This window comes from Triturus cristatus, chromosome 2_2 (genome assembly GCF_964204655.1).
Source record: "Triturus cristatus chromosome 2_2, aTriCri1.1, whole genome shotgun sequence".
Lineage (NCBI taxonomy): Eukaryota > Metazoa > Chordata > Amphibia > Caudata > Salamandridae > Triturus > Triturus cristatus.
In genome coordinates, this window is record NC_140582.1 from 297887699 (window position 1) to 298031877 (window position 144179).

A 144179-nucleotide genomic window follows, 5' to 3' on the forward strand; every position below is an offset into this window, starting at 1 on the left:
CCCTTATTAGGAGGCCATGGGGCTCCGATACACGAAGTTCCATTGCGGGAGTAGAGAGCATGAATGGAAGCACCAAAACTTTCCAGGGGCTCAAGCAGAGCTTAATTTGCATTTATTTCAAAGCGCTACCATTTGGATTGTTGTTATGGACTGCGATTCCCAGAAATCACGCAGAGTCCCATACAGGGCAGCCAATTGGGGCATGCGATGTCAAATAAAGGGAAGGGCATTCCACCAAAGCCCTTTCCGCCCGTAAAACAATCCGAGGAAGAGACTGCTCGAAACGCGTCAGGGATGCGGACGCATGTTGTTAATTTTCCTGGCAAGTGTGGCTGCTTGGTTTGAATAAAGCTTTGGGGAAAAGCTTCTCTCTACTCGAGAGCGACTCTTATTTTGGACAACCCCATGTGATTTCATGTTTAGCAGCTGTCCTGCCGCAGGGTCTGCACCACCCCTAATTAGGAGGCCATGGGGCTCCGATACACGGAGTTCCATTGCGGGAGTAGAGAGCATGAATGGAAGCACCAAAACTTTCCACGGGCTCAAGCAGAGCTTAATTTGTATTTATTTCAAAGCGCTATCATTTGGATTGTTATTATGGACTGCAATTCCCAGAAATCACGAAGAGTCCCATACTGGGCAGCCAATTGGGGCATGCGATGTCAAATAAAGGGAAGGGCATTCCACCAACGCGCTTTCTGCCCGTAAAACCCTCCGAGGAAGAGACTGCTCGAAACGCGTCAGGGATGCGGACGCATGCTGTTAATTTTCCTGGCAAGTTTGGCTGCTTGGTTTGAATAAAGCTTTGGGGAAAAGCTTCTCTCTACTCGAGTGCGACTCTTATTTTGGACAACCCCATGTGATTTGATGTTTAGCGGCTGTCCTGCCGCAGGGTCTGCACCACCCCTAATTAGGAGGCCATGGGGCTCCGATATACGGAGTTCCATTACGGGAGTAGAGAGCATGAATGGAAACACAAAAACTTTCCAGGGGCTCAAGCAGAGCTTAATTTGCATTTATTTCAAAGCGCTACAATTTGGATTGTTGTTATGGACTGCGATTCCCAGAAATCATGCAGAGTCCCATACAGGGCAGCCAATTGGGGCATGCGATGTCAAATAAAGGGAAGGGCATTCCACCAACGCGCTTTCTGCCCGTAAAACCCTCCGAGGAAGAGACTGCTCGAAACGCGTCAGGGATGCGGACGCATGCTGTTAATTTTCCTGGCAAGTTTGGCTGCTTGGTTTGAATAAAGCTTTGGGGAAAAGCTTCTCTCTACTCGAGTGCAACTCTTATTTTGGACAACCCCATGTGATTTGATGTTTAGCGGCTGTCCTGCCGCAGGGTCTGCACAAAACCTAATTAGGAGGCCATGGGGCTCCGATACACGGAGTTCCATTGCGGGAGAAGAGAGCATGAATGGAAGCACCAAAACTTTCCAGGGGCTCAAGCAGAGCTTAATTTGCATTTATTTCAAAACGCTACCATTTGGATTGTTATTATGGACTGCAATTCCCAGAAATCACGCAGAGTCCCATACAGGGCAGCCAATTTGGGCATGCGATTTCAAATAAAGGGAAGGGCATTCCACCAATGCGCTTTCCGCCCATAAAACCCTCTGAAGAAGAGACTGCTCAAAATGCGTCAGGGATGCGGATGCATGCTGTTATTTTTCCTGGCAAGTGTGGCTGCTTGGTTTGAATAAAGCTTTGGGGAAAAGCTTCTCTCTACTCGAGTGCGACTCTTATTTTGGACAACCCCATGTGATTTCATGTTTAGCGGCTGTCCTGCCGCAGGGTCTGCACCACCCCTAATTAGGAGGCCATGGGGCTCCGATATACGGAGTTCCATTACGGGAGTAGAGAGCATGAATGGAAGCACAAAAACTTTCCAGGGGCTCAAGCAGAGCTTAATTTGCATTTATTTCAAAGAGCTACCATTTGGATTGTTGTTATGGACTGCAATTCCCAGAAATCATGCAGAGTCCCATACAGGGCAGCCAATTGGGGCATGCGATGTCCAATAAAGGGAAGGGCATTCCACCAACGCGCTTTCCGCCCGTAAAACCCTCCGAGGAAGAGACTGCTCGAAACGCGTCAGGGATGCGGACGCATGTTGTTAATTTTCCTGGCAAGTGTGGCTGCTTGGTTTGAATAAAGCTTTGGGGAAAAGCTTCTCTCTACTCGAGTGTGACTCTTATTTTGGACAACCCCATGTGATTTCATGTTTAGCGGCTGTCCTGCCGCAGGGTCTGCACCACCCCTAATTAGGAGGCCATGGGGCTCCGATACATGGAGTTCCATTGCGGGAGTAGAGAGCATGAATGGAAGCACCAAAACTTTCCACGGGCTCAAGCAGAGCTTAATTTGCATTTATTTCGAAGCGCTACCATTTGGATTGTTATTATGGACTGCAATTCCCAGAAATCACGCAGAGTCCCATACTGGGCAGCCAATTGGGGCATGCGATGTCAAATAAAGGGAAGGGCATTCCACCAACGCGCTTTCCGCCCGTAAAACCCTCCGAGGAAGAGACTGCTCGAAACGCGTCATGGATATGGACGCATACTGTTAATTTTCCTGGCAAGTGTGCCTGCTTGGTTTGAATAAAGCTTTGGGGAAAAGCTTCTCTCTACTCGAGTGCGACTCTTATTTTGGACAACCCCATGTAATTTGATGTTTAGCGTCTGTCCTGCCGCAGGGTCTGCACCACCCCTTATTAGGAGGCCATGGGGCTCCGATACACGAAGTTCCATTGCGGGAGTAGAGAGCATGAATGGAAGCATCAAAACTTTCCACGGGTTCAAGCAGAGCTTAATTTGCATTTATTTCAAAGCGCTACCATTTGGATTGTTATTATGGACTGCAATTCCCAGAAATCACGGAGAGTCCCATATAGGGCAGCCAATTGGGGCATGCAATGTCAAATAAAGGGAAGGGCATTCCACCAAAGCCCTTTCTGCCCGTAAAACAATCCGAGGAAGAGACTGCTCGAAACGCGTCAGGGATGTGGACGCATGCTGTTAATTTTCCTGGCAAGTTTGGCTGCTTGGTTTGAATAAAGCATTGGGGAAAAGCTTCTCTCTACTCGAGTGTGACTCTTATTTTGGACAACCCCATGTGATTTGATGTTTAGCGGCTGTCCTGCCGCAGGGTCTGCACCACCCCTAATTAGGAGTCCATGGGGCTCTGATATACGGAGTTCCATTACGGGAGTAGAGAGCATGAATGGAAGCACAAAAACTTTCCAGGGGCTCAAGCGGAGCTTAATTTGCATTTATTTCATAGCGCTACAATTTGGATTGTTGTTATGGACTGCGATTCCCAGAAATCATGCAGAGTCCCATACAGGGCAGCCAATTGGGGCATGCGATGTCAAATAAAGGGAAGGGCATTCCACCAACGCGTTTTCCGCCCGTAAAACCCTCCGAGGAAGAGACTGCTCGAAACGCGTCAGGGATGCGGACGCATGTTGTTAATTTTCCTGGCAAGTGTGGCTGCTTGGTTTGAATAACGCTTTGGGGAAAAGCTTCTCTCTACTCGAGTGCGACTCTTATTTTGGACAACCCCATGTGATTTCATGTTTAGCGGCTGTCCTGCCGCAGGGTCTGCACCACCCCTAATTAGGAGGCCATGGGGCTCCGATACATGGAGTTCCATTGCGGGAGTAGAGAGCATGAATGGAAGCACCAAAACTTTCCACGGGCTCAAGCAGAGCTTAATTTGCATTTATTTCAAAGCGCTACCATTTGGATTGTTATTATGGACTGCAATTCCCAGAAATCACGGAGAGTCCCATATAGGGCAGCCAATTGGGACATGCAATGTCAAATAAAGGGAAGGGCATTCCACCAAAGCCCTTTCTGCCCGTAAAACAATCCGAGGAAGAGACTGCTCGAAACGCGTCAGGGATGTGGACGCATGCTGCTAATTTTCCTGGCAAGTTTGGCTGCTTGGTTTGAATAAAGCAGTGGGGAAAAGCTTCTCTCTACTCGAGTGCGACTCTTATTTTGGACAACCCCATGTGATTTGATGTTTAGCGGCTGTCCTGCCGCAGGGTCTGCACCACCCCTAATTAGGAGTCCATGGGGCTCTGATATACGGAGTTCCATTACGGGAGTAGAGAGCATGAATGGAAGCACAAAAACTTTCCAGGGGCTCAAGCGGAGCTTAATTTGCATTTATTTCAAAGCGCTACAATTTGGATTGTTGTTATGGACTGCGATTCCCAGAAATCATGCAGAGTCCCATACAGGGCAGCCAATTGGGGCATGCGATGTCAAATAAAGGGAAGGGCATTCCACCAACGCGCTTTCCGCCCATAAAACCCTCTGAGGAAGAGACTGCTTGAAACGCGTCAGGGATATGGATGCATGCTGTTAATTTTCCTGGCAAGTGTGGCTGCTTGGTTTGAATAAAGCTTTGGGGAAAAGCTTCTCTCTACTCGAGTGCAACTCTTATTTTGGACAACCCCATGTGATTTGATGTTTAGCGGCTGTCCTGCCGCAGGGTCTGCACAACCCCTAATTAGGAGGCCATGGGGCTCCGATACACGGAGTTACATTGCGGGAGTAGAGTGCATGAATGGAAGCACCAAAACTTTCCAGGGGCTCAAGCAGAGCTTAATTTGCATTTATTTCAAGGCGCTACCATTTGGATTGTTATTATGGACTGCAATTCCCAGAAATCACGCAGAGTCCCATACAGGGCAGCCAATTTGGGCATGCGATGTCCAATAAAGGGAAGGGCATTCCACCAACGCGCTTTCCGCCCGTAAAACCCTCCGAGGAAGAGACTGCTCGAAACGCGTCAGGGATGCGGACGCATGTTGTTAATTTTCCTGGCAAGTGTGGCTGCTTGGTTTGAATAAAGCTTTGGGGAAAAGTTTCTCTCTACTCGAGTGTGACTCTTATTTTGGACAACCCCATGTGATTTCATGTTTAGCGGCTGTCCTGCCGCAGGGTGTGCACCACCCCTAATTAGGAGGCCATGGGGCTCCGATACACGGAGTTCCATTGCGGGTGTAGAGAGCATGAATGGAAGCACCAAAACTTTCCACGGGCTCAAGCAGAGCTTAATTTGCATTTATTTCAAAGCGCTACCATTTGGATTGTTATTATGGACTGCAATTCCCAGAAATCACGCAGAGTCCCATACTAGGCAGCCAATTGGGGCATGCGATGTCAAATAAAGGGAAGGGCATTCCACCAACGCGCTTTCCGCCCGTAAAATCCTCCGAGGAAGAGACTGCTCGAAACGCGTCATGGATATGGACGCATGCTGTTAATTTTCCTGGCAAGTGTGCCTGCTTGGTTTGAATAAAGCTTTGGGGAAAAGCTTCTCTCTACTCGAGTGCGACTCTTATTTTGGACAACCCCATGTGATTTGATGTTTAGCGGCTGTCCTGCCGCAGGGTCTGCACCACCCCTTATTAGGAGGCCATGGGGCTCCGATACACGAAGTTCCATTGCGGGAGTAGAGAGCATGAATGGAAGCACCAAAACTTTCCAGGGGCTCAAGCAGAGCTTAATTTGCATTTATTTCAAAGCGCTACCATTTGGATTGTTGTTATGGACTGCGATTCCCAGAAATCACGCAGAGTCCCATACAGGGCAGCCAATTGGGGCATGCGATGTCAAATAAAGGGAAGGGCATTCCACCAAAGCCCTTTCCGCCCGTAAAACAATCCGAGGAAGAGACTGCTCGAAACGCGTCAGGGATGCGGACGCATGTTGTTAATTTTCCTGGCAAGTGTGGCTGCTTGGTTTGAATAAAGCTTTGGGGAAAAGCTTCTCTCTACTCGAGAGCGACTCTTATTTTGGACAACCCCATGTGATTTCATGTTTAGCAGCTGTCCTGCCGCAGGGTCTGCACCACCCCTAATTAGGAGGCCATGGGGCTCCGATACACGGAGTTCCATTGCGGGAGTAGAGAGCATGAATGGAAGCACCAAAACTTTCCACGGGCTCAAGCAGAGCTTAATTTGTATTTATTTCAAAGCGCTATCATTTGGATTGTTATTATGGACTGCAATTCCCAGAAATCACGAAGAGTCCCATACTGGGCAGCCAATTGGGGCATGCGATGTCAAATAAAGGGAAGGGCATTCCACCAACGCGCTTTCTGCCCGTAAAACCCTCCGAGGAAGAGACTGCTCGAAACGCGTCAGGGATGCGGACGCATGCTGTTAATTTTCCTGGCAAGTTTGGCTGCTTGGTTTGAATAAAGCTTTGGGGAAAAGCTTCTCTCTACTCGAGTGCGACTCTTATTTTGGACAACCCCATGTGATTTGATGTTTAGCGGCTGTCCTGCCGCAGGGTCTGCACCACCCCTAATTAGGAGGCCATGGGGCTCCGATATACGGAGTTCCATTACGGGAGTAGAGAGCATGAATGGAAACACAAAAACTTTCCAGGGGCTCAAGCAGAGCTTAATTTGCATTTATTTCAAAGCGCTACAATTTGGATTGTTGTTATGGACTGCGATTCCCAGAAATCATGCAGAGTCCCATACAGGGCAGCCAATTGGGGCATGCGATGTCAAATAAAGGGAAGGGCATTCCACCAACGCGCTTTCTGCCCGTAAAACCCTCCGAGGAAGAGACTGCTCGAAACGCGTCATGGATATGGACGCATGCTGTTAATTTTCCTGGCAAGTGTGGCTGCTTGGTTTGAATAAAGCTTTGGGGAAAAGCTTCTCTCTACTCGAGTGCGACTCTTATTTTGGACAACCCCATGTGATTTGATGTTTAGCTACTGTCCTGCCGCAGGGTCTGCACCACCCCTTATTAGGAGGCCATGGGGCTCCGATACACGAAGTTCCATTGCGGGAGTAGAGAGCATGAATGGAAGCACCAAAACTTTCCACGGGCTCAAGCAGAGCTTAATTTACATTTATTTCAAAGCGCTACCATTTGGATTGTTATTATGGACTGCAATTCCCAGAAATCACGCAGAGTCCCATACTGGGCAGCCAATTGGGGCATGCGATGTCAAATAAAGGGAAGGGCATTCCACCAACGCGCTTTCCGCCCGTAAAACCCTCCGAGGAAGAGACTGCTCGAAACGCGTCATGGATATGGACGCATGCTGTTAATTTTCCTGGCAAGTGTGCCTGCTTGGTTTGAATAAAGCTTTGGGGAAAAGCTTCTCTCTACTCGAGTGCGACTCTTATTTTGGACAACCCCATGTGATTTGATGTTTAGTGGCTGTCCTGCCGCAGGGTCTGCACCACCCCTTATTAGGAGGCCATGGGGCTCCGATACACGAAGTTCCATTGCGGGAGTAGAGAGCATGAATGGAAGCACCAAAACTTTCCAGGGGCTCAAGCAGAGCTTAATTTGCATTTATTTCAAAGCGCTACCATTTGGATTGTTGTTATGGACTGCGATTCCCAGAAATCACGCAGAGTCCCATACAGGGCAGCCAATTGGGGCATGCGATGTCAAATAAAGGGAAGGGCATTCCACCAAAGCCCTTTCCGCCCGTAAAACAATCCGAGGAAGAGACTGCTCGAAACGCGTCAGGGATGCGGACGCATGTTGTTAATTTTCCTGGCAAGTGTGGCTGCTTGGTTTGAATAAAGCTCTGGGGAAAAGCTTCTCTCTACTCGAGAGCGACTCTTATTTTGGACAACCCCATGTGATTTCATGTTTAGCAGCTGTCCTGCCGCAGGGTCTGCACCACCCCTAATTAGGAGGCCATGGGGCTCCGATACACGGAGTTCCATTGCGGGAGTAGAGAGCATGAATGGAAGAACCAAAACTTTCCACGGGCTCAAGCAGAGCTTAATTTGTATTTATTTCAAAGCGCTATCATTTGGATTGTTATTATGGACTGCAATTCCCAGAAATCACGAAGAGTCCCATACTGGGCAGCCAATTGGGGCATGCGATGTCAAATAAAGGGAAGGGCATTCCACCAACGCGCTTTCTGCCCGTAAAACCCTCCGAGGAAGAGACTGCTCGAAACGCGTCAGGGATGCGGACGCATGCTGTTAATTTTCCTGGCAAGTTTGGCTGCTTGGTTTGAATAAAGCTTTGGGGAAAAGCTTCTCTCTACTCGAGTGCGACTCTTATTTTGGACAACCCCATGTGATTTGATGTTTAGCGGCTGTCCTGCCGCAGGGTCTGCACCACCCCTAATTAGGAGGCCATGGGGCTCCGATATACGGAGTTCCATTACGGGAGTAGAGAGCATGAATGGAAACACAAAAACTTTCCAGGGGCTCAAGCAGAGCTTAATTTGCATTTATTTCAAAGCGCTACAATTTGGATTGTTGTTATGGACTGCGATTCCCAGAAATCATGCAGAGTCCCATACAGGGCAGCCAATTGGGGCATGCGATGTCAAATAAAGGGAAGGGCATTCCACCAACGCGCTTTCTGCCCGTAAAACCCTCCGAGGAAGAGACTGCTCGAAACGCGTCAGGGATGCGGACGCATGCTGTTAATTTTCCTGGCAAGTTTGGCTGCTTGGTTTGAATAAAGCTTTGGGGAAAAGCTTCTCTCTACTCGAGTGCGACTCTTATTTTGGACAACCCCATGTGATTTTATGTTTAGCGGCTGTCCTGCCGCAGGGTCTGCACCACCCCTTATTAGGAGGCCATGGGGCTCCGATACACGAAGTTCCATTGCGGGAGTAGAGGGCATGAATGGAAGCACCAAAACTTTCCACGGGCTCAAGCAGAGCTTAATTTACATTTATTTCAAAGTGCTACGATTTGGATTGTTATTATGGACTGCAATTCCCAGAACTCATGCAGAGTCCCATACAGGGCAGCCAATTGGGGCATGCAATGTCAAATAAAGGGAAGGGCATTCCACCAACACGCTTTCCGCCCGTAAAACCCTCTGAAGAAGAGACTGCTTGGAACGCGTCAGGGATATGGACGCATGCTGTTAATTTTCCTGGCAAGTGTGCCTGCTTGGTTTGAATAAAGCTTTGGGGAAAAGCTTCTCTCTACTCGAGTGCAACTCTTATTTTGGACAACCCCATGTGATTTGATGTTTAGCGGCTGTCCTGCCGCAGGGTCTGCACAAAACCTAATTAGGAGGCCATGGGGCTCCGATACACGGAGTTCCATTGCGGGAGAAGAGAGCATGAATGGAAGCACCAAAACTTTCCAGGGGCTCAAGCAGAGCTTAATTTGCATTTATTTCAAAACGCTACCATTTGGATTGTTATTATGGACTGCAATTCCCAGAAATCACGCAGAGTCCCATACAGGGCAGCCAATTTGGGCATGCGATTTCAAATAAAGGGAAGGGCATTCCACCAATGCGCTTTCCGCCCATAAAACCCTCTGAAGAAGAGACTGCTCAAAATGCGTCAGGGATGCGGATGCATGCTGTTATTTTTCCTGGCAAGTGTGGCTGCTTGGTTTGAATAAAGCTTTGGGGAAAAGCTTCTCTCTACTCGAGTGTGACTCTTATTTTGGACAACCCCATGTGATTTCATGTTTAGCGGCTGTCCTGCCGCAGGGTCTGCACCACCCCTAATTAGGAGGCCATGGGGCTCCGATACATGGAGTTCCATTGCGGGAGTAGAGAGCATGAATGGAAGCACCAAAACTTTCCACGGGCTCAAGCAGAGCTTAATTTGCATTTATTTCAAAGCGCTACCATTTGGATTGTTATTATGGACTGCAATTCCCAGAAATCACGGAGAGTCCCATACAGGGCAGCCAATTTGGGCATGCGATTTCAAATAAAGGGAAGGGCATTCCACCAATGCGCTTTCCGCCCATAAAACCCTCTGAAGAAGAGACTGCTCAAAATGCGTCAGGGATGCGGATGCATGCTGTTATTTTTCCTGGCAAGTGTGGCTGCTTGGTTTGAATAAAGCTTTGGGGAAAAGCTTCTCTCTACTCGAGTGTGACTCTTATTTTGGACAACCCCATGTGATTTCATGTTTAGCGGCTGTCCTGCCGCAGGGTCTGCACCACCCCTAATTAGGAGGCCATGGGGCTCCGATACATGGAGTTCCATTGCGGGAGTAGAGAGCATGAATGGAAGCACCAAAACTTTCCACGGGCTCAAGCAGAGCTTAATTTGCATTTATTTCGAAGCGCTACCATTTGGATTGTTATTATGGACTGCAATTCCCAGAAATCACGCAGAGTCCCATACTGGGCAGCCAATTGGGGCATGCGATGTCAAATAAAGGGAAGGGCATTCCACCAACGCGCTTTCCGCCCGTAAAACCCTCCGAGGAAGAGACTGCTCGAAACGCGTCATGGATATGGACGCATACTGTTAATTTTCCTGGCAAGTGTGCCTGCTTGGTTTGAATAAAGCTTTGGGGAAAAGCTTCTCTCTACTCGAGTGCGACTCTTATTTTGGACAACCCCATGTAATTTGATGTTTAGCGTCTGTCCTGCCGCAGGGTCTGCACCACCCCTTATTAGGAGGCCATGGGGCTCCGATACACAAAGTTCCATTGCGGGAGTAGAGAGCATGAATGGAAGCATCAAAACTTTCCACGGGTTCAAGCAGAGCTTAATTTGCATTTATTTCAAAGCGCTACCATTTGGATTGTTATTATGGACTGCAATTCCCAGAAATCACGGAGAGTCCCATATAGGGCAGCCAATTGGGGCATGCAATGTCAAATAAAGGGAAGGGCATTCCACCAAAGCCCTTTCTGCCCGTAAAACAATCCGAGGAAGAGACTGCTCGAAACGCGTCAGGGATGTGGACGCATGCTGTTAATTTTCCTGGCAAGTTTGGCTGCTTGGTTTGAATAAAGCATTGGGGAAAAGCTTCTCTCTACTCGAGTGTGACTCTTATTTTGGACAACCCCATGTGATTTGATGTTTAGCGGCTGTCCTGCCGCAGGGTCTGCACCACCCCTAATTAGGAGTCCATGGGGCTCTGATATACGGAGTTCCATTACGGGAGTGGAGAGCATGAATGGAAGCACAAAAACTTTCCAGGGGCTCAAGCGGAGCTTAATTTGCATTTATTTCAAAGCGCTACAATTTGGATTGTTGTTATGGACTGCGATTCCCAGAAATCATGCAGAGTCCCATACAGGGCAGCCAATTGGGGCATGCGATGTCAAATAAAGGGAAGGGCATTCCACCAACGCGTTTTCCGCCCGTAAAACCCTCCGAGGAAGAGACTGCTCGAAACGCGTCAGGGATGCGGACGCATGTTGTTAATTTTCCTGGCAAGTGTGGCTGCTTGGTTTGAATAACGCTTTGGGGAAAAGCTTCTCTCTACTCGAGTGCGACTCTTATTTTGGACAACCCCATGTGATTTCATGTTTAGCGGCTGTCCTGCCGCAGGGTCTGCACCACCCCTAATTAGGAGGCCATGGGGCTCCGATACATGGAGTTCCATTGCGGGAGTAGAGAGCATGAATGGAAGCACCAAAACTTTCCACGGGCTCAAGCAGAGCTTAATTTGCATTTATTTCAAAGCGCTACCATTTGGATTGTTATTATGGACTGCAATTCCCAGAAATCACGGAGAGTCCCATATAGGGCAGCCAATTGGGACATGCAATGTCAAATAAAGGGAAGGGCATTCCACCAAAGCCCTTTCTGCCCGTAAAACAATCCGAGGAAGAGACTGCTCGAAACGCGTCAGGGATGTGGACGCATGCTGCTAATTTTCCTGGCAAGTTTGGCTGCTTGGTTTGAATAAAGCAGTGGGGAAAAGCTTCTCTCTACTCGAGTGCGACTCTTATTTTGGACAACCCCATGTGATTTGATGTTTAGCGGCTGTCCTGCCGCAGGGTCTGCACCACCCCTAATTAGGAGTCCATGGGGCTCTGATATACGGAGTTCCATTACTGGAGTAGAGAGCATGAATGGAAGCACAAAAACTTTCCAGGGGCTCAAGCGGAGCTTAATTTGCATTTATTTCAAAGCGCTACAATTTGGATTGTTGTTATGGACTGCGATTCCCAGAAATCATGCAGAGTCCCATACAGGGCAGCCAATTGGGGCATGCGATGTCAAATAAAGGGAAGGGCATTCCACCAACGCGCTTTCCGCCCATAAAACCCTCTGAGGAAGAGACTGCTTGAAACGCGTCAGGGATATGGACGCATGCTGTTAATTTTCCTGGCAAGTGTGGCTGCTTGGTTTGAATAAAGCTTTGGGGAAAAGCTTCTCTCTACTCGAGTGCAACTCTTATTTTGGACAACCCCATGTGATTTGATGTTTAGCGGCTGTCCTGCCGCAGGGTCTGCACAACCCCTAATTAGGAGGCCATGGGGCTCCGATACACGGAGTTACATTGCGGGAGTAGAGAGCATGAATGGAAGCACCAAAACTTTCCAGGGGCTCAAGCAGAGCTTAATTTGCATTTATTTCAAGGCGCTACCATTTGGATTGTTATTATGGACTGCAATTCCCAGAAATCACGCAGAGTCCCATACAGGGCAGCCAATTTGGGCATGCGATGTCCAATAAAGGGAAGGGCATTCCACCAACGCGCTTTCCGCCCGTAAAACCCTCCGAGGAAGAGACTGCTCGAAACGCGTCAGGGATGCGGACGCATGTTGTTAATTTTCCTGGCAAGTGTGGCTGCTTGGTTTGAATAAAGCTTTGGGGAAAAGCTTCTCTCTACTCGAGTGTGACTCTTATTTTGGACAACCCCATGTGATTTCATGTTTAGCGGCTGTCCTGCCGCAGGGTCTGCACCACCCCTAATTAGGAGGCTATGGGGCTCCGATACATGGAGTTCCATTGCGGGAGTAGAGAGCATGAATGGAAGCACCAAAACTTTCCACGGGCTCAAGCAGAGCTTAATTTGCATTTATTTCAAAGCGCTACCATTTGGATTGTTATTATGGACTGCAATTCCCAGAAATCACGCAGAGTCCCATACTGGGCAGCCAATTGGAGCATGCGATGTCAAATAAAGGGAAGGGCATTCCACCAACGCGCTTTCCGCCCGTAAAACCCTCCGAGGAAGAGCCTGCTCGAAACGCGTCATGGATATGGACGCATGCTGTGAATTTTCCTGGCAAGTGTGCCTGCTTGGTTTGAATAAAGCTTTGGGGAAAAGCTTCTCTCTACTCGAGTGCGACTCTTATTTTGGACAACCCCATGTGATTTGATGTTTAGCGTCTGTCCTGCCGCAGGGTGTGCACCACCCCTAATTAGGAGGCCATGGGGCTCCGATACACGGAGTTCCATTGCGGGAGTAGAGAGCATGAATGGAAGCACCAAAACTTTCCACGGGCTCAAGCGGAGCTTAATTTGCATTTATTTCAAAGCGCTACAATTTGTATTGTTGTTATGGACTGCGATTCCCAGAAATCATGCAGAGTCCCATACAGGGCAGCCAATTGGGGCATGCGATGTCAAATAAAGGGAAGGGCATTCCACCGACGCGTTTTCCGCCCGTAAAACCCTCCGAGGAAGAGACTGCTCGAAACGCGTCAGGGATGCGGACGCATGTTGTTAATTTTCCTGGCAAGTGTGGCTGCTTGGTTTGAATAAAGCTTTGGGGAAAAGCTTCTCTCTACTCGAGTGTGACTCTTATTTTGGATAACCCCATGTGATTTCATGTTTAGCGGCTGTCCTGCCGCAGGGTCTGCACCACCCCTAATTAGGAGGCCATGGGGCTCCGATACACGGAGTTCCATTACGGGAGTAGAGAGCATGAATGGAAGCACAAAAACTTTCCAGGGGCTCAAGCGGAGCTTAATTTGCATTTATTTCAAAGCGCTACAATTTGTATTGTTGTTATGGACTGCGATTCCCAGAAATCATGCAGAGTCCCATACAGGGCAGCCAATTGGGGCATGCAATGTCAAATAAAGGGAAGGGCATTCCACCGACGCGTTTTCCGCCCGTAAAACCCTCCGAGGAAGAGACTGCTCGAAACGCGTCAGGGATGCGGACGCATGTTGTTAATTTTCCTGGCAAGTGTGGCTGCTTGGTTTGAATAAAGCTTTGGGGAAAAGTTTCTCTCTACTCGAGTGTGACTCTTATTTTGGACAACCCCATGTGATTTCATGTTTAGCGGCTGTCCTGCCGCAGGGTGTGCACCACCCCTAATTAGGAGGCCATGGGGCTCAGATACACGGAGTTCCATTGCGGGTGTAGAGAGCATGAATGGAAGCACCAAAACTTTCCACGGGCTCAAGCAGAGCTTAATTTGCATTTATTTCAAAGCGCTACCATTTGGATTGTTATTATGGACTGCAATTCCCAGAAATCACGCAGAGTCCCATACTAGGCAGCCAATTGGGGCATGCGATGTCAAATAAAGGGAAGGGCATTCCACCAACGCGCTTTCCGCCCGTAAAATCCTCCGAGGAAGAGACTGCTCGAAACGCGTCATGGATATGGACGCATGCTGTTAATTTTCCTGGCAAGTGTGCCTGCTTGGTTTGAATAAAGCTTTGCGGAAAAGCTTCTCTCTACTCGAGTGCGACTCTTATTTTGGACAACCCCATGTGATTTGATGTTTAGCGGCTGTCCTGCCGCAGGGTCTGCACCACCCCTTATTAGGAGGCCATGGGGCTCCGATACACGAAGTTCCGTTGCGGGAGTAGAGAGCATGAATGGAAGCACCAAAACTTTCCAGGGGCTCAAGCAGAGCTTAATTTGCATTTATTTCAAAACGCTACCATTTGGATTGTTATTATGGACTGCAATTCCCAGAAATCACGCAGAGTCCCATACAGGGCAGCCAATTGGGGCATGCGATGTCAAATAAAGGAACGGGTATTCCACCAACGTGCTTTCCGCCCGTAAAACCCTCCGAGGAAGAGACTGCTCGAAACTCGTCAGGGATGCGAACGCATGCTGTTAATTTTCCTGGCAAGTGTGGCTGCTTGGTTTGAATAAAGCTTTGGGGAAAAGCTTCTCTCTACTCGAGTGCGACTCTTATTTTGGATAACCCCATGTGATTTGATGTTTAGCGAATGTCCTGCCGCAGGGTCTGCACCACCCCTTATTAGGCGGCCATGGGGCTCCGATACACGAAGTTCCATTGCGGGAGTAGAGAGCATGAATGGAAGCACCATAACTTTCCACGGGCTCAAGCAGAGCTTAATTTACATTTATTTCAAAGCGCTACAATTTGGATTGTTATTATGGACTGCAGTTCCCAGAAATCACGGAGAGTCCCATACTGGGCAGCCAATTGGGGCATGCGATGTCAAATAAAGGGAAGGGCATTCCACCAACGCGCTTTCCGCCCGTAAAACCCTCCGAGGAAGAGACTGCTCGAAACGCGTCATGGATATGGACGCATGCTGTTAATTTTCCTGGCAAGTGTGCCTGCTTGGTTTGAATAAAGCTTTGGGGAAAAGCTTCTCTCTACTCGAGTGCGACTCTTATTTTGGACAACCCCATGTGATTTGATGTTTAGTGGCTGTCCTGCCGCAGGGTCTGCACCACCCCTTATTAGGAGGCCATGGGGCTCCGATACACGAATTTCCATTGCGGGAGTAGAGAGCATGAATGGAAGCACCAAAACTTTCCAGGGGCTCAAGCAGAGCTTAATTTGCATTTATTTCAAAGCGCTACCATTTGGATTGTTGGTATGGACTGCGATTCCCAGAAATCACGCAGAGTCCCATACAGGGCAGCCAATTGGGGCATGCGATGTCAAATAAAGGGAAGGGCATTCCACCAAAGCCCTTTCCGCCCGTAAAACAATCTGAGGAAGAGACTGCTCGAAACGCGTCAGGGATGCGGACGCATGTTGTTAATTTTCCTGGCAAGTGTGGCTGCTTGGTTTGAATAAAGCTTTGGGGAAAAGCTTCTCTCTACTCGAGAGCGACTCTTATTTTGGACAACCCCATGTGATTTCATGTTTAGCAGCTGTCCTGCCGCAGGGTCTGCACCACCCCTAATTAGGAGGCCATGGGGCTCCGATACACGGAGTTCCATTGCGGGAGTAGAGAGCATGAATGGAAGCACCAAAACTTTCCACGGGCTCAAGCAGAGCTTAATTTGTATTTATTTCAAAGCGCTATCATTTGGATTGTTATTATGGACTGCAATTCCCAGAAATCACGAAGAGTCCCATACTGGGCAGCCAATTGGGGCATGCGATGTCAAATAAAGGGAAGGGCATTCCACCAACGCGCTTTCTGCCCGTAAAACCCTCCGAGGAAGAGACTGCTCGAAACGCGTCAGGGATGCCGACGCATGCTGTTAATTTTCCTGGCAAGTTTGGCTGCTTGGTTTGAATAAAGCTTTGGGGAAAAGCTTCTCTCTACTCGAGTGCGACTCTTATTTTGGACAACCCCATGTGATTTGATGTTTAGCGGCTGTCCTGCCGCAGGGTGTGCACCACCCCTAATTAGGAGGCCATGGGGCTCCGATATACGGAGTTCCATTACGGGAGTAGAGAGCATGAATGGAAGCACAAAAACTTTCCAGGGGCTCAAGCAGAGCTTAATTTGCATTTATTTCAAAGCGCTACCATTTGGATTGTTGTTATGGACTGCGATTCCCAGAAATCACGCAGAGTCCCATACTGGGCAGCCAATTGGGGCATGTGATGTCAAATAAAGGGAAGGGCATTCCACCAACGCGCTTTCCGCCCGTAAAACCCTCCGAGAAAGAGACTGCTCGAAACACGTCAGGGATGCGGACGCATGCTGTTAATTTTCCTGGCAAGTGTGGCTGCTTGGTTTGAATAAAGCTTTGGGGAAAAGCTTCTCTCTACTCGAGTGCGACTCCTATTTTGGACAACCCCATGTGATTTGATGTTTAGCGGCTGTCCTGCCGCAGGGTCTGCACCACCCCTTATTAGGAGGCCATGGGGCTCCTATACACGAAGTTCCATTGCGGGAGTAGAGGGCATGAATGGAAGCACCAAAACTTTCCACGGGCTCAAGCAGAGCTTAATTTACATTTATTTCAAAGTGCTACGATTTGGATTGTTATTATGGACTGCAATTCCCAGAACTCATGCAGAGTCCCATACAGGGCAGCCAATTGGGGCATGCGATGTCAAATAAAGGGAAGGGCATTCCACCAACACGCTTTCCGCCCGTAAAACCCTCTGAGGAAGAGACTGCTTGGAACGCTTCAGGGATATGGACGCATGCTGTTAATTTTCCTGGCAAGTGTGCCTGCTTGGTTTGAATAAAGCTTTGGGGAAAAGCTTCTCTCTACTCGAGTGCAACTCTTATTTTGGACAACCCCATGTGATTTGATGTTTAGCGGCTGTCCTGCCGCAGGATCTGCACAAAACCAAATTAGGAGGCCATGGGGCTACGATACACGGAGTTCCATTGCGGGAGAAGAGAGCATTAATGGAAGCACCAAAACTTTCCAGGGGCTCAAGCAGAGCTTAATTTGCATTTATTTCAAAACACTACCATTTGGATTGTTATTATGGACTGCAATTCCCAGAAATCACGCAGTGTCCCATACTGGGCAGCCAATTGGGGCATGCGATGTCAAATAAAGGGAAGGGCATTCCACCAACGCGCTTTCCGCCCATAAAACCCTCTGAGGAAGAGACTGCTTGAAACGCGTCAGAGATATGGACGCATGCTGTTAATTTTCCTGGCAAGTGTGGCTGCTTGGTTTGAATAAAGCTTTGGGGAAAAGCTTCTCTCTACTCGAGTGCAACTCTTATTTTGGACAACCCCATGTGATTTGATGTTTAGCGGCTGTCCTGCCGCAGGGTCTGCACAACCCCTAATTAGGAGGCCATGGGGCTCCGATACACGGAGTTACATTGCGGGAGTAGAGAGCATGAATGGAAGCACCAAAACTTTCCAGGGGCTCAAGCAGAGCTTAATTTGCATTTATTTCAAGGCGCTACCATTTGGATTGTTATTATGGACTGCAATTCCCAGAAATCACGCAGAGTCCCATACTGGGCAGCCAATTGGGGCATGCGATGTCAAATAAAGGGAAGGGCATTCCACCAACGCGCTTTCCGCCCGTAAAACCCTCCGAGGAAGAGACTGCTCGAAACGCGTCATGGATATGGACGCATGCTGTTAATTTTCCTGGCAAGTGTGCCTGCTTGGTTTGAATAAAGCTTTGGGGAAAAGCTTCTCTCTACTCGAGTGCGACTCTTATTTTGGACAACCCCATGTGATTTGATGTTTAGTGGCTGTCCTGCCGCAGGGTCTGCACCACCCCTTATTAGGATGCCATGGGGCTCCGATACACAAAGTTCCATTGCGGGAGTAGAGAGCATGAATGGAAGCACCAAAACTTTCCAGGGGCTCAAGCAGAGCTTAATTTGCATTTATTTCAAAGCGCTACCATTTGGATTGTTGGTATGGACTGCGATTCCCAGAAATCACGAAGAGTCCCATACTGGGCAGCCAATTGGGGCATGCGATGTCAAATAAAGGGAAGGGCATTCCACCAACGCGCTTTCTGCCCGTAAAACCCTCCGAGGAAGAGACTGCTCGAAACGCGTCAGGGATGCGGACGCATGCTGTTAATTTTCTTGGCAAGTTTGGCTGCTTGGTTTGAATAAAGCTTTGGGGAAAAGCTTCTCTCTACTCGAGTGCGACTCTTATTTTGGACAACCCCATGTGATTTGATGTTTAGCGGCTGTCCTGCCGCAGGGTGTGCACCACCCCTAACTAGGAGGCCATGGGGCTCCGATATACGGAGTTCCATTACGGGAGTAGAGAGCATAAATGGAAGCACAAAAACTTTCCAGCGGCTCAAGCAGAGCTTAATTTGCATTTATTTCAAGGCGCTACTATTTGGATTGTTATTATGGACTGCAATTCCCAGAAATCACGCAGAGTCCCATACAGGGCAGCCAATTTGGGCATGCGATTTCAAATAAAGGGAAGGGCATTCCACCAATGCGCTTTCCGCCCATAAAACCCTCTGAAGAAGAGACTGCTCAAAATGCGTCAGGGATGCGGATGCATGCTGTTATTTTTCCTGGCAAGTGTGGCTGCTTGGTTTGAATAAAGCTTTGGGGAAAAGCTTCTCTCTACTCGAGTGCGACTCTTATTTTGGACAACCCCATGTGATTTCATGTTTAGCGGCTGTCCTGCCGCAGGGTCTGCACCACCCCTAATTAGGAGGCCATGGGGCTCCGATATACGGAGTTCCATTACGGGAGTAGAGAGCATGAATGGAAGCACCAAATCTTTCCAGGGGCTCAAGCAGAGCTTAATTTGCATTTATTTCAAAGAGCTACCATTTGGATTGTTGTTATGGACTGCAATTCCCAGAAATCATGCAGAGTCCCATACAGGGCAGCTAATTGGGGCATGCGATGTCCAATAAAGGGAAGGGCATTCCACCAACGCGCTTTCCGCCCGTAAAACCCTCCGAGGAAGAGACTGCTCGAAACGCGTCATGGATATGGACGCATGCTGTTAATTTTCCTGGCAAGTGTGCCTGCTTGGTTTGAATAAAGCTTTGGGGAAAAGCTTCTCTCTACTCGAGTGCGACTCTTATTTTGGACAACCCCATGTGATTTGATGTTTAGCGACTGTCCTGCCGCAGGGTCTGCACCACCCCTTATTAGGAGGCCATGGGGCTCCGATGCACGAAGTTCCATTGCGGGAGTAGAGAGCATGAATGGAAGCACCAAAACTTTCCACGGGCTCAAGCAGAGCTTAATTTACATTTATTTCAAAGCGCTACCATTTGGATTGTTATTATGGACTGCAATTCCCAGAAATCACGCAGAGTCCCATACTGGGCAGCCAATTGGGGCATGCGATGTCAAATAAAGGGAAGGGCATTCCACCAACGCGCTTTCCGCCCGTAAAACCCTCCGAGGAAGAGACTGCTCGAAACGCGTCATGGATATGGACGCATGCTGTTAATTTTCCTGGCAAGTGTGCCTGCTTGGTTTGAATAAAGCTTTGGGGAAAAGCTTCTCTCTACTCGAGTGCGACTCTTATTTTGGACAACCCCATGTGATTTGATGTTTAGTGGCTGTCCTGCCGCAGGGTCTGCACCACCCCTTATTAGGAGGCCATGGGGCTCCGATGCACGAAGTTCCATTGCGGGAGTAGAGAGCATGAATGGAAGCACCAAAACTTTCCACGGGCTCAAGCAGAGCTTAATTTACATTTATTTCAAAGCGCTACCATTTGGATTGTTATTATGGACTGCAATTCCCAGAAATCACGCAGAGTCCCATACTGGGCAGCCAATTGGGGCATGCGATGTCAAATAAAGGGAAGGGCATTCCACCAACGCGCTTTCCGCCCGTAAAACCCTCCGAGGAAGAGACTGCTCGAAACGCGTCATGGATATGGACGCATGCTGTTAATTTTCCTGGCAAGTGTGCCTGCTTGGTTTGAATAAAGCTTTGGGGAAAAGCTTCTCTCTACTCGAGTGCGACTCTTATTTTGGACAACCCCATGTGATTTGATGTTTAGCGAATGTCCTGCCGCAGGGTCTGCACCACCCCTTATTAGGAGGCCATGGGGCTCCGATACACGAAGTTCCATTGCGGGAGTAGAGAGCATGAATGGAAGCACCATAACTTTCCACGGGCTCAAGCAGAGCTTAATTTACATTTATTTCAAAGCGCTACAATTTGGATTGGTATTATGGACTGCAGTTCCCAGAAATCACGCAGAGTCCCATACTGGGCAGCCAATTGGGGCATGCAATGTCAAATAAAGGGAAGGGCATTCCACCAACGCGCTTTTCGCCCGTAAAACCCTCCGAGGAAGAGACTGCTCGAAACGCGTCATGGATATGGACGCATGCTGTTAATTTTCCTGGCAAGTGTGCCTGCTTGGTTTGAATAAAGCTTTGGGGAAAAGCTTCTCTCTACTCGAGTGCGACTCTTATTTTGGACAACCCCATGTGATTTGATGTTTAGCGACTGTCCTGCCGCAGGGTCTGCACCACCCCTTATTAGGAGGCCATGGGGCTCCGATACACGAAGTTCCAGTGCGGGAGTAGAGAGCATGAATGGAAGCACCAAAACTTTCCACGGGCTCAAGCAGAGCTTAATTTACATTTATTTCAAAGCGCTACCATTTGGATTGTTATTATGGACTGCAATTCCCAGAAATCACGCAGAGTCCCATACTGGGCAGCCAATTGGGGCATGCGATGTCAAATAAAGGGAAGGGCATTCCACCAACGCGCTTTCCGCCCGTAAAACCCTCCGAGGAAGAAACTGCTCGAAACGCGTCATGGATATGGACGCATGCTGTTAATTTTCCTGGCAAGTGTGCCTGCTTGGTTTGAATAAAGCTTTGGGGAAAAGCTTCTCTCTACTCGAGTGCGACTCTTATTTTGGACAACCCCATGTGATTTGATGTTTAGTGGCTGTCCTGCCGCAGGGTCTGCACCACCCCTTATTAGGAGGCCATGGGGCTCCGATACACGAATTTCCATTGCGGGAGTAGAGAGCATGAATGGAAGCACCAAAACTTTCCAGGGGCTCAAGCAGAGCTTAATTTGCATTTATTTCAAAGCGCTACCATTTGGATTGTTGGTATGGACTGCGATTCCCAGAAATCACGCAGAGTCCCATACAGGGCAGCCAATTGGGGCATGCGATGTCAAATAAAGGGAAGGACATTCCACCAAAGCCCTTTCCGCCCGTAAAACAATCTGAGGAAGAGACTGCTCGAAACGCGTCAGGGATGCGGACGCATGTTGTTAATTTTCCTGGCAAGTGTGGCTGCTTGGTTTGAATAAAGCTTTGGGGAAAAGCTTCTCTCTACTCGAGAGCGACTCTTATTTTGGACAACCCCATGTGATTTCATGTTTAGCAGCTGTCCTGCCGCAGGGTCTGCACCACCCCTAATTAGGAGGCCATGGGGCTCCGATACACGGAGTTCCATTGCGGGAGTAGAGAGCATGAATGGAAGCACCAAAACTTTCCACGGGCTCAAGCAGAGCTTAATTTGTATTTATTTCAAAGCGCTATCATTTGGATTGTTATTATGGACTGCAATTCCCAGAAATCACGAAGAGTCCCATACTGGGCAGCCAATTGGGGCATGCGATGTCAAATAAAGGGAAGGGCATTCCACCAACGCGCTTTCTGCCCGTAAAACCCTCCAAGGAAGAGACTGCTCGAAACGCGTCAGGGATGCCGACGCATGCTGTTAATTTTCCTGGCAAGTTTGGCTGCTTGGTTTGAATAAAGCTTTGGGGAAAAGCTTCTCTCTACTCGAGTGCGACTCTTATTTTGGACAACCCCATGTGATTTGATGTTTAGCGGCTGTCCTGCCGCAGGGTGTGCACCACCCCTAATTAGGAGGCCATGGGGCTCCGATATACGGAGTTCCATTACGGGAGTAGAGAGCATGAATGGAAGCACAAAAACTTTCCAGGGGCTCAAGCAGAGCTTAATTTGCATTTATTTCAAAGCGCTACCATTTGGATTGTTGTTATGGACTGCGATTCCCAGAAATCACGCAGAGTCCCATACTGGGCAGCCAATTGGGGCATGTGATGTCAAATAAAGGGAAGGGCATTCCACCAACGCGCTTTCCGCCCGTAAAACCCTCCGAGAAAGAGACTGCTCGAAACACGTCAGGGATGCGGACGCATGCTGTTAATTTTCCTGGCAAGTGTGGCTGCTTGGTTTGAATAAAGCTTTGGGGAAAAGCTTCTCTCTACTCGAGTGCGACTCCTATTTTGGACAACCCCATGTGATTTGATGTTTAGCGGCTGTCCTGCCGCAGGGTCTGCACCACCCCTTATTAGGAGGCCATGGGGCTCCGATACACGAAGTTCCATTGCGGGAGTAGAGGGCATGAATGGAAGCACCAAAACTTTCCACGGGCTCAAGCAGAGCTTAATTTACATTTATTTCAAAGTGCTACGATTTGGATTGTTATTATGGACTGCAATTCCCAGAACTCATGCAGAGTCCCATACAGGGCAGCCAATTGGGGCATGCGATGTCAAATAAAGGGAAGGGCATTCCACCAACACGCTTTCCGCCCGTAAAACCCTCTGAGGAAGAGACTGCTTGGAACGCGTCAGGGATATGGACGCATGCTGTTAATTTTCCTGGCAAGTGTGCCTGCTTGGTTTGAATAAAGCTTTGGGGAAAAGCTTCTCTCTACTCGAGTGCAACTCTTATTTTGGACAACCCCATGTGATTTGATGTTTAGCGGCTGTCCTGCCGCAGGATCTGCACAAAACCAAATTAGGAGGCCATGGGGCTACGATACACGGAGTTCCATTGCGGGAGAAGAGAGCATGAATGGAAGCACCAAAACTTTCCAGGGGCTCAAGCAGAGCTTAATTTGCATTTATTTCAAAACGCTACCATTTGGATTGTTATTATGGACTGCAATTCCCAGAAATCACGCAGAGTCCCATACTGGGCAGCCAATTGGGGCATGCGATGTCAAATAAAGGGAAGGGCATTCCACCAACGCGCTTTCCGCCCGTAAAACCCTCCGAGGAAGAGACTGCTCGAAACGCGTCATGGATATGGACGCATGCTGTTAATTTTCCTGGCAAGTGTGCCTGCTTGGTTTGAATAAAGCTTTGGGGAAAAGCTTCTCTCTACTCGAGTGCGACTCTTATTTTGGACAACCCCATGTGATTTGATGTTTAGTGGCTGTCCTGCCGCAGGGTCTGCACCACCCCTTATTAGGAGGCCATGGGGCTCCGATACACGAAGTTCCATTGCGGGAGTAGAGAGCATGAATGGAAGCACCAAAACTTTCCAGGGGCTCAAGCAGAGCTTAATTTGCATTTATTTCAAAGCGCTACCATTTGGATTGTTGTTATGGACTGCAATTCCCAGAAATCACGAAGAGTCCCATACTGGGCAGCCAATTGGGGCATGCGATGTCAAATAAAGGGAAGGGCATTCCACCAACGCGCTTTCTGCCCGTAAAACCCTCCAAGGAAGAGACTGCTCGAAACGCGTCAGGGATGCCGACGCATGCTGTTAATTTTCCTGGCAAGTTTGGCTGCTTGGTTTGAATAAAGCTTTGGGGAAAAGCTTCTCTCTACTCGAGTGCGACTCTTATTTTGGACAACCCCATGTGATTTGATGTTTAGCGAATGTCCTGCCGCAGGGTCTGCACCACCCCTTATTAGGAGGCCATGGGGCTCCGATACACGAAGTTCCATTGCGGGAGTAGAGAGCATGAATGGAAGCACCATAACTTTCCACGGGCTCAAGCAGAGCTTAATTTACATTTATTTCAAAGCGCTACAATTTGGATTGGTATTATGGACTGCAGTTCCCAGAAATCACGCAGAGTCCCATACTGGGCAGCCAATTGGGGCATGCGATGTCAAATAAAGGGAAGGGCATTCCACCAACGCGCTTTTCGCCCGTAAAACCCTCCGAGGAAGAGACTGCTCGAAACGCGTCATGGATATGGACGCATGCTGTTAATTTTCCTGGCAAGTGTGCCTGCTTGGTTTGAATAAAGCTTTGGGGAAAAGCTTCTCTCTACTCGAGTGCGACTCTTATTTTGGACAACCCCATGTGATTTGATGTTTAGCGACTGTCCTGCCGCAGGGTCTGCACCACCCCTTATTAGGAGGCCATGGGGCTCCGATACACGAAGTTCCAGTGCGGGAGTAGAGAGCATGAATGGAAGCACCAAAACTTTCCACGGGCTCAAGCAGAGCTTAATTTACATTTATTTCAAAGCGCTACCATTTGGATTGCTATTATGGACTGCAATTCCCAGAAATCACGCAGAGTCCCATACTGGGCAGCCAATTGGGGCATGCGATGTCAAATAAAGGGAAGGGCATTCCACCAACGCGCTTTCCGCCCGTAAAACCCTCCGAGGAAGAAACTGCTCGAAACGCGTCATGGATATGGACGCATGCTGTTAATTTTCCTGGCAAGTGTGCCTGCTTGGTTTGAATAAAGCTTTGGGGAAAAGCTTCTCTCTACTCGAGTGCGACTCTTATTTTGGACAACCCCATGTGATTTGATGTTTAGTGGCTGTCCTGCCGCAGGGTCTGCACCACCCCTTATTAGGAGGCCATGGGGCTCCGATACACGAATTTCCATTGCGGGAGTAGAGAGCATGAATGGAAGCACCAAAACTTTCCAGGGGCTCAAGCAGAGCTTAATTTGCATTTATTTCAAAGCGCTACCATTTGGATTGTTGGTATGGACTGCGATTCCCAGAAATCACGCAGAGTCCCATACAGGGCAGCCAATTGGGGCATGCGATGTCAAATAAAGGGAAGGACATTCCACCAAAGCCCTTTCCGCCCGTAAAACAATCTGAGGAAGAGACTGCTCGAAACGCGTCAGGGATGCGGACGCATGTTGTTAATTTTCCTGGCAAGTGTGGCTGCTTGGTTTGAATAAAGCTTTGGGGAAAAGCTTCTCTCTACTCGAGAGCGACTCTTATTTTGGACAACCCCATGTGATTTCATGTTTAGCAGCTGTCCTGCCGCAGGGTCTGCACCACCCCTAATTAGGAGGCCATGGGGCTCCGATACACGGAGTTCCATTGCGGGAGTAGAGAGCATGAATGGAAGCACCAAAACTTTCCACGGGCTCAAGCAGAGCTTAATTTGTATTTATTTCAAAGCGCTATCATTTGGATTGTTATTATGGACTGCAATTCCCAGAAATCACGAAGAGTCCCATACTGGGCAGCCAATTGGGGCATGCGATGTCAAATAAAGGGAAGGGCATTCCACCAACGCGCTTTCTGCCCGTAAAACCCTCCAAGGAAGAGACTGCTCGAAACGCGTCAGGGATGCCGACGCATGCTGTTAATTTTCCTGGCAAGTTTGGCTGCTTGGTTTGAATAAAGCTTTGGGGAAAAGCTTCTCTCTACTCGAGTGCGACTCTTATTTTGGACAACCCCATGTGATTTGATGTTTAGCGGCTGTCCTGCCGCAGGGTGTGCACCACCCCTAATTAGGAGGCCATGGGGCTCCGATATACGGAGTTCCATTACGGGAGTAGAGAGCATGAATGGAAGCACAAAAACTTTCCAGGGGCTCAAGCAGAGCTTAATTTGCATTTATTTCAAAGCGCTACCATTTGGATTGTTGTTATGGACTGCGATTCCCAGAAATCACGCAGAGTCCCATACTGGGCAGCCAATTGGGGCATGTGATGTCAAATAAAGGGAAGGGCATTCCACCAACGCGCTTTCCGCCCGTAAAACCCTCCGAGAAAGAGACTGCTCGAAACACGTCAGGGATGCGGACGCATGCTGTTAATTTTCCTGGCAAGTGTGGCTGCTTGGTTTGAATAAAGCTTTGGGGAAAAGCTTCTCTCTACTCGAGTGCGACTCCTATTTTGGACAACCCCATGTGATTTGATGTTTAGCGGCTGTCCTGCCGCAGGGTCTGCACCACCCCTTATTAGGAGGCCATGGGGCTCCGATACACGAAGTTCCATTGCGGGAGTAGAGGGCATGAATGGAAGCACCAAAACTTTCCACGGGCTCAAGCAGAGCTTAATTTACATTTATTTCAAAGTGCTACGATTTGGATTGTTATTATGGACTGCAATTCCCAGAACTCATGCAGAGTCCCATACAGGGCAGCCAATTGGGGCATGCGATGTCAAATAAAGGGAAGGGCATTCCACCAACACGCTTTCCGCCCGTAAAACCCTCTGAGGAAGAGACTGCTTGGAACGCGTCAGGGATATGGACGCATGCTGTTAATTTTCCTGGCAAGTGTGCCTGCTTGGTTTGAATAAAGCTTTGGGGAAAAGCTTCTCTCTACTCGAGTGCAACTCTTATTTTGGACAACCCCATGTGATTTGATGTTTAGCGGCTGTCCTGCCGCAGGATCTGCACAAAACCAAATTAGGAGGCCATGGGGCTACGATACACGGAGTTCCATTGCGGGAGAAGAGAGCATGAATGGAAGCACCAAAACTTTCCAGGGGCTCAAGCAGAGCTTAATTTGCATTTATTTCAAAACGCTACCATTTGGATTGTTATTATGGACTGCAATTCCCAGAAATCACGCAGAGTCCCATACTGGGCAGCCAATTGGGGCATGCGATGTCAAATAAAGGGAAGGGCATTCCACCAACGCGCTTTCCGCCCGTAAAACCCTCCGAGGAAGAGACTGCTCGAAACGCGTCATGGATATGGACGCATGCTGTTAATTTTCCTGGCAAGTGTGCCTGCTTGGTTTGAATAAAGCTTTGGGGAAAAGCTTCTCTCTACTCGAGTGCGACTCTTATTTTGGACAACCCCATGTGATTTGATGTTTAGTGGCTGTCCTGCCGCAGGGTCTGCACCACCCCTTATTAGGAGGCCATGGGGCTCCGATACACGAAGTTCCATTGCGGGAGTAGAGAGCATGAATGGAAGCACCAAAACTTTCCAGGGGCTCAAGCAGAGCTTAATTTGCATTTATTTCAAAGCGCTACCATTTGGATTGTTGGTATGGACTGCGATTCCCAGAAATCACGCAGAGTCCCATACAGGGCAGCCAATTGGGGCATGCGATGTCAAAGAAAGGGAAGGGCATTCCACCAAAGCCCTTTCCGCCCGTAAAACAATCCGAGGAAGAGACTGCTCGAAACGCGTCAGGGATGCGGACGCATGTTGTTAATTTTCCTGGCAAGTGTGCCTGCTTGGTTTGAATAAAGCTTTGGGGAAAAGCTTCTCTCTACTCGACAGCGACTCTTATTTGGACAACCCCATGTGATTTCATATTTAGCAGCTGTCCTGCCGCAGGGTCTGCACCACCCCTAATTAGGAGGCCATGGGGCTCCGATACACGGAGTTCCATTGCGGGAGTAGAGAGCATGAATGGAAGCACCAAAACTTTCCACGGGCTCGAGCAGAGCTTAATTTGTATTTATTTCAAAGCGCTATCATTTGGATTGTTATTATGGACTGCAATTCCCAGAAATCACGAAGAGTCCCATACTGGGCAGCCAATTGGGGCATGCGATGTCAAATAAAGGGAAGGGCATTCCACCAACGCGCTTTCTGCCCGTAAAACCCTCCGAGGAAGAGACTGCTCGAAACGCGTCAGGGATGCGGACGCATGCTGTTAATTTTCTTGGCAAGTTTGGCTGCTTGGTTTGAATAATGCTTTGGGGAAAAGCTTCTCTCTACTCGAGTGCGACTCTTATTTTGGACAACCCCATGTGATTTGATGTTTAGCGGCTGTCCTGCCGCAGGGTGTGCACCACCCCTAACTAGGAGGCCATGGGGCTCCGATATACGGAGTTCCATTACGGGAGTAGAGAGCATAAATGGAAGCACAAAAACTTTCCAGCGGCTCAAGCAGAGCTTAATTTGCATTTATTTCAAGGCGCTACCATTTGGATTGTTATTATGGACTGCAATTCCCAGAAATCACGCAGAGTCCCATACAGGGCAGCCAATTTGGGCATGCGATTTCAAATAAAGGGAAGGGAATTCCACCAATGCGCTTTCCGCCCATAAAACCCTCTGAAGAAGAGACTGCTCAAAATGCGTCAGGGATGCGGATGCATGCTGTTATTTTTCCTGGCAAGTGTGGCTGCTTGGTTTGAATAAAGCTTTGGGGAAAAGCTTCTCTCTACTCGAGTGCGACTCTTATTTTGGACAACCCCATGTGATTTCATGTTTAGCGGCTGTCCTGCCGCAGGGTCTGCACCACCCCTAATTAGGAGGCCATGGGGCTCCGATATATGGAGTTCAATTACGGGAGTAGAGAGCATGAATGGAAGCACCAAATCTTTCCAGGGGCTCAAGCAGAGCTTAATTTGCATTTATTTCAAAGAGCTACCATTTGGATTGTTGTTATGGACTGCAATTCCCAGAAATCATGCAGAGTCCCATACAGGGCAGCTAATTGGGGCATGCGATGTCCAATAAAGGGAAGGGCATTCCACCAACGCGCTTTCCGCCCGTAAAACCCTCCGAGGAAGAGACTGCTCGAAACGCGTCAGGGATGCGGACGCATGTTGTTAATTTTCCTGGCAAGTGTGGCTGCTTGGTTTGAATAAAGCTTTGGGGAAAAGCTTCTCTCTACTCGAGTGTGACTCTTATTTTGGACAACCCCATGTGATTTCATGTTTAGCGGCTGTCCTGCCGCAGGGTCTTCACCACCCCTAATTAGGAGGCCATGGGGCTCCGATACATGGAGTTCCATTGCGGGAGTAGAGAGCATGAATGGAAGCACCAAAACTTTCCACGGGCTCAAGCAGAGCTTAATTTGCATTTATTTAAAAGCGCTACCATTTGGATTGTTATTATGGACTGCAATTCCCAGAAATCACGCAGAGTCCCATACTGGGCAGCCAATTGGGGCATGCGATGTCAAATAAAGGGAAGGGCATTCCACCAACACGCTTTCCGCCCGTAAAACCCTCCGAGGAAGAGACTGCTCAAAACGTGTCATGGATATGGACGCATGCTGTTAATTTTCCTGGCAAGTGTGCCTGCTTGGTTTGAATAAAGCTTTGGGGAAAAGCTTCTCTCTACTCGAGTGCGACTCTTATTTTGGACAACCCCATGTGATTTGATGTTTAGCGTCTGTCCTGCCGCAGGGTCTGCACCACCCCTTATTAGGAGGCCATGGGGCTCCGATACACGAAGTTCCATTGCGGGAGTAGAGAGCATGAATGGAAGCATCAAAACTTTCCACAGGCTCAAGCAGAGCTTAATTTGCATTTATTTCAAAGCGCTACCATTTGGATTGTTATTATGGACTGCAATTCCCAGAAATCACGGAGAGTCCCATATAGGGCAGCCAATTGGGGCATGCAATGTCAAATAAAGGGAAGGGCATTCCACCAAAGCCCTTTCTGCCCGTAAAACAATCCGAGGAAGAGACTGCTCGAAACGCGTCAGGGATGTGGACGCATGCTGTTAATTTTCCTGGCAAGTTTGGCTGCTTGGTTTGAATAAAGCATTGGGGAAAAGCTTCTCTCTACTCGAGTGCGACTCTTATTTTGGACAACCCCATGTGATTTGATGTTTAGCGGCTGTCCTGCCGCAGGGTCTGCACCACCCCTAATTAGGAGTCCATGGGGCTCTGATATACGGAGTTCCATTACGGGAGTAGAGAGCATGAATGGAAGCACAAAAACTTTCCAGGGGCTCAAGCGGAGCTTAATTTGCATTTATTTCAAAGCGCTACAATTTGGATTGTTGTTATGGACTGCGATTCCCAGAAATCATGCAGAGTCCCATACAGGGCAGCCAATTGGGGCATGCGATGTCAAATAAAGGGAAGGGCATTCCACCAACGCGTTTTCCGCCCGTAAAACCCTCCGAGGAAGAGACTGCTCGAAACGCGTCAGGGATGCGGACGCATGTTGTTAATTTTCCTGGCAAGTGTGGCTGCTTGGTTTGAATAAAGCTTTGGGGAAAAGCTTCTCTCTACTCGAGTGCTACTCTTATTTTGGACAACCCCATGTGATTTCATGTTTAGCGGCTGTCCTGCCGCAGGGTCTGCACCACCCCTAATTAGGAGGCCATGGGGCTCCGATACACGGAGTTCCATTGCGGGAGTAGAGAGCATAAATGGAAGCACCAAAACTTTCCACGGGCTCAAGCAGAGCTTAATTTGCATTTATTTCAAAGCGCTACCATTTGGATTGTTATTATGGACTGCAATTCCCAGAAATCACGCAGAGTCCCATACTGGGCAGCCAATTGGGGCATGCGATGTCAAATAAAGGGAAGGGCATTCCACCAACGCGCTTTCCGCCCGTAAAACCCTCCGAGGAAGAGACTGCTCGAAACGTGTCATGGATATGGACGCTTGCTGTTAATTTTCCTGGCAAGTGTGCCTGCTTGGTTTGAATAAAGCTTTGGGGAAAAGCTTCTCTCTACTCGAGTGCGACTCTTATTTTGGACAACCCCATGTGATTTGATGTTTAGCGGCTGTCCTGCCGCAGGGTCTGCACCACCCCTTATTAGGAGGCCATGGGGCTCCGATACACGAAGTTCCATTGCGGGAGTAGAGAGCATGAATGGAAGCACCAAAACTTTCCAGGGGCTCAAGCAGAGCTTAATTTGCATTTATTTCAAAATGCTACCATTTGGATTGTTATTATGGACTGCAATTCCCAGAAATCACGCAGAGTCCCATACTGGGCAGCCAATTGGGGCATGCGATGTCAAATAAAGGGAAGGGCATTCCACCAACGTGCTTTCCGCCCGTAAAACCCTCTGAGGAAGATACTGCTCGAAACGCGTCATGGATATGGACGCATGCTGTTAATTTTCCTGGCAAGTGTGCCTGCTTGGTTTGAATAAAGCTTTTGGGAAAAGCTTCTCTCTACTCGAGTGCGACTCTTATTTTGGACAACCCCATGTGACTTAATGTTTAGCGGCTGTCCTGCCGCAGGGTCTGCACCACCCCTTATTAGGAGGCCATGAGGCTCCGATACACGGAGTTCCATTGCGGGAGTAGAGAGCATGAATGGAAGCACCAAAACTTTCCACAGGCTCAAGCAGAGCTTAATTTGTATTTATTTCAAAGCGCTACCATTTGGATTGTTATTATGGACTGCAATTCCCAGAAATCACGAAGAGTCCCATACTGGGCAGCCAATTGGGGCATGCGATGTCAAATAAAGGGAAGGGCATTCCACCAACGCGCTTTCTACCCGTAAAACCGTCCGAGGAAGAGACTGCTCGAAACGCGTCATGGATACGGACGCATGCTGTTAATTTTCCTGACAAGTGTGCCTGCTTGGTTTGAATAAAGCTTTGGGGAAAAGCTTCTCTCTACTCGAGTGCGACTCTTATTTTGGACAACCCCATGTGATTTGATGTTTAGCGACTCTCCTGCCGCAGGGTCTGCACCACCCCTTATTAGGAGGCCATGGGGCTCCGATACACGAAGTTCCATTGCGGGAGTAGAGAGCCTGAATGGAAGCACCAAAACTTTCCACGGGCTCAAGCAGAGCTTAATTTGCATTTATTTCAAAGCGCTACCATTTGGCTTGTTATTATGGACTGCAATTCCCAGAAATCACGCAGAGTCCCATACTGGGCAGCCAATTGGGGCATGTGATGTCAAATAAAGGGAAGGGCATTCCACCAACGCGCTTTCCGCCCGTAAAACCCTCCGAGAAAGAGACTGCTCGAAACACGTCAGGGATGCGGACGCATGCTGTTAATTTTCCTGGCAAGTGTGGCTGCTTGGTTTGAATAAAGCTTTGGGGAAAAGCTTCTCTCTACTCGAGTGCGACTCTTATTTTGGACAACCCCATGTGATTTGATGTTTAGCGGCTATCCTGCCGCAGGGTCTGCACCACCCCTTATTAGGAGGCCATGGGGCTCCGATACACGAAGTTCCATTGCGGGAGTAGAGAGCATGAATGGAAGCACCAAAACTTTCCACGGGCTCAAGCAGAGCTTAATTTACATTTATTTCAAAGTGCTACGATTTGGATTGTTTTTTTTTTTTTTTTTTGTTTTTAAAAGTTTTTATTGAACAATAATTCGATTACAAGCACGGGCCTACAACCACCAGGGCCGGCCGCTAAGTACAGAATGAAATATACATTTATCAAAGCTGCAGTCGGTTCCCGGGGGTCGGCCCCGTAGTGAGTCCGGATAGTTCTAGAGGCACAGGAGACTTAGATCAAACAAACACAGAAAACTAAAAGAAAAACAAAAGGCGAGGCATAAAGACAAACGGCGCAGGTCAGGCTTCCTCCGGGGAACTCCATGTCAGACCATTAAGCAGCACACGAAAGGAAGGAGTACCGGGAGGCTGGGGACGGGGGGGGGGGGGGCCAAGGGAACTGAACGTCCATATGTAGTCATTCAAAAAGGTGCCCGGAACCGTCAAGGGTCAGGGGGACATGGCGATATCGGTGTCCACCAGGGGGGGCGTACAGATACCCCCGCGATAAGCATTCCATTGCCCCCAGATTCTGCCCCATGCCCCCGGCTTACCACGGGCAACATACACAGTCTTCTCCCTGAACATACACCAGTCCATATTCTCCTTCCATACTGACACGGTGGGCGGCCGCTGGGCACCCCAAAGCTGCGCTATATCTCTCTTGGCAATCATGTTCCCCAGGGCCGCCCACCGAGTCTGAGCCGCGCTATAATCATTGGGCTCCCACACATTCAGGACACAGCGACGCACCTCCGGCAGCAGCACAACCCCAGTGACCTGTCCCATAACCGTATGTACCCGGCGCCAGTAGTCCGCCACCTCGCGGCACTCCCACAGGATATGGAGAAAGGTGGCACTGAGCCCACAACCCCGCTTACAGAGCCCATCGTCGGAATATCCCATCGAGACCAAGCGAGGACCCGTCACATACACCCGGTGAAGAATCTTAAGCTGTACCAACCGGAGACGGGCTGGAATGGCGACCTCTTTGGGGGACGACAGTGCAGACTGCCAGTCCTCGTCGTCCAATTCCACCCCATCCCCCGTCCAAGCCTCCTGAAGGCGCACCAAGAGGTCAGCCCGATGATTAATCAGTTTCTTATAAATTAAAGAAATAGTGCTGTCCGGGACATGTCCGTCAAGTATGCGGTCCTCGAGGGGCGAGGAAACCGGGATCGTGGTCCCCTCTCCAAAGACCGAGAGCAGGGCGTGTCGAACCTGGGCATAGCGGAAGAACTCCCTGTCCGTAAGCTCATATTCGGCCTGAAGAGCCGCGAAAGTCTTAACCGCGCCCTTATGCCACAGGTCTCCCACTTTGCTGATACCAATCGTGTCCCACTGGTCAAACCCCTTCGTAGTCCAGAGGCTCCCCAGGCGATCGGAGGCAAACAAAGGAGTAGCACATGTCAGTCGCTCACCCCAGCCCGTGGCCGCAGTGGCGGCCCTCCAGGTCCGCACAGCGATCTTAGTAGGACCCGTAAGGGTCCGGCCAGCTGAGCGGGAGTACAGCGCCCTGTTATAGTCCCTGCCGGGAAGCAGGAACTTGTCCATCTCATACGCCGGGTTCAGGCCAGGCGCATACGTGGCATGGTTGATGGCCGAAAGCTGCGCGGCCCAATAATACCTGCGAATGTCGGGAAGCGCGATGCCCCCGTCATACCAGGGGAGAGTAAGCTTAGCAAGAGCAATACGCGCCCGCCCGTCCCACACCAGTCTCCTCTGCAGGCTCTCTACCTCCCGAAAGTAGGCCACTGGGATGACGTCGAAGGAATTCTGGAGTGCATAGAGGAACCTGGGAAGGGACATCATTTTGAACAGCGCGGCCCGACCCAGCGGGGACAGGGGCAGCCTGCACCACCGGGCCGTATCCTCTCGCAATCGCCGAAGCGGACGCAGGAGATTCAGCTCATAGCGAGCCACCGGGTCCAGCGAAACGTATATCCCCAGGTACTTAAAGCCGCTCAGTGATACCTGGATCGGAAGCCGAGGCGGTAGGAGTGGAGGACCACCGGAGATCGGATAGACGCAGGATTTAGACCAGTTGATCGTGAGACCCGAATTACTCCCAAAGGAAGTCAGAACGTCAAAGAGGACGTTGAGCGACTGCCGCGGTGAGGTGAGATATAGGAGAATATCGTCCGCATACAGCGAAACCCGATCTTCAAAGCCCGGGGCCCACCGGATCCCTCGAAGCGAGGGCTCCCAGCGGAGCCAAGCCGCGAGTGGCTCCAGGGCGAGAGCGAAGAGCAAAGGGGACAACGGGCATCCCTGCCTCGTGCCCCTGCCGAGGGCAAAGGGCCGAGAGACCCGCCCGTTCACCACCACCTGAGCCATGGGTCCCGTGTACAGAAGCTTCACCCAGCCAATAAAACCTTCCCCAAAGCCAAATTTAGCCAAGACAGCCCAGAGGAATGGCCACTCGATGGTGTCAAAAGCCATCGTGGCATCCAAAGAAACCAGCACGGCCGGTTCAGAGAGGAGCTCCGCCCTGGCAAGGGCGCCATGAAGACGCCGCAAGTTAAGAGCGGTGTTACGATGCGGGATGAATCCGCATTGGTCCGGATGAATCAGATCGCACACGACGCTCAACAGACGATTGGCAAGGACTTTCGCCAGGATCTTAGGCTCCGCATTTAGCAGTGAAATAGGCCGGTAAGAAGTACAGCGATCTCGCGGCTTGTCCTCCTTGGGGATAACGACTATCGTGGCCAAACGCTGATCGACCGGGAGGGAACCCGCCGCCAGAGACTCACGGAACATGCGACTGAGGAAGGGCGCAAGCTTGTCAGGGCGCAATTTATATAGCTCAATGGGCAGACCGTTGGGACCCATAGCCTTGCCCGAGCGAAGGGAGCGGATCGCGGTCGCTATTTCATCCACCGACAAGGGGGCGTCCAGCCGCTCACGGTCCTCAACGGACAGGCAGGGCAAGGCGATATCCCTCAGTAGAAGGCGAGAGTCGTCCTCATCCCTGTCAGTCACTGGGGAGTACACAGCCCGGAGGTGGTCGGCAAAACATTCCACAATCTCGTCAGGCTCCGTCACACACACACCATCCGCAGCACGCAACTCCGGGACCACACGATTCACTCTCTCCTTCCTGTCCAGCCACGCGATCAACTTTCCCGCCTTGTCCCCGGCATCGTACAGTCGACCCTGCTGCTCCCTATACATAGTTTTGGCCGCGTCAGTGACCAGGGACCTATATTCAAACTGTTTCAGGCTGAGGGCATGGAGCCCGTCCGGAGTAACATTCGCCTCCAAGGCCGACTCCAGCCCCAAGATGTCAGTCTCCAGCCTCACCACTGCCTCACTCTTGACCCTCTTAGCCACCACTATCTGGGAAAGGGCGTGTCCGCGGATCACGGTTTTAAAGGCTTCCCACAGGGACATTGCAGAAGACACCGACCCCTCGTTATCCAGGAAGTATTGGTCCATAGCCTTAACCAGGCTGTCACGAGTCGTAGGGTCTCGCAGGTACCATGGGTTAATGGGAGCGATCCGCCCTGCAGACCGCGGCCCGGTGTCAAAAACAAGCCACAGCGGAGAATGGTCGGAGATACCCCGCGCCAGGTGCCTGACCTCTCGAATCCGACCAGTCTGCGCCGCGGGCATAAGGAAGTAGTCTAACCTAGAGAGACTCCCATGCGCCCCCGAGTGAAAGGTGAATTGACATTGGGTCGGATGCATTAATCTCCAACTATCCACCAGGCCGAAGGTCTCCAGCATCCCACCCAGCCATGCCTGGGCAGCGGGGAGGGTCCTTGGTGGGTGACGATCCAGTTCACCCGAAACCACAGAATTAAAGTCCCCGCCCATGAGCAGGAGGCTGTCCGGAAGGTCAAGCAGCATTCGACCCAAGTCAGTGAAGGTGGAGTTCTGGAGGCCCGGGGGGACGTAAACTGAAACCAGGGCAAGGGGCTGCCCCTCCCACCTCCCAATCAAACACACATAGCGCCCTCTGTCATCCGAGACTATCTTAGTGATCTCCACCGGAAGTGAGGTTCGCAGCAGAATGCCCACCCCCCTGGAACCAGTTGTGAAACCAGAATGGGCCACGAGGCGGTATCCCCCCCTGTTCATTGCATGACAAACATTGCCAACCAGATGCGTCTCCTGGAGAAACACCACATCAGGAGTCAAACGACGCAAATATTGCAGTACTACACCCCGCTTGATACGGTCCCCCAACCCATTGACGTTCCATGACATAAGCCTCAACCCGTCCCCCCCCATCCCCCCCAATAGATCAAGGGTCCCCCCGCCTGCAGCACAGTTCCCAAATGTGGACAAAAATCAGTACCTCGCCCTGTAAACAAAAAAAAAACACACAGCAAAACAAACCCTCCTCCCCCCCAACCCCACCCCAGGACCAACTCCCCCCACCCTGCACCCCTGCGGGCCAAAAACCCCCCCCAACTTGCAGTGTGCCTGTCGCCCCACTAACCCCATTCTACGAAAAGAACCCAGAGGAGGTAAGGGACCCGTCCCCGCCCGCCCCCCTCACTGGTCCTGGTAAAACACAATATGCAAATGAAATAAGACCCGACTGTACAGTGCAAAAAGGCAAAATCAAGGACCAAAAGTCATTCTAAAGGGGACCCATCACCTGCGGTGCCCGCAGAGGGTCCGGGACGGCCACCTCCGTCCGGCAGAGAGTCCAGCCAGTCACTTGCAGCCACAGGAGAGTCAAAAAAGGCTGTCCGATCCCCATGTTCCACTCGGAGTTTTGCAGGGTAGAGCATCGAATACTTTAGGCCCAGCTCACGGAGACGACGCTTCACCCCTTGGAATCCCATCCGTTGTTTCTGGACCAGTTGCGTGAAGTCCGGGTAAAAATTGATGGTCGAGTTCTCATGACGAACCGGGCCGTGGGTCCGTGAGGCCTGCAGAATAGCGTCGCGGTCCCTGTAATAGAACAGTTTGGCCACGATAGGCCTCGGGGGGGCCCCCGGCCGTGGCCGACCGCCCGGAACTCGATGGGCCCGCTCCACGGCAAAGAACTTACTTAGGCCAGCCGAGGACAACTGTTTCAGGATAAGTTCCTCGACCACGAGGTCAACCGGGCGGCCGTCAGAGGACTCCGGTACACCTATGACGCGGATGTTGTTGCGTCGGGCCCGTCCCTCGAAGTCCTCAAGCCGCCGGGCCATATGGTCGTTAACCACCCTGATGTCTCCAAGCGCGGCCCGCAGATCCGACACATCCGCACCGAGGGTGGAGGTCCGTGCGTCGAGAGCCTGGACCTTCTCGTTAGTTTTGGAGAGGTCGGCCCGGATCAGGGTGACATCGATCGCGACAGTGTCAATCTTACGGGCCAGGGCCTCATATTGCGTCGCGATGGTTTCCCTGATGCCATCAATGGCGCCCATAATGTCCTGCAAGGATAGTTCCGTAGTGGCGGTCGCGCCTCCTTCCGCAGTATCCGAGGGGAGGCCAGCAGCGCCAGAGGGCCCCCTGCCCTGGGTGTAGCGGTCCATGTTATTGCTCTGGACTGCCCCCCCGCGGAGGGAAGCCTTGGTCTTGCGGCCCTCGGGACCCCCTTTGCCCCCCATGTGAACACGGTCACCCGAGGGGACCTCCAATCAAGAGGTGTAAGGCACCAGCAAGAAGACCACAAAATGTCGGTATAGGGGGTCCGAGGCGATAGGCGCTCTAGTGGCAGATGAAAGAAAACCTCATGCAGAGGCCCAGGAAGCACCTCTCCACCCCGAGCGCACCTCCCTGCCGGTCTCCTGAAGTGCAAAACCGAAACCGAAAGTGGTGGATCGGCAGCTGGCACCGCGCTGAAGCCGCTGTTGTTCAATTGCAGCCCGGTCCCTCGGGTCACCTTCACCCCGGTCACCTCCGTCGGGTGGGTCCCAAAAGTTCCGACGACGACAACTCAGGATTCCCAGGTCCGATTTGAGTTTTGAAAAGAGATATACGCTCAGCTGGTCTTTATCTCCCAGATTCCATAAGCCACGTCAGGATATTCTCAGGATAAATTCCGAGGAGCAGAGAGGGTCCGGGGAGCCCTGTGCTCACGCGACCATCTTGGATGCGCGCTAGGCTCCTCCTCCACGATTTGGATTGTTATTATGGACTGCAATTCCCAGAAATCATGCAGAGTCCCATACAGGGCAGCCAATTGGGGCATGCGATGTCAAATAAAGGGAAGGGCATTCCACCAACGCGCTTTCCGCCCGTAAAACCCTCTGAGGAAGAGACTGCTTGAAACGCATCAGGGATATGGACGCATGCTGTTAATTTTCCTGGCAAGTGTGCCTGCTTGGTTTGAATAAAGCTTTGGGGAAAAGCTTCTCTCTACTCGAGTGCAACTCTTATTTTGGACAACCCCATGTGATTTGATGTTTAGCGGCTGTCCTGCCGCAGGGTCTGCACAAAACCTAATTAGGAGGCCATGGGGCTCCGATACACGGAGTTCCATTGCGGGAGACGAGAGCATGAATGGAAGCACCAAATCTTTCCAGGGGCTCAAGCAGAGCTTAATTTACATTTATTTCAAAGCGCTACCATTTGGATTGTTATTATGGACTGCAATTCCCAGAAATCACGCAGAGTCCCATACTGGGCAGCCAATTGGGGCATGCGATGTCAAATAAAGGGAAGGGCATTCCACCAACGCGCTTTCCGCCCGTAAAACCCTCCGAGGAAGAGACTGCTCGAAACGCGTCATGGATATGGACGCATGCTGTTAATTTTCCTGGCAAGTGTGCCTGCTTGGTTTGAATAAAGCTTTGGGGAAAAGCTTCTCTCTACTCGAGTGCGATTCTTATTTTGGACAACCCCATGTGATTTGATGTTTAGTGGCTGTCCTGCCGCAGGGTCTGCACCACCCCTTATTAGGAGGCCATGGGGCTCCGATACACGAAGTTCCATTGCGGGAGTAGAGAGCATGAATGGAAGCACCAAAACTTTCCAGGGGCTCAAGCAGAGCTTAATTTGCATTTATTTCAAAGCGCTACCATTTGGATTGTTGGTATGGACTGCGATTCCCAGAAATCACGCAGAGTCCCATACAGGGCAGCCAATTGGGGCATGCGATGTCAAATAAAGGGAAGGGCATTCCACCAAAGCCCTTTCCGCCCGTAAAACAATCTGAGGAAGAGACTGCTCGAAACGCGTCAGGGATGCGGACGCATGTTGTTAATTTTCCTGGTAAGTGTGGCTGCTTGGTTTGAATAAAGCTTTGGGGAAAAGCTTCTCTCTACTCGAGAGCGACTCTTATTTTGGACAACCCCATGTGATTTCATGTTTAGCAGCTGTCCTGCCGCAGGGTCTGCACCACCCCTAATTAGGAGGCCATGGGGCTCCGATACACGGAGTTCCATTGCGGGAGTAGAGAGCATGAATGGAAGCACCAAAACTTTCCACGGGCTCAAGCAGAGCTTAATTTGTATTTATTTCAAAGCGCTATCATTTGGATTGTTATTATGGACTGCAATTCCCAGAAATCACGAAGAGTCCCATACTGGGCAGCCAATTGGGGCATGCGATGTCAAATAAAGGGAAGGGCATTCCACCAACGCGCTTTCTTCCCGTAAAACCCTCCGAGGAAGAGACTGCTCGAAACGCGTCAGGGATGCCGACGCATGCTGTTAATTTTCCTGGCAAGTTTGGCTGCTTGGTTTGAATAAAGCTTTGGGGAAAAGCTTCTCTCTACTCGAGTGCGACTCTTATTTTGGACAACCCCATGTGATTTGATGTTTAGCGGCTGTCCTGCCGCAGGGTGTGCACCACCCCTAATTAGGAGGCCATGGGGCTCCGATACACGGAGTTCCATTGCGGGAGTAGAGAGCATGAATGGAAGCACCAAAACTTTCCACGGGCTCAAGCGGAGCTTAATTTGCATTTATTTCAAAGCGCTACAATTTGTATTGTTGTTATGGACTGCGATTCCCAGAAATCATGCAGAGTCCCATACAGGGCAGCCAATTGGGGCATGCGATGTCAAATAAAGGGAAGGGCATTCCACCGACGCGTTTTCCGCCCGTAAAACCCTCCGAGGAAGAGACTGCTCGAAACGCGTCAGGGATGCGGACGCATGTTGTTGATTTTCCTGGCAAGTGTGGCTGCTTGGTTTGAATAAAGCTTTGGGGAAAAGCTTCTCTCTACTCGAGTGTGACTCTTATTTTGGACAACCCCATGTGATTTCATGTTTAGCGGCTGTCCTGCCGCAGGGTCTGCACCACCCCTAATTAGGAGGCCATGGGGCTCCGATACACGGAGTTCCATTACGGGAGTAGAGAGCATGAATGGAAGCACAAAAACTTTCCAGGGGCTCAAGCGGAGCTTAATTTGCATTTATTTCAAAGCGCTACAATTTGTATTGTTGTTATGGACTGCGATTCCCAGAAATCATGCAGAGTCCCATACAGGGCAGCCAATTGGGGCATGCAATGTCAAATAAAGGGAAGGGCATTCCACTGACGCGTTTTCCGCCCGTAAAACCCTCCGAGGAAGAGACTGCTCGAAACGCGTCAGGGATGCGGACGCATGTTGTTAATTTTCCTGGCAAGTGTGGCTGCTTGGTTTGAATAAAGCTTTGGGGAAAAGCTTCTCTCTACTCGAGTGTGACTCTTATTTTGGACAACCCCATGTGATTTCATGTTTAGCGGCTGTCCTGCCGCAGGGTCTGCACCACCCCTAATTAGGAGGCCATGGGGCTCCGATACACGGAGTTCCATTGCGGGAGTAGAGAGCATGAATGGAAGCACCAAAACTTTCCACGGGCTCAAGCAGAGCTTAATTTGCATTTATTTCAAAGCGCTACCATTTGGATTGTTATTATGGACTGCAATTCCCAGAAATCACGCAGAGTCCCATACTGGGCAGTCAATTGGGGCATGCGATGTCAAATAAAGGGAAGGGCATTCCACCAACGCGCTTTCCGCCCGTAAAACCCTCCGAGGAAGAGACTGCTCGAAACGCGTCATGGATATGGACGCATGCTGTTAATTTTCCTGGCAAGTGTGCCTGCTTGGTTTGAATAAAGCTTTGGGGAAAAGCTTCTCTCTACTCGAGTGCGTCTCTTATTTTGGACAACCCCATGTGATTTGATGTTTAGCGGCTGTCCTGCCGCAGGGTCTGCACCACCCCTTATTAGGAGGCCATGGGGCTCCGATACACGAAGTTCCATTGCGGGAGTAGAGAGCATGAATGGAAGCACCAAAACTTTCCACGGGCTCAAGCAGAGCTTAATTTGCATTTATTTCAAAGCGCTACCATTTGGCTTGTTATTATGGACTGCAATTCCCAGAAATCACGCAGAGTCCCATACTGGGCAGCCAATTGGGGCATGTGATGTCAAATAAAGGGAAGGGCATTCCACCAACGCGCTTTCCGCCCGTAAAACCCTCCGAGAAAGAGACTGCTCGAAACACGTCAGGGATGCGGACGCATGCTGTTAATTTTCCTGGCAAGTGTGGCTGCTTGGTTTGAATAAAGCTTTGGGGAAAAGCTTCTCTCTACTCGAGTGCGACTCTTATTTTGGACAACCCCATGTGATTTGATGTTTAGCGGCTATCCTGCCGCAGGGTCTGCACCACCCCTTATTAGGAGGCCATGGGGCTCCGATACACGAAGTTCCATTGCGGGAGTAGAGAGCATGAATGGAAGCACCAAAACTTTCCACGGGCTCAAGCAGAGCTTAATTTACATTTATTTCAAAGTGCTACGATTTGGATTGTTATTATGGACTGCAATTCCCAGAAATCATGCAGAGTCCCATACAGGGCAGCCAATTGGGGCATGCGATGTCAAATAAAGGGAAGGGCATTCCACCAACGCGCTTTCCGCCCGTAAAACCCTCTGAGGAAGAGACTGCTTGAAACGCATCAGGGATATGGACGCATGCTGTTAATTTTCCTGGCAAGTGTGCCTGCTTGGTTTGAATAAAGCTTTGGGGAAAAGCTTCTCTCTACTCGAGTGCAACTCTTATTTTGGACAACCCCATGTGATTTGATGTTTAGCGGCTGTCCTGCCGCAGGGTCTGCACAAAACCTAATTAGGAGGCCATGGGGCTCCGATACACGGAGTTCCATTGCGGGAGACGAGAGCATGAATGGAAGCACCAAATCTTTCCAGGGGCTCAAGCAGAGCTTAATTTACATTTATTTCAAAGCGCTACCATTTGGATTGTTATTATGGACTGCAATTCCCAGAAATCACGCAGAGTCCCATACTGGGCAGCCAATTGGGGCATGCGATGTCAAATAAAGGGAAGGGCATTCCACCAACGCGCTTTCCGCCCGTAAAACCCTCCGAGGAAGAGACTGCTCGAAACGCGTCATGGATATGGACGCATGCTGTTAATTTTCCTGGCAAGTGTGCCTGCTTGGTTTGAATAAAGCTTTGGGGAAAAGCTTCTCTCTACTCGAGTGCGACTCTTATTTTGGACAACCCCATGTGATTTGATGTTTAGTGGCTGTCCTGCCGCAGGGTCTGCACCACCCCTTATTAGGAGGCCATGGGGCTCCGATACACGAAGTTCCATTGCGGGAGTAGAGAGCATGAATGGAAGCACCAAAACTTTCCAGGGGCTCAAGCAGAGCTTAATTTGCATTTATTTCAAAGCGCTACCATTTGGATTGTTGGTATGGACTGCGATTCCCAGAAATCACGCAGAGTCCCATACAGGGCAGCCAATTGGGGCATGCGATGTCAAATAAAGGGAAGGGCATTCCACCAAAGCCCTTTCCGCCCGTAAAACAATCTGAGGAAGAGACTGCTCGAAACGCGTCAGGGATGCGGACGCATGTTGTTAATTTTCCTGGCAAGTGTGGCTGCTTGGTTTGAATAAAGCTTTGGGGAAAAGCTTCTCTCTACTCGAGAGCGACTCTTATTTTGGACAACCCCATGTGATTTCATGTTTAGCAGCTGTCCTGCCGCAGGGTCTGCACCACCCCTAATTAGGAGGCCATGGGGCTCCGATAAACGGAGTTCCATTGCGGGAGTAGAGAGCATGAATGGAAGCACCAAAACTTTCCACGGGCTCAAGCAGAGCTTAATTTGTATTTATTTCAAAGCGCTATCATTTGGATTGTTATTATGGACTGCAATTCCCAGAAATCACGAAGAGTCCCATACTGGGCAGCCAATTGGGGCATGCGATGTCAAATAAAGGGAAGGGCATTCCACCAACGCGCTTTCTTCCCGTAAAACCCTCCGAGGAAGAGACTGCTCGAAACGCGTCAGGGATGCCGACGCATGCTGTTAATTTTCCTGGCAAGTTTGGCTGCTTGGTTTGAATAAAGCTTTGGGGAAAAGCTTCTCTCTACTCGAGTGCGACTCTTATTTTGGACAACCCCATGTGATTTGATGTTTAGCGGCTGTCCTGCCGCAGGGTGTGCACCACCCCTAATTAGGAGGCCATGGGGCTCCGATACACGGAGTTCCATTGCGGGAGTAGAGAGCATGAATGGAAGCACCAAAACTTTCCACGGGCTCAAGCGGTGCTTAATTTGCCTTTATTTCAAAGCGCTACAATTTGTATTGTTGTTATGGACTGCGATTCCCAGAAATCATGCAGAGTCCCATACAGGGCAGCCAATTGGGGCATGCGATGTCAAATAAAGGGAAGGGCATTCCACCGACGCGTTTTCCGCCCGTAAAACCCTCCGAGGAAGAGACTGCTCGAAACGCGTCAGGGATGCGGACGCATGTTGTTGATTTTCCTGGCAAGTGTGGCTGCTTGGTTTGAATAAAGCTTTGGGGAAAAGCTTCTCTCTACTCGAGTGTGACTCTTATTTTGGACAACCCCATGTGATTTCATGTTTAGCGGCTGTCCTGCCGCAGGGTCTGCACCACCCCTAATTAGGAGGCCATGGGGCTCCGATACACGGAGTTCCATTAGGGGAGTAGAGAGCATGAATGGAAGCACAAAAACTTTCCAGGGGCTCAAGCGGAGCTTAATTTGCATTTATTTCAAAGCGCTACAATTTGTATTGTTGTTATGGACTGCGATTCCCAGAAATCATGCAGAGTCCCATACAGGGCAGCCAATTGGGGCATGCAATGTCAAATAAAGGGAAGGGCATTCCACTGACGCGTTTTCCGCCCGTAAAACCCTCCGAGGAAGAGACTGCTCGAAACGCGTCAGGGATGCGGACGCATGTTGTTAATTTTCCTGGCAAGTGTGGCTGCTTGGTTTGAATAAAGCTTTGGGGAAAAGCTTCTCTCTACTCGAGTGTGACTCTTATTTTGGACAACCCCATGTGATTTCATGTTTAGCGGCTGTCCTGCCGCAGGGTCTGCACCACCCCTAATTAGGAGGCCATGGGGCTCCGATACACGGAGTTCCATTGCGGGAGTAGAGAGCATGAATGGAAGCACCAAAACTTTCCACGGGCTCAAGCAGAGCTTAATTTGCATTTATTTCAAAGCGCTACCATTTGGATTGTTATTATGGACTGCAATTCCCAGAAATCACGCAGAGTCCCATACTGGGCAGCCAATTGGGGCATGCGATGTCAAATAAAGGGAAGGGCATTCCACCAACGCGCTTTCCGCCCGTAAAACCCTCCGAGGAAGAGACTGCTCGAAACGCGTCATGGATATGGACGCATGCTGTTAATTTTCCTGGCAAGTGTGCCTGCTTGGTTTGAATAAAGCTTTGGGGAAAAGCTTCTCTCTACTCGAGTGCGTCTCTTATTTTGGACAACCCCATGTGATTTGATGTTTAGCGGCTGTCCTGCCGCAGGGTCTGCACCACCCCTTATTAGGAGGCCATGGGGCTCCGATACACGAAGTTCCATTGCGGGAGTAGAGAGCATGAATGGAAGCACCAAAACTTTCCAGGGGCTTAAGCAGAGCTTAATTTGCATTTATTTCAAAACGCTACCATTTGGATTGTTATTATGGACTGCAATTCCCAGAAATCACGCAGAGTCCCATACAGGGCAGCCAATTGGGGCATGCGATGTCAAATAAAGGAAAGGGTATTGCACCAACGTGCTTTCCGCCCGTAAAACCCTCCGAGGAAGAGACTGCTCGAAACTCGTCAGGGATGCGAACGCATGCTGTTAATTTTCCTGGCAAGTGTGGCTGCTTGGTTTGAATAAAGCTTTGGGGAAAAGCTTCTCTCTACTCGAGTGCGACTCTTATTTTGGACAACCCCATGTGATTTGATGTTTAGCGAATGTCCTGCCGCAGGGTCTGCACCACCCCTTATTAGGAGGCCATGGGGCTCCGATACACGAAGTTCCATTGCGGGAGTAGTGAGCATGAATGGAAGCACCATAACTTTCCACGGGCTCAAGCAGAGCTTAATTTACATTTATTTCAAAGCGCTACAATTTGGATTGTTATTATGGACTGCAGTTCCCAGAAATCACGCAGAGTCCCATACTGGGCAGCCAATTGGGGCATGCGATGTCAAATAAAGGGAAGGGCATTCCACCAACGCGCTTTTCGCCCGTAAAACCCTCCGAGGAAGAGACTGCTCGAAACGCGTCATGGATATGGACGCATGCTGTTAATTTTCCTGGCAAGTGTGCCTGCTTGGTTTGAATAAAGCTTTGGGGAAAAGCTTCTCTCTACTCGAGTGCGACTCTTATTTTGGACAACCCCATGTGATTTGATGTTTAGCGACTGTCCTGCCGCAGGGTCTGCACCACCCCTTATTAGGAGGCCATGGGGCTCCGATACACGAAGTTCCATTGCGGGAGTAGAGAGCATGAATGGAAGCACCAAAACTTTCCACGGGCTCAAGCAGAGCTTAATTTACATTTATTTCAAAGCGCTACCATTTGGATTGTTATTATGGACTGCAATTCCCAGAAATCACGCAGAGTCCCATACTGGGCAGCCAATTGGGGCATGCGATGTCAAATAAAGGGAAGGGCATTCCACCAACGCGCTTTCCGCCCGTAAAACCCTCCGAGGAAGAGACTGCTCGAAACGCGTCATGGATATGGACGCATGCTGTTAATTTTCCTGGCAAGTGTGCCTGCTTGGTTTGAATAAAGCTTTGGGGAAAAGCTTCTCTCTACTCGAGTGCGACTCTTATTTTGGACAACCCCATGTGATTTGATGTTTAGTGGCTGTCCTGCCGCAGGGTCTGCACCACCCCTTATTAGGAGGCCATGGGGCTCCGATACACGAATTTCCATTGCGGGAGTAGAGAGCATGAATGGAAGCACCAAAACTTTCCAGGGGCTCAAGCAGAGCTTAATTTGCATTTATTTCAAAGCGCTACCATTTGGATTGTTGGTATGGACTGCGATTCCCAGAAATCACGCAGAGTCCCATACAGGGCAGCCAATTGGGGCATGCGATGTCAAATAAAGGGAAGGGCATTCCACCAAAGCCCTTTCCGCCCGTAAAACAATCTGAGGAAGAGACTGCTCGAAACGCGTCTGGGATGCGGACGCATGTTGTTAATTTTCCTGGCAAGTGTGGCTGCTTGGTTTTGATAAAGCTTTGGGGAAAAGCTTCTCTCTACTCGAGAGCGACTCTTATTTTGGACAACCCCATGTGATTTCATGTTTAGCAGCTGTCCTGCCGCAGGGTCTGCACCACCCCTAATTAGGAGGCCATGGGGCTCCGATACACGGAGTTCCATTGCGGGAGTAGAGAGCATGAATGGAAGCACCAAAACTTTCCACGGGCTCAAGCAGAGCTTAATTTGTATTTATTTCAAAGCGCTATCATTTGGATTGTTATTATGGACTGCAATTCCCAGAAATCACGAAGAGTCCCATACTGGGCAGCCAATTGGGACATGCGATGTCAAATAAAGGGAAGGGCATTCCACCAACGCGCTTTCTGCCCGTAAAACCCTCCGAGGAAGAGACTGCTCGAAACGCGTCAGGGATTCCGACGCATGCTGTTAATTTTCCTGGCAAGTTTGGCTGCTTGGTTTGAATAAAGCTTTGGGGAAAAGCTTCTCTCTACTCGAGTGCGACTCTTATTTTGGACAACCCCATGTGATTTGATGTTTAGCGGCTGTCCTGCCGCAGGGTGTGCACCACCCCTAATTAGGAGGCCATGGGGCTCCGATATACGGAGTTCCATTACGGGAGTAGAGAGCATGAATGGAAGCACAAAAACTTTCCAGGGGCTCAAGCAGAGCTTAATTTGCATTTATTTCAAAGCGCTACCATTTGGATTGTTGTTATGGACTGCGATTCCCAGAAATCACGCAGAGTCCCATACTGGGCAGCCAATTGGGGCATGTGATGTCAAATAAAGGGAAGGGCATTCCACCAACGCGCTTTCCGCCCGTAAAACCCTCCGAGAAAGAGACTGCTCGAAACACGTCAGGGATGCGGACGCATGCTGTTAATTTTCCTGGCAAGTGTGGCTGCTTGGTTTGAATAAAGCTTTGGGGAAAAGCTTCTCTCTACTCGAGTGCGACTCCTATTTTGGACAACCCCATGTGATTTGATGTTTAGCGGCTGTCCTGCCGCAGGGTCTGCACCACCCCTTATTAGGAGGCCATGGGGCTCCGATACACGAAGTTCCATTGCGGGAATAGAGGGCATGAATGGAAGCACCAAAACTTTCCACGGGCTCAAGCAGAGCTTAATTTACATTTATTTCAAAGTGCTACGATTTGGATTGTTATTATGGACTGCAATTCCCAGAACTCATGCAGAGTCCCATACAGGGCAGCCAATTGGGGCATGCGATGTCAAATAAAGGGAAGGGCATTCCACCAACACGCTTTCCGCCCGTAAAACCCTCTGAGGAAGAGACTGCTTGGAACGCGTCAGGGATATGGACGCATGCTGTTAATTTTCCTGGCAAGTGTGCCTGCTTGGTTTGAATAAAGCTTTGGGGAAAAGCTTCTCTCTACTCGAGTGCAACTCTTATTTTGGACAACCCCATGTGATTTGATGTTTAGCGGCTGTCCTGCCGCAGGATCTGCACAAAACCAAATTAGGAGGCCATGGGGCTACGATACACGGAGTTCCATTGTGGGAGAAGAGAGCATGAATGGAAGCATCAAAACTTTCCAGGGGCTCAAGCAGAGCTTAATTTGCATTTATTTCAAAACGCTACCATTTGGATTGTTATTATGGACTGCAATTCCCAGAAATCACGCAGAGTCCCATACTGGGCAGCCAATTGCGGCATGCGATGTCAAATAAAGGGAAGGGCATTCCACCAACGCGCTTTCCGCCCGTAAAACCCTCCGAGGAAGAGACTGCTCGAAACGCGTCATGGATATGGACGCATGCTGTTAATTTTCCTGGCAAGTGTGCCTGCTTGGTTTGAATAAAGCTTTGGGGAAAAGCTTCTCTCTACTCGAGTGCGACTCTTATTTTGGACAACCCCATGTGATTTGATGTTTAGTGGCTGTCCTGCCGCAGGGTCTGCACCACCCCTTATTAGGAGGCCATGGGGCTCCGATACACGAAGTTCCATTGCGGGAGTAGAGAGCATGAATGGAAGCACCAAAACTTTCCAGGGGCTCAAGCAGAGCTTAATTTGCATTTATTTCAAAGCGCTACCATTTGGATTGTTGGTATGGACTGCGATTCCCAGAAATCACGCAGAGTCCCATACAGGGCAGCCAATTGGGGCATGCGATGTCAAATAAAGGGAAGGGCATTCCACCAAAGCCCTTTCCGCCCGTAAAACAATCCGAGGAAGAGACTGCTCGAAACGCGTCAGGGATGCGGACGCATGTTGTTAATTTTCCTGGCAAGTGTGGCTGCTTGGTTTGAATAAAGCTTTGGGGAAAAGCTTCTCTCTACTCGAGAGCGACTCTTATTTGGACAACCCCATGTGATTTCATGTTTAGCAGCTGTCCTGCCGCAGGGTCTGCACCACCCCTAATTAGGAGGCCATGGGGCTCCGATACACGGAGTTCCATTGCGGGAGTAGAGAGCATGAATGGAAGCACCAAAACTTTCCACGGGCTCAAGCAGAGCTTAATTTGTATTTATTTCAAAGCGCTATCATTTGGATTGTTATTATGGACTGCAATTCCCAGAAATCACGAAGAGTCCCATACTGGGCAGCCAATTGGGGCATGCGATGTCAAATAAAGGGAAGGGCATTCCACCAACGCGCTTTCTGCCCGTAAAACCCTCCGAGGAAGAGACTGCTCGAAACGCGTCAGGGATGCGGACGCATGCTGTTAATTTTCTTGGCAAGTTTGGCTGCTTGGTTTGAATAATGCTTTGGGGAAAAGCTTCTCTCTACTCGAGTGCGACTCTTATTTTGGACAACCCCATGTGATTTGATGTTTAGCGGCTGTCCTGCCGCAGGGTGTGCACCACCCCTAACTAGGAGGCCATGGGGCTCCGATATACGGAGTTCCATTACGGGAGTAGAGAGCATAAATGGAAGCACAAAAACTTTCCAGCTGCTCAAGCAGAGCTTAATTTGCATTTATTTCAAGGCGCTACCATTTGGATTGTTATTATGGACTGCAATTCCCAGAAATCACGAAGAGTCCCATACAGGGCAGCCAATTTGGGCATGCGATTTCAAATAAAGGGAAGGGCATTCCACCAATGCGCTTTCCGCCCATAAAACCCTCTGAAGAAGAGACTGCTCAAAATGCGTCAGGGATGCGGATGCATGCTGTTATTTTTCCTGGCAAGTGTGGCTGCTTGGTTTGAATAAAGCTTTGGGGAAAAGCTTCTCTCTACTCGAGTGCGACTCTTATTTTGGACAACCCCTTGTGATTTCATGTTTAGCGGCTGTCCTGCCGCAGGGTCTGCACCACCCCTAATTAGGAGGCCATGGGGCTCCGATATACGGAGTTCCATTACGGGAGTAGAGAGCATGAATGGAAGCACCAAATCTTTCCAGGGGCTCAAGCAGAGCTTAATTTGCATTTATTTCAAAGAGCTACCATTTGGATTGTTGATATGGACTGCAATTCCCAGAAATCATGCAGAGTCCCATACAGGGCAGCTAATTGGGGCATGCGATGTCCAATAAAGGGAAGGGCATTCCACCAACGCGCTTTCCGCCCGTAAAACCCTCCGAGGAAGAGACTGCTCGAAACGCGTCAGGGATGCGGACGCATGTTGTTAATTTTCCTGGCAAGTGTGGCTGCTTGGTTTGAATAAAGCTTTGGGGAAAAGCTTCTCTCTACTCGAGTGTGACTCTTATTTTGGACAACCCCATGTGATTTCATGTTTAGCGGCTGTCCTGCCGCAGGGTCTTCACCACCCCTAATTAGGAGGCCATGGGGCTCCGATACATGGAGTTCCATTGCGGGAGTAGAGAGCATGAATGGAAGCACCAAAACTTTCCACGGGCTCAAGCAGAGCTTAATTTGCATTTATTTCAAAGCGCTACCATTTGGATTGTTATTATGGACTGCAATTCCCAGAAATCACGCAGAGTCCCATACTGGGAAGCCAATTGGGGCATGCGATGTCAAATAAAGGGAAGGGCATTCCACCAACACGCTTTCCGCCCGTAAAACCCTCCGAGGAAGAGACTGCTCGAAACGCGTCATGGATATGGACGCATGCTGTTAATTTTCCTGGCAAGTGTGCCTGCTTGGTTTGAATAAAGCTTTGGGGAAAAGCTTCTCTCTACTCGAGTGCGACTCTTATTTTGGACAACCCCATATGATTTGATGTTTAGCGTCTGTCCTGCCGCAGGGTCTGCACCACCCCTTATTAGGAGGCCATGGGGCTCCGATACACGAAGTTCCATTGCGGGAGTAGAGAGCATGAATGGAAGCATCAAAACTTTCCACAGGCTCAAGCAGAGCTTAATTTGCATTTATTTCAAAGCGCTACCATTTGGATTGTTATTATGGACTGCAATTCCCAGAAATCACGGAGAGTCCCATATAGGGCAGCCAATTGGGGCATGCAATGTCAAATAAAGGGAAGGGCATTCCACCAAAGCCCTTTCTGCCCGTAAAACAATCCGAGGAAGAGACTGCTCGAAACGCGTCAGGGATGTGGACGCATGCTGTTAATTTTCCTGGCAAGTTTGGCTGCTTGGTTTGAATAAAGCATTGGGGAAAAGCTTCTCTCTACTCGAGTGCGACTCTTATTTTGGACAACCCCATGTGATTTGATGTTTAGCGGCTGTCCTGCCGCAGGGTCTGCACCACCCCTAATTAGGAGTCCATGGGGCTCTGATATACGGAAGTCCATTACGGGAGTAGAGAGCATGAATGGAAGCACAAAAACTTTCCAGGGGCTCAAGCGGAGCTTAATTTGCATTTATTTCAAAGCGCTACAATTTGGATTGTTGTTATGGACTGCGATTCCCAGAAATCATGCAGAGTCCCATACAGGGCAGCCAATTGGGGCATGCGATGTCAAATAAAGGGAAGGGCATTCCACCAACGCGTTTTCCGCCCGTAAAACCCTCCGAGGAAGAGACTGCTCGAAACGCTTCAGGGATGCGGACGTATGTTGTTAATTTTCCTGGCAAGTGTGGCTGCTTGGTTTAAATAAAGCTTTGGGGAAAAGCTTCTCTCTACTCGAGTGCTACTCTTATTTTGGACAACCCCATGTGATTTCATGTTTAGCGGCTGTCCTGCCGCAGGGTCTGCACCACCCCTAATTAGGAGGCCATGGGGCTCCGATACACGGAGTTCCATTGCGGGAGTAGAGAGCATGAATGGAAGCACCAAAACTTTCCACGGGCTCAAGCAGAGCTTAATTTGCATTTATTTCAAAGCGCTACCATTTGGATTGTTATTATGGACTGCAATTCCTAGAAATCACGCAGAGTCCCATACTGGGCAGCCAATTGGGGCATGCGATGTCAAATAAAGGGAAGGGCATTCCACCAACGCGCTTTCCGCCCGTAAAACCCTCCGAGGAAGAGACTGCTCGAAACGTGTCATGGATATGGACGCGTGCTGTTAATTTTCCTGGCAAGTGTGCCTGCTTGGTTTGAATAAAGCTTTGGGGAAAAGCTTCTCTCTACTCGAGTGCGACTCTTATTTTGGACAACCCCATGTGATTTGATGTTTAGCGGCTGTCCTGCCGCAGGGTCTGCACCACCCCTTATTAGGAGGCCATGGGGCTCCGATACACGACGTTCCATTGCGGGAGTAGAGAGCATGAATGGAAGCACCAAAACTTTCCAGGGGCTCAAGCAGAGCTTAATTTGCATTTATTTCAAAGCGCTACCATTTGGATTGTTATTATGGACTGCAATTCCCAGAAATCACGCAGAGTCCCATACAGGGCAGCCAATTGGGGCATGCGATGTCAAATAAAGGAAAGGGTATTCCACCAACGTGCTTTCCGCCCGTAAAACCCTCCTTGGAAGAGACTGCTCGAAACTCGTCAGGGATGCGAACGCATGCTGTTAATTTTCCTGGCAAGTGTGGCTGCTTGGTTTGAATAAAGCTTTGGGGAAAAGCTTCTCTCTACTCGAGTGCGACTCTTATTTTGGACAACCCCATGTGATTTGATGTTTAGCGAATGTCCTGCCGCAGGGTCTGCACCACCCCTTATTAGGAGGCCATGGGGCTCCGATACACGAAGTTCCATTGCGGGAGTAGAGAGCATGAATGGAAGCACCATAACTTTCCACGGGCTCAAGCAGAGCTTAATTTACATTTATTTCAAAGCGCTACCATTTGGATTGTTATTATGGACTGCAGTTCCCAGAAATCACGCAGAGTCCCATACTGGGCAGCCAATTGGGGCATGCGATGTCAAATAAAGGGAAGGGCATTCCACCAACGTGCTTTCCGCCCGTAAAACCCTCTGAGGAAGATACTGCTCGAAACGCGTCATGGATATGGACGCATGCTGTTAATTTTCCTGGCAAGTGTGCCTGCTTGGTTTGAATAAAGCTTTTGGGAAAAGCTTCTCTCTACTCGAGTGCGACTCTTATTTTGGACAACCCCATGTGACTTGATGTTTAGCGGCTGTCCTGCCGCAGGGTCTGCACCACCCCTTATTAGGAGGCCATGAGGCTCCGATACACGGAGTTCCATTGCGGGAGTAGAGAGCATGAATGGAAGCACCAAAACTTTCCACAGGCTCAAGCAGAGCTTAATTTGTATTTATTTCAAAGCGCTACCATTTGGATTGTTATTATGGACTGCAATTCCCAGAAATCACGAAGAGTCCCATACTGGGCAGCCAATTGGGGCATGCGATGTCAAATAAAGGGAAGGGCATTCCACCAACGCGCTTTCTACCCGTAAAACCGTCCGAGGAAGAGACTGCTCGAAACGCGTCATGGATACGGACGCATGCTGTTAATTTTCCTGACAAATGTGCCTGCTTGGTTTGAATAAAGCTTTGGGGAAAAGCTTCTCTCTACTCGAGTGCGACTCTTATTTTGGACAACCCCATGTGATTTGATGTTTAGCGACTCTCCTGCCGCAGGGTCTGCACCACCCCTTATTAGGAGGCCATGGGGCTCCGATACACGAAGTTCCATTGCGGGAGTAGAGAGCCTGAATGGAAGCACCAAAACTTTCCACGGGCTCAAGCAGAGCTTAATTTGCATTTATTTCAAAGCGCTACCATTTGGCTTGTTATTATGGACTGCAATTCCCAGAAATCACGCAGAGTCCCATACTGGGCAGCCAATTGGGGCATGTGATGTCAAATAAAGGGAAGGGCATTCCACCAACGCGCTTTCCGCCCGTAAAACCCTCCGAGAAAGAGACTGCTCGAAACACGTCAGGGATGCGGACGCATGCTGTTAATTTTCCTGGCAAGTGTGGCTGCTTGGTTTGAATAAAGCTTTGGGGAAAAGCTTCTCTCTACTCGAGTGCGACTCTTATTTTGGACAACCCCATGTGATTTGATGTTTAGCGGCTGTCCTGCCGCAGGGTCTGCACCACCCCTTATTAGGAGGCCATGGGGCTCCGATACACGAAGTTCCATTGCGGGAGTAGAGAGCATGAATGGAAGCACCAAAACTTTCCACGGGCTCAAGCAGAGCTTAATTTACATTTATTTCAAAGTGCTACGATTTGGATTGTTATTATGGACTGCAATTCCCAGAAATCATGCAGAGTCCCATACAGGGCAGCCAATTGGGGCATGCGATGTCAAATAAAGGGAAGGGCATTCCACCAACGCGCTTTCCGCCCGTAAAACCCTCTGAGGAAGAGACTGCTTGAAACGCATCAGGGATATGGACGCATGCTGTTAATTTTCCTGGCAAGTGTGCCTGCTTGGTTTGAATAAAGCTTTGGGGAAAAGCTTCTCTCTACTCGAGTGCAACTCTTATTTTGGACAACCCCATGTGATTTGATGTTTAGCGGCTGTCCTGCCGCAGGGTCTGAACAAAACCTAATTAGGAGGCCATGGGGCTCCGATACACGGAGTTCCATTGCGGGAGACGAGAGCATGAATGGAAGCACCAAAACTTTCCAGGGGCTCAAGCAGAGCTTAATTTGCATTTATTTCAAAACGCTACCATATGGATTGTTATTATGGACTGCAATTCCCAGAAATCACGCAGAGTCCCATACTGGGCAGCCAATTGGGGCATGCGATGTCAAATAAAGTGAAGGGCATTCCACCAATGCTCTTTCCGCCCGTAAAACCCTCCGAGAAAGAGACTGCTCGAAACGCGTCAGGGATGCGGACGCATGCTGTTAATTTTCCTGGCAAGTGTGGCTGCTTGGTTTGAATAAAGCTTTGGGGAAAAGCTTCTCTCTACTCGAGTGCAACTCTTATTTTGGACAACCCCATGTGATTTGATGTTTAGCGGCTGTCCTGCCGCAGGGTCTGCACAAAACCTAATTAGGAGGCCATGGGGCTCCGATACACGGAGTTCCATTGCGGGAGAAGAGAGCATGAATGGAAGCACCAAAACTTTCCAGGGGCTCAAGCAGAGCTTAATTTGCATTTATTTCAAAACGCTACCATATGGATTGTTATTATGGACTGCAATTCCCAGAAATCACGCAGAGTCCCATACAGGGCAGCCAATTGGGGCATGCGATGTCAAGTAAAGGGAAGGGCATTCCACCAACGCGCTTTCCGCCAGTAAAACCCTCTGAGGAAGAGACTGCTTGAATCGCGTCAGGGATATGGAAGCATGCTGTTAATTTTCCTGGCAAGTGTGGCTGCTTGGTTTGAATAAAGCTTTGGGGAAAAGCTTCTCTCTTCTCGAGTGCAACTCTTATTTTGGACAACCCCATGTGATTTGATGTTTAGCGGCTGTCCTGCCGCAGGGTCTGCACAACCCCTAATTAGGAGGCCATGGGGCTCCGATACACGGAGTTACATTGCGGGAGTAGAGAGCATGAATGGAAGCACCAAAACTTTCCAGGGGCTCAAGCAGAGCTTAATTTGCATTTATTTCAAAGCGCTTCCATTTGGATTGTTATTATGGACTGCAATTTCCAGAAATCACGCAGAGTCCCATACAGGGCAGCCAATTGGGGCATGCGATGTCAAATAAAGGAAAGGGTATTCCACCAACGTGCTTTCCGCCCGTAAACCATCCGAGGAAGAGACTGCTCGAAACTCGTCAGGGATGCGAACGCATGCTGTTAATTTTCCTGGCAAGTGTGGCTGCTCTCTGCCATGGATTCCCTCACTAGCACCATTTCACAGTGCCCCTCAAGTCTCAATAACCACTGTCTCTCAGATGCATTTAGTTTCATAGCAACATTTACACCAGTGTACGGTGTCAGAGCACTTTACAACACACACACATTGCACAGAGACATTCGTACATCAGTTTATAGGAATTGCTACATCAAACAGGACAAGGTGCAGTGTAGCAGTAACATGCCATCTATACTGGCAGGCAATATAGTTTGAGTCCTTATTCTGGAAAAGCACAAATCCAGATTTTAAAACGTACCATCATTGTTAGAGGTTCTTTTTCATAATAAAAATTACTTTCTACCCAAATGAACCCTTTTCACAAGGTTAAGATGATGAAAGACTGGGCAAAAAAACATAAAGCTCTAACATAGGCATTGAAGTTTACATGCAGCATTAGTATGACAGTTTAGCCCAATAAAAGCACAATAAACTAAAGGGCACAGAAGCAGTAACCCACTAAACACTATACATAATATGCACTTTGTTATGTGCATGCCTATGGCTCCCCTGGGAGCCGATGGTGGACCCCACAGAAATGCTCATACTTTTCTTATTAAATAATTGCCCCCACGGGGAGTTGGCCACTGAGCAGAAGGACCGACCCCCTGCTAATATCACTGCAATTTTTCATATTTTTTTTAAAACTTTTTTTTTATATATTTGGGGGGCGATCGCGCTGCCCAGGGAAAGCCAGGTAAATTAATTTTTTTAAATGCCCCCATACATGAATGTATTTCTCCCCCAGGGGGTCGGCTACTGAGCAGAAGGCCAGACCATCTGCCAATAACGCCGCTATTTATAAAAAAAAAATCGAATTCCTTTACTTTTTGGGAGTCGATCGCACCCCCCAGTGAAAGCCAAGTAAATTATTTTTAAAATGTGCCCCCGGGGGGGGGGAGGGCGACCTATCACCACGAAGGCCGACGCCCCCAAAGACAACCGCTGGTGTCTAGTGGGGTTTCCTGGCCGTGGATCGCGGCACTGCTGCGATCCACGGCCAGGAAACTGTTTCAGGAAGGCCTCGTTTGAAAGGGGAGACTTTCCCCTTTCAAACGAGGCCTCCCTGAAAGCTGGGGAGGCCGTTTCCAGACAGATTTCCCCATCAGAGTCGAGCACGGCCTTACCTGCTGCTGTCCTCGGCTCCGGTGGGGAAATCAGTGACGTCAGAGCGCCTCGCGGCGCGCTGACGTCACAGATGGGTGGGGGAAGACGCGGAAGGCTATCCGCGTCTCCCCCAGTAAAAATTTTAAACAAAAAAACTCCAGTGCGATGCACCAGACCATTTATTAATGCCCTCCCTGGTGACGTCCAATGGACGTGCGCAGCACCAGGGAGGTAGTGCTTGCGTCGGCCATTGGCCGACGCAAGCACCAAAAGGGTTAATATCTTTGCATCACGCTTCCAGAAAAACTGGATAGGGGAGCGCAAACCCAGAAGGCAAGTTTAAAGTTAGCACAATTAACGGGGGTCTTAACTAAGGTATACAGGAGCTTCTCCTAATAAATCCTAAGCCCAACAGTAGAAATATTCAAAGTTCAAGCTAGGGGTGCTGCGCTGTGTGGTGCCGAAATCTGGGGCCATCGCCCCTTGAACTCCTTGGTAAATTCTGAGAACTGCTTTGCTAGGCAACTTCTTGGTCTTCCCCCCAGCTCCCCTCTTATACCACTTAGAATGGACCTGGGGATTAGACCAATTTCTGATGAAGCCGCCCTTAGACCTCTTTTATTCTGGCGTCGCTTGTGGAGCACCCCTGAACAGTCAACTTATAGAGAAGAACTAAGTGAAGTGCTGAGGCTCCGGGGTGCGGGCAAACTCGCCTGGTTGGTACATATTAGCAACACCTGTGCTGCAATTGGAAGATGCAACCTGTGGACCAATGCAGAAGAAGCCTGCCTTGCTATCCCCAGGAATACCCTAGTGGAGAGCTACAGGGAAAACAAACGAACACAGGTCAAAATGGATCCCATAGCTGGTCACCTAACACTCGAGTTTCTACAAATTAAAGATCAATACAGTTTAGAACTAGCCTTGGATGATATTCAGCCACTTCTGGCCTACTAATTATATCTCCAATTCAGACATGAGGTGCTCCCACTGCGCGCATTTACTAGTAAATGGGCAGTCAGACCTGATCAGGGTTGCCTAGCTTGTAGCAATATAGAGGAGACAGATATCCATGTACTTTTTATCTGCCAAGGTTCTAAGAAGGCAAGGACGCGCTGGCTCCGTCAGATATGTAGAAATCAGGGAGTTAATTACTGTAGAGAGGCATACATGATATTGAAATATGATACACATCCACCCATTGTGTTTTCTGTCACACGTTTCCTATTCTCAATGTGGTGTGTGTGCAGTGTCATTTGAAAGTCAACACCCTAGCCTGGGCCAACATACTGTAGTATATCTCCCACGATGAACCTAGTTTTGAGTTTCGCATTGGTATCTTTGTAAATTGTAAGCAGGCATTTTAGAACTTTTTAAGAGAACTTTGAATTATATTGTTCAAAATGGATAGCGATTATCTCTTCTTTCTTCGCTTGTCTATTGTTGCAAGATTAGATTAGGGACACGTCCCGCCTACGTATGGGCCTCTTAGGAACCCAACATTCTAGACATTGTAGTAATCGTTAAGATTCCCCGTAGGTCACACAAGCTTTTATACCTTTTGTAGAATGTGTATATGATGCATAAGCACTTTGTTACCCCCAGAATAAATCAACATCGCGAGTGGCTGCGGCTTGAGGCAGAAGGAAAATGAAAGCACAATCTATCGGAGTGGCTGCATGTTGCACAAGCACTTTACCATTCATTCATCTAAACAATAATGTGGGTCCGGGGGTGATCCAGAAGGCCAAATGAGTTGAGAATGGATTTTGTTTATAATACATGTTTTTATCTTCCTGGTTGGCATTCTCAGGAGGCCTTGGTTTTGATAATGCACTGTATTACATGTCGTTTTTTAACTCTTTTTTTTAATGAAGTTTAATGAAGGTTTTATATTTGTGATTTTATGGCCATTTTTAGCAAAAAGAAAGTTTTCTAAGATGAGATGAAAAATGGTAATAAATCAACAAATCTTTATACAAATACTTTACAAAAAATAACTAAATAACATAATACACAAAATTATATTAGATGCACTGATTTATAGTGCGCTCTATTTTAAACCTCAATGTTCTTTACAAACATAAAAAAGATGGGCTGTATTCATTAAAGTAAATTCAGTAGTATGCATTAGTTTACAACCAAATTTGCCTTTTCAACTCTTGCCAGTAGTTTGCAGAAGGATTCCTGCAAGCTAAAAGTCCATTTAAGAGTGCAGATTCAACACAAAAAGTGCAGAGTTCTCTGCACCAGTAATTCCCATTGAAGGGGTGGGAAATTGGTAGGGGTCAGTGGAATATTCCATTCCACCTGTGGAATAGGCAGAAATTTTGTGACTCTGTGTTACTCTTTAAATAAGGACTTCCAGACAAATTCAGCCAATTATGGCGGGGCAGAATTTTTTCTCGTAAGCGGCTCCAGAAAGGTAAGTTGGCGAGCAAGATTTGGCATCCCCTAGTGCGATTTCTGGTTGCTACAACGCAGATTTCCATGACCATTAGCGGTCAGAAGGCTGCCACTCAAGTACAAAATCTACTTGAGTGGCAGCAAAATCAATTCAAGTAGCTACACCCTCTGGTGCACAGTGTCGTGCCTTTCACTCTAATTTTTCAGAGCAGAACATGCTATCGGAGCACGAGCAGTGTGATGTGTCTATTACCGCCCATTAGCAGAGTTCTGTGGAAATTTGGGGGCATATTATCAAGCCAGGCGATAAAATTATCGCTGCTTTAGCGGCAGAAAACTGCAGCTAAAACGGCGATAATTGGCTTGATAATATGCTCTATGGAATTCCAATTGAAGCCCATGTTAGATGTCCTTCGCATCTAACATGGGCTTCAATTGGAATTCAATAGAGCATATTATCAAGCCCATTATCGCCGTTTTAGCGGCAGTTTTATGCAGAGTCCTGGTCATCATGATTTTCGTCATCTGACCCAGACACTGTAATTGACCCACTCCCTGATTCAGATCTGTTAGCTCCTAGAGCCAACCTCAGATCATCTGTTGTTAGCAGATCTATCAGGCCTAGTGTGGAGGGACTCTGTCCTAGCTTCAGGTGTCTTGGAACACACATGGCCTTCAGGTCAAAGAAGGTCATGTCCTTATTAGGCCTGGGCTAAAATTCCGTTCCGCTAGCGGAAATTGCGATAATTTGACATTTTCGCATTCCGCGGAGAGCGCGAAAATGTCAAACTTTCCGCAATCCGCATTTTACCGGAAATTTTTTGCTTGCTCGCGCTGTAAAATAATACATTCTCGCGTGGGCGCGATCTCCTTACCTGAATCCCCGCGTTCGCCAACTAGTTTTCCCGATCCGGTCGCATTCTCCACGAGATGTTGGATTGTTAGTAGCCATTTGCGCTGTCTCGCGACAGTTCGCGCCCGCATTAACGTCATTCGTCGCGCGATCACGTCTTTCTTCTCGCGATCATGCACCGCGAGAAAAGTGAAAACAAGATGGCCGCACCCACGAGCAACCACATGGGTACGTTGGCGAGCCGCGACCACGCAGAAAATACTGCGAACGGGCGGGAAAAAAACTTCCGCATCTTCGCGATATTTCCGCGTGTTTGCAGAGATTTTTAACATTTTCGCGATAATTTGCAAAAGTGAATTTTGCAAATTCTGCCCACCCTAGTCCTTATACTGAGGCCGAGTGGACCCACTGGTTCCACCCTTTGAGGACATTTTAGTGTTGTGCAGTGTTGTACTACCTACACTAGTTTGTGGCCTACTGATCCTAGCTTGAGCTGTAGCAAGGGTGTGCTATCCCTTCACAAACAGCTCTAAGTTTAGTAGAACTTATTGATACTAAGCTTGACTTTATATGTACCTTGAGTACCTTTAGTGGTTTTCAGTTAGTAATTCAAATAGAGATTTTCTGGTAAAACAATGGCAAGCTGGAATCCAACACGCTGCCCACCAATGTGAGAAGTTGGCCTGGCATATGCAGGTCACTAGTTATAGTGGCCACCTTGCACCAGTCCAATTCGACTCTTATGGTAGATAGGTTTAAGACAACCTTTTAAAGAAAGCTATCCTAGTGGTAGCTGTGGAGAGCAGCCTTCAGATAAGTCTCAGAGGAATGTAAAGCAGCTTGTTTTACCTTATAATCTCTTGAATTACCAAATGAAAGGACACCTGTTAGAACCGGCGGTCTCTAGTTGGCAGAGGTATACACTTCTGACAAATAGGGACCGACCAACTCTAGTCAGGGAAAGGGGATTACACACTCAGATAACCCCTGCTACCCCCTTGGTAGCTTGGCAGAGCAGACAGGCTTATCTCAGAGGCAGTGTGTTAAGCATTTATGACCACATACAGTAATAAGGTGAATACACTACAGATGGACACGACACAGAAGTTATTATAAAAATAGTATTTTTATATAAGGCTTAGCACAAGACCAAATAACGACAAAAATATACCACAGTCTTAATAAATACTCTTTGGAAGGAAAAATAATAGTTCAAATAAGGTTTCTTCTTGGCAAATAGTTCTTTAGCAAAGTATTCTTCTGAGCACAGTTCTTTGGCAACAATGTAACCCCCACAGGAGTCACACGACGTCGAGTCTACAAGATTCCCAAGGTTCGGCGTCGACCGCGAGGAGCGCTACGTCGAGCCTGGAGTCGCAACAGACCCCACAAGTACAGTACCTTGAGAAACGAAGAAAACGAGGATCCACGGCGTCAAGATGTCGGCGTCGAGGTCGGCGTCGATCGTGCCTCGGAGTCGGGTCAATCTGCAGCGGTGTCGAGGGATGTCGGGCCGGAGCAGCGCTCACGGCGTCGAGAAGGGCGTCGAGTCGATGCGGTCAGCAGCGGCGTCGAGACGGGGTCGCTTGGAGGTAGAGCCGATACTCACTCCTCACTGGCGTCGATACCGGCGTCGAGACGGGGTCACTTGGAGCCGGGGCCGATACCCACTGCTCACTGGCGTTGCTGCTGGCGTCGAGACTGCAGATTTTCCCTTGTGTACTGGAAACAACACTTCCCAGCAATTCAGCAATTCAGTAGATGGTGAAGTCCTTTGGCCCTGTGACTTCAACAGGAGACTGGCACTCTTCCAGTCCTTGGAGATTTCCTAGCAAGTGTTCAGAGAGTACACACCAAGTTCCTCTCTCCTTGTTCCTTGGCAAAAATAAAGAAGCAGCTTTCAGGTTCCTCCACAGCAAAACAGCACTCTGGCAGAAAGGGGAGGCAAGTCCTTAGATCAGCAGGCTTCTTGTCCTTGGTACAGGTTTCCTTGTCAGAAGTGATCTGAGTTCTTGGTTCAGGGGTCCTTCTCTTATACCCCTTTTTCCCTTTGTTCCCTTTGTCCAAGCAGGGCGATTCCCACCATCTCAGGTTTGTTGTGGGTGTTGCCAGGCAGAGGCACCTGGCCTATTCACTGAGCAGGGCAGAGTCCTCAGCCGCCCAGCAGGAGGCGGAGCCAGTATTGTCACTGGCAGGAGCAGGGCTATCAGTCGCCCAGCAGGAGGCGGAGCCAGTATTGTGTCAGGCAGGGCAGGCTACTCTTCCCTCACTCTACGTGTAAACGCCCCATTCACCCCACACTGACTCACTCAGACCTCGGGAGCCACCCAGCCCCTGACACACACACCAAACCAGCAGAGACCGGTAGATAGTTGGACAAGAAAATAGCCACTTTCTAAAAGTGCTATTTTCAAACATAGAATTTAAAAACCATCCATCCTAAAGGGTGTGTTATTAAATTCTGAGTTCAGGGATACTAAACTCGACTTGCTACCATGCTCCCTGAGTCAGATAGATTATAATGGAGTTAATAATCAGTCTGCCCAGTCTGGCCTATTGGAGGCAGGTAGCCCTTCAATAGTGAAAAACGAAAATGGCTGTAATTCACTATTAGGTCATGCCACCCACGTCAGGGCATGACCTACCTTTTACCAACAATGCACCCTGCCCTAGGGCCTACCATAGAGGTGTCTGAAATGTGGCAAAGTGAAGGTTTAGAGACTGGTAAGTAGGTTTCCTTACCAAGTCGACATGGCAGTCAGGGACTGCACGCAGGCGCCGCGGTGGCAGGCCTGAGACACATTTTGCACGCTGCTTCTGTGGGTGGCACAACCAGTGCTGCAAGCCCACCAGCAGCAGTTAACTTACACGCCCTTGGCACACGCAGTGCACTAGACTAGGGTCTGAACAGTAAGTCAACCAAGCCAATCATGGTAACACCAATCAATGTACAATTTAACATAGGGAGCACTTGCACTGTGGCACTGATCAGCAGTGGCACAGTGCCCAAAGCAATAATCCAGCAAAAACATCGTAAACAGAGGAGGCAAACAGAAAAAAATGGAGGAGAGACTCATGCCAATGATGCCAGGTCTAACAACACCACACAGGTATAAATATCAAATATATATGTATTTATTTCTAGACACACTCTACTAATCTTTTTATGAGATTAGAAGTCAGAAACATATGCAAATATCAACGTTTCACAATAAGTTAAGCATAAATACGGCTGGGGCCCTAGGGGTGTACCAGACCATATACTAAAAAAGAGGTTTAGGAAAGTCGACTTGCAAGGGGACAAGGCCTATGGCCTGTAGAATCGCTGGAGCTTCACTAATCCACCCAAGGTAGGTAAGTAAGAGAACCAGGGAGACACGTGCAGTGTGAGAACACAGCCGCGGGTTCCCTATTGATTTCAATAGAGCAAGTCGCGGTTTGATTTTAAAAGTTTAAGGGTACTTTGAGGAAGTCTACAAGCAAGCCACTTACAAGGTAAGTAATTCGAGGGCCAACACACACTAGGGCACCAGAGTGCACGAGTTACCTCACCCAGGGAAGCCGGGTGCATAGGTGTCTTTTGGTGTCGGGTCGCATCGCGTCGCTGTTTTCTATGGAAGCCAAAGATGATTTGCTGCTTGCGAAGACTGGAGAAGTGTCCGGTGGAATCCAAGCCTGGATTCAAGATGAAGAAGACCTGAAAGCAGAAGGGACAGTGTTCACAGTCACTTGCCAGTAACCCGGGGCCGGGAAGATGGATGCCCACGGATGTCGGGTGATTTCAGGTGATCAAGGGTGTTTTGACTCTTCAAGTCCAGGAGGCATCGAGGATGACCAGGAGCTGGATTCGGAGTGTTCCATAAAGTCTGCAGTTTACTGAGGTGTCGGCAACCGGATTGGAGCCAACAACCCATGGCAACAGCAAGTCTTGTGGAAATTGAAGAAAGTCAGCGGTGCAGAACAGCAAGATCTGAGGGACTCACCCAGCAAGGGTGAGTGAGGGCAGGCCTGAAGTAACCAGGGGAGCCCTTTGGTTTGATAAGAAAGTCTTCAGGGGACCCACAAGCCAATGGGTGAGGGACTGTAAAGACGCCTTGTGAGGATTCACTTCGCAGGAGCCCACGGTCACTCGGAACAAGGTAGGCCTCTGATTTTTCAAGGGCAATCCTGCTGGAGGCTTGGGCCACACGTGGTTCAATGCACACGTTTGTAGAATGTCATGAAGGGGTTGCACTCGACAATAGTGCACGGTACCCGGGTATTGCTGTTCCTCGTCACTCGTGGGGTCCACTCGGCTCAGCTCTGCAGGGGACTCACAATGGCCATAGAGAAGTGAGGAAATCCACTTCTGGGGATGCAGGGACTTCGGACTCCAGCGGGAGCAGGAAAGTTTGCGACCATTGATTCAAGTTTTTGGTGCCTGCCAAGCAGGGGAGTCACTCCTTGACTCCAAGGGAGATTCTTCTGTCTTCCAAAGGTAGTGGAACAGCGATGGGCCAGGATTCTTCTTGTAGAGCGTCATCCAGGGATATCTAACTTGCAATGGCAAGGGTTCCCTATCTTATACTAAAAGAAAGGGAGGGACTAGCTCTATGACCACTCCAGGCCAGGGGAGTGGGTCGCAAACAGTACAGGTTGAAGTTCAGAGAAACCCAGAAAGCACCAAATCTGGACTGGATAGACTTTGTAGATTGTGCAACCAAGGCTCTGGAGGGTTGGCTGGTTGGTAGTAGAGTTACGGATTTTAAGGGATTGTATAATCTTATGATGAGAGAACATATCCTTAATAATTGCCAGAACGAGTTGTTGCATCAGTACTTGGTGGACTCTGATCTGACCTCTCCCCAAGAATTGGGAAAGAAGGCGGACAAATGGGTCAGAACCAGGGTGAGGCAGACAATCCAGAACCAAGGGGGTGACACTAAGAAGCAGGATTCTAAAGGCTCTGAGAAAGGTGGGGATAAGTCAAAAGACCAGAAGTCTTCACAAGGGCCCTAAAAATCTACATCTGGTGGGGATTCACAGTCTACAAAGGGAAAAGGCCAAAAGTAGCCCTGGTGCAAATTCTGTAAGCAGAACGGACACTGGACTTCTGATTGTAACAAGTCCAAAGACCAAACCACCACCACTCCTGCCCCTAAGGCAACTGTTTCCCCTAGTGCAGCTACTGGTGGAGGTGGTAATCAGAATAAGGGTGTAGTAGGGTTGACACTGGGTTCTGAAGTGGACTCTGGCCTAGTCTGAGTACCCACTCAGGCATTGCTGGTTTGTGAGGGAGACATTGATATGTCCTTCCTAGTGAGCCCCAGTAATCTGGGCAAATACAGACATCAGCCTGTAATAAATGGCAAAGAGGCTTGGACTCATGCTGAGATGTTGGGCATACCTGCAGAGGTATTTGCTGTGACCAGGTCACAGGCCAAAATGCATAAAGCTGAACCAGCTCTGGATCCTGAAACTATGGACCAGATGCTACCCAAGAGGAGGAGCAGTAGGGTTAAGGCAGTGCCTTCCCCTCTGTCTCAGATCTCAGATTCCCCTCTTGAGGGAGGAGAAGCATATCCTGAAGAAGGAACTGCCCCAGAGGGACTTGAGCCTGATCAGGTTGAGTTCTTGGGGGCAGGGGGACCTTCTAGGGAAGATCTGAGTAAGTAGCAACAGTGCTGCCCCTCTCGTGAACCCCTCAGACAGCAGGCTGCTGCTTAGGCTACTGGGAGTGCTAGTGGGTCCCATAAAGTTTATTGGGATGAGGGGCTCCTATATTCTGAGGCTAGAGATCCTACCCCTGGAGCCACCAGGAGGTTGGTAATACCTCAGAAGTTTAGGGGGTTCCTCTTGACCCTAGCACATGATATCCCATTGGCAGGACACTTGGGCCAAAACAAGACCTGGGATAGGCTTTCTCCACATTTTCATTGGCCACACATATCAGAGGACACCAAGGAGTTTTGTCGCTCCTGTGTCACTTGCCAAGCCAGTGGCAAGTCAGGTGGCACGGTGGCACAACAAAGGCCCCCCTGATACCACTACCTGAGGTGGGTTTACCCTTTGAAAGGGTAGGGATTGACATTGTTGGTCCCCTTGACCCTCGAACAGCATCTGGGCACAGGTTTATCCTTGTGGTAGTGGATCATGCCACCAGGCACCCAGAAGCAATTCCCCTCAGGGCCACCACAGCCCCTGTGGTGGCAAGAGCCCTCATTGGAGTTTTCTCCAGAGTGGGTTTCCCTAAGGAGGTTATATCTGACAGAGAAACCTACTTCATGTCGGGGTATCTAAAAGCAATGTGGAAGGAGTGTGGTGTAAACTACAAGTTCACTACTCCCTATCACCCACAATGCAATGGGTTAGTTGAAAGGTTCAACAAAACCCTAAAGGGAATGGTTAAACGCCTCCCAGAAAGGTTAGGCGAAAATGGGACCTTTTACTTCCCTGCCTTCTGTTTGCATACAGAGAGGTTCCACAGAAGGGGGTTGGCTACAGCCCTTTTGAACTTCTGTTTGGGCATCCTGTAAGAGGTCCGTTATGTTTGGTGAAGGCGGGCTGGGAGTTACCTCTCAAACCTCCCAAACAGGATGTGATGGACTATTTACTTGGTCTCCGCTTCCGGATGGCTGAATACATGAAGAAGGCAACCAAAAACCTGGAGGCTAGCCAAGAACTACAAAAAGCTTGACATGACCAAAAGGCTGTACTGACTGTCTATCAGCCAGGACAGAAAGTGTGGGTGTTGGAGCCTGTGGCCCCAACAGCTCTCCAAGACAAGTGGAGTTGCCCCCATACAATTGTTGAGAAAAAGGTGAGAGGTCACCTACTTGGTGGATCTTGGAACTCCCAGGAGCCCCCTTAGGGTGCTCCATGTCAACAGATTGAAACCATATGTTGACAGGGCTGACATGGGCTTCCTCATGGCAACTGATGAGGAACAGGAGGAGGAGAGTGACCGTCTCCCTGACCTGCTCTCACAGAACCCTGATGATGGGTCAGTAGATGGTGTTGCTTTGGCAAGCAGCCTCACTGACCATCAGCAAACTGAATGCAGACAAGCCCTGCAGCAGTTCAGACATATGTTTAGCCTGACCCCTAGTCAGACTTCCTGGTGCACCCATGAGGTGGACACTGGAGACAGTCTGCCTGTCAAGAGTAAAATCTACAGGCAACCTGACCATGTCAGGGACTGTATCAGGACTGAAGTCCAGAACATGTTGGAACTAGGTGTGATTGAGCCTTCAGATAGCCCTTGGGCTAGTCCAGTAGTCCTTGTGCCTAAACCTCATACCCAGGGTGGTAAGAAAGAAATGAGGTTTTGTGTAGACTACACAGGCCTCAATGCAGTCACCAGGACTGATGCCTATCCAATTCCCAGGGCAAATGAGCTCATTGATACTTTGGCCTCAGCCAGATATCTGAGTACATTTAACCTAACAGCTGGCTACTGGCAAATCAAGTTAGCTGATTATGTGAAGGCGAAAACAGCATTTTGAACCCTTGGTGGGCACTACTACTTTGTGGTTATGCCCTTTGGTTTGAAAAATACACCTGCCACTTTTCAGAGGTTGGTGAACAAAGTTCTGACAGGTATGGAAACTTATTGCTCAGCTTATCTAGATGATATTGCTTACTTTAGTTCCACCTGGCAGGATCACCTGGTACACCTCAGAAATGTTTTGGAGGCCCTGCAAAAAGCAGGCCTCTCTATCAAGGCCACTAAGTGCCAGATAGGGCAGAGTGAGGTTGTGTACCTGGGTCACCTTGTAGGTGGAGGCCAGGTTCAACCATTGCAGAGCAAAATCCAGACCATAATGGAATGGGTAGCTCCAACCACCCAGACACAGGTGAGAGCCTTTTTAGGCCGGACTGGGTACTATAGGAGGTTTGATAAGGGATATGGATCTATAGTGACCCCCTTAAATGATCTTACCTCAAAGAAAATGCCAAAAAAGGTTCAGTGGACAGCTGGCTGTCAAAAGGCATTTGATGACCTGAAGCAGGCCATGTGCACTGCCCCCATCTTACAGAGTCCAGACTACACAAAAAAGTTCATTTTCCAAACAGATGCTTCTGAGCTGGGTGTGGGAGCTGTACTGTCTCAACTGAATAATGAAGGTCAAGACCAGCCAGTAGCTTTTATAAGCAGAAGGCTGACCCCTAGAGGGAAACGTTGGTCAGCTATAGAAAGGGAGGCCTTTGCTGTGGTGTGGGCCCTGAAGAAGCTGAGGCCATACTTGTGTGGCACTCACTTCATAGTTCAGACTGACCACATGCCCCTCCTATGGCTCAAACAGATGAAAGGTGAACATCCTAAACTGTTAAGGTGGTCCATTTCCCTACAGGGGATGGACTATACAGTGGAGCATAGACCTGGGACCCCACATGCCAATGCAGATGGACTCTCAAGGTATTTCCACTTAGAACACGAAGACTCAACTGGTCAAGGCTAGTTTAGTGTCCCTGCGTTTGGGTGGCGTTGTGTAGGAGAGTAGGATCTGCATTTATGTTGCCCCCACTTTTTTTCTGATGTTAACACTGGTTTCTGGCTATAGTCTGACTGGGTCCCTGCTAATCATGGCCCCAGACTCTCCCTAAACAACTTGGAGTGCATATTAGATGCACTAGTGATTGGATACTGTGGTTCCCTAAGAGCCCCTAGTATATGGTACCTTAGGTACCAAGGGCATAGGCACTTCACTGGCCTACAAGGGGCTGAAGCATATATTATGCCACCCCTGGGAAGCAGACTAAATCTGAAACCACAGGCCTGCTACTGCAGCCTGGGTGAGGTAGTGTTAGCACTCCTCACTGAGGTATAGGTTCCTATATCTCACCTTACACACACATATACACCTATCAGTCACCCCTAAGGCAGGCCCTATCAATCCTGAGGGCAGGGTGCTTGGTTTACAATGTGAGGGGGTGCCTCTGCCTGAGCAGGGCCCCTCTGCAGCTGGCAGAGTCTATTCTCTGTGGCTGTTTGTGGATGCGGTTAAACCATATACTAAGTGCATTATAACCTACCGGTAAATGCTAACTTTGGAATGACTGCATCAAAACATGTTGTGTTTGGTGTCAAACAACTTGGAATCATACCCTCACACCGGTAATTGGTGTGGGAGTATGATCCCACCCTTCTAGAGGGGACGACATGTACCTACTGTGGAAACACGGTAGAAATCTGAAATAGCCCTGGCATCACAAAATGGATGTCACCAGCACAGACACTGGGCTGCCCTCCTGCTGCTGACTGAAACTCGCAGTGGAGGAGGCCCAACAATAGGTATCCTGTCACAGGGAGGTGTCACCACCTTCCAGACAGGATTTAGTGTATTGGGGCTGGGTGGGTGCACTCCTAGAGTGCTTTGAAGTCCTGCACTGGGGGAGCAGTAGGCTCCTCTGTGCATATGCCAGCTCAAACCGGTTCAGGGGCTACCTGCCCCTGCTCTGGCGCGAAACTGGACAAAGGGAAGCGGGTGTAACCACCCACTCCCCTGATCCTCCCAGAGAAGTGGTCATAGAGCTAGTCCCTCCCTTCCTTTTAGTATAAGTTAGGGAACCCTTGCCATTGCAAGTTAGATATCCCTGGATGATGCTTTACAAGAAGAATCCTGGTCCTTCGACGTTCCACTACCTTTGGAAGATGGAAGAATCTCCCTTGGAGTCAAGGAGTGACTCCCCTGCTTGGCAGGCACCAAAAACCTGAATCAACGGTCGCAAACTTTCCCACTACCGCTGGAGTCCAAAGTCCTTGCAGCCCCAGAGGTTGATTTCCTGACTTCTCGACGGCCATTGTGAGTCCCCAGCAAAGCTGTGGCGAGTGAACCCCATGAGTGATGAGGAACAGCAATGCCCAGGTACTGTGCACTATTGCTGAGTGCAACCCCTTCACGTTGTTCTATGAACTTGAGCTTTAGACTGTTTGTGGCCCAAGCTTCCAGCAGGTTGTGCACCAAAAATCAGAGACCTACCCCATCCCGAGTGACCGTGGACTCCTGTAAAGCATTTCCTCACGAGGCATCTTTGTAATCCCTTGCCTGTTGGCTTGTGGGTCCCCTGAAGACTTTCTTAGCAAACCAAAGGGCTCCCCTGGTTGCTCCAGGCCTGCCCTCATTTATCCTCACTCAGTGAGTCCCTCAGATCTTGCTGGTCTGCACTATTGACTTTATTCACTTTTCACAAGACTTGCTGTTGCCAAGGCTTGTTGGCTCCAATATGGTTGCCGACACCTCAGTCAGCTGCAGATGTTGTGCGTCACTCTGAATCCAGCTGCTGGTCATCATCGATCCATCCTGGACCTCGTGGGTGAAGAGTCAAAGCACCCTTGATCTCCTGAAATCACCCGACATCCGTGGGCATCCATCTTCCTGGCCCCGGGTCACTGGCAAGTGACTGTGAACACTGTCCCTTATGCTTTAAGGTCTTCTTCATCTTGAATCCAGCCTTGTATTCCACCGGACACTTCTCCAGTCTTCGCAAGCAGCAAATCGTCTTTGGCTTCCATAGAAAACAGCGACGCGACCCGACACCAAAAGACACCTATGCACCCGGCTTCCCTGGGTGAGGTAACTCATGCACTCCAGTGCCTTAGTGTGTGTTGGCCCTTGAATTACTTACCTTGTAAGTGGCTTGCTTGTAGACTTCCTCGAAGTACCCTAAAACTTTAAAAATCCAACCGCGACTTGCTCCATTGAAAGCAATAGGGAACCCGCGGCTGTGTTCTCACACTGCAGGCGTCTCCCGTGGGTCTCTTACTTACCTACCTTGGGTGGATTAGTGAAGCCCCAGCGATTCTACAGGCCCTAGGCCTTTTCCCCTTGCAAGTCGACTTTCCTAAACCTCTTTTTTAGTATATGGTCTGGTATGCCCCTAGGGCCCCAGCCATATTTGTGCTTAACTTATTGTGAAACGTTGATATTTGAATGTGTTCCTGGCTTCTAATCTCATAAATAGATTAGTAGAGTGTGTCTAGAAATAAATACATACATTTTTGATATAAATACCTGTGTGGTGTCCTTTCATTTGGTAATTCAAGAGATTATAAGGTAAAACAAGCTGCTTTACATTCCTCTGAGACTTAGCCTTAAGGTTGCTCTCCACAGCTACCACTAGGATAGCTTTCTTTAAAAGGTTGTCTTAAACCTATCTACCATAAGAGTCGAATTGGACTGGTGCAAGGTGGCCACTATAACTAGTGGCCAGCATATGCCAGGCCAACTTCTCACAACAGAGATGAAAGAGAGGTGGGAGTAGAGTTCTGCAGAAAAGAGTCTTACCAAGAAATTGTACAGTTTCAGCTTGAAGATGCTTTCCCACAGAGAAATAGGTTTCTATGAGTGTTCAGACAGTTTGAGCTTGGCTAGCTTGTTCTCTTAGCCAAGAGAAATAGTCTGATTATGCCTAGCAACCAGTCAAAATATAGTCCTGAAGTCTTTCCCAGAAATACAGTACCTATCAGAATTTGATCCAGAAAGTAGAGGCATACTGAAATCTAATATGTTGAATGCATACCACCCAAGAAGAAGTAGCCATCTTCAAAACATGTATCGCTATGAAGTACTTCAGCACTATAAATATAGAAGTAATCTAATTACTTTTCAATTTCATTTTATTGATAAAGATCTCTTACGCGATCAACAATTGTACATAATTCTATTTGTAAACATAACATTCTTGTAGAAAATGTTTTAAAACTTAATATGAAAATCACACACATTTAAAACAAGAATAAAACACATTTCATAAATGTGTACAACTGATAGCACACAAATTAATTTGGTTGATTTTTAAAAAAGCGATGTAATCAGTGGAAGAGGAACGGTTATGTCTAAAAACTATAGGTTCTATAAAACGGTTACGAGCCCCTACTACCACCTTGTTTGAACATAACCATAAGATATGTGCTAGGTCCTGGTTTCCTTGATTGCATTTGTCACATACCCCACTATCGTTATCAAGGTTATTCCAGTGTCTTGTAAAAACCTTGAAAGGAAGTTGTCCTAATCGCAACATCTCCTAATTTTATGTTCCAAGGTAAAACTTGTGTATTGTTGAGGGGACTTAAACTCAATTGTAGAAGTGATAGTGTTGACCGCTCTGCAATGGACTAACATTGCTGCTCTGTACTCTGCACTTTATTGACAGCCCCTGCCTGGGCTACCGGCACGCTGTACTTTCTTCCTGGCCCCTGCATCACCTTATTTAAATCGGAGCCGGTCACGGAAGGTGGGAGACTGCTCTGCAACGGACTAACATTGCTGCTCTGCACTCTGCACTTTATTGACAGCCCCTGCCTGGGCTACCGGCACGCTGTACTTTCTGCCCGACCCCTGCATCACCTATTTAAATCGGAGCTGGTCACGGAAGGTGGGAGACCACTTTGCAATTGACTAACATTGCTGCTCTGCACTCTGCACTTTATTGACAGCCCCTGCCTGGGCTATCGGCACGCAGTACTTTCTGCCCGGCCCCTGCATCACTTTATTTAAATTTGAACCAGTCACGCAACGCGGGACACTCGCCGATGGCTCCCGAGCGAAGAAAAGAGGCTGGGCAATCCCTTTTGGCTTTGTACATCGGGTAACCGATCAATAACACGGACCCTTTGACTGTGGTAATACTATTGACTGATTCACCTGTATTCTTGTTATACCTAATTGGGGGCCTGTAATAGGGAATGAGGTACTGGTTATCACTCCTTGCAGTGTGTAGGATAGTATTTGTGGGGTGCGATTTGAGTCAATAGTGGATCGGTTTATTCGATATCTCACTTCTCTTTAATCACTGTGTATTTGGGGTTTGATCATTTCGCTCCGGTTGGGGGTGACTGTTTTCAGTGATATGGGAAAGAGAAAGCTGCATAATTCAATCTCTGGGCAAACAGTAACTAATGCCAAAGACGCTAATATGTCCCTGATGAAATATTTAACGGGGTGATTGGTGCCCTTGACAAAAAAATATCGAATGTAGAGGAGGCTTTGAACAAAGACTCACAGGGCCCACTCCAAAATAGCAGGGTCAAAACTCTTCTTCATAATGCACAGGGGGATATTGTTACTTCACATGTTATGCATTTGGAACATCAAAATGGCTGTGTCCAGATCACGAGTGACGAGTTTTCCCTAAGTGATCCGGATGCTGAACCATTGCCACCGCCAAAAAGAGTGTGTAATTCTAAATTGAAGGTTACCCCTGTAATTTTACCACCATTGATACATAAAGCCACTCTTGTCTCTAATAAACAAAAACCCACTGCCAAAGTACAACAGGGGAAAGGTATTCTATCCACCATTAAAGGAAAAGAATGAGCAATAGGCACCAAAAACAAAGGTAAAGGTAAGGGCCACTCCACTAACAATCTGACTGGGATGATGAGCCTGTTATCTGACCTTACTAAATATATCAAACAATCCATTGGCACCATGGAGAAGAGATTTTAAAATAGAAATAGGCCTGGAAACTATCTTAAGTGATGAATAGACAGCCTGAAACAGGAGGTGATGATAGAACAGCTAAACCCTTCAGTCAGATCTTATCAGCTAGCGCCTTAGGTAATGGAAAGCAGTTAACTGAGAGGGAGAGAACTAGTAGAACACTTGGATCCATGAAATTGAAGGATACTCCACTCAGTGGTTCACTAAACAAGGTTGTGGAAACTAGAGAGTACGAAAGAGTTAGAGTTGAAGTTAGACGGGGCGACTTACTCATATGTGATTCACGTCCTAGCCTAGGAGTATCCGTGGTAAACAAGCAGGAACATTCTCCCAATCAATTTAATTTAAATCTTCCCCCTGCTGCGGTTCCCTACACATTGGTTTTGGATAATGTTCCTCCACCCTCAGAGGGGGAAAAAGAAACTTGGGTTACCCTGAGGAACAAATCTTTTCATTGTCTAGGGAGTAAAAAAGACCTGACACAAGAGATGTTTTCATTTTTGAAAATGGTCAGACGCGTCTCCTGGGTGGGAACAAGTAGAAACGTTTTTAGAGGAGATTGTGTTGTTCTCTCTTTGGGATCTCCAGCTTTGGTTAATGAAATCCTTGTTCGAACCAGCGATAATAATGTTACGAACTATGGAATTAAAGTTCTTCCTTTGGATTACTTTTACCAGCCCAAAATGTTTAATAAGCACACAGCCCTACACCCACGCCCACAGTCCAACAGTAACCCGATTTATGATCAAGAGGTAACAAATAGATTTGGGCCCCTTCAATTCCTAGATGAGGTTGATTGACTTCTAGCTGCTAAAGATTACTATAATCCTGTCGCAAGTTCGGTTTCCAAAGAACCCACGAGGGTAACTCTTATTGAACCCTCTGGGCTATTAAATGCTGCTCAGAGAGAAGTTACTAGTGGGGGAGCTCCAGTAGATGATTCGCTCCTAATAACCAATAATTATCATAACCCCAATGTTTCCTCGGTTTTTCAAAACGTATGTGAAATAACACCAACAGGAGTTGTGTGGCCACTAAAAGTTGATCAGAGCAACTTATTAAGTAGGGGAGAATCTATAGATATACCATCTAGTGTAAATATTGACTCTAATATGATTGGAGAAGCGCGGAGGATGGGGAGCCAAGGCCAGGATTCGAGTGGTCAGGTGAGAGCATATCAAATGAAACTGTCCCAGGGCTTATTAGAGTGGTTTTCTGGAACATTGCTGGCCTTCAAACTAGGGTGAATAATCCAGTATGGACGGATATCATTCGCAATTTTGATATTTTTGTCTCCAGGAGACGTGGTTGTTGAACAAGATACATATTGATCGTTTTAAGACTTTCCACACCCCAGCTATATGGTCAGTTCATGGGAGACACAAAGGGGGTATTTGTGTTGAGGGTCCAAAACATTAAAATGACAAAATCAACCACATTTTACAAAATTGTCACCATTCATTTGCTTTTGCAAGTTGAGGTAGACAGCCTGAAACAGGAGGTGATGATAGAACAGCTAAACCCTTCAGTCAGATCTTATCAGCTAGCGCCTTAGGTAATGGAAAGCAGTTAACTGAGAGGGAGAGAACTAGTAGAACACTTGGATCCATGAAATTGAAGGATACTCCACTCAGTGGTTCACTAAACAAGGTTGTGGAAACTAGAGAGTACGAAAGAGTTAGAGTTGAAGTTAGACGGGGCGACTTACTCATATGTGATTCACGTCCTAGCCTAGGAGTATCCGTGGTAAGCAAGCAGGAACATTCTCCCAATCAATTTAATTTAAATCTTCCCCCTGCTGCGGTTCCCTACAAATTGGTTTTGGATAATGTTCCTCCACCCTCAGAGGGGGAAAAAGAAACCTGGGTTACCCTGAGGAACAAATCTTTTCATTGTCTAGGGAGTAAAAAAGGCCTGACACAAGAGATGTTTTCATTTTTGAAAATGGTCAGACGCGTCTCCTGGGTGGGAACAAGTAGAAAAGTTTTTAGAGGAGATTGTGTTGTTCTCTCTTTGGGATCTCCAGCTTTGGTTAATGAAATCCTTGTTCGAACCAGCGATAATAATGTTATGAACTATGGCATTAAAGTTCTTCCTTTGGATTACTTTTACCAGCCCAAAATGTTTAATAAGCACACAGCCCTACACCCACGCCCACAGTCCAACAGTAACCCGATTTATGATCTAGAGGTAACAAATAGATTTGGGCCCCTTCAATTCCTAGATTAGGTTGATTGACTTCTAGCTGCTAAAGATTACTATAATCCTGTCGCAAGTTCGGTTTCCAAAGAACCCACGAGGGTAACTCTTATTGAACCCTCTGGGCTATTAAATGCTGCTCAGAGAGAAGTTACTAGTGGGGGAGCTCCAGTAGATGATTCGCTCCTAATAACCAATAATTATCATAACCCCAATGTTTCCTCGGTTTTTCAAAACGTATGTGAAATAACACCAACAGGAGTTGTGTGGCCACTAAAAGTTGATCAGAGCAACTTATTAAGTAGGGGAGAATCTATAGATATACCATCTAGTGTAAATATTGACTCTAATATGATTGGAGAAGCGCGGAGGATGGGGAGCCAAGGCCAGGATTCGAGTGGTCAGGTGAGAGCATATCAAATGAAACTGTCCCAGGGCTTATTAGAGTGGTTTTCTGGAACATTGCTGGCCTTCAAACTAGGGTGAATAATCCAGTATGGACGGATATCATTCGCAATTTTGATATTTTTGTCTCCAGGAGACGTGGTTGTGGAACAAGATACATATTGATCGTTTTAAGACTTTCCACACCCCAGCTATATGGTCAGTTCATGGGAGACACAAAGGGGGTATTTGTGTTGAGGGTCCAAAACATTAAAATGACAAAATCAACCACATTTTACAAAATTGTCACCATTCATTTGCTTTTGTAAGTTGAGGTAGTGGTTGTAAATTTTTATAATAATATAGACAGGGGTCAATTGGGTGATGTTTTAAAGAGCCTTAGTGATGATTTGTGTAACATAGTAGTCCCAAAAGGGATGGATGTGATTATGATCTGGGGTGGTGATTTTAATGCTAGTATATGTTCTCTGGCTGAATGTGGGTCATGTGGTACAGACAAAGAAGAGAATGACCACGTGGTTCACTTTGCTCCCTCAGACAGGGGTGAAAGATTCAATGAAATCATGGCACTGGGTTTTGCCAATATGTTGTGCTCCCCACCAGTGGACTTTGGTTATACGTTCATTGGTCGGGCCTTTAATCATTGATAGATTTTATTATTGTTCCAAATCGCTATGCAAATTGGTTTGATAAATTCACAACTCACTCTAATGTCTTGAGTGACCATCTTCCCCTAAGTATTAATATAGTGCTTCCCCATACTGCCCTGGCCCGTCAGAATTATTATTCTCTACGTTGGGGGAAGAAAGACCCGGAGGTGTTGAATAAACAGATTTTTACCAAGGCCATGGGCCCTATAGTTGAGTGCTTACAAGAAGGCACCTCTCATATGGGCATATTGAGCGCGTTCTCCTCAATCACAATAGTAGTACAAAATACGTTGAGTCTCCCGCCCAAGGGTGGTTTGACAGTTTGTGCACCAAAACGTATTCATCTCTAAAGGCAGCACTTCATAGAACAGAGAGAGATCAAGAGGAAATTAGAGCTTGCAGGAAGGCATATAACCTCGCTAGGAAAAGCCGGAAGAAAGAAATTAAAGAACAAGTCTGGACCAACATTTATGAAGCATCCCTGCGCAAGGATTGTACCTCCTTTTGCCAGGCAGTAAAGGCTCAGTTTTTCTCTAACAATGAGGGAGCAAAGCTAGAGGTTGTTATCGATGAGAAATTGTGGATTGACTTTTTCTTCAATGTCTATAGTAATAAGGGGAACGAGGATACTATTATAGTTCCTGATTCACAACTATCTGGAGATTCCACTGATTTCTTTCCTATTGATATCTGCATTACTCATCATGAAGTTTCAGCGGCTATTAATGCGAGTAAAGGAGGCAAGGTACCAGGACCCGATGGGGTACCGCTAGACCTGTACAAATGCACCACAGGGTATGGTCCCCCCTGTTAACTCGGGTTTTAGAAGCATGCTGTGCAAAGGGTTTTATCAAATCCTGGTCACAGTCCGTGATAATTCCGATTTTTAAAAAAGGGGATTGTGAAAACCAGGCTTGCTATCAACCCATATCCCTTTTAGATTCGCTCATGAAAATAGCAGGAAGGGTTGTTTTGAATAGGCTTCAAATGTGGGCAGAAGATAATAATATTTTAAGTCCGGTCCAATATGGTTTTAGGCAGGGGATGGGCACAATCGAGCAGGTTTTAAATCTTTGTATTTTAATGGGGAAGTACACCCAAGCTAAGGCTGGGAAGCTTTACGTGGTATTTGTTTACCTTACCGCCGCCTTTGATTGTGTTGACCGTAGCAGATTGTAGAAAATCCTAGAGGATTTAAAAGTTGACCCCGCACTGGTGCAATTTTTGAGACAATTATATGCAGGGGTCACAGCTAAGGTGAGGTATGGACTAAAGGGGGAATGCACAAAGTCATTCAGCATGGAGAGGGGCGTCAGACAAGGTTGCGTCCTGGCGCTGTTCCTTTTCACACTATATACTAATGCCTTGGAAGAGGAACTGGTGACCAGGGCGAGAAATCCTCCACAAATTAACAACAAGCCAATTGTCTCCCTTCTCTACGCGGATGATGCTCTCTTAATGGCAAGAACCCAGCTTGGCCTACAGAGAGCCCTTGCCACTTATATTGATTTTATGGATAATCGGGGCCTTAAATTTAATGTAAAGAAAACGTTTGTGATGTCATGTGGGAAGGGGAAAAACAAATGTAGAAGTATGCCAGCTGGGAATGGAAGGATAGATTCAACCAAAATGTTCTCTTACCTTGGCGTTCTATTTGAGGACTCTGGATCCTGGGGACCGGCACTTAAGAGTAGGACCCTCCTTTTTCCCCAAAAATTGGCAAAAGGCCCCCAGGGATCCTTCTCAAAATCTATCAAGCCAAATGCATAAGCATTGCAATATATGGAGCGGGAGTTTGGGGTTTTTATGATGCTTCCCCAATTCAGTTAGTAGAAAATGCTTTTTAAGGTTCATTTTAGCTGTTCCCCAGAGCACACCTGTTTATAATTGCCACAGTGAATTGGGGATTCCTCACATATCTGATGTAATTAAAATACAACCTAGTTTGCTCTGGCATAGAGTCTGGACTTCCCCTAGTATAGGGCTGAATCGAGAAATTATTAACCCCTTCGCTGCCAGGCCTTTTCCCCCTCCTGTGCCAAGCCTTTTTTTGGCTATTTGGGGTAGTGCGCGCTTAGGCCCCTGTAACTTTTTGACCACATTAGGTATCCACGCCAAATTTGCGTCCTTTTCTTCCAACATCATGGGGATTCTAAAGGTACTCAGGGTTTGTGGATTCCCCTGGAGGGGTCACAGAAATGAGCCAAAATACAGCAAAATTTTGTTTTTTTCCGAAAAATTGGAAAAACGGGCTGCAAATGAAAGCATCTGGGTTTTTCCCTGCAAATGTTATCAAAAAAGGGGTTGTGGGGTTGAAATCACCATTTTCCCAGCTTTTCGGGGATACCAGACTTTTGTCAGAAACCCAACATTTTTTACACAGTTTTGGGACATAGCCTATTTTTGCTATTGTTTGTGCTTTTGACCTCCTTCCAGTTAATGGCAGAAATGGGTACAAAAGCAATAATGGATCCTGGAAAGCTATGCATTTTCGAGAAGAAGACAAAATTCTGAATTCAGCAAGGGGTCATTTGTGTAGATCCATCAAGGTTTTTTTATAGAAACAAACAGTTAAATATAGGATAAATTGAAAATTAGTTGAAAAAAAACAGCCTTTTGTCACCTGTAACTTCTTCTAATTATGACATCTCTTTGAAAGCAATATACCGTTGCATCCGCTGGACATTACTGGTTGTAGGGATATATAGGACTTGTAGGTTCACCAAGACCCCGACGAGCCCAGAGCCAAAAACTGAGCAGCAACTTGCAATGGTTTTTTATTATGTACCAGGTATATAGTAATTATTCTTTAAAACTGTGTACATGGAAAAATCGGTATGAAAGACACCTATGTATTTCTGAAATGGGAACAAAATATAGAGTTTATAAACAGTAGATATTTGCACATTTCTGAAATTGGGAATACTCATAATAGCATGAGAATTATCAGTCATTTTTTAGAATGCAGAAATGCATCGAAAGTCAATAGATAATAACAGTTCCTTTACAAATCTGAATTACCCTAAGTCTCCCGATAAAAATGGTACCTCACCTGTGTGGGTAGGCATAGTGCCCGCGACAGGAAACGGCACAAAACGCAACGTGGTCACAACTCAATATCGCAGTGAAAATTTACCCTTTTTTGGCAAAGTGCGTAGCTCTAGTTTTTTAACCCTAGCTCTGCGGGCACCTTGGGAAACCTAGAAAACCTATACATTTTTGAAAACTAGACACCCAGGGGAATCCAAGATGGGGTGACTTGACTGCCTCCCACCGGGGTCTGTTACCCAGAATCCCTTGCAAACCTAAAAAATTGAAAAAAAAAACACATTTTCCCCACATTTCTGGAGTAGAAAGTTCCGGAATCTGTGTGGATCCCCAAATTTCCACCCACCCCGCGTTCCCCAAAGTCTTACGAGAAAAACGGTACCTCACTTGTGTGGGTCGGCCTAGTGCCCGTGACAGGAAACGGCGCAAAACACAACGTGGTCACACCTCAATTTCGCAGTGAAAAATGACCCTTTTTTGGCAAAATGTCTAGCTGTAGTTTTTGAACCCTAGCTCTGCGGGCACCTTGGGAAACCTAGCAAACCTATACATTTTTGAAAACTAGACACCCAGGGGAATCCAGGATGGGGTGACTTGACTGCCTCCCACCAGGGTCTGTTACCCAGAATCCCTTGCAAACCTAAAAAATTGTCAAAAAAAACACATTTTCCCCACATTTCTGTCGTGGAAAGTTCCAGAATCTGAGTGGATCCACAAATTTCCACCCACCCCGCGTTCCCCAAAGTCTTACGAGAAAAACGGTAACTCACTTGTGTGGGTCAGCCTAGTGCCCGCAACAGGAAACGGCGCAAAATGAATCGTGGTCACACCTCAATTTCGCAGTGAAAAATTACCCTTTTTTGGCAAAATGACTAGCTGTAGTTTTTGACCCTAGCTCTGCGGGCACCGTGGGAAACCTAGCAAACCTATACATTTTTTAAAACTAGACACGCAGGGGAATCCAGGATGGGGTGACTTGACTGCCTCCCACCAGGGTCTGTTACCCAGAATCCCTTGCAAACCTAAAAAATTGTCAAAAAAAACACATTTTCCCCACATTTCTGTCGCGCAAAGTTCCGGAATCTGCGTGGATCCACAAATTTCCACCCACCCCGCGTTCCCCAAAGTCTTATAAGAAAAACGGTACCTCACTTGTGTGGGTCGGCCTAGTGCCCGCGACAGGAAACGGCACAAAACGCAACGTGGTCACACCTCAATTTCGCAGTGAAAAATGACCCTTTTTTGGCAAAATGACTAGCTGTAGTTTTTTACCCTAGCTCTGCGGGCACCGTGGGAAACCTAGCAAACCTATACATTTTTGAAAACTAGACATGCAGGGGAATCCAGGATGGGGTGACTTGACTGCCTCCCACCAGGGTCTGTTACCCAGAACCCCTTGCAAACCTAAAAAATTGTCCAAAAAAAACACATTTTCGCCACATTTCTGTGGTGGAAAGTTCCGGAATCTGCATGGATCCACAAATTTCCACCCACCCCGCATTCCCCAAAGTCTTACGAGAAAAACTGTACCTCACTTGTGTGGGTCGGCCTAGTGCCCGCAACAGGAAACGGCGCAAAACACAACGTGGTCACACCTCAATTTCGCAGTGAAAAATGACCCTTTTTTGGCAAAATGACTAGCTGTAGTTTTTGAACCCTAGCTCTGCGGGCACCTTGGGAAACCTAGCAAACCTACACATTTTTGAAAACTAGACACCCAGGGGAATCCAGGATGGGGTGACTTGACTGCCTCCCACCAGGGTCTGTTACCCAGAATCCCTTGCAAACCTAAAAAATTGTCCAAAAAAACACACTTTCCCCACATTTCTGTGGTGGAAGGTTCCGGTATCTCAAAACCACCTGGTTTTGCAAGGGGGTCACCTGGGTTTTTGGCCCGGTGCTCGGTGGCCATCTAGGGAAACCTACCAAACCCATACATTTCTGAAAACTAGACACCCGGGAGCTTCAAGGGAGGTATGGCTTGCATGGATCCCCCAACGTTTCCTTACCCAGAATCCCCTGCAAACCTCAATTTTAGCTTAAAAAATCACTTTTTTCACACATTTTTGTGTGGGAAAGTTGTGTCCTCACCGGGCTCACTCAAATTCCCCCCCTCCCAGCATTCCCCTGGGTCTCCCGGTAAAATGGTGCCTCACTTGTGTGGGAGGCCCAAGTACCCGCGACAGGCAAGGGCCCAAACATTTTTTTGGATAGGCAATGTTGATGTCGCATCTCTACGTTTTGGGCCCTTGCCTGTCGCGGGTACTTGGGCCTCCCACACAAGTGAGGCACCATTTTTACCGGGAGACCCAGGGGAATGCTGGGAGGTGGGAAATGTGAGTGAGCCCGGTGATGCCACAACTTTCCCACACAAAAATGTGTGAAAAAGTGATTTTTTCAGCTAAAATTGATGTTTGCAGGGGATTCTGGGTAAGGAAACATTGGGGGATCCACGCAAGCCATACCTCCCTGGAAGCCCCCGGGTGTCTAGTTTTATAGAAATGTATGGGTTTGGTAGGTTTCCCTAGATGGCCGCCGAGCACCGGGCCAAAAACCCAGGTGACCCCCCTTGCAATCCAGGTGGTTTTGAGAAAGGCAATTTTGATGTCACCTCACTACGTTTTGGGCCCTTGCCTGTCGTGGGTACTTGGGCCTCCCACACAAGTGAGGCACCATTTTTACCGGGAGACCCAGGGGAACGCTGGGAGGTGGGAAATTTGAGTGAGCCCGGTGATGCCACAACTTGAGGTTTGCAGGGGATTCTGGGTAAGGAAACGTTGGGGGATACACGCAAGCCATACCTCCCTGGAAGCCCCCGGGTGTCTAGTTTTCAGAAATGTATGGGTTTGGTAGGTTTCCCTAGATGGCCGCCGAACACCGGGCCAAAAACCCATGTGACCCCCCTTGCAAAACCAGGTGGTTTTGAGATAGGCAAATTTGAAGTAACCTCACTACGTTTTGGGCCCTTGCCTGTCGCGGGAACTTGGGCCTCCCATACAAGTGAGGCACCATTTTTACCGGGAGACCCAGGGGAATGCTGGGAGGTGGGAAATGTGAGTGAGCCCGGTGATGCCACAACTTTCCCACACAAAAATGTGTGAAAAAGTGATTTTTTCAGCTAAAATTGATGTTTGCAGGGGATTCTGGGTAAGGAAACATTGGGGGATCCACGCAAGCCATACCTCCCTGGAAGCCTCCGGGTGTCTAGTTTTCAGAAATGTATGGGTTTGGTAGGTTTCCCTAGATGGCCGCCGAGCACCGGGCCAAAAACCCAGGTGACCCCCCTTGCAAAACCAGGCGGTTTTGAGATAGGCAATTTTGATGTCACCTCACTACGTTTTGGGCCCTTGCCTGTCGCGGGTACTTGGGCCTCCCACACAAGTGAGGCACCATTTTTACCGGGAGACCCAGGGGAACGCTGGGAGGTGGGAAATTTGAGTGAGCCCGGTGATGCCACAACTTGAGGTTTGCAGGGGATTCTGGGTAAGGAAATGTTGGGGGATCCACGCAAGCCATACCTCCCTGGAAGCCCCCGGGTGTCTAGTTTTCAGAAATGTATGGGTTTGGTAGGTTTCCCTAGATGGCCGCCGAACACCGGGCCAAAAACCCAGGTGACCCCCCCTTGCAAAACTAGGTGGTTTTGAGATAGGCAAATTTGAAGTCACCTCACTACGTTTTGGGCCCTTGCCTGTCGCGGGAACTTGGGCCTCCCATACAAGTGAGGCACCATTTTTACCGGGAGACCCAGGGGAACGCTGGGAGGTGGGAAATTTGAGTGAGCCCGGTGATGCCACAACTTTCCCACACAAAAATGTGGGAAAAAGTGATTTTTTCAGCTAAAATTGATGTTTGCAGGGGATTCTGGGTAAGGAAACGTTGGGGGATCCACGCAGGCCATACCTCCCTGGAAGCCCCCGGGTGTCTAGTTTTCAGAAATGTATGGGTTTGGTAGGTTTCCCTAGATGGCCGCCGAGCACCGGGCCAAAAACCCAGGTGACCCCCCTTGCAAAACCAGGTGGTTTTGAGATAGGCAATTTTGATGTCACCTCACTACGTTTTGGGCCCTTGCCTGTCGCGGGTACTTGGGCCTCCCACACAAGTGAGGCACCATTTTTACCGGGCGACCCAGGGGAACGCTGGGAGTTGGGAAATTTGAGTGAGCCCGGTGATGCCATAACTTGAGGTTTGCAGGGGATTCTGGGTAAGGAAACGTTGGGGGATCCACGCAAGCCATACCTCCCTGGAAGCCCCCGGGTGTCTAGTTTTCAGAAATATATGGGTTTGGTAGGTTTCCCTAGATGGCCGCCGAACACCGGGCCAAAAACCCAGGTGACCCCCCCTTGCAAAACCAGGTGGTTTTGAGATAGGCAAATTTGAAGTCACCTCACTACGTTTTGGGCCCTTGCCTGTCGCGGGAACTTGGGCCTCCCATACAAGTGAGGCACCATTTTTACCGGGAGACCCAGGGGAACGCTGGGAGGTGGGAAATTTGAGTGAGCCCGGTGATGCCACAACTTTCCCACACAAAAATGTGTGAAAAAGTGATTTTTTCAGCTAAAATTGATGTTTGCAGGGGATTCTGGGTAAGGAAACGTTGGGGGATCCACGCAGGCTATACCTCCCTGGAAGCCCCCGTGTGTCTAGTTTTCAGAAATGTATGGGTTTGGTAGGTTTCCCTAGATGGCCGCTGAGCACCGGGCCAAAAACCCAGGTGACCCCCCTTGCAAAACCAGGTGGTTTTGAGAAAGGCAATTTTGATGTCACCTCACTACGTTTTGGGCCCTTGCCTGTCGCGGGTACTTGGACCTCCCACACAAGTGAGGCACCATTTTTACCGGGAGACCCAGGGAAACGCTGGGAGATGGGAAATTTGAGTGAGCCCGGTGATGCCACAACTTTCCCACACAAAAATGTGTGAAAAAAGTGATTTTTTCAGCCAAAATTGAGGTTTGTAGGGGATTCTGGGTAAGGAAACGTTGGGGGATCCATGCAAGCCATACCTCCCTGGAAGCCCCCGGGTGTCTAGTTTTCAGAAATGTATGGGTTTGGTAGGTTTCCCTAGATGGCCGCCGAACACCGGGCCAAAAACCCAGGTGACCTCCCTTGCAAAACCAGGTGGTTTTGAGATAGGCAAATTTGAAGTCTCCTCACTACGTTTTGGGCCCTTGCCTGTCGCGGGAACTTGGGCCTCCCACACAAGTGAGGCACCATTTTTACTGGGAGACCCAGGGGAATGCTGGGAGGTGGGAAATTTGAGTGAGCCCGGTGATGCCACAACTTTCCCACACAAAAATGTGTGAAAAAAGTGATTTTTTGTCAGCTAAAATTGAGGATTGCAGGGGATTCTGGGTAAGGAAACGTTGGGGGATCCACGCAAGCCATACCTCTCTGGAAGCCCCCGGGTGTCTAGGTTTCAGAAATGTATGGGTTTGGCAGGTTTCCCTAGATGGCCGCCGAGCACAGGCCAAAAAGACAGTTGACCCCCTTGCAAAACCTGATCGTTTTGACATTGTTTGTTTCTACTGCGTGAGAATTTCGGCACAATATTGCAAGGAAAATGTGACAGACATTTTGAGATTTGCAGGACATTGTGGATAAAATAACTTTTTGGAATTCACAAGAGAGACATCACCATGAACTCCCGTGGGTTTACGACAATATCTACAGTTGGTGGTTTATTCTTGCATGGAACATACACCTTGGCAGAGAAACTAAAAAGACAAAGATTCCTGCACAGCCATCTATTCCTCAAACACACACACATACTGGTTGGATTTGGCACGAGGGCAAGTGATGGTTCAGTATAATAAATTTTATTAACAAGAGATTTCACAAAAATGAAATGCACTGTCAATAATTAAATGGAGAAAAAACTGAACCAATGACTCGCAGCTCGTGAGCTGTAAAGCCACGGCAAGGCACCAACCGCTTTACAGGCCATTCACACACCTTTCATACATGATACACACAAGACCATTCGCACCACCAGGCACAAAAACAACACATTACAAAATTCACAAAAGGGACAAGGTACACCCTGCTTCAGAAAGGCAAATATTACTGCACAGCCATCTATTCCTCAAACGCACACACATACTGGTTGATTTTGGCATGAGGGTGAGTGATGGTTCAGTATATACAATTGTATTAGCAAGTGATTTCACAAAAATGAAATGCACTGTTAATAATTGAAAGGGCGAGAAACTGAACCATTGACTCACAGCTCGTGAGCTGTAAAGCCACGACAAAGCACCAACCTCTTTACAGGCCATTCATACACCTTTCATACATATGAGACATACAAAACCAATCACACCGCCAGCCGCGGGCCCATCACATAACAAAACTCACACCAGCACACAGCGCCATTCAAGGGCCCATCACTTTCACACGCCCACATTCCTGACACAGCAACTACACAAGCTGATGGATTGCGTGGAGTGGCACTCAGCTAGCAGTGTGTGTAGTGACCAGCAGCAAGTCACTACTCACACACCGCCAGCCAAGCACCATTCCACGCACACCGCCAACCAAGTGCCAGTCCACACACACCGCCAACACATTTAGGATTTTTTTTAGACAAAAATAAAAACACAAACAAATCGCAAATCGATACAAATCTACAAACACAAAATCAGAAACTAAAATAAGTAATAAACAAAAAGCACCTTTATCAAAAACTCATATATACTCCAAAACAATACCACTCACTTGCCAGAGGCAGCTAAACTACTCACCACCACCTACTCTGTACAGACACAGTATGGATCAACAATATCCCACTAAAAAAGAAAGAGAAAAGCAATTACACATAAGACTATGCAAAACACATTGCAAAGAATTTCATGCTCAAACCACTAACTAAATATGCCGCCATTATGACATCACTTACAAAAAAATTCATTCAGACATTACAATATTACTCATTTGTAGTAAATACAACAACAACAAAAAATTCTTACCAAAACAATGCAACTACACAAAACTGCAGAACAACCACTGTCGACACTGGAATCAGGAATCAAAAGCTTTAGACTAGAATAAAAAGGAGAAAAAAACTTTATTGTCACATATGCATATAATGCTCTAGACCATCACGTACTGCGCAAAATTTATTACTTGAACCTCCCACTTTCAAGAAGGAAAGATCGATGGCCCAATCCTTTACAAGCAACGCGGCGAGAATCTGGAACTCAGCCTCAGCTCCGGACCACCCCCTCCCTCTTTCCAGTCCTTCAAAACTGACCTCAAAGTTCTCCTCCTGCAAAGACACTTCCAAACTTAATTCACACCCTCTCTATTGTCTGAAGGAAGTCTTTACATTATAGGAAATTCTGTTCTCCATGCCCGTAGAAGTGCCTTCCCAGTGTGTTCCTGTGTTTTGAGTGTCTGCCATTTATTGCACTTGTATACCTCTACTTGTACTTTGTACTCTTTTGTAACTTGCACACATGTCACTTTTCCTCTTGTAACGTATTGTTTGCTACCTCTTGTATTTTGTTTGCTTTTGATACATGCACAATTACCACCATTGCCTCATGTAACATAAAGTTTGCTCTTGTTTTCAGAGTGTCTGCCATTTATTGCAGTATTTTACCTCATGTGACATCCATCAGAGAGCTGCGTGAATAATTACCTGTTAATCCCCTCAGCACAATGCAAACACCCACCCGAAATAGGTACCTAGTGACGTCACACCGTTCGCATCGCCCTAACCTGCTCAAGGGTCATGTGACCTCAGTGACAGTCACAGCGACTGGATCACTGTTGCTCTAGGGTGTGCTTCTTCGTAGTCCTGCCCGCAAGACTGGAGATGAACTTCAGTATGGATTGTGGTGGACAGGCCTTCAAGGTTAACCCACAATTGACACCACTAGGGTACACCTGCTTGTGCTAAGACATCAAGCCTTCTAAGGTCTAGTGGGGCCTTCTACGATCTAGCATGGGAATGTGCTCCCTCAGTACAGTGGTGTGGTGGACTGGTCATGAATGCGGAACCCGGTTCCCCAGTTCCAAATTCCACAGCTCTGGCTATAGTGCCACATCCCCACTGAACACCATACTTGCCCACTGAGAGAAACTTGCACTGCCTTGAGCTATAACCTAATTGTGCCCGGTATAAACACTTGGATGTGGCTCAATTCAAATTATGCACTTGATAAGAGTAATATGCTGCCTAAAAAAAAAAAAAAAGAAAAAGCAACCACTCATAGGGAATGCAAAGCATGTGAAATGTAAGCAGAAACAACATGGTTACCTAAACGATCTCTCACTAACTATTCAGAAATCAGCGAGTGGTTTCACCTGAAAAGTTATGGACATGACTAGAGGGCCCTGAATGGAACCGTTTCACTGTCCATTGCTTACATTCTTACAAAACGTAAGCAGTATGGTATAAAAAGACCACATCCATAAACACAGAGCCATGGTACACATTGTGTTTTCCAATCCACCCATCAACCAGGTATTGCAGTACCTCCAGGAATGGTACACTCTCCCAACCTGGAAACAACAATGCTCTTCAAAGAAAGACGAGAAAATGAAAGTAGCACTTCACTGGCAAACTCTGTAAAGTGATGCTGGTGTATTTGGATGTAAAAAAAACCAATCTGGCCACTTTGCAACCCCTCTGTCTTGCTATTAGTTAGGTATTTCATTCTCGTATAAGAAATTCTATTTCTCTACATGCTGCTGCAAGAAGGGCATTTCTCGGCATTTTTGGATCCATTTCACAGGGAAGCAACTAGAAAGACGAGCGTTTTTCAAATTGGGATCCATTTCACAGGGAAGCAACAACAGGCACACACGAACGAAGCTGAGCCTCGTGGCATGCCTGGGCATATCAAAGTGCCCCCACCCTAACCCAAACCCACCGATGCAAAAATCATGCTGCTGAACTTTGGATTTGAAAAATTAAAAAGAAGGGCATTTCTCGGCATTTTTGGATCCATTTCACAGGGAAGCAACTAGAAAGACGAGCGTTTTTCAAATTTGGATCCATTTCACAGGGAAGCAACAACAGGCACACACGAACGAAGCCGAGCCTCGTGGCATGCCTGGGCATACCAAAGTGCCCCCACCCTAACCCAAACCCACCGATTCAAAAAAAAAACCTCCCCAGCCCCAAAACTCACCTTTACTCTCCGATGCGCAGGAAGCAAATGGCTTCCTGCGCCTCGGAGAGCAAAGGGGAAACCTCCAATGACGTCAGCGCGGCTTGCGCGCTGACGTCATTGATGACGCGAGGGGAGGCAGGGGAAGGTCTTCCCCTGCCTTCCCAGTAAAAAAAAGAAAATCAACCTCTCACGGGGGAGCGCCAGCGCTTCCCCCGTGGGTGGGTGCCATGACGAGCTGGACTCGTCATGGGCACAGCGCGACTGTGCTCCATGACGAGTCCAGCTCGTCATGGGCACAGAAAGGGTTAAGGACTCTATTAAGTTGGATCAGCTAAAAAAATTCCCTGGCTGAATGATGTAAGACATTTTTTTAATGATTTGAGCAGACTTGATCTTTATATTAATCCAGAAACTATGTGCTCCATATCTAGGAAAAGGTTTAAAGTTGTATGTCTGACACATCTTGAGTCTCTAGAATCGTGGTGGAAATTAATAAAAGTTTGGTGATCCAGCATCAATTGACTCTGGTCACCCATTGCATTCAACCTTACCTGGTGTTGTGTACTGGTGGGTGTGACAGATATGTCCTCACTAGGTTTAGGTTTGATAGTTTCCATTGTTTGGTTACATTTCCAGTTATCAATGATTGGTCCAGGGACCTTTGCTATTGTCCATGTGATAACATATCCGTACAAACAACAATGCATGTGACCTTTTTTTGTAAATTTTATTTCTGGAAAGAGCAAGATGGATCATGCCTTTTTTGAAGAAGGAAGCCAGCTATTGGACAATATGTATTGTATAGGTATTGTGACTGGACTCTTGAAAAGTACTGTGAGGAAAAGCAAAAAGTATAACTGGATAGATTCTAATATTGAAAATTGTGCACTGTCGGGTCAGATGTTTTTACATATTGTGTCATTGATTTTTATCTGTATGAATTGCTTTTTAAATTCTGCTTTTATGATTTTATTAATTGTCTAAAATCGAATAAAGTATTTTCTCTGATTCTGATAGTGTTGTAATCAATATGCCTTGTCCAGGTCAAAACTTAAACGGGGAGTCACATTTTTCAGAAAGTGCTTCAGGTGTGCTGGGGACCAGGACTGAAGAATGGATTCAGTACTCTGGAAGTATTGTAAAGCAGTCTTAAGATTTGTTTTAAATGTGTCTTGTTTTTTCCCTGTATTAAAGCTTTCGTATCTCAGTAGGGCCCTTAAAGAGCCTTCTTCAGCATGCAGAAGTTTGAAAGCCCATCTAATTATATTTGCTAAGGCTATTGAAAATGCACTTACAATGGCAAATTCCAACCGAAGGATCTGTACTGGGACAGCTTGACTTAATAACATTAATTTGCATAAAAATTTACCTTCGCTGAAATGCAAAACGTTCCATCTGGCTAAAGGAATATACTCTGTGGCGTAGGTTATTGTTGGTGCAATTTTGGCCCCACATATTTCAAAAAGTGCTTGAAAATGCCTCTTGCCTGAATAGTTATGGAGTTTCCTTATGGCTTAAATGTGTTGCTTCTGTTTTTTGGTTCATGTGGTGAAGATGAGAATGAACTTCTAAGGTTTGAGCAAAGACTCGCCCGAGATTGGTGTCGGATTTTACCACCTACATTTTTGTGCCACTGAGTTGCCAATTATAGTAGAGGTGGTATTTCAGACCCCTAAAGGGAACTACCTTTGTTTTGGAAATATTCGCCTTTAGGAAATTTGTTTCTGTATATCTAGTGAGTGCGTCTATATTTCTCTGTAAGCCCAGCATGGTAAGATCGAGAACTACTACGTCATCGGCTACATTAACGCACATATTTTTTCATAGGCTACTTTTGGAGGACAATTACTTACATTTAAAAAGAGGTCTGGAAGATCGCTTATATAAAGCGAAAATTGGAGGGGGGCTAGAAGGCAGCCACGCTTTAGGCCATTATGCGTAGATATCTTGTGAGTCAGGCCTTTGTCTCCTCCCATCTGAACTTTGCACCAAGTTCAGGTGCGAAGGACTACTATAAACCTCAATAGTGGATCTGGGATCCCTATTTTCTTTAGTTTCCTCCAAAGAGTTGGTCTATCAACTCTATCGAAAGCTGTCAAGAAATCAACAAAAAGACTATAAACTATTTGCGAGTTAGATAGTATATACTTCTCAATGATACAGTTTAAAATACCTATGTAGTCAATCACAGCGTGATTGGGATGAAAACACACTTGAAACTTTGGGATTACACCTTTAGAAAAAGCCCAGTCCCTTAAATGCTCGAGGGTACTTGCTGCAAATATTTTCCCTGAAGCATCCAACAGTGCAATTTGTCTATAGGTCCCAGGGTTAAATCGAGTGCCCTTTTTTAATATTGGAATAATGATACTCTCAGTCAATGAATAAGGAATTTGAGCAGTAGCATAGCAATGATGAAAAAGGGGCAGAGAACACACTCCACTTTGCGGGGTCACTTTGTAGCACTTTTATTGGTATCATATCCGGACCCATGGCTGCTGAGCTTCTCGCTTTCCTGATATAGAACTCAGTTTGTTTTTCTGAGGGGAACATAAAAGTTGTTTGATTTCACCGGAAGGGTTCAGGGTAGGTGATGCATCCCTGCTGCCTGTATACTATGAGTTTTACTTATAAAGGTCCAGAAGATAGTTTTCCCACTCAGTCTCAGATATCGGTGTTGCTTTTAGGGAATTAAAATTACTCATTAGTTTAGCAATCAATTGCCAGAATTGCTTGGAGTTCTTCTAAGTGGCAGCCATGTGTAGATCTATACAATGTTTGTCAGAGGCTGCTTAGTTTTTTTCACTAGCGAGTCGATGCAATTTTTTCTTCAAGTTAGCTATTTCTACTTTTCTTGAACTTGAAAAGGTGATAAATTGGTGCCTGATTAATTGATTTTGTCTTTAAGCGATGTACACTCCTCCTGTGATCTTTTTGAACTTATGAGAGATACGTAGAAGCCTTCTTATGTAGTTTATTAACAATGGCAGTCAAAGTTTGATTACAATTCTTGATAGGGCTGAGAGTATGATCTACCACCCGAAGCTGATGAGTGGATATTCTTTATTGATTATATTTATGGTTGCCGTATTCCAGATTATACGTCCCTGCTTGGAATCTAAGACTGACTCACTATTCATCCGAGACAGCGACCATAAAGCAGACAACGAGAAATGTAAACTAAGATTCAGATGGAGTATTGCGTGGTTGCTATCAGTTGAGAATTGGGAGTCTCAATAATTGCATTTTTGATATAGCGATGGACCTCATATTATATAGTCTTATGTGGAACTGCCATGGACTCTTTTTCTTGTATAGCTTACCGGTAAATCCCTATCTAGCCTACCATTTAAGATCACTCCACTAATACTGATTGTTAGTTTGAGTAGCATTTTTCCTCTTCTGTCTGTTTTTATGCCATCAGGAAAATTTGGGGATGGAATAGCCCAGGCGAGTTCTTCATCTATAATACTGCAAGTTTTTATCGTATGGTTGGAGATTTTTGCGTTGAAGTCTCCTGTGATGAGAATTTGATGTCTGCTGCACGACTCTAGCACTGAATCTATCTGATCGAATATTTTTGCAAGCATTAGACCGAATTCCAGCCCAGGAGGAATATAAAGGTTAAAAAGAAATATGGTTTCCTTAATTCAAGGGTTTTTGTTACCTGTACGTATCCTTCAACATTGCACATTATTGCTCCCCATGTCAATTTACTCAAAGTTCCAGTTTATATTTTCCTTCAGCATGATCAACAAACCCCCCTTTGCATGGCCTCTTTTCGACTTTTCTGCTGTAATTCTGAAAGAAAAATAGCCCTTTTGTTTAAAGTTTCCAAGTAGCCATGTTTCCTGGAGGCAGACTATTGCTGGCGAGCTTTTAAGAAGACTGGATAGTTTTTAGGGATTCAGTCCAGCAATATTCCATGAGAGAAAGTCGATAGTAGAGATGGAGCTTTCGCTAAAAAGGTAGTTTTGCATCTTGTCCCTGCCTGTTTGCATTTAGATTATCCGCAGTGCCAGGACCAAGATTTTTCCTTTTTTGAATTTATAGTTTCGTAGAGATTATGATTCCTTATTAATCGTTCACCTTCTGTTATACATATTGTTAGCTTGTCAATTTGCCAAACCGGTGGACTTTGTACTGGTTTATTTTGATCAGAGGACAGGAGAAGATGCAGAGGTTCCCTTAGGGGCAGTAATGAAGCCTTCGATAAAGCCAGTGGAAACTTTTGCCTAATTCCGATCATGTCGAATCCATACTTGTGAAGGATTTCTCCCTCATTTAGTATAATTGCTGGAATAACACCAGACCAAAAGTCCACTTGGACTGTAAATACATCGGCCTTATCTGGGATTGAGATCAGTTTTAGATCAGAGGAAGAGAGCATTTTCAAAGGGGAATGGGTTTGAATAAGTTTAAGTAACCTTTTCCGATTTAAGGGGTCATTTCCTACTGGGAAGAGATCGAATAATTCTGAAGTTAGATAGGCGTCTTGAATTTGGCTGTGCTCTTTTCTCATTGCATTTGAATTGAAAGAAGTGGCATCCTGGTCAGGATAGCTTAAATTCTGTCGAGAACCTTTAGTTATGAAGCAAGTTGCCAGGGGATTCAACTGTCTTAAGGCACCTGACTGAGGTGATTCGGGAAATAATCTCTAGTCATTGTCATTGTCAGTGTTACTAAAGATTTCTACAGATAAGGTTGTGACTTCTGTCTGTACCCCTGTGCCTGACCGGAGTCCTTGGGAAAACATTTGTTTCCTGGGCTTTGCTTTCGTAAGTCTGCGTTTATATCTTTTCCTTATTTTTGTGCTTTTAGTTTGTGTTTTTGCAGTTTCTGATTCTTGTTTCCAGCAGTTGGATTTTTTGAAATTTGTGTGGGGGAACTTCCGTTATTTCTCCTGTTTCTCAGGTTTTCAACTGAGGATGAGCGGGAGTAAGTACCGCGGGTTGTTGCTGAAGATTTTGGTATGTCGCCTGTGTTTCTTTGCGAGTAAAGATAGATAGATTGTAGGGATTGCAATGAGGGAGCTGCTTCCCTTTGGTGTCCCAAAAAGCTTTTTTATTGAATAAATGTTATTGACTAGATCTTGTTTTATATTTTGAGATTTACTATTTCCACTATTTGTTTGAGTACCTCTTGTTTTTGTGCTTAGTAAATCAACACCATTTTCTTTTGTCTGAGTATAGTTGTCACTCAGTTGAGCTAATTTCTTGGTATGATTTTCAATTGTGGATGCAGGGCTTTGAGAGCTTTTCTCGTCTGTCAGAAATTGAAAAACTACTGATTGGGTTTTCAAAACATGATCTGAAGTTACTGCCAATTTGCCTAGTAATTACAGGCTTGCTTCCAGAACAGTTTGCAAGGAACACAGCTATTCCGTGACTGATGCTCTATTTTTTGGGAGAGCCGGTGAAAATAACAGCAGAAAATCTGGGGATAACGATAGGTTATCATCAGCAACCAGACGGTTAGTAGGTGTACTGTTAAACAATTGTTGCCTCACCCTTGGCGTTTTTAAGGGATCCAGTGTAATTACCTGACTCACAATTATGTCCGGAAGAGTGAAGTCCAACTCAGTTGTCTCAATTGCAAGAGGAGGTTTGTATTGATATTGAGAAACCAATTCCTCTGACCAAGAGTTAGGCAGGCGTTCAGCTCCCTCGGACTGAGGAATTAAAGATGATCTAAGGATTCCTTCGTACTTACATTAAGGCCCCTTTGATCCTCTTGTTTTGGTATTTCGTAAGCCTGATGAAGGGCAACAGGGAAATAATTCAGGTATAGCGAGTGTTCCTGAGTGAACCCCGATATTTGTTGAACCGGGTTTGCTTCTGCTCTGTGAATGGGCTGTGCCCAGTCTTTTCATAAAGACTATTCTACTTCTCAATTTTCTGAATGTCATTTCTACACCACAGGCTCTTCAGGCTCCGCTTTTGGGAAATAAATACCTGGCTTGGTTTCTGGTCCCTAAGTGTCTGATAAAGGGAGCTCGAAGCTCCTGGCGGGAGTTTACTGTGACAATGCTCTGATCTGCTCCAGGCTTACTCCGTCATGCTCACCAACACAACACTCTCGTCTAATCTCCAGAGCTGTAGAGACTCCCCCCACTCACTAGGCCTAGGGGAAGAGAGGCAGCGAGAGGAGCAGGCTGAGGCTCAATTGATGAGTGTGTTGCCATCACCGGTGCCAGACACCTAGGAGGCGGAGGAGGCGGAGTGGAGTGGGTGAGGGTCGAGCAATGCGGAGAGGAGATGAACTAAGCGGTCATGCTAACTAAGGATGGGCGGCAAATTCCGTTCTGCTTGCTGAAGTTGCAAACTTTAGACATTTTCACATTCTGCGGAGATTTTTTTCATGCTCACGCATTAAAATTGCGCTCTCGCGTGCGGTCGACTTACCGGGATCCCTGCGTTCGCCGATGCGTTTTCCTATCCGTTCGCGTGCGCTACAAGATGTTGGTAGCTTGTCGCACTATCCGCGAGAGTCTGCAATCGCGAACACGTCATTCACCACTGCGAGAGATAGCGTGTGATTGTGAACACGTCATTTGGACGCGCCATCCGACATCCAGCGGACGTTTGGTGAAGGTCGCGATCCCAAACACGCAAAATTTTCACTCTGGAGAAGAAGAATATCTCAAGCAGCATAAAACCTTCTGTAAATGATGATTTGGATGAAAAAAACTCCTCAGATTGACATTTGGCTGTCCTTTTTTGTGCAAGGAGTCTTTTTTTGGGGAGAGGGAGGAAGTGCCACAGAGTCTCCAACTTCCTGTTCCTGTCCAGCAGGCTCCTCCCAGTGCTTTGTCCATCTCCTGTTCATTCTTCCTTTGGATTTTGAGCTAGAAATATCACTCTTTGTATCTGCTGCATCATTATCATTGGATTTTAGCACTTTTGAATTTGATATTTTACAAGTAAGTGGGTGTTGTTGTTTGTTTGATTAGGGCATTGCAGTTGTGCAACTACAATTTTGGTATTTATCATTATTTTGTTTTAAATTGTTGAGCGTAACCAGTAGGCCCCGAGCTAGTCATAGGTGGGTGTATGATGAAGCAACTGTTCCTTTGGTATGTGTTGAATTTATTTCAAACATCATTTAGGGCATGGATGGCATTGGATTGAATTGCAAAATGTGTTTTTTGGGGGTATTTCTGTTTTTGGGTGTGTGTTAAATAAATGCCTTTGTTGTGTGTGTTGTGTTGTTGTGTACCTTGTTTAGCCCAGTGAATTTGCAATGTTGCATTGTATTGCATTAGAGGCAAAGCAGTGTAGTTTAGCATGCATCCTTTGTCTGGCTACTATTATAGGCCTTTTGTCAGTACATTATTTTCCAGGCCTCATGCTTGTTGCTTGTGATTTGTGAGTGTCCATGTGGCTAGTGGCCATTTCTTGTGGGAGTTATTAATGTGCTGCTTTTGCCATATAGGCCTGCGTGTCCTTTGTGGCCTAGGCTACTTGTTGTTGTGGGCCTGGCCATGAGGCTGGTGGCCATTTTGAAGCCATGCAGTGTGCTTTTGCCAAAGGCCTGCAAGCTTGTGGCCTAGTCTGCCAACAGGCCTTTCATCCAGTAGGCTCAGAGGCAGTCACGGGTGCATGAAACAACTGTTTCTGTGTTTTCTGTTTAATTTAAACATCATTTAGGGCATGGATGGCATTGGATTGAATTGCAAAATTTGTATTTTTAGGGTTATTTCTGTGTTTGGGTGTGTGTTAAATAAATGCCTTTGTTGTGTGTGGTGTGTTCTTGTGTACCTTGCAGACCTTGTTTAGCCCTGTGGATTTTCGTTTTTGCCATTTATTTAACCCTTGGCGTAGTTCGCGAAGTAGCACTTTGCGAAGCTACGCAAAGTGCAGTTCGCACTACGCGAGCAGCGCGTAGCACTTCGCGAACTGCGTAGTACCTTGTTCGCACTGTGCCACTTGTCGTTTTCAATGATTGCACAGTGTGGACAAGCAACCGGCACTGTGCAATCATTGAAAATGGCATCTTGCACAGTGCGAGCTGTAGTTTTCTGCTGCTCGAGTAGATTTTTACTCGAGCGGCAGCTTTCTCAACGCGAACTGGTAGTTTGTCATCGCGAGCGGTCGCGAGCATACAGGACCACTCGCAATGAGAAACCTGACCTCCTCGCGTTGGGAATCTCACCGGGAGGTTTATTTTCCATGCTTGTGATCGCCAACTTGATGTTGCTGATCGCGAACAAGGAAAAAATCTCGCCGGGATGTCATTTTGCTTGCTCGCGGCCGCCAACTTGACGTTGAGGACCTTGAGCAAGCAAAAAATGACCGCAGCACTACGCAACACTACGCTACGCGTGTTCGCACTGTGCTACGTGCAATTCGCGTAGTGCGAAGTAGCGCGAACTTCGCAAACTACGCGAGCGTAGCGTAGTGCTTTGCCCAGGCTTAATTTTATTGCATTAAAGGCAAAGCAGTGTGGTTTAGCATGCATCCGTTGCCTGGCTATTATAGGCCTTTTGTCAGTACATTGTCTTCCAGGCCTCCTGCGTGTTGCTTGTGATTTGTGAGTCTCCATGAGGCTGGCAGCCATTTTGATGCCATGCAGTGTGCTTTTTGCAATAGGCCTGCATTGTCTCTCTTCAGTTTCTTGTATTTGTGTGGGCCTGGCCATGTGGTTGGTGGCCATTTTGAAGTCCGAAAGTGTTCATTTGCTATAGGCCTCCAAGTTTGTGGCCTAGACTACCAACAGGCCTTTCATCCATTAGGCTCAGAGGTAGTCACGGGTGCATGAAACAACTGTTTCTGTGTGTTCTGTTGAATTTAAACACCATTTAGGGCAAGGATGGCATTGGATTAAATTGCGAAATGTGTATTTTTGGGGTTATTTCTGTTTTTGGGTGTGTGTTAACCCCTTCAGCGCGGCGCGGATTTCCGCGCCACGCTGAAGGTTCCGTGCGCGGGCGGAGCCATGACGGAACGGTTCCGTCATGCGCACAGCGCAACCGACGTGCATGATGGAACCGTTCCGTCATGCGCGTCGAAGGGGTTAAATAAATGCCTTTGTTGTGTGTGGTGTATTCTTGTGTACCTTGCAGACCTTGTTTAGCCTGTGGATTTTCGTTTTTGCATTTTATGGTATTAAAGGCAAAGCAGTGTGGTTTAGCATGCCTCCTTGCCTGGCAATTATAGGCCTTTCGTCAGTACATTGTCTTCCAGGCCTCCTGCTTGTTGCTTGTGATTTGTGAATGTCCATGTGGCTGGTGGCCATTTCTGGTGCGAGTTATTAGTGTGCTGCTTTTGCCATATAGGCCTGCATGTTATTCCTTTGTGGCCTAGGCTTCTGGTTGTTGTTGGCCTGGCCATGAGGCTGGTGGCCATTTCTGGTGGGAGTTATAAAAGTGTGCTGCTTTTGCCATATAGGCCTGCATGGTTTTCCTCTTGGCTTACTGCTTCCATCCAGCCCCTTTGCCAGCAGCAGCCCCTGAATGATGTGATGAGCAAATAATTTATTGCCAAACATGGTCCACTTCCATTACATTTGTATTATTGTTGTGGTTCTTCTTTTGTCCAATTCTTCCTGAGAGTGTAGTTTACACAGCATACAATGAAAGCCCTTGTTGGCAAAGTCTCACAAATTGCTACACTATATCTTTTATTTGTTTGTTTGTACTAGTAGTAATTGAACCACAACAACAAATACAACATTTCACTGATTTTCTTCTCCTGGCTTCTTTGCTTTTAGGTGCACAAAAAGACAGAGGGGGAGGTGTCATCATCATCACCTGTTGTACTGCCATACAGAAGTCCTGTTGTGCACCATGTCACATCCACAGACATCTCTGCAACTTGTGGACCTGCGTCCTGCTGACATCTGAAGAAGATGGGCCCAAAGAAAGGTAACAGGTCCTCCAGTACCAAGAAAGCTGTCAGTGAGAAGAAGGGAGAGAAAAAGGAAGTGGCACTTACCAAGACTGGTGTGCCGTCCCAAGTGTTTTTTGGGAAAAAATAATTATGCCTGCAGCAGCGTTGTCCAGGGACCAAGCTGGGAGCAGCACCTCCGCATCAGCGGGCTGGCCCCACCAACCTAAGACCATGAGTGTTGCATAGGTAGCCAGTCTACTAATGAGAAGCGATGTTGAAATGTCATTATGAAGTAGGGCATTTAAGGAAATCGAGCTTCCTGCAGACAAAGTGGAGCAAGCCACTGTTTCAGAAGATCCATTGTCTCCCAGGCCCCCAGCAAGGAAAAGGAGGGTTAGTCCATCATCTTCTTCTTCAAGCCCCGCTTCTGATGATCGAGATGCCACTTGGAAGCCACCAGCTCAGTCTGAGAGTGATGCATGCCACAAGACAAGGCTAGTGAAAAGGAAGGTTCCAGAAAGCCTTAGAGTTATGGAGTTACAAGAGGGAGATGATGATGATGACGAGCCAGTCATCATGAACATCACTCCCGGCCCAAAGGAGATGGAGACCAACATTATTACACTATCCAAAATCGCTGTGAGGAATGTAGCACGGATACCACCAACACAGGTAACACCAACACGACCTCCAGCTTCCATATTTGCATTTGCAAAGGACCGGCAGGGAACTACATCCAGCTTAACCACCACCTTAGTAGGTAGTGGTAGTGTAGTTGCACAGAGCCACATTTCAAGCCCACCCTCCAATTCATCTGGTATTGAAAGTGGCACATTCAGCAGCGACAGAAAGTTCTCCTCCCCAGTTTGGGACTTCTTTTCGGTTAGCAGTAAGGAGGAGAACATTGCTGTATGCTCAATTTGTCAACAGGCTGTTAGGCGGGGTAAGCTTGGTACAAACTATGGTACCGGAGGCCAAACAAGTCATCTCAAAATACACCACAGTATCCAATGGGAGGCTCACCTGCTTCGCTTAGAAAAAAGTAAAACTGAACCCATTGCTGTTGTTGTCGATGAATAATTAGGGGAAGATATGATTGTGGTGGAAGATGAACAAGAGGGAGACATTTACAGCCCTGTCCCCAGCAGTGTAGTGGTACCGTCCACATCCTCAGCAACATCTCAGTGGCACCGCAGTAAGAGTCATATGCAGAGTCAGAGTGAGACACCAAGGCAACCGAGTACTTCAATGAAAAAAAGTGTGTCATTGAGCCTAACTGGGTTCAAGAAAACAACTGCACCACAAAGGAAAATAAGCCAGACTACCTTTGAGAGCATGCTTAGGTCGGAGGGGCAGTACCAACGCAACCACCCAATGGCACGGTTGTGCAATGCGAAGCTGGCTAAAATGTTAGCGCTGGACCTTCTCCCTTTTTCATTTGTGGAAGAGGTGGGTTTCCTTGAATTTGTGTCAGCCATCTGCCCTAAATGGAAGGTTCCCAGACAGTCCTATTTCGGCAGAGTTGCTGTTCCAGCACTACATCACGATGTGCTGGAATTGGTTGGACAAGCTTTGCAGCAGAGTGCTGTTCACAATATCTACCTGACAACAGACATGTGGACCAGTTTCCAAGCCACTGATTACATGTGCATCACTGTACACTGGGTCTCTTTTGTGGGGGTTAGAGACAAGCTATCTGAAGTAGGTGCTGTTGACACAGCTGAGACTTTTAATGGTACTCGGAAACATGCAACTGTAGCCATGTTCACCATGGAGAAATCTCATACTGCTGTAAACATTTTGGAAGAGTTTCACAGCAAGGTCTTTGAATGACTGCGCCCAAGAGGGCTTAAGATTGGTTTTGTTTCCACAGATAATGGCATTAATGTACTTAAGGCCATGGAGCTTGGTAGCTATTTCAGGGTCCCGTGTTTGGCACACTGCATTAACATTATAGTTCAAGACTTTCTGAAAAAAGAAGCCATAGTCAGCAACTTACTGACCACCTGCCGAAGAATATGCACTCATTTCAGCCATTCTTTTAAAACTCGGAAGCAGCTGAGGATCATTCAACTTGAATATAGAATGCCAGTCAAAGCACTCATCCAGAAGGTGGCAACATGTTGAAACTCAACTTATTACATGCTTGAACGTCTGTTTGAGCAGCACAGACCAATCAATGAATATGTCATGCGAAGAGGGGATGCTACTGTGAAAGGTATGACCCTTCAGATGGACCAATGGTGCCTAGTTAAATGCCTGATTGAGATGCTTCTTCCTTTCTAGATCTTCACACATGAAGTCAGCAAGGACGACTGTACTATGGGCCAAGCTATCCCATTGTTGCTCATGCTAGAGCAACAGCTGAAGGAGGTGTCTGAAGTGTACAAAGGTGTAGAGGAAAATAAAGAAGCATATGAGTTGGTGGAGAGCTTATCCCGTCGCTTAGCTGGCAATACAAGGGTGCAAAATAAGATTTTGTCACAAGAACATTACATTTGTGCTACAATTATGGATACACGGTCCAAATTGGCACTGAACAGTAAGACATTAATTCCTTTTTCAGAAGTGGATGTTGCCCGGTACAAAACTTGGATAGCTGTGGCAGCCAGTAATTTGGAAAATGAACAGCTGGTAATTAAAAGACCGCTACATAAACCCACAACAAGTACTGCAGCAGGGCATCTGGCGTCAAGTTCAACTTCGGAGCCTGAGGGCAGTGCGTTTGGCTCAGAACACTCACCAACACTATCGACAAAAGCAAGAACCGGATCATCAGCCCCAGTAAAATCATTGAAGGATTGGTATTTACAGCAAGGACTTGCTAGGTCCAGTGCTGATGCAAAGACAAAAGAGGCCGAACAAAGTGTAGTACCCCTGAACATTGAGCGGGTGGTCCAGGCCTATCTGGATGACCCAACAGAGGTGTACATTGATCAAAACCCATTGCGGTATTGGTATGGGAAAAGGGGCCAATGGTCACTGCTCAGCAGGCTGGCGGTAAACTATCTGGCTTGCCCTGTCACAAGTGTCTCTTCTGAACGTGTTTTCAGTACCGCTGGTTCAATTGTAACAGTGAGAAGGACCAGTCTCTCGCCCAAAAACGTGGAGAGGTAAACCATGATCAAAATGAATCAGCACTTTATACCACCGAATTACACAATACATGAATCAACGGAGGAAGATGAGGACAGCGGCTCAGGTGATGGAAGTAGAGTGTTAGATGATGATTACCTACTTCTGGTTGAACCCCCAGAGTTTGAGGACGAGCTATACTTCCCTGACAATTAGTCTAGCACTTCTTACTATCTTCCCCCCTTATTTACTTTTATTTGTGTGTCTGTCTTTCTGGTTCGAAACTTCGAATAACAACAAATCCATCACCACCATCTTCTAGTCTTTTTATTGCCAGATATGAGTTTCAGCTGTCTGTATTTCACAGTCCACTCCTCCGAATCCTGCTCCTCCATCCTCCTGAATCTCCCTAAATCCATTGCCCTCAAGCCAGATGATAATTGGATGAAGCATAATAGAAGTAAAAAGAAAATCTTTCCTCGTTGAGTCCCTCCAAAAGAAGTGGAACATGATTATGACTACTATAGCTATCTTCCCTTCTGAGCCGAGAGAGACTGCCCATTAACTGAAGATGAGAAGGAACAGGTAATGAATGATGCCATGCATTGGATGCTGACTGAGTGATTTGTTTTATTGCTGTTTGTTGTGCATGAAGTTAATTATTTGTGTACTATTATCTAATCTACACAGTAAAATAAACTCAAGGCAATTTTTCCCGTCTTGTATTTTTAATAACAAATTTGTACTTCTACTACAGGCCGATACATTGCATTTTGAATATAGAAAGGGGACTCAATCTGTACACTGCACATTGAGTTGGACAACACCATGATGATGATGACCACAGTGATTTGCATAAAGCCAGGTCTAAACTAGGGTGGCATGGTGAGCAAAAGAATGATGGATTTAACCCAGATCTCTTGACTGGGGGTGAATTTTTAGATTTGTTCTGCATTCCATCCATCAATTGTGTATCTGATGATGACCACAGTGACATAATATCTTCGCAGTCACTCAGTAGGATCGGAGATGATTGATGGAATAAGTCAGGGCGTTTCATGAGTGGCATAAAAGGTAAACAAGTCAACAACAACCACAGCAGACCTACATGTCTGTGTAGTGGTGGAGTCGAGTGTAGTGTGGTATGACTGACAGCGGTGTATTGATTTAGTCTCTTAATTTGCAGAATGGTATGTTGCTGGATATGTGCTTTGTCAGACTCTGTCAAAAAATGTACGCTAAATGGAGGATCTGCAAAGGGTGCCGTCACCATGGGCCTACTCTGTCCTGTTGTTGTAGGTTAATGCTGGAAACAGACTAGAGTAGACATGATGCATCCATGCCGCCTCTGAAAGTATTCTTGTTGCACTCCACCATAATTTATGCATTTTTTTTCTACTTGGTTTTTCAATATCCCTTTTGTTTTTCCATCTACAATTACAGGCCGGCCCTTACCCTGTGCTATACTTGGAAAAACAACGCACACTTACTTTACCAATGAATCTACATCTGCCAGGCAGGCAGTGGCGTCACCCAAGATTGATGGACGGAGCATCCATGGAAGGGAGGACCAAAAGGAATGCCGAGATGCAACTGCCCATTTTGCCCAGTATAACACAGTAACAGTATCAACTTTCATCATCTTTTAAATTATTTGATTCATTTCTTGTCTTCAGTCATTACTACCGTGTGTTGTTGTTATTATTATTATGTTTGCTCTCTGCTTATAATTCATCCCTACAGCTATTTAAAAATTTTCTTTGCTCTCTTTAAAAGTAAACCCGGTACAACAGAACTCAAACTGTGTGTAATCTGGGTCTCTCTGAGGGCAGACAGGCAAGGCAAATTGCATAATATTAATATACCCTGTACTGTCTGATTGTCTAGTAGTAGTTAGTAAGTACTACTTATCATTAACCATCAAGTTATCATCATCATGCATGCATTTCCTTTTTCTCCCTTAACAGATTTATGGATATGGTAGTCTAAAAAGATTGTGTTTTGTTGTTTGTCCATGCATACTGTTTTTCTTTGTCAAACCTTTCCCCAAAAAACCCTTCCCAACCATTCATCAAACTCTAACCCTCTTCCCCCGGGCTGTGTGATATATTGAGGTGTGACTCAATTAAATGTACACCAATAATTGATCACACGCTTGCTGGGGCAGATGTGGCATAAGTAACACTAATTCAATTTCAAGGCAGGGCGAGGATCTTCTTCTGCTTGCCCTCCCATGATCAGTATATTTGTGAGGTAACTTTTTTACCAAAGGAACCTAATCCATCATCATTAATTGCCGTCATTGATTGGATTTGTCATCCTATTACACACAGCACTAAAGGTTACGCTTTTGTTGAGTGTAGGCCTAGTTGAGTGACTCAACACAACTACAGTTTGTAGCTTGTTGTACTAGGCTATACCCGCCACCATTATGTTTTATTTACTTTGCTCTACTACTCCTCTCAGAGTCTCTCTCAGGTGACTGACTGTCTCATTTTCTTTTTTTGTAAATGCTACTGCCAGTGTCTACTACTACCACCACAACCATGGCATCTCCTTTCTCTTCGGAAACCAAACCTTCATCGTCATGCAGCAATCACTGTGCCTAACTTAAACATCAATCACAGGTAAGAAAAGATGTTTTGGGCTGGGGAGATATAATAATGGACTAGGAGAAGAGACTGACAGTACTAGTAGGACAAGTCACTCAGTAAGGGGTACAGCATCTATCTGTTTGTGTGTTACAAAATCAGCAGATTATTTAAATCAAACACTGGCTGCGGCCCTGCAGCAGCAAGGAAGGAAACCATGTGACATAAAACAGTAACCCCCCCAAAAACATTAACAACGTATGCTATGATTAAGTATAAATAAATCTAATTTATTGCCCTAACAAAAATAAACTATGTGAAAAATCCCGCAACACCCGACCTACCCCTCTCCCTAACCCCAACCAATGTGCAAAACGAGAAAATCCAACAGTAGCCAATGTCCATAATAAAGCCCAACGTCCAATTCTCACCCCCAAAAAAAAGTATTAAAAAAGGGGCAATCAAACAGGGTCTTCAGCGGCGGGCTCTTCGGTTGTCCCTCTCCAGGACCTTGACCCTCTTCTTAAGCTCCTCCAACTACTCCTCCAGTTGCGCATTTTGGAGGAGCATGCAGCGCACATATGCCCTGCAGTTGCATCCACAGGGGAGGGCAGCAGTGCTGGATGTTGTTGATGGTGTTCGGCCGCGGGTGGCTGCCTGACCCCGGCGCCATGCCACTGGAGGGACCTGGCTGCCGCCCGGGGCATTGGAGGAGGCTACTGCTGCTGCCGCCTCCTCCTCCTCCGCCAGAACCACCAGCCGCCGGTACTCTTTACATATGGCCTCCAGCTTCCGGCACTGGGCCATGGCTGCCAACTCCTTCCTTGTTGGTTTTGGAGGAGCTATATCAAGAAAGAAAAAAAGACTTTTGCCAATACTCTTAGCAAAACAGTAACACAAAATGAATTCAACACATAGTGGCATAGTAGCGCTAGCAAGCACACTACATAACATTTGTAGTATGTATCTGTCCTCCCACTTCCTCGGCCTCTAACATTTATGGGAGTTTCTGGCATTATACTAGCAATATGGACTCGAGTACACAGTACACCAGTCTTCTTCTTCTCTCTCATTTAGTGAAATTACATAACCTTGTTGTAGCCGGCATGCCAGCTCAGTCAGCTTGCGCCCAAGACAAACATACTCGAGTCATGACGCAGACTCACGTTAGTTTTATTAACGACTGTCTGCAGGTGGGGAAGCTCGTATTTTCTATTACGGGTGGCACTGGCCATACTCTCTCTGTTACATCAAGGGAAATTGCTCAATTTCACTTCCACCCTGCCCTGACTACTACAAAAAGACAGATTATATATCTGATCCAATGATAATTGCTTATATATGGGATGACATGAGGTACTTTGTTTTGATTGATTGTGTAACGAGTGGATAGGCCACCCATGGCAGGCTGGCTGACACTCGAAAATAAATTAACATAGGTAGGGAGTGGTCCTCGGATCCGGAGGAAGGCACTTGATAACTATATACATACACAATATATATATATATATATGCTGTGCTTTCAAACTACTGTCAGTCAAGGGAGTATTTTAAAATACACCTTATATTCCCCTCGGCTTTGCTACTCTGGCACGGTTTATTTTACAGTCTCTTCAAACTAAGACTCTGCATCCAGTGACAGTCTCCACCTATGCTATCTATGATGAATACCATCCAGGCATCCATCCATTCAAAGTAAAGGTCTATAATTCTTCTTAATCACTCAACAAACCTTAGTTTGTTTCACCAACAACCACCCATGCGTCCTTCCTTGCTTGCCTTGGCTTTGAGTTTGACCCAAACACCGCTGACGATTCTTGCTATCCTATCCACCCATACGGTGTTGCCCACCCAGGCATGCATCTTTTCTTTCACCTTCCACCCATCCTTCAACAACCCATGCATATGATTCCTATCAGCCACCTATGCATGCTTCAAACGTATCCTTCTCTTCCAGTCATATTACATCTCGCCCGTCCTTCCTCCTTCCACCCTTCTTTCCCTTTTTTTCAACACATCCATCGAGGTAATCTGATCTGACTTTTAGTCTTCTCCATAAAACTTTCACAGCTGAGTTGGAGTCAGATAGAAGAGGCCATTGGTTACTCAACTCACGCCGCTAATGCTATTGCTAATGCTAAGTAAAGGGTGTCTTCTTCAATCGTTGTAATGTTCACTACAACTTCATACTTACTAAGTCTCAACAGTACAGTAAGTGTACGCCCTTCCGGCTAGTGTAATATCAATAAGTAAGAAATATAACTTACCACCGCCCGCCACTGCTGCTGGCTCACCCCCTGTAGCTCCTGCAGGTGCCGTATCTCCTGTTCCCTCCGAAATGGCCGCATCACCATCGCCGCCGGCCCCTGCCCTCGTGGTCGGTGGTAGACCTGGGCGAAATTTCCGTTCCGCTCACGGAAATTGCGATAATTTGACATTTTCGCGTTCCGCGGAGAGCGTGAAAATGTCAAAATTTCCACAATACCGGAATTTTTCTTCTTGCTCGCACTGTAAAAAAATACATTCTCGCGTGCGCGCGATTGCCTTACCTGAATCCCCGCGTTCGCCGACAAGTTTTCCCGATCCGGTCGCGTTCTCCACGAGATGTTGGATTGTTGGTAGTCATTTGCGCTGTCTCGCGACACTGCGGGCCCGCATTAACGTCATTTGTCGTGCGATCACGTCATTCGTCGCGCGATCACGTCTTTCTTCTCGCGATCATGCACCGCGAGAGTATGAGATGATTCAGATCTCGAACACGTTATTCTCCACCGCGAACGAGAGCGTGAGGACGCGGGCACTTCATTTCGAACGCGAGCGGGCGGGACAAGTGAAAACAAGATGGCCGCGCCCGTTGGAGAGCCACGATCATGTAGAAAATAGCGCGAACGGGCGGGAAAAAAGTCTTCGCGATATTTCCGCGTGTTTGCGGAGATTTTTAACATTTTCGCGATAGTTTGCGAAAGTGAATTTTGAAAATTCCGCCCACCCATAGTCGGTAGTATGCCTAGAAAAAACATTACACATTTTTAGATGTCATATACAACTCCCCCTATTTATTCTTTTTCACTAGCAAGATTGAAAAAAAAGTTAATACATACATATACAACATACATCACTAGTCCAAATCGGGTACTAGAGTAGAGTAGACACTAGTAGTGCTATGGTCCCTAGGGTCATTCTAGTCTACTCTTTGCAAAGTTAGCCTGAGCCATGCAACCATTTTAGCTTCATGTCTTTTACGCATGTTACCTCACAGCTTGTTGTGTAAGACGCCTTTGAGCCCACATGAGCTCATACAGCTACTGTCTGAGCGTTGCGTACAAGAGGGCGAAAAACAAGCCACTTTGTTATGGAATTTTGGTCAGTCCGTATTGCTTAGCCATAGAATGCTACACTTTTTGGCATAACTAACAAATGCTTGCATTATACTATCTAATGTGCACCAATTTTCTCATAATAGGCGGAAGATTCCCTTCTACGAATCAGAGCTTTGCAGAGCTTATGATGTAACCAGTACTTCTACGTTCTAAGGTAAGGGGTCCCCCAGAATTCGCACCGAGATCTTTTGTCTTCTATGGACTTGTAACAATGTTTATTGTTTTAATCGTATGCATTGTGCTGTTGGAGCTGGCTGGTATACATGTAGAACAACGTACAGAGCTTGTTAGTTGAAAATAAACCTTTTGAACTTACACATAGACTCTGTGGTATTTGGTGTGGTAGACTTACAGGAGTGAGTGAGCAAAAGGGTGTTATGTTATGGGTTGTCTAATCATTGGGTATCTTCGGGGGATTCGGGGACCTAATGAGACACTATAGCTAGTCGGTCAGGGGATTGTGGGTTCTGACTGAGGTGTGAGGAAGGTCCAACCTCCCATCAACAACATCCTATTTTCTTGTGCATAGTTCTGTATGTGCAGAATCCCCACAACAGTAGTAGTATGTACTATATCCTATCAAAAATAGTCAAATATCTGGTTGGGCATTCTGTTAGTGGGAATTGTTGAAAAGCCTCAAGATTAAAAAGACTAGAAGAAGACAACCCAAAGGACTGGACTCAGTGACTAGAGCTATTGGTCAATCTGAGTTTTATTTAAAACCTTTTAAAAAAGAGTGGCCAACTGGGGAAGCTTAGCTACAGACAGACTAATAGTAGTAGTACAGAGAGTCATAGCAGAGGCAGTTGGAGGCAGGGATAACAAGAATTTAGAAACAGATAGTCAAGATCGAAGAAGATTTTGTAAAAAATAGAATTAGGAAGCAGAATTAATAGTTTGGAAAAAATAAGGTGCAGTAAAAGTTAAGGAAATATAATTATTAATATTAACCACTGGAGGACTTACTGGGGCCAGCAGCAGAGTCCTTGGTAGAGCAGCAGTCCTGGCCCTGGGAGGCATCATGTGCTTCTTGTCCACCAGACTCTGACCCCGTCTTCTTGCCCCGGGGTGCTGATCATATAAGATATAATAAAGAAAGAGACAAACATTAATGATTGGTGTGAAACAAATAAAATATTTTTTAAACGCTCAAAAACATTTTAGGAAACAACAAGTGCAATTGCTCACCCCCTGTAGCTCCTGCAGGTGCCGTATCTCCTGTTCCCTCCGAAATGGCCGCATCGCCATCGCCGCCGGCCCCTGCCCTCGTGGTCGGTGGTAGACCTGGGCGAAAATTCCGTTCCGCTCACGGAAATTGCGATAATTTGACATTTTCGCGTTCCGCGGAGAGCGTGAAAATGTCAAAATTTCCACAATACCGGAATTTTTCTTCTTGCTCGCACTGTAAAAAAATACATTCTCGCGTGCGCGCGATTGCCTTACCTGAATCCCCGCGTTCGCCGACAAGTTTTCCCGATCCGGTCGCGTTCTCCACGAGATGTTGGATTGTTGGTAGTCATTTGCGCTGTCTCGCGACACTGCGGGCCCGCATTAACGTCATTTGTCGTGCGATCACGTCATTCGTCGCGCGATCACATCTTTCTTCTCGCGATCATGCACCGCGAGAGTATGAGATGATTCAGATCTCGAACACGTTATTCTCCACCGCGAACGAGAGCGTGAGGACGCGGGCACTTCATTTCGAACGCGAGCGGGCGGGACAAGTGAAAACAAGATGGCCGCGCCCGTTGGAGAGCCACGATCATGTAGAAAATAGCGCGAACGGGCGGGAAAAAACTTCTGCGTCTTCGCGATATTTCCGCGTGTTTGCGGAGATTTTTAACATTTTCGCGATAGTTTGCGAAAGTGAATCCTATTTTCTTGTGCATAGTTCTGTATGTGCAGAATCCCCACAACAGTAGTAGTATGTACTATATCCTATCAAAAATAGTCAAATATCTGGTTGGGCATTCTGTTAGTGGGAATTGTTGAAAAGCCTCAAGATTAAAAAGACTAGAAGAAGACAACCCAAAGGACTGGACTCAGTGACTAGAGCTATTGGTCAATCTGAGTTTTATTTAAAACCTTTTAAAAAAGAGTGGCCAACTGGGGAAGCTTAGCTACAGACAGACTAATAGTAGTAGTACAGAGAGTCATAGCAGAGGCAGTTGGAGGCAGGGATAACAAGAATTTAGAAACAGATAGTCAAGATCAAAGAAGATTTTGTAAAAAATAGAATTAGGAAGCAGAATTAATAGTTTGGAAAAAATAAGGTGCAGTAAAAGTTAAGGAAATATAATTATTAATATTAACCACTGGAGGACTTACTGGGGCCAGCAGCAGAGTCCTTGGTAGAGCAGCGGTCCTGGCCCTGGGAGGCATCATGTGCTTCTTGTCCACCAGACTCTGACCCCGTCTTCTTGCCCCGGGGTGCTGATCATATAAGATATAATAAAGAAAGAGAAAAACATTAATGATTGATGTATAATAAATAAAATATTTTTTAAACGCTCAAAAAACATTTTAGGAAACAACAAGTGCAATAAAATTTACCTATCTAATCTGATCGACTAGTAGTATTATTGCGGGGTTCACGGACCGTCTACTTATTATTTATGAACACTAATCCAGTGTTCCATTCTGGTTCCAGAATACTAACTAAGCCTAAGTACCAGCTGACCTAGCCCACCTATTCCAGACGGGCCAATTGTTCACTAAGTCTGCATTTCCATTTATTTTAGCCCTCAAAAATGCATAGATGGAGGACACATGCATACATTTTTGCATACACCAAATTGTTGGTTCGTTGCTGCTGATGTTCTGCTAGTGATAAGACTATTACCACCTACTAAACAAACTACAAAAGATTCTACTAAGGACTGGGGTAAGCATCACTCTGCAGCATGTGACGTGACAGAGGATGCATCACGCAGACCATCACCAAGAAATTACCTCCTAATTAGTAACTAAACCTATCAATCCACAACTATCTCTTCTTAGTGGCAGGAGGACCAAGGAAGGACTGGAGTCTCTCTAGCATTACCTAACTTAAGTTGTCTAAAGTAAATTCTTACATAATCGTCGGGCAAAGCGAGCGCAAAGTTGCAAACAAGTAAGATTAGTAGTGCCGAGCACCTGTGACACAACAATCACAGAAGATTTTTAAACGTAATTTACCTGCAATGTAAGCAGCAGCATTCTTGCTGTTCGGAAGAAAAATATATTCGCAATATATAACACAGAGTAGAAGAACACAAAGTAGTAATATTAAATAGCTACTCACCAAGCCCCGGGACCTCTACTACTAGCAGGCCCAGGAGGTCCTACTCCCGGTCCAGGATATCGGACCACCGGTGCGTCAGCTTTGTATCGGTGCGCCGAACACCAGAGCAGCAAAACACTGCCTGGCGCACCTTTCCCCACCGCTGGCGACGCTCCCTGAGCCCATACCCGGACCCAGGCCTTCTGCCTGCTGCTAGGGTTAAGGGTGGGTGGTGCTGCACAAACGAAACAAGTGCGGCCACCTCCGCCTCACAAAATATGGCCCGTTCTTGCACCCCTTGTGGGCGCCGCCTTCCACAGGGAAGGCGGTCGTGGCTGCGGCTACAGGTAGCCTTGCCCTTTCCCTTGGCCTTGCCCTCTCCCTTGGCCATGGTTCTGGGACTCAGGGGGCAGAAAATAAAAGGGTGGAATTAGAAAAGTAAGGAAAAGAAAAAGAAAGTTATAGAAAAAGAGTGAAAACGCAGTAGAAAAAGTCACAAAAAGTAGAAAACAACTCAAAATATAGAATCAGGAAAATAGAGAGTTAGATAATAACTAAAAAAGATTTTTTTAAAAGCATACAGAAACAAAGGATTGCAAAGATAGAGGAAGAATAGAAAAGCAGGCCCAGAACCATAGCAATTGTTATTGTTATTGTTAATTGTCATTTGTTAAGCGCGTTATCACCATCAGGTCTCTAAGCGCTGTCAGAGATATCCAGCCTTCGCATGCAGTGGTTTAGATTACGTCCCAGGCCTCCGCAAAAAGCACTGTTTTTAATTTCTTCCTGAACGGGAGGAGGGCGTGTTCCTTACGTATATTCTCCGGCAGTTTGTTCCATATATGGGGAATGGATGAGGAGAATGCTCTTCCTCCTTTGGAGGAAAAGTTGAATCAGGGGCAGGCCAGGAGGCTGGCATCAGAGGACCGTAGCGTCCTGCTGGGATTGTATTTGGTGAGGCGGTCCTTGATGTAGTGAGGGGCTTGGCCATAAATGGCCTTGTGTGCGATGCAGAGGCCTTTGAACTTTGCTCTCTGTCCAACCGGGAGCCAATGCAAATGTTTTAGGAGGGGTGATGCATGGGCTCGCCTGGGTACTCTGAAGATTAACCTAGCAGCGTCGTTCATAATAACCTGCAGTCAGGTTAAAAGGTTACCCGGGAGGTCGATGTACAGGGAGTTGCCATTATCGAGGCGTGATAGTATCAAAGCAGACACTGCCGTTCTGAGTGTATTGAAGGTGAGTAAAGGGGCAAGCTTACGCAGCTGTCCCAGCATGTCTGTACATATTCCCACTACTGTCGATACCTGCTGGGTCATTGTGAGCTTGGCATCAATTTTGATGCCCAGGCTTTTTACAGCCACGGCCGGCTCCGGATATGTGCCAAGTTCTTGTGGCCAGAAGAGCTCCTTCCAAAGGTTAGAATCTGAGGTGATGGCCAGTACTTCCGTTTTATCCGGGTTGATTTTTAGGGAGTTGGCCGTCATCCAGTTAACAGTGAATTTCAAGATGTTTAGGAAACTTGTGTGGGCTGATGGGGCATTGTCTATCTGAATGATAATTTGGGTGTCATCAGCGTAGTTGTAAATTTGACACTCCATAAGGTTCAATGCCGCTATCAGGGGCTGGATGTAGGCATTGAAAAGAAGTGGTGATAGTGCCGATCCCTGGGGTACCCCGCATGAAAGTAGTCCTGGATCGGACACATGGTTGTTCAGTTGAATTTTCTGGGAGCGGCCCTTGAGGAAAGAGATCAGCCATGCAAGGGCCGAGCCCTGAATACCCAGCTCCGAAATCCACGACACTAGTTGGTCATGATTGACCATGTCGAATGCCGCGGATAGGTCCAGTAGAACCAGGGCACATGGCTTTTTCTTGTCGGCCCTTAATATGAGTTCATCTAAAACAGACAGCATTACCAATTCCGTGCTGTGATGCGCCCTGCACCCGGCCTGGTTATATTGTAGGAGGTGATTGTTTTCTATATGGTTGGTCGGGGCTTTTAGCACGTGCTGTTCTAGTACTTTTGCCAGGAAGGGGAGTTGGGAGATTGACCTGAAATCTTTTAGGTTTTTTGTGCTGGCCCCAGGTTTTTTCAGAAGCGGGATGACCCGTGCTTCCTTGAAGTTGGAAGGGACATGTCCTGTAGCAAGGGATTGATTGAGGAGTGAGAGGACCTCATTTCCTATCCAAGGAAGCGCTGCCTTGCAGATCCTGGGCGGGCAGGGGTTGGCCGGAGATCCTGATTTCACCCTCCCTATTAGGTGTGACATGGAGTCGTGCGTAAGAATAGGAAAGGTGGTGAGAGGTTCAGTGAAAGTAGGGGGCGGTGGTGTTGATGCCAAGGTGCACGGGAACTTGGGGGTGTAGTGGATTTCCTTTATTAAGTCCTTAACTTTTGTTGCAAAGAAGGACTGGAAGTTATTGCAGTCTTACGGGCAGAAGAGTGGTCGGACCAGGGGCAGGGACTAATAGTTATGGGGCTGGTGAAAGGGAGAGATGACCATACCAGGTCCAAAGTGTGGCCTTTGTTGTGCGTGTGCCCGTTTACTAGTTGCTGGAGTTCTAGGGAGGCTAATGCCTCTTCTAACTGTTTGGCCTGACTGTCTTTGGGGGTCAGGTCCCAATGTAGGTTAAAGTCCCCCATCACCACCACACATTGGTATTGAGAACGGATATCAATAGCTAGCTCTGTGAACCGTTCAGTGAACCTAGGTGGCATTCGTGGTGGGCGGTAGACTACCAAGATGGCCATGCAAGCTGTCTTGGAGTGAAACTTGGCCTCCAGCACCTCAGCCCCCTCAATGCTTTCTGTGCACAGAGCCTCTGCTTTTAGTTGGCGGTTGTACAGGAATGCCACTCCACCCCCTCTGGAACTGCCAGATCGATTGTGGCAGAGTGCTGCATAGTTGGGGGTAGGGCGGCCACTAAGTCTGGGGTTGAGGATTCTTCGAGCCAAGTTTCTGTAATGCCTAAAATGTCCAGAGTGTCGTCTTGAAGTAACGAGAATTCCTCGAGGTTGTGTTTCTATAATGAGCGGGTGTTGAGTGTAGCAATCCTAAGTTCCTGAGGGCTCTCAATCCATGTTGGTCCCTGATGGTAAATTGTGTGAGTTAGGTTATCGGTGTGGGGTCTTAATTACCCTTCAGACCTCAATTTAGTGGCTACGTATTTATTAAGCTGAGTGGTACCTTTGTTCAGGAGCCATAGTTCCTTTATGGAGTAGAGGAGGCGAGGGCCAGGGGTCCTGGCCCCAGGTCCCGGTCGGGCGCAGATGGGCTCGGAGGGGCGCAGACAGGCTTGCCTTAGGCGCACCTTCGGCATGCCTGTGGCGTGCCCACTGCACGCTTGCTCCAGCTTGGTATTTAGGCATGTGACTCCTCCCACCCAACACTCAGCCCTGCTGTGCAGCGGCTAGCTCTCCTGAAACACTAGCCCGTGACACAGATCAGAAGTGCTCCAAAGTGGAAGTGAGGGGGAACTAGGAGTGAGGTGAGCTCAATGCAGTGAACACGTGCAAGATAAAAGGTTTTACCAGTGGTTTTTAAAAAGAAATTCAATCCGTTTAAAAAAATTGACAGCGTTTTTTCAGGCTCAGCAGCGTTAGGAGTAAACCACCACAAGCCCCGGTGGAACTCTCTGACTCAGCGCGCTTGCTCCCGCTTTGTTTTCATGCATGTAACCCCTCCCACCCAACACTCAGCCTTGCTGTGCAGTGACTGGCTCTCGTGAAACGCTAGCCCGTTGCACAGATCAGAAGTGCTCCAAAGCGGAAGTGAGCGGGAACTAAGAGTGAGGTGAGCTCAATGCAGCGAACATGTGAAAGATAAAAGGTTTTACCAGTGGTTTTTAAAAAGAAATTCAATCCGTTAAAAAAATTGACAGCGTTTTTTCAGGCGCAGCAGTGTTAGGAGTAAACCACCACAAGCCCCGGTGGCACTCTCTGACTCAGCGCGCTTGCTCCCGCTTCGTTTTCATGCATGTAACTCCTCCCACCCAACACTCAGCCCTGATGTGCAGCGGCTGGCTCTCCTGAAACACTAGCCCGTGACACAGATCGGTAGTGCTCCAAAGCGGAAGTGAGGGGGAACTAGGAGTGAGGTGAGCTCAATGCAATAGATTGAAAAACAAGATGGCCACGCCCATTGCGACCGCATGGGCAAGTTTGCGCGATATTTCCCCCCTGAGCATGCAAAAAGCATCACAAACACATAATGCGCATACCCAAACAGGAAATACTCATCGCAAACGGGCGGGAGCATGCAGTCCATGACTCGGACCAGGAAATAAGCATCGCAAGCAGGCGGGACAAGTGAAAAACAAGATGGCCGTGCTCAATAGCGACCTCTTGGGCAAGTTAGCAATATATTTCCCTGCTAGCATGCAAAAACACATCGCGAATGTGCAGGGCAAGCAATTCTGTGTCTTCGCAAAATCTCCACGTGCTCGTGGAGATTTTTTGCGATAATTTTCATAGCGTGACTACGCAAACTCCGCCCACCCCTAATGCTAACTCGCAGACATTACTGGCCTGGCACCTGCCGCCTCCGCAGAAGCTGGCGGACCGCAGCTTGGGCTTTAACCAGGCATGCTCACCTCTCCTCCCAGGCTCCATCTCCCGAGTCCCGCTCCGCACTCCGTGCCAGTGTACGGCCCCCGTAGGCAAAAGGAAGCTGGGACGGGAGAAGCAGGTAGGTGCGGTGCCTTGCTTGCTCACGGTCAGGGTCCTGCGTCTCCAGTAACGCTCTGATACCAGCTTCAGGCTCAGTTCCGGGGGCTCGCTGCTGTGTCTGCGCTGCTGCTACCTCTCTCCGTCCGCTTTGTCTACTTGCCATGCCCACTCCAATCTAACTAAAAACATGAAAGGGAGATATGCAGTAGTTGGATGTGATGGTTATTTGCTGAGGCACAGCAAAGGAAATATAATTAACCACAGAAAGTTTAGTTGCCAAACTCAGAAGAAAAGAGAGTTTTTCTTCCAGGCACTTTTGCAGTTGTTCAAGCCACGAAGTGCCATGCCGTGCTGAATCAAACTTACGTGGACACTATGACTGTTATGAAGACTTACTAAATGCTGTGAAAGACAGTATTGCTTGTTCAGTCTTTCTAACCTACTTGAAAATGTTGAAGGATGAGATTGAACAGAAAGAAACCATTGCTGCTGAAATAGCCAGGGAGAGTTCACAAAGCAGCAAAAGTTCTGCACCAGTGAATCAAGATCATGTTGGAAAACCGATAATTCATATTGAATCAGCAGTAGCTATGAATGAGGTGGAGAATGCAATGCAGCAAGCAAGAGAGGAAACATTGCATTATGAACAATTAGTAGAATAACTGAACAATCAACAAAAAGACATTTAAAACAAAGTTAAAGATAAAATAGAGCATGGACTAATTCACAACAGAAAACAGTGTGAATGTTCTTTATACAAACCAATATTACTGTACACTAGTGGACAAGCTGATACTGGAAAAAAAATTCTAATTAAAGTTCCCACCGGTTATCTACAGAAGCCTACGGATTCAAACTTGTCATGTGTAATAACAGCACCAACAGGATTAGCTGCACATAACATTAAAGGAATTACTCTCCATCAACTACTAATGCTACCTGTCGAACATGACAATAAGCTGGAATACCAGCAATTATCTGGTAACTTGTCATGAGGTATCAAGAGTATTGAAAAAACTGAAGCTTCTAATCATTGAAGAAGTGAGCATGGAATTGAACATAATGCTCGCCTTCATTCAGTTAAGAATGAATCAGATGTTCACAACAAACTAAATGTATACTTTGGAAGAAAGCATTTGATTTTATTTGGTGACCTACTGCAACTTACCCCTGTAAAAGGACAACCTGTTTTCAAAACACTTCTGCAAAATGAAACAAGAAAATCTCTAGGAAGCATTGTATTGTCAATGTTAATATTTGGTTAAACTTTGATTACAAGGAACTAGCAAAACATGTGTGCCAAGCTTTTGATGTGGAATATAAACATATACTGAAGGACATTAGAGTAGGAATTCTGACAAAAGGGGGGAAATGTGCTTTGGAATGTTGCCTAATCAAGAGACTATTTCCATTTTATATTACAGCAGCAGAACTAATATATAATTTTATTAAAGGACAGAAATACATAGTTTGTTTAATGCCAACACTTTAAGAGTGTTCCAACTTCAATGAACAATTGCTACAGCTGGAGAAAAAAGATATTAGAAATCACAGCTATTGATACCATTGAACATACTACTCATATATCAACTACAAGCAAAATTGGATTCTTGGGAGAAGTCTGTTTCAAAAACTGAAGGAGTAGAACAGGGTTTATGTGTCAGCAATAACGGGCATGTAATTTTGCATAGCAAATTAAATGTTGGGGAAGGGTTAGTAAATGGTGTAATGTGTACAGTTATTGATTTCATTCATTTTCCAAATAGAGATGAGGTTGAATATTTTGGCATAAAACTTGATCAGATAGATGTTTTCTTACTAGTGAAAGACTTATATGTGCAATGTCGGCAGTTCCCGCTCTCTCTAGCATATGCTGTATAGATGCAGCTTTTGTTAATATTGGAAGTACTGTATTTAACCCCTTCACCGCGGCACGAATTCCGCCGCGGCGCTGGGGGGGTTTGGGGGCACTGCGGCGCCGCCGTGCTCGTGACGGAACCACTCCGTCATGAGTCACGGGTGACGGGGAATTAGCACCGCGTGGGCGGAGCGGCCGCCAACGGCCGCAGCATGACGGAACCACTCCGTCATGAGCACACGGCGCCCGTGGCTCATGACGGAGTGGTTCCGTCATGAGCACGGAACGGGCTAAAGAAGGAATTTCATATGTAGCATTGTCGCAAGTAAGAACATTGTCCAGTTTGTTTTTGATTGATTTTAACGATAAGAAAGTTAGTGGCGATGCAAGTTGTGTAAGAGTCTACAATCGGTTAAGAAGTGTATACGCTGCTCAATTAGGCCAATACCCTGTTTCTGAGAAATGTATAAACTGTCCAAAATGGAAGATTATAAAAGTGTGTACAGATGCTGAAGAAATTAAAGGACACATGGATAGTGTCCTTGACAGTGATATTGTTAGCTGCCAGTTGGAGAACCTTTCAGGTGTCAGCTGCTATGCAAATGTTGTTCTTGCTGTAATGTTTCATATAACCACATCTACTGAGCAAAATCCAACATAAAATATATAGGAGATTGTGTTCTGCACTGAATCACTTGCTCCAACATTTACTGACTAACAGAACTGTGATACATTCTGCTTCAGGTTTTTGAGATATTTTACATATATGTAGTTGATCAGTAGTGTTTACTCTCAACAGTCAGCAAAATGTGCAAGAATTTATTATGGTTATGTTTATGGTTTTAGAAGAAGAAGATTTAAATATTGATGATTTATTTGGACTGAGTTACACATGGAACAATGACTGTGAAGACAATGATTATTTTTCTACTACTTTCTATTTAACATAACCAGATTCCAAAACTGTGCCTTTTGACACATTTTGGAAGAAGGCTTAACAAATATGACCTGGCCAAACTGTAGATCAGATGTTATGTCTACATTAATCCTAACTAGAACTGGAAATATCATATGGTAATGCCACAACGATGCAGAGCAGATTGTTCCAAATTGAAAACTCAAATTACAAACTTCAAAGCTGAGCAAATATCAATTTCGGGTAGAACTTTTACTACTTCGGCTACCATCTCTCACAAAGTAATTAATGCAACCTCTGGATTGTACACTGCCTATTTAAAGAGTGAAACTGGATGGACCGAATGGAATTTCTTCACCTTAAAATTCTAATCGAAATATGCTTTCAAACTATCAAACTCTTATCTTTTCTTTCTTCAACCAAAGTTCTAAGGAGGAATTATTGATACAAAAGTGGTATACAGTGTTTCTTCTAAGTGTTTAATCAGTCTTCTAGACATTATTTGGCCTATTGGGGGTAATGTCTTTAAAAACTTCTTAAAAATTCAACAGTCCTTTGATCTTCCACAAAGAAGTTAATACGACATCTAAATAATTCACTGCCTAATTAAAGTCTGCAATGAGATGGACATATTCCAATTACAACAGTCTTCAGTGAAAGAAAAACTGATGCTGTAACTAAAAATTGACCCCATTTGTTTCATCAATCACACTTCTGCATACTGTTCGCACAAAAATAAGACATTATGGAATTTTTCCCATATGGATTATCAGCATTTTAAACATAATTTGGCCTACCAGGGGTGATGTTCTTAAGAGGATCTCCAAAATTGAAGTGTGGTTTATATTTATTTGTAAGATTGTACCAGATACAATAATTTAGGAATAATTTTAAACATAGGAGTTTTTACTTTACTGTAGTAACTCCAGAAAAAGCAACTGATTAATTTCCCCACTGTTTCAGGATGATGCTTCATACAGACCACTGTTTATTGTGAAGAAGTATGAAAGTGGGGAACAGTAAAAAAGGGAAAATTCTATTTTTACTACATTGTAATACTGTGTTACAGTATAAGCAATGTGTATTGTTATATTTCTGTAATTTTGAAGATTAAATACTAACATATTCTTATGTTCTTTTTCAATAGTGGCTGCAGTTGAATGGCACCTTTTCTACCACAGACATGTGGAATAAGGATATCCAAGGGGAGTGTTTTTAACATAAAGTGTTCTTGCCGCTGCTTCTTCTTAGTTTGTTTTGCCTATTTTGTAATTCAAACGTTCAGTGTAATACAGCTGATTTATAGTCATTCACACAACAATTCACTCAATCATTCAGGTGCTTACACAACCAGTCACTTATCCATCCAGTCTTATAGATTAGCTCACCCCGACTCATTCACTATGCCACTGACATACCTATTCACTCACCCATACTCTATTCATGCACCCTCTCAGTCACTGATACTGCCCCTCATTTACCCACCTACTCACTCCCATGTACAGTCAGTCTCATACCCACTAACTCATCTATAACCCCATTGGCACACCCACTCACTCACCAATGTAACCAGTCACACAGCCACTTACTGACCAATTACGGCACTCGCATATTGACTCACAGACCCATACAACCATGTACACAGTTACTAACTCACCAACACAGTCACTCACATAACCACTCCTTCATCCATATAGCCAATCACACATGTATTCACTCACCCATACAGCCACTCACATATGCAATCACTCATCCATACAGTCACTAACACAACCACTCCCTCGCCAATACAGCTACTCACACAACCATGCCATCACCCATACAACCACTCACATAGCCACTTACTCACTCATACAGCTACTCATACAACCTTTCCATCACCCATACAACTACTCACACAACCAGTCACTCACTCATACAGCCACTCACACATCCATACAGCCATTCATGAACCCACTCTCTCACTTACACAGCCACTGACACACCCACTCACTCACCCATACAGTCACTCATATAGCTACTCACTCAGCTACACAATTACTTAGACACCCATACAGTCACTAACACACACTCAATCATCCATACCATACTGATATACTCTCTAACTCACACATACAGCCACTGACATACCAACCAACAAACCCATACACCCACTCACACAATCATTCTGTTATCCATACAACCACTCACATAGTTACTCAGTCTCCCATATGGCCACTCACATATCCACTGACTCACTCATACAACCACTCACACATACACTTATCTACCCATGCAGGCACTCATGCACCCCCCTCTCTCACCCTTATAGCCACTGACATACCAACTCACTCAATTGCACAGCTACTCACACAGTCACCCACTCACCTATGCAGTTACTCACGCACCTATTCACTTACCCATACTGTCACTAACACACACACTCAGTCACCCATACACCACTGATGCATTCACTCACCCATACAGCCACTGACACATCCATTTAATAATGCATATTCCACTTACACACCCATCACTCACTGATAGAGCCACTCACACATCCACTCACTCACCGATACAGCTCGTCACATACCCACTCATTCACACATACAAGCACTAACACAGCCACTTACCCACATATGCAATCACTTACTCACACATCTACTCACTCACCCATACAGTCACTGATATACCCACTCATCCACCTACACAGCTACTCACATAACCACTCATCTATACAGCCACTCATGCAAACACTCCTTCAACCATACATCCACTCATATAGTCACTCACTCTCCCATACAACTACTCACACTAGCACTCACTCATACAACCACTCACATAGCCACTCACTAACCTATACAGCCACTCACAGAACCATTCAATAACCTATACAGCCACTCTCACAACCACTCACTCTCCCATACGGCTGCTCATACACTCACTCACTCACTCACTGTTAGAAATTGGTGTCACTAGTTGGCAATGTTTTGCACCCTTGTCCAAATAGGGACTCTTCCTTCTAGTTAGGTTAAGGGGGATACACTACTGCAATAACCCCGCTCATCCCCTTGGTAGCTTGGCAAGAGAAGTCAGGCTTATCTCAGAGGCATTGTGAAAAGCATTTGCACATAACATACAGTAATACAATGAAAACACTGCAAAAGGACACCACACCAGTTTTAGAAAAAATAACCAATATGTACCTGGGCAAACAAGACCAAAACGATAAAAGACCAGTATAGAGCAATCCAAATATGCACTTTGCATTAATAACTTTAAAATGCAGTTACTTAAAGCCATAGCTCCATCCGGGGCTACCGTGGTGCTGAGAACAACAGAATCCAACAGTTCTGGCCAACAGCGTCAATGCGGTCCGGCGTTAGTGTCAACAGACTTGTCAACAGTACCTTGTTGGTGCGGGTCAGTTGTGGCAACCATCACGGTTGTGTTGTGACTTGTGAAGAGTAGTGGTGCAACGTGCTATGCCCTTAAATCACAGTGCAGTCAACAGCTTGGTGAGGGATGTCCAGCAGCATCAGTGAGACCAGACCTGGCAGTGCTGAGTGAGGCAGTGCTTGTCGTGGTGCTTCCAGGTCACGGTGCAAGCAACAGTGCCGGTTGATCGGGAGCTGGCATTGGTAGGCCCAGACTGAGGTGCAGGATGGGATGAAACAACCTGTGACTTACGAGCAGTGCCCCCCAACCACAGCTGGGTCATGGATGTCGAGGTCAGAAGGCAGCAACGCCACCAGTGAGACCGGGGCAGCAAAGTAAAGCAAGGTGGTACAGAGTGTGGTGCCTTCAGGCAAGCATTGGCTCGGTGGTGGCAGTGGTGGTCGTCATCGGTGAGAGCAGGGTTGCAGTGCAAAGGGTGGCAGTGCCCTTTGCAGTGCCTTTAGGACATGGATCCCGCAGCAGTGTCAGTGACAATGTTGGTTGCTTTCCCCCTCTGTGGCAACTGAAACCCATTGTTCTAGAAGCGATACCCAGAGGTAAGTGAAGTCTTTGTTGTCCCTGAAACTTCATAAGCAGGAGGCAAGATCTATTTCAAGGCTTTGGAGGTACTCGGCGACAAGTGAGGAAAGTTCAGTCCTGTCCTTTCACTGCCCGAAGCAGAAGCAGCAACTTCAGGCCAACCCAGCAAAGCAACAACACAGCAAATAGGCAATACTCCTCTTGGCAGGTCTTCAGGCCTTCTTCTTGCCGATTCCTTGATCCAAGTGAGTTCTAAAATTCTGGGGTCTGGGCCCCAATATTTATACTCAGTTTCTCTTTGTTGTCTTAGACAGAGAGTGTCTGTGCTCAGTCCAAACCAGTGTTGTCCTCTCTGGCCCAGCTTCCTGGCAGGAGGTGGAGACAGCATTGTACAAGGCAGATCAGGTTCATTCAGGTGCAAGGAAATCTCCTACCACTACTCTAAATACAACCCAGGTCTATTCAGCCCAGCCCTGACTCATCCATGAAAGGCAGGACACACCTCGACCATCACAGTGGCTGTCTAAAGGGAATGCACATCCGCAGCCCCTGTTACTCCAAAACCAGACAGTAAATCCACAACCCAGCAGAGATGGCTACACAAGAAAATACCTACTTTCTAAAAGTTGTATTTTCAAACACAGAACATAAAAATCATTGTTAATAAAAGATGCATTTCTACAGTCTGATTTAAGGCATACTAAACTTCATCTCTCCATCTTGTCCCAGTGGGAAGATATACTTGTACAATGTTACGGAGTATTCCCCATTCTATCCTATGGGACAGATGTCCTTTCAACTGTGAAAAACAAATTATACTGAATTTCATTATCAGGACATGTCCTACCTTTCAAATACACTGCCCCCCTGCCCAAAGGGGTACCTTGAGCCTACCTTAGGGGTGACCTACATGTACTAAAAGGGAATGTTAGTGCTTGGCAAGTGGGTGCAGCTGCCAAGTGGACATGGCAGCTAAAATTGCATGCAGACACTGCAGTGGCTGGTCGGGGAACTCTTTGAAAGGCTACTCGTGTGGATGGCACAATCAGTGCTGCAGGCCCACTAGCATCATTTGATTTATAGGCCCTGGCACTCTCAGTGTACTTTACAAGGGACCTACCAGCAAATCAAATATGTCAATCACGGAAAAACCAATCCATAATTCAATTTACAATAGTAGCACTGACATTTTAATATCGAACAACAGTGAGAAAGTGTGCAGAGACACTAAACCAGCAAAAACAGAGCCAAAACTGTGAGGTCAAAAAGCAAAAAGACCAGGGAAACACACTCTTCCATATGGCTACTCACACAGAACCCACTCACCAATGCAGCCACTCACATAACCATTCATTCACCCATACAGCCACTCACATGACTACTTACTCTCCCATATAGCCACTTAAACACCCACTCACTCAAACAACAATTTACACAGGTACTAGCTTACCCATACAGCTACTCATGTACCCTCTCACCCACTCATACAAACACTCACACATTCACACACCCTTACAGTCTCTGACACACATATTCACTCACCAGTACACTCACTCACACATCCACTTACATACCCGTACAGCTCATCACTCACCCACTCACTCACCCACACAATTACTCACACAGACACTCACTCATCTATATAGTTAATCACACTCCCACTCACTCACCTATACAATCACTCACATATGCCCTTGGTCACTCATACACCACTTATGTTGGGCTCACTCACCCATACAGCCACTGATACATCCATTCAGTCACCGATACAGCCACTAACTCCCACATTCATTCACCCATGCACCCACTCACAAACCCATACAGGTCCTTACACACCTACTCTTTCACCTGCACAATTACTGATACAGCCGCTCACTCACCTAAACAGCTACTCACATACCCACTCACTCTCTCATAAAGTTACTAACATATGCACTCAATCACTCATACACCATTGATACACTCACTCACTCACCCATACAGCCACTGACACATCCACTCAGTCACCTATACTCTACTTACATACCCTGTCACTCACTGAAAGAGCTACCCACACATCCACTCACTTACTAATACGGCTCCTCACATACCCATTCACTCACCCATACAAACACTCACACAACCACTCACTTACCATACACCCATAAACCTACTCAAACAGTCATTCACTCTCCCATATGGCCACACACACAGCCACTCGCTCACCCATACAACCTCTCACACAGGTACTCACCTACAGAGCCACACACACAACCATCACTTACCCATACTGTCACTCACAGAACCACTCACTCTCCCAAACAGCCATTCACAAATCGACTTAGTCAACCAAACAGCCACTCACACAGGCACTAATGTATCCAGACAGCCACTCATTCACCCTCTAACTCACTCATACAAGCACTCAAACACTCACTCACTCATACAGCCACACACATACCCATACAGTTACTCACAAGCCCTTTCACTCACCCATACAGCCACAGTTTATCTTTTTTATTCATAAACGGCGGTTCTGACAAGGACCTTCTATTCTTTGTGGAAATGTGTTTTTTCCTAACATTTTGTATTTTTTATCAAAAAATAGCAACGAGGGGGTAAAAAATTGTAACTACAGACTCAAAAACTGTGAAAATCTCCACTTGAGATGGCACTCTCTCCCCAGGAACAGATGTTGCAGCATTAAATGTAGATGGTGCTTCTCCATCTCTCCCTCTGTGCCCTCTTCAAGCTATTCCTGTGGTAGGTTTTCAAATGGTACAACATACTAGTTCTACCACAGGAATATTTATTGCTTGTCCCTAATGAGAGGGTCTTCTTGCACAAACTGCATTTAACAAACTTGGCCAAAGTCTTGGATTCTCCAGATGGGATGATAAAAAAATCCAAGGCAACACGTTGCCTTTTGGGTGCAGGTCCTTCATTAACAGAGTCTTGCTGTTGTTCCTGCTCATCTGGCTGCTGTGACACCTCCTGCTGGTCTCTGCCTCCTGTTGCAATTTTAGATGATAAGCAATTAACAATAAAAGTGTTAACCAGAGTTCTGTATTAGAAGCACAAGACAACTCAAAAGAATGATCCAAAAATGAATGGAAGATTCAAGAAGAGAAAAATGGATGGGAACCTCATGGCATATTTACAAGCACCTAATGCCACTGGAGCATCACCATTTTTTGACTCTCCAGTGGCGTTTTGTGCTGGCCCATATTTACAAAGACATGCAGAGCCACTTTGCGTGGTTTACACTGCCTTATAAATATGGCCCTCTTTCACCCAATACTCTGCATCAAAGGGACGTGTCATGGGTGTTGCTGTGGGTGTTCCCTTGCACCACACATAGCTTTTGGACACTGCCCCAGATTTACAAGGATTCATAAATCTCAGGCAGCACCAAAAACCAACACGTTTTCAGGGGAGGCGTTAATGTGGCGCAACAAGGAGAAATACTTTTTTGCTCGTTGTATGGGTGCTGCAATCTGTAGCATGCATAATAGGAACCAAACACCATTAATGATTGTTTTTGTACAAGAAGGTTTCCCTTCCAGCACAAACACAATCAACCCTGCAAAGCAGACAGATTTGCCCCATGGTGCAAGGGCACCTGCATTGGCACACGGCCACTGTTTGTTCACCAATGCAGGGTAGAGCACAGGGGTGTGCTGTATTCTTGTAAATACAGCTCATCCCTGCACCTTTGAAATGACACAGCTCGGTGCAGCAAAATGCTTGCACTGCCGCGTCATGCCATTTGATTGTAAATATGCTCCTTCCTTTGATGGGGATTGAAAACGGTCTTGTCCAATCAAATCTCTTTCTTATATAGTCACATGATCTTTGCGAATACCGACGTCATCGCAAAAACCGTCATTGTTGAGAACATAGGAAATACTATTTAAAAGTGCTCTACATTGAAAATGATTACAAAAATAGAAGTTTAAACACTATCAGGCACATGCATCAAGGTAGGATTTTGCGAGTCCTTAATTGCGATTATTAAGGAATCACAATTAAGGATTCGCAAAAGCCTATGCATGTAGGAATCGCTATAAAAATAGCGATTCCTATATATTTCTTATTTGCGACTTGCAAATTGCGAGTCTCAAATAAGGAATGGCTTCCCATTCATTCCTATGGGCCTACAGGTCCATAGGAATGAATAGGAAATTGCATGCGCAATTTGTGAGTACCAATAGGTCCTGGCAAATTGTGCATGCAATTTCAGGGTGCAAGGCTGTCAAAAGGACACCCTGTTGCACCCCTGAAATTGATCTGTGGACATATGTTGTGCACACACATGCCCTAAGGACTTGTGTGTGCGCAACATGAAACTTTGAAAAATGCACTAAAGTGCAACCTCATGGTAATTTGCATCCCCTATTAGCAAAATCGCTATTCTCAAGTGGTTCTTGCATTGCATTTAAGGAATCGCAAATTGCGATTCCTTGAACGCAATTGCAATTTGAAAAATCGCAATTAATTGTGATTTTTTAAAGTGCGAGTAGCAAGTTGTTTCATGCATCGCAAAAGCTAATTTTGCGATAGAAAAAGGCAGATTTTTGCGATTTGCACCGTTTGTGATCACAAAAAGCTTTGATGCATATGCCTGATTATTAGTAAACAGCTTTTGTCAAACATTATTTACAATATGTGTATATATGTGTTTTACATATTTTGAAAAACACACCACCTTTGTGACTTTTCTGCAAAACCGGAACATACAATTTGTGATAAATCATGATGAATTTGCAACGGAAAAAAATTGAGAAAAAAACACAGTTATAACTCCACTGAAACAAATGACAAGAAGTGACATAGAAAAATACACAAATGGGTGGTTCATTATGCAGGTGTAGTGTACAATCTGCAGTAGATATTTGTGCAATGACAAAACAGTAACTAATTTGCCAGCACAATCAATCAATCAATCTTTCATTTGTAGAGCGCACTACTCACCCGTGAGGTTCTCAAGTAACTGAGGTGGGGGGAGTGCTGCTACTGCTCGAACAGCCAGGTCTTTTGAAGTCTCCTGAAGGTTAGCAGGTGGTCCTGGGTCTGTCGCAGGTGGATGGGGAGGATGTTCCATGTCTTGGTGGCGAGGTGGGAGAAAGATCTGCCGCCGGTGGTTGTTCCGTGGATGCGTGGAATGGTGGCGAGGTCAGCGGAGCGATGCTGGTGGTTCGGGGTATAGAAAGTCAGTCGTTTGTTGAGGTATGTTGGTCTGGTGTTGTGGATTGCTTTGTGAGCGTGGGTGAGGAGCTTGAAGATGGTCCTCTTGTTGACATGGAGCCAGTGCAGGTCTCTCAGGTGGGCAGTGATGTGGCTGTGACAGGGGATGTCGAGGATGAGGCAAGCGGAGGCATTCTGTATGCGTTGAAGTCTTCTCTGGAGTTTGGCCATGGTTCCCGAATAGAGGGCGTTGCCGTAGTCCAGCCTACTGCTGACGAGGGCTTGGGTGACCATCCTTCTGGTTTCAATGGAAATCCATCTGTAGATCTTGCGAAGCAGGCACAGGGTGTTGAAGCAGGAGGAGGAGACGGCGTTGACTTACTGGGTCATTGATAGTGTTGCATCCAGTATGAACCCCAGGTTGCGTGCGTGGTTGGTGGGTGTCAGTGCCGCTCCCAGCATGGTCGGCCACCAGGAGTCTTCCCAGGCGGAGGGGGTGGAGCCTTATATGAGGACCTCTGTCTTGTCAGAGTTTAGTTTCAGGCGACTGTTATTCATCCATTCTGTGACGACCTTCATTACTTCGTGAAGGTTGGTTTTGGCGGTGGCAGTGTCCTTGGTGAGGGAGATGATCAGCTGGGTGTTGTCGGCGCACGAGACAATGTTGAGGTCGTGCGAGCGGACGATGTTGGTGAGCGGTGCCATGTAGACATTAAAGAGGGTCGGGCTGAGGGAGGATCCTTGGGGTATGCCGCAGGTGATCTTGGTGGCTTCGGATTGGAAAGGGGGGAGGCAGACTCTCTGGGTTCTGCTGGTGAGGAAGGAGGTGATCCAGTCCAGGGTTTTGTTGCGGATCCCTGCATCATGGAGGCATGAGCATAGGGTGTGGTGGCAGACGGTGTTGAAGGCAGCCGAGAGGTCCAGGAAGATGAGGGCCACGGTTTTGCCATTGTCCAGCAGGGCTCTGATGTTGTTGCAGCAGTAATTAGGGCGGTTTCAGTGCTGTGGTTGCTGTGGAAACCAGAATAGGAAGTGGGTCAGTTGCCTGTTGACAGTCTTCTCGATGACTTTTGCTGGAAACGGGAGCAGGGAGATGGGCCGGAAGTTCTTGAGGTCCTTTGGGTCCGCCTTGGGTTTCTTGAGTAGGGCGTTGATCTCGGCATGTTTCCAGCTCTCCGAGAAAGTGGCGGTCTTGAAGGAGCTGTTGAAGATCTTCCGGAGTTGGGGTGCGATGATGGAGCTCGCTTTGTTGGAGATGTGGTTGGGCAGGGGTCAGATGGTGAGCCAGAGTGGATGGTGTTCATGATTTTGGTGTCGTCGTCGTTGACGTGGTTCCAGGACAGCCGGAGGCCGGTGTGGTTGGAGTGCAGTGAGTCTGAGGTGTTGGCAGCTGTAGGGGGGTCTGGGTGTTGAAGCTGTCGTGGATGTCTGCAATCTTGCGGTGGAAGAAGGTGGCTAGGGAGTCGCAGAGGTCTTATGACGGCAGGATGTCTTGGAGCTGGAGCTGGGGTTTACGACTTCTTTCACGATGTTGAAGAGCTCTTTGCTGTTGTGCGCGTTGTTGTTGATGCGTTTCTTGAAGGAGGTCCTTTTGGCAGTTCGAATGAGTTGGTGGTGCTTGCGTCTGGCATTTTTGAGGGCTGTGTGGTTGTCCGGTGTCTGTTCATGGCGCCACTTCTTCTCGAGTCTTCGGCAAGTCTGCTTGGATGGTGAACCAGATGTCCCTCCTGTCGGTGCGTCTGTTTGAAGGTTTCCTGATCGGGGCAAGAAGTTGCAGGGGGCTGTGTCGGAGTCGGTGGGGCCAGTTGGTGGGGCTCGGGCAAGGGTGGTGATTAGCTGGTCTTCAGTGACCTTGTTCCAGCTGCGGTTCGGGATTGGTAGCGGGTAGTTGTGCATGGTGTGTTTCTTGAAGAAGAAGTGGATGCAGCGGTGGTCGGTCCAGTGGAGTTCAGTGGTGTGGCTGAAGGCGACGTGGTTGCTGGTGGAAAAGATGGGGTCGAGCGTGTGTCCAGCACAAAGAAACAAGAATGAGTACACATTTTACCTAAAACTGTGGAGTCTGCTTTAAAAAAAATAAGATTCCATTCAGATCCTGAGATTCATTTCAGAGAAATAAAACCTTTACAAATATAAACATTGCAGGTGCCCCAGGTAAAGCTCCAATTGAGAAAAAATAGAAACAAAGCTAAATTCTTCATTTCTGGCCGATTAGAAAGCAAGCATATTTCCTCTAAAATTCCATTTTGAAAAATGATCTGAAATGCTTAACAGAAGTGCATGCATTGTAAATACATTGGAGCAAAATCTGAACTTCAGTGAGTGTGACAAATACATTCTTTAATGACATCTCCTTGTATGAGCAGAGAGCTTGGTTCAGTTCTTTAAATACACTATATAGTATGAACATCTGAAAAAACAATAGCACCATTCACACACCCACTTGTAGACCCATAAACTCACTAACATATCCACCCACTGATCCAAAACAGCACTCACACTGCCACTCACAAACACACACAGGCTGTGACACAACCAGTGACAAACGAGTGACAAACCAACAGAGGCATTCACACAGTCACTCACAGATCCACTCATGGACCACCTCAGATAGCCACTGACACACTCACACTCTAAGTTGTAGACCCACACACGCATTCATACACCCACTAACAGACTCACACAGGTTTTCACACATCCACTGTGAAACATTAAAGGGTATTACAGTTTTGGAAAATATTTTAGAAAAACCTTAGTAGTTCACTGAAAACACCTAAGGTTACAGGGACATTATAGTTAGGAAATAGAATTTAAAAAACCTTAGAAATTCACTGAAAAATACTAAGGTTACAGGCATGTTATAGTTAAAAAATAGAATTTATAAGACCTTAGAAATTCAATGAAAAAACAAAGGTTACAGGGACATTATAGTTAGGAAATAGAATGAAATAAAATGGTGAACTTCATTTTAGTTAGGCTCACATTTCACTCATAAAAACCAGTAAAATTTAGCATTTATAGTTAATTATAACTAGGGTTCCCGGTTTTATGTTTTTTTGTTTTTTTTTACATTTCCATCTGTATTTATCCACATTTATTTATTGCAAATTTTATCTGTATTTAGCTATATTAATTTTGGATTTTGTGAAAAAATGAGGCTGAAATTAGGATATTTCCACTTGAATTTAACCAACAAATATGCACTCATGCTTGAAAAGTCTGCCAGGTTTCAATGTTATGAACACCGCAAAAGATAAATCAATGCACTTATATAAAAATATGCACATTTAAGTATCAACCTTGTGCATATCTACTGCTGTTAAAGCCTCTTTTCTAAAATTCCTCTCTTTTTTAACCCCTTTACATATCAACACAGCTTTTGACCTGGCAGTCATGGCAGACAATATTTAAAGTTGCACAAAAAGCAAGCAAATGTATGTATTTATCCACATTTAAAAATAAACTCAGACAAGAAAATAAAAGTTTTCTGTCTGTATTTATCTGTAAAAATCACTAAATATTGAAAACAGGGAGCCATAATTATAACTTACGCCCAAAATGCACTGCTTATGACATCACATATTATATCACTCATGACATGGTCAGTGACATCACTCATGACATCTCACATGGCATCATTCATGACATCACTGATGACATCATTCTCAGAACCACTTACACAGCCACTCACACTCTTATACAACCTGCCATATAGCCACTCACACACCCACACAACAACTCAGATACCCATTCACAAACCTGTATTAATACTCATATACCCACTCACTCGTACAGGCACTCATGCAACCAATCACTCACCCATACAGATACTCATACACCCACTCACTCACACATAACACAAGAACGCAGGCGCCTAAACAGTCCCTGAGAAAAACCACATACTCTTCCATAGAGCCTCACTCACACTCACTTACTTACCCATACAACCACTCACACACTCATTCATACCCATACAGCCACTCATATACCCACTTACTCACCCATACACCTACTTAAACAACCATTCACATACCCACAGAGCCCCTCATTTACCCTCAGCCATACACTTGTGCACCTGAGCATTTACTCACACCACACAACCACTTAGTTACCCATTTACATATCCATACAACCACTCACACACCCACTCACTCAACGTTTCAGCCACTTGCATAGACATTGACTCTCTAGTACAGACACTCACACCTTCTCAGATACCTATACACATACTCAAATAGCTACTCACCAACCCTTTCAGCCAATCACGCAGCCACTTCTGCACTCATACAGTCACTCACACACCCACTAGGTCACCCATACCACCACTAACACACCCACTCACACACCTTTGCAGCCACTCACGGGGCCACAAAACTCACCAATACAACCACTCAAACAGCCACTCGATCACCCATACAGCTACTCACATACCCACTACCACACACATACAGCTACTCACATGCTCAATCACAGACCCATACAGCCAATCAGACATTCACTCACACACTGTTACAAACAGTTAAACAGGTACACAGATGAGATATGTTAGAAAGAGTATGACTAATTACTAGTACAGAAAGAATAGTAATTTAACTTATGTTGTAGCTTAGTAATTATCTTTAAGTCCCAGAGACTTTAACAGAACACTTACAGTCACCGGATGATGTCATCAGTGATGTCATTTGAAATGTCATCAGTGATGTCACTGACCATATCAAGAGTTATGTAATATGTGAGGTCATAAGCAGTGCAGCAGGACAGGAGTGTAAGTTATAGTTATCTCGGGTAACTATAACTGCTGAATTTCACTGTTTTTGTTTGAATAAAATGTGAGCCTAACTACAACGTCCCTGTAACCTTTACTTTTTTCAGCGAAAAAGAATATATATATATATATATATATAATATATATATATTATCTACTGGCGGCAGTTATAGTTAGGACTGAGTTCCCACAGGAAATCTTAAAATTCTATTTTGAATAACTTTGGCGCCGGTTGACGAATCCTCGCAAAATTTTCAAAACTATTGGGGCGCTCCGCTCAGCTCCTACCCTGAAAGTCTTGGGGTGATTCGTCAAGTGGGGGTTGAGAAAAAAGGGGGGTCCCAAAACGCGTTTTCCCCATGCATTTTCCCATAGGACCTTTAGTCGGAGGTACAGCCCGAATGGCTGAACAGAATTACTTGAAATTTGGCAAAGAGGTAGTCCTCAGGTCAGGCATGTGCCTTTTGCATATATGGTGTCAATCTGTTCAGTAGTTCCTGAGAAAATTGCAGTTAAAAGTACATAAATATCTATAGGCGCGCACCGTGCATGCACGGTGCGCGCACCTTTACGCGTGCGAGCGTAATTCTGATTGGTGGTTACATGTTAGTCAACATTCGTATCGGTCGAAATCAGGAAGTGTCAGCTGCCATTTTGTGTGTGACAGTGAAAAAGAAAGGTGGAGAACGTGAAAAGGGGGAAGGGTAGAGAGTTCCTGACCCCCTAGCCTTTGTCAGGGGGTCCCTGAAGGACCCCGAAGGGTGAAAAAAACATTTCATTTTTTTTTCAAAAAATCGCGGGTTGCGCGCACCGTGCACGCACCGTGAAAAAACTTTTAAAAAATAAATAACATTTCAACTGTTTATAAGTTTATAGAAGATATTAACTATGCTGTTCAACTTTATCCAAATACAAAAAAAAAGAGCTGAGCCATTCCATATTACAGGATACAGTCAATCTATTACTATATACATAGGTAGTTTATTGTAAAATAAATATATAAAAAATATAATAATACATACATAAATTAGCATTTAAAAAACCTTACAAATTCACTTAAAATACCAAAGGTTTCACACACGTCATAGTTAGGAATTGTACCAGATAAAGGGTAAGCCCAATATACCCTTGAACGCTTAGGCAGATAAATTGATACAGTAAGGTTGCCGACAAGGGATTTTGTTTGTGATAACTTAGTTCTATTTCTTAGTGATTCATTTCAGGGGTGTATTTTAAACAAATTATACACCAACAATAAATGTTATCAACAAAAACAATTTTTAGGTAAAAAGTACACACACGGGAATTCTTTTTTTGTGAATGAAACACAAATCTTTTTATATATAAATCAGAGTAAAAAAGGAGTACAAAAGAACCATTGGTTTCAAGCAATAGATCATGAAAGGCGGGTTAAATCAGATCCACATTTCATCAAACGGCATCTATTTCTAAATAGTTTTAACAGAGACTAATCTCATTGATGAGAAAAAATCAACTGCATTTATCTAATGTTGTGGAATTAGATGATGGAGTCGACGTTTCGGTCTTGGGTGGCAGAAGTCCGTCAGACCATCTTCAGGACAGTTAATTATTGCATAATTAGACCCCTATGTAAACATAATACAGACAGTTACAATAATGGCAACATGATTTTGTAAATTGTATCTAATACACATTAATTATAGACAACCCGTGTGTGAAGAGTAGTCTCTCTATTATAATTTGTCAAACATATCTTAGTACTGCATTGCTGAAAGTTAACAACTCAACATTGCTCGTTGTCACATTCAAAATTAACAATGAAGACCCATGCAAAAACAAACGTTCTAGCAATGGAACAGTTATGTTCATAATTTTTAGGGTCTAACGGAACTCATTTTTACTTCATCTTCTATACATTGTGAAATTTTAAACAAACATTTGTCTTGTAAAAATGAGAGAAAGTCGCTTACTTTGTGAGTTCAAGGAATCCCACGTAACTTGTTTTTTGTTTGTTTTGTTGTTGTCAGGGCGTTTTGGTTGATATTATAGCCTAGATTTAAAGTGCACTGCATTTAGTATACATTATAAGAAATTCTTAATTGAAAAAGAGGTACTTGAAATAAATCCTACCTATCAATTTACGAACTTTCTCTTGACAGGAGATTAAACGGGAGAAGTCCTTACTCGTTCTTTTTTCAAGAGCTGTGTTCTAAAAGTAGAGAGTGTAAACACCATTAGCTCATGGTTTGTTTCAAGATTAACTTGCTAACCAAGACATCAGCTGTTACTAAAAGTAAATCTCATACTTAGATGATGGATATAACGCTCATTGCTTAATAGATTTAGTTATATAGTCCATCATGAAGCTACTTCGCTAAGCTCTTTTTAAGTGTAACAACAACGCTAATCCTTAATATAAGCATCACGTTCTTAAAAAAATTGTGTAGCTTCACTATTGATAAGGAAGTGTGGGGAGCTGACCAGTGTCTGCTATAGTATATTATTCATATTTAAATGATCGCTACCAACCACATAGCGCCACTACAGCATCCTATTTATCATAGAGATCTGAACTGGTGCATAAAATACATCATAAGAGTCTCATCTATATGTCTATTTTGTGCTATAAAAAGCCAAAGTGTCAAAGAGAAATCATACGCAATGGGGTAAGTCGACTTGCGTTTCTGATTATCATTCAAACGCGCTAAGGTCAGCCGAAGTTAGGAACGCCTGATTTAACTGGCAATGATTGGGTGTTATTACAACCTATCGGTTACGGCGCAGACCTCGTACTGAATAAAACCGAAAGTATGTCAGCTTCGTAAAGACGGCAGCCATCTTTAAATACCAAAATCCTATGGGCACAAACTGCCACATAAAAATGATCATGCTGGTAGTGGGTGGCTTCTAACCAGACTGCGCAACTGTAGCACCCTGTTTGTCATTGTTATTCTAAGTGGTGTAGCAATTGATGTTAGACCAATGAAAACCTCTAAGATGAAGAATCCAATACATTATAAAAATCTCGTCTATATGTCTGTTTCAGTCTACCAAGTGCAAAAGTACTCGAAGTCAAAGAGAAATCAGATGCATTGGAAATAGTCTACTTACATTTCTGATTATCGTTCAAGCGCGCAAAAATCTGCCGAGGTCAGGAACGCCTTATTTAACTGGCAGTGGTTGGGTGTTTTTAAAGCCTGTCGGTTAGGGGGCGGACCTCATTCTAATTGAAACCGGAAGTGTCACAGATTCGTAAAGACGGCGGCCATCTTTAACTGCCAAAATCCTACGGACACATACTAATTCAGGACCTTGTTACCGTTTATGTAAACCTAGAGACTTTACACAACTATGAGATTGTTGTTTGTTAAAATAGTGGATACGGTCCCAATTAAAGATAAAATGGACATAGGCAGTGTAATAGGTCGTGGTGTAACTGCTTAATCAATGAAGCAGCAGATCGGCCATTTTGAAATAACTTGGTCACAAGAACTTGTAACCTAACTACAACAAGTATTTATTATGGTCAAACAATGTTGAAGATGTCTGTTTCGTTGGAAATACGTAATTTACCAGTAGCTATTTGAAAACCGGCATTTTAGGTGGACAGTACAGGTAAATCGTATTTTAAGCAGCTATTCAATATTTGTAAACCATAGTTTAAAGACACCTTACGAGTCAGTGTTGCTAGTTATACAAAATAATGTTAGTAGATCCAGGGCATGGTGTTTTGTTCTTTTAAAATAACCAAGCCATCTTACAGGAGAATGATCAATTGCGTTAATCATTTGATGCCTATACATGTGTCAATCAGATAACATTTCGGTGTTATACACAAATATAGTTATATTGGACATAAATTGTATCAATTAGGTATTGTACACAGATGCATTTATATCGAACAAAAATTATATCTATTTACATTTTCATGTTCTGTGTATGATCGAGTACTAATCGCCAAAACGACATGCACACTGGATATCTATGTCGACAGATGGACTAAATGAGAAACACATTTATATTGAGCACAAATTGAAACAATTCACATTTTCATGTCTCGTATATGATCGAATATTATTAACCAAAAAGACATGTACAATGACCATCCATATCGACAGATGGACTATATGAGATACACATTTAAGTCAACAAGCTGATCATGGATATAATTTATGTCAACATTTACAGAGTGGTTATAGTCAAGAGAATTTTTTGATTTCCTGAACACGTACGTGGACATAAGACCTGTATATTATACAAGACATGCTAATGTATGCCATTCTGTGGCTGAGTTCAAACCCTGTTTGATATTGTCAGTGCGACAAATCCAGCGATTCTCTCTCATTGTGAGTGTGCGGTCAACGTTTGATTGTCTAATTGTCGGTTTCACTACCTCGATGACCCACCAAAGCATATCTTTTTCAGTGTGTTTCATTCTCATATAGTGGTCCACCAGTGGTGCATTTTCGACCTTGCATCTAATTCTTGACTGATGTTGCAAGATTCGCTTTTTAACCATTTGTGTAGTTTTGCCTATGTATTTCAAGCCACATGGGCATTGAATACAATAGACCACATTACTTGTGTTGCAGTTTGAAAAGCATTTCACTTTAAAGTTTTCACCATTCAGTTGAAAGGATTTTAGATTAAGTGTGCTTGAACAAGCTGTACAATTACTACATTTATAATGACCAATGACCGGTGAAAGCTGTCGCATATTGTCAACTATATTCTGATCTTGAATTTTGTAGGCATGTACTAGCCGGTCCTTGAGATTGGAACCTCTTTTGAAAGAAAACAATGGTTTCTTAGTTAGTTCAGGTAGTGAAGCTAAAAGTGTCCAATGTTTCTTGACAATTTTTTTGATCTTATTTGTGGCTGTTCCAAAGATGGTAACACAGACCAGTTCAGGTTGATCGTTTTTTTCTTTCACCTCCAATAAGGCATTTCGATCGTTATACCAAGCCCTTTTAAGTGACTTTTTAAGTAGCTTGTTGGGATAGCCACGTAAATGTAGTTTTCCTTTAAGTCTCTTTGCTTCCAAGAAATAGTCAACCCTTCTGGAACAGTTCCTCCGAAGACAGAGGAACTGTCCAAAGGGGAGCCCATCCTTTAGTGACTGCGGATGATGACTCTCATATTTTAAGAGGGTGTTTCGTGCAGTCGGTTTTGTGAAAAGAGTGGTATATAGTTTGTTTTCCATGTCTACTCTGATCGAGATGTCTAAGAAATTCATTTGTTGGTTGTTACAGTCTAATGTAAACTTCAAATTGGGGTTCCTTGAATTTATCCAGTCATGAAACTCAGTTAATAGTTCTTTGGATCCTTTCCATATAAGGAAAACGTCGTCAATATATCTAAGCCAGCACGAAATGTTGGCTGTGAATGGATTAGATATATTATGGACGTATTGCATTTCAAAGTCAGACACGTAGATATTCGCGATATCTGGGGCATAAACTGCCCCCATTGCGACTCCTTTTAGTTGTTGATAAAACATTTTTTCGAAAAGAAAAAAGTTTTCACATAGAGAGATTCTGAGACATTCAATGATGAATTCTGTTGGGACCGCGTGTGGTCTGGGTCTGCTGTTTAATAGATTCTCTATAATCACGAGGACTTCTGGTTGTGGGATGTTGGTATATAAACTTTCTATGTCCATTGAGACTAGGAGTTCACAGAGTGGATCAAAAGGATGGTTTTCGACCACATTAATGACTGCTGTTGTGTCCCTTATATAGGTGGAGGTTTCAGTGGCATAGGGCCGGATGAAGAAGTCAGCGTACTGCGCTAGCGGTTTCAGGATTGAATTACACCCAGAGACAATCGGTCTCCCAGGAGGTGTATTAGCGTCCTTATGTATCTTCGGTAAGATGTATATTACCGGCACTGTTGGAGATTTGTTAATTAAGAACGCTGCTTCTTTGGCACTGAGCCAACCACCTTCAAAGCCTTTTTTGCTGAGTTCACTGATGGATTTTTCTATGCGTGGAGTTGGATTGCTTGGCAGTTTCTTATAGTGTGATTCAACAGATAACTGCTTGGTCATTTCAGTGTTGCATGCATTAAGATCCCACAACACAATCCCTCCGCCTTTATCGGCTGGTTTTATAATTGTGTCCGATAGGGATTGGAGATTTCTTAGGGCTTGATGTTCATCGTGAGTGAGATTATGTCTCACATGAGTAGAAGTCATGAAGAAGTTGTCTATCTCTGTCAGGATGGCATTTTCAAAAGTGATGACCTCTTTCGCTATCATTGTGTTTGTCGGAAAAAAGGTCGATTGTTGGTGTAGACCTGTAGTGTCAGTTTCACATAGTGAGATCTTGTTTGCAAAGTAGTTTTTAAGTCTCACAGAGCGAAAGAATTTATATAACTCTAGTTTAGTTTGGAAGTGATCATTTCTGTTGGTAGGTATAAAGGACAGCCCAGCTGAGAGAACTGATATTTCTGCTTCTGAGAGTTCATGTCTAACCAATTTCTTTTTCAGTCTTTCTAACTGATTGAGCTCCGATTCTGTCCTATACAGATGAATATGTTTTGAAGATAGCTGCAGGTCCCTCACTGCTTGGCACAAGAGGTCCGGTAGCACATCTACCATACGAATCGGAGCTCAATCAGTTAGAAAGACTGAAAAAGAAATTGGTTAGAACAGAGCTCCATGCCAAATTTCTAACTGATTGTCTTAATGCGAATATCATACCCACTGGACTACAAGTCAAAAATATACCTATTATTTTTATTGACGATGAAGATTTCAAAACTGGGTTCAGCTTTGCATCAAACAAGTGCTCACGCACCTGGATGGTGCTAAGCATAGAAACAGCCATTAAACACATCAAGTTGCTGTCTAAAGAAATCGAAAACCTAGAGAATAAGATCAACACCGATTCTAGCATTACTAACGCAAAAGCACTGCTAGACAAAATCTCACTGACTATAAAAGAATTCGAAGAATTTAATTCTCATAAAAAAACTGACAAATTGCATAAAGACATAAGGAAATATAGCAAAGAAAAAACGTACCCTTATCTCCTTAAAGATTTTTACCAACCACAAGGACCCAACCAAGGTCCAAGACAAGAACAGCGTAAAAAGGTGACCTTCTCTGATACCAACTCTGACACTGACAGTGATCAGGCGTCTGACAACAGCTATCGACAAAGATATGATCAGCCTTCAACATCGAGGTAATCTTTTTTAGGACAGGACCGGAGAGGGTCGGGCCAATCACGGCGACAACGAGCACCAAGGAGAGGTTGGTCTCGGAATCAATATACCCCGGGCTTTCGACAAACCCGGAATCAATATTACGAATGGTAAATCCAACTGAAACCATTCCAATTTTCAATCTATCGAAACATGAACTCTCAGAAGCAGAAATATCAGTTCTCTCAGCTGGGCTGTCTTTTATACCTACCAACAGAAATGATCACTTCCAAACTAAACTAGAGTTATATAAATTCTTTCGCTCTGTGAGACTTAAAAACTACTTTGCAAACAAGATCTCACAACGTGAAACTGACACTACAGGTCTACACCAACAATCGACCTTTTTTCCGACAAACACAATGATAGCGAAAGAGGTCATCACTTTTGAAAATGCCATCCTGACAGAGATAGACAACTTCTTCATGACTTCTACTCATGTGAGACATAATCTCACTCACGATGAACATCAAGCCCTAAGAAATCTCCAATCCCTATCGGACACAATTATAAAACCAGCCGATAAAGGCGGAGGGATTGTGTTGTGGGATCTTAATGCATGCAACACTGAAATGACCAAGCAGTTATCTGTTGAATCACACTATAAGAAACTGCCAAGCAATCCAACTCCACGCATAGAAAAATCCATCAGTGAACTCAGCAAAAAAGGCTTTGAAGGTGGTTGGCTCAGTGCCAAAGAAGCAGCGTTCTTAATTAACAAATCTCCAACAGTGCCGGTAATATACATCTTACCGAAGATACATAAGGACGCTAATACACCTCCTGGGAGACCGATTGTCTCTGGGTGTAATTCAATCCTGAAACCGCTAGCGCAGTACGCTGACTTCTTCATCCGGCCCTATGCCACTGAAACCTCCACCTATATAAGGGACACAACAGCAGTCATTAATGTGGTCGAAAACCATCCTTTTGATCCACTCTGTGAACTCCTAGTCTCAATGGACATAGAAAGTTTATATACCAACATCCCACAACCAGAAGTCCTTGTGATTATAGAGAATCTATTAAACAGCAGACCCAGACCACATGCGGTCCCAACAGAATTCATCATTGAATGTATCAGAATCTCTCTATGTGAAAACTTTTTTCTTTTCGAAAAAATGTTTTATCAACAACTAAAAGGAGTCGCAATGGGGGCAGTTTATGCCCCAGATATCGCGAATATCTACGTGTCTGACTTTGAAATGCAATACGTCCATAATATATCTAATCCATTCACAGCCAACATTTCGTGCTGGCTTAGATATATTGACGACGTTTTCCTTATATGGAAAGGATCCAAAGAACTATTAACTGAGTTTCATGACTGGATAAATTCAAGGAACCCCAATTTGAAGTTTACATTAGACTGTAACAACCAACAAATGAATTTCTTAGACATCTCGATCAGAGTAGACATGGAAAACAAACTATATACCACTCTTTTCACAAAACCGACTGCACGAAACACCCTCTTAAAATATGAGAGTCATCATCCGCAGTCACTAAAGGATGGGCTCCCCTTTGGACAGTTCCTCCGTCTTCGGAGGAACTGTTCCAGAAGGGTTGACTATTTCTTGGAAGCAAAGAGACTTAAAGAAAAACTACATTTACGTGGCTATCCCAACAAGCTACTTAAAAAGTCACTTAAAAGGGCTTGGTATAACGATCGAAATGCCTTATTGGTGGTGAAAGAAAAAAACGATCAACCTGAACTGGTCTGTGTTACCACCTTTGGAACAGCCACAAATAAGATCAAAAAAATTGTCAAGAAACATTGGACACTTTTAGCTTCACTACCTGAACTAACTAAGAAACCATTGTTTTCTTTCAAAAGAGGTTCCAATCTCAAGGACCGGCTAGTACATGCCTACAAAATTCAAGATCAGAATATAGTTGACAATATGCATCAGCTTTCACCGGTCATTGGTCATTATAAATGTAGTAATTGTAAAGCTTGTTCAAGCACAGTTAATCTAAAATCCTTTCAACTGAATGGTGAAAACTTTAAAATGAAATGCTTTTCAAACTGCAACACAAGTAATGTGGTCTATTGTATTCAATGCCCATGTGGCTTGAAATACATAGGCAAAACTACACAAATGGTTAAAAAGCGAATCTTGCAACATCAGTCAAGAATTAGATGCAAGGTCGAAAATGCACCACTGGTGGACCACTATATCAGAATGAAACACACTGAAAAAGATATGCTTTGGTGGGTCATCGAGGTAGTGAAACCCACAATTAGACAATCAAATGTTGACCGCACACTCACAATGAGAGAGAATCGCTGGAATTGTTGCACTGACAATATCAAACAGGGTTTGAACTCAGCCACAGAATGGCATACATTAGCATTTCTTGTATAATTTACAGGTCTTATGTCCACGTACGTGTTCAGGAAATCAAAAAATTCTCTTGACTATAACCACTCTGTAAATGTTGACATAAATTATATCCATGATCAGCTTGTTGACTTAAATGTGTATCTCATATAGTCTATCTGTCGATATGGATGGTCATTGTACATGTCTTTTTGGTTAATAATATTCGATCATATACGAGACATGAAAATGTGAATTGTTTCAATTTGTGCTCAATATAAATGTGTTTCTCATTTAGTCCATCTGTCGACATAGATATCCAGTGTGCATGTTGTTTTGGCGATTAGTACTCGATCATACACAGAACATGAAAATGTAAATAGATATAATTTTTGTTCGATATAAATGCATCTGTGTACAATACCTAATTGATACAATTTATGTCCAATATAACTATATTTGTGTATATCACCGAAATGTTATCTGATTGACACATGTATAGGCATCAAATGATTAACGCAATTGATCATTCTCCTGTAAGATGGCTTGGTTATTTTAAAAGAACAAAACACCATGCCCTGGATCTACTAACATTATTTTGTATAACTAGCAACACTGACTCGTAAGGTGTCTTTAAACTATGGTTTACAAATATTGAATAGCTGCTTAAAATACGATTTACCTGTACTGTCCACCTAAAATGCCGGTTTTCAAATAGCTACTGGTAAATTACGTATTTCCAACGAAACAGACATCTTCAACATTGTTTGACCATAATAAATACTTGTTGTAGTCAGGTTACAAGTTCTTGTGACCAAGTTATTTCAAAATGGCCGATCTGCTGCTTCATTGATTAAGCAGTTACACCACGACCTATTACACTGCCTATGTCCATTTTATCTTTAATTGGGACCGTATCCACTATTTTAACAAACAACAATCTCATAGTTGTGTAAAGTCTCTAGGTTTACATAAACGGTAACAAGGTCCTGAATTAGTATGTGTCCGTAGGATTTTGGCAGTTAAAGATGGCCGCCGTCTTTACGAATCTGTGACACTTCCGGTTTCAATTAGAATGAGGTCCGCCCCCTAACCGACAGGCTTTAAAAACACCCAACCACTGCCATTTAAATCAGGCGTTCCTGACCTCGGCAGATTTTTGCGCGCTTGAACGATAATCAGAAATGTAAGTAGACTATTTCCAATGCATCTGATTTCTCTTTGACTTCGAGTACTTTTGCACTTGGTAGACTGAAACAGACATATAGACGAGATTTTTATAATGTATTGGATTCTTCATCTTAGAGGTTTTCATTGGTCTAACATCAATTGCTACACCACTTAGAATAACAATGACAAACAGGGTGCTACAGTTGCGCAGTCTGGTTAGAAGCCACCCACTACCAGCATGATCATTTTTATGTGGCAGTTTGTGCCCATAGGATTTTGGTATTTAAAGATGGCTGCCGTCTTTACGAAGCTGACATACTTTCGGTTTTATTCAGTACGAGGTCTGCGCCGTAACCCATAGGTTGTAATAACACCCAATCATTGCCAGTTAAATCAGGCGTTCCTAACTTCGGCTGACCTTAGCGCGTTTGAATGATAATCAGAAACGCAAGTCGACTTACCCCATTGCGTATGATTTCTCTTTGACACTTTGGCTTTTTATAGCACAAAATAGACATATAGATGAGACTCTTATGATGTATTGGATGCACCAGTTCAGATTTCTATGATAAATAGGATGCTGTAGTGGCGCTATGTGGTTGGTAGCGATCATTTAAATATGAATAATATACTATAGCAGACACTGGTCAGCTCCCCACACTTCCTTATCAATAGTGAAGCTACACAATTTTTTTAAGAACTTGATGCTTATATTCAGGATTAGCGTTGTTGTTACACTTAAAAAGAGCTTAGCGAAGTAGCTTCATGATGGACTATATAACTAAATCTATTAAGCAATGAGCGTTATATCCATCATCTAAGTATGAGATTTACTTTTAGTAACAGCTGATGTCTTGGTTAGCAAGTTAATCTTGAAACAAACCATGAGCTAATGATGTTTACACTCTCTACTTTTAGAACACAGCTCTTGAAAAAAGAACGAGTAAGGACTTCTCCCGTTTAATTTCCTGTCATGAGAAAGTTTGTAAATTGATAGGTAGGATTTATTTCAAGTACATCTTTTTCAATTAAGAGTTTCTTATAATGTATACTAAATGCAGTGCACTTTAAATCTAGGCTATAATATCAACCAAAACGCCCTGACAACAACAAAACAAACAAAAAACAAGTTACGTGGGATTCCTTGAACTCAC